The sequence below is a fragment of the Bufo gargarizans genome, chromosome 7, assembly GCF_014858855.1.
Source record: "Bufo gargarizans isolate SCDJY-AF-19 chromosome 7, ASM1485885v1, whole genome shotgun sequence".
Classification (NCBI taxonomy): domain Eukaryota; kingdom Metazoa; phylum Chordata; class Amphibia; order Anura; family Bufonidae; genus Bufo; species Bufo gargarizans.
This window is the reverse complement of record NC_058086.1, coordinates 22311106-22455284: the sequence shown is the minus strand read 5'-3', so window position 1 is coordinate 22455284 and position 144179 is coordinate 22311106. Positions and strand designations below refer to the sequence as shown.

General features: G+C 42.7%; 1 protein-coding gene, 1 long non-coding RNA gene and 1 pseudogene across 3 annotated transcripts; 1 reads left to right on the top strand and 2 right to left on the bottom strand.

The window, feature by feature from the left end:
• Positions 1-47693: 47693 nt before the first annotated feature.
• Positions 47694-53959, bottom strand: LOC122943854. Of its 2 annotated transcripts, XR_006390899.1 has the most exons (4): positions 53295-53959; positions 53080-53124; positions 52240-52467; positions 47694-48430 (listed from the first exon to the last, which is right to left on the bottom strand). It is a non-coding gene; the product is annotated as an uncharacterized LOC122943854 (long non-coding RNA). The 2 variants fall into 2 exon arrangements; XR_006390898.1 differs by lacking the exon at positions 53080-53124 and having other exon boundaries at positions 53295-53890.
• Positions 53960-85232: 31273 nt separating this feature from the next.
• GP9 (glycoprotein IX platelet) lies at positions 85233-99869 on the bottom strand. Its single transcript, XM_044301496.1, has 2 exons — positions 99742-99869; positions 85233-87008 (listed from the first exon to the last, which is right to left on the bottom strand). Exon 2 carries the CDS (start codon positions 87000-87002, stop codon positions 86388-86390), a length of 615 nt encoding a protein of 204 aa, XP_044157431.1. The 5' UTR covers positions 87003-87008; positions 99742-99869; the 3' UTR covers positions 85233-86387.
• A 16043-nt stretch (positions 99870-115912) lies between these two features.
• Positions 115913-126476, top strand: LOC122944117 (annotated as a pseudogene).
• The last annotated feature ends 17703 nt before the right edge of the window (positions 126477-144179 follow it).

Here is a 144179-nt window from a genome sequence, read left to right as displayed (position 1 = left end):
GACATCACGCCGACGCCAGCGACACCCTGGATGAGGTAGGACCAGATTTTATTAGTTAGGACTGGGTGATTGTAGCCATGCATTGGGCTTATGGCTCTTTCACATGAGCGGATGCCGTGCGGGTAATCTGCTGCTTGAAAGAGAGCCAAGCCCCGTCCCGGACAGCCAAGACACGGAGCATTAACATGATTGATAATGCTCTTTGCCTCTCTGTGATCTATTTGCTACAAAATCACAGTGACAACTTTGTCTCACTGTGATTTTGTAGTAAAAAGGTCACAGAGAGGCACGGAGCATTATTAATCCCAATCCAGGGGGCCCAAGTAAATTCTTGCGGCAGGTTGAGGGGGGGGGGGCGCGACAGGGAGGGGGCCCCATGGATCAGTTTCGCATCGGGGCCCCATGGATTTTGTGTACGCCACTGCCGTGTGTCCATAAGTTCAAAGGAGAGAGAACAGAAGACCGCAGAAGGGAGCCAGGGAAAAGTATGGAGCAAAAGGAATGCAAACGAGTATGGTTTTTATTAATAGGTACAAAAGGCTTGGTTTGAAGTGTAAAATGGTGCACAAAGCTGGAAAATCCCTTTAAAGTCTATGAACTCCTTTGTGCAATAAAAACCAATAACCTCATATCTTACTGTAATGCAGCAAATCATTAAATTGCACTTGTTTGTTTTCTGGTATCAGCTTTGCTTCACATGCCCTCAGAAATGCTCTTCTATGAGTTTCTCTCACTGCTGTCATCTCCTGTGAGGCTCTATCGGAGTTCCTATGGATTTCACATGCACAAGCTCTGCTGCCCCCCCCCCCCCCACATCCTGTTACATAGCTCAGCTACCAGCCACTTACATACAGATGGCAGCAGATATATTTCTCACTATTTCTAACTTTCCATTCTGTAGAAATCCATTATTTGTGGACAGCAATAGATATTTCTGCTGATAACATTAGTGCAGCGATCTACAGTCACAACCATGGCGTTTTAAGCAGGATATAGATCTCATTACTGACTGCTCTCACTACATGCACTTTCTTCTGAATACAGTATTGTGTGCAGTCCTCACAGTGAGCGGTCACTTTTCCCACTCAGATTAGTATAGTGTGACAGAAACAGGCGTCGTTCAACTATAGAACAAAAAAGAAGAATGGCGCACCATAGGGTAATAACGTAGAGATTATAGATAAAAAGGTATCTCCACTGGGGAGGCTCACCTGATGGAGTTGTGCTACTTTAGGCACAACTCTAATGTGGACGTGTATCAAATTGCCATGAACTCCTCACAACGGATGGTGTGCAGCCCGGGATGGATACTTCTGTTCAGGGATGCCTGGAATCCCGCAGAAAGCCAGTGGTTCAGATAAAAGAAAAGGTGTCCCACGTGGTTTTTGTGCCGTGGGACACCTTTTCTTTTATCTGAACCACTAGTATAGTGTGACGACATACAATGCTATGTACACATATAAGTACACAGGGGGAAGATTTATCAAAACTAGTGCAAAAGAAAACTGGCTTAGTTGCCCATAGCAACCAATCAGATTCCTCCTTTCATTTTCCAATGGAGCTGTAAAAAATGAAAGGTGGTATCTGATTGGTTGCTATGGGCAATTAAGCCAGTTCTACTTTACACCAGTTTAAAAAATGACTATATATATATGTGAGGAACAGAAGTATTTGAACACCCTGCGATTTTGCAAGTTCTCCCACTTAGAAATCATGGAGGGGTCTGAAATTCACATTGTAGGTGCGTTCCCACTCTGAAAGACAGAATAAAAATAAATAAATTCAGGAAATCACATTCTATGATTTTTAAAGAATTTATTTGTCTTCACCATCGGGCCTTCACAAGCTTCCAGCTTGCCATGGTATAGCTAAGCCTGATCAGGGAAAGTGTAAGGCTGGGTTCAGACCTGAGCGTTCTGAAAGGAGCGCTCTGTATGCGCGATTGTACCGGCGTTTGCAATTGCGCATACAGAGACAAGCGAACGCTCATTGTCGCGCGTTCCCGCTGAAGTCTATGTACGGGAACGCGCGACAAGACGCCCCAAAGAAGCTCATGTACTTCTTGGGTCGTCGGGCGTTTTACAGCGCGATCGTACGCGCTGTAAAACGACCAGGTGAGAACCATGCCGATAGGGAAGCATTGGTTTCTCCTTGTTGAGCGTTTTACAGCGCGTAGGAACGCGCTGTAAAACGCTCAGGTGTGAACCCAGCGTAAAGTCACAATACACTGCTGTACTGCAGTGTATTATAGAGGCATTAGACCCACTGGATCTTCACGAACCAAGTGGGTCTGGGTTAAAAAAAAGTTTTAAAAAAAGTTTTAAAAAAAAGTTTTAAAAAGTGAGAAAAAAGTAAAAAAAAATCTAAATTCTTCTTATAGCCACACCTTTATAATAAATAAAAATTGAAAAAATTAAATACACTACACATGTTTGATATCACCGCATCCGTAACGACATGATCTATGAAAGGGTCATGTTACTTTCCCCGTACGGTGAACGCCATAAAAAAAAAAACTATGATGGAATTGAAATTTTGCCCACCTCATTTCCCCCAAAAAAGTATAAAAAATGTCATATGTACTTAAAAATGGTACCAATCAGACTGTCACCTTACCCCGCAAAAAATGCGCCCCTACATGAGACAATTGCCCCAAAAATGAAAAAAATATGGCTTTCAGAAAATGCAGACACAAAAAAGTTTTTTTCTAAAATGCTCTTATTGTGTTAAAGTGAAATAAAATTTAAAAAGTATACATATTAGGTATTGCCGCGTCCATAACAACCAGCTCTATAAAAATATCACATGACCTAACCCCTCAGGTGAACACTATGAAAAAAATAAAAACTGTGCCAAAAAAGCAATTTTTTGTCACCTTACACCACAAAAAGTGTATTACCAAGCGATCGTAAAGTCATATGTACCCAAAATAGTACCAATCAGACCATCACCTCATCCTGCAAAAAATAACACCCTTCCTAAGACAATCGCCCAAAGAATAAAAAAAATATGACTTTCAGAAGATGGAGGCACAAAAAGGTAAATTTTTTAAAAAAAATGCTTTTATTGTGTAAAAAAATTAATAAAATTTGACATATTAAGTATCGCTGCATCCGTAACAGACTACTCTATAAAAATATCACATGATCTACCCCCTATGGTGAATGCTGTAAAAATAAAAAATGTGCCACAACAACCTTTTTTTTGGTCTACTTGCCCAATAAAGTGTAATATTGACTGGTCAAAAAATATTATGTACCCAAAATTGGGACGAATGAAAATGTCAACTCTTCCTGCAAAAAAAAAAGTCCCTGCACAAGACGATTAGCAGAAATCTTTCAGAAAATGGAGACACAAAAACATGATTTTTTTTTCAAAAATGCTTTATGCAAAAGTGAATGTTATCAATAAAACTGTCACCTTATCCCATAGTTTCCAAAATGGGGTTACTTTTTGGGAGCTTCTACTGTAGGGTGCATCAGGGGGGCTTCAAATGGGACATGGCGTCTAAAAACCAGTCCAGCAAAATCTTCCCTCCACAGCAGTTTACAACCACACATGGGGTGTTTCTGTAAATCGAAGAATAAGGGTAATAGATTTTGAGTTTTATTTGACTGGTAACCCTTCATGTGTTACAGGAAAAAATTTATTAAAATGGTTTTGGAAATTCTCATAAAAATTTTAAGAATTGCTGCTAAAATTCTGAGCCATCTAACGTCCTAAAAAAATTAAATTACAACTACAAAATGATACCAACATAAAGTAGACATATGGGAAATGTAATGTAATAACTATTTTGTGAGTTATCACTATCTGCCTTAAAAGCAGAGAAATCAAAATTTAGAAAATTGCAAATTTTTCCAAATTTTCTGTACATTTTGGATTTTTTTTATAAATAAAGGTAATTTATATTGACTTAAATTTAATACTTTGATGAAGTACAATGTGTCACGAGAAGTCAATATCAGAATGGCTTGGATAAGTAAAAGTGTTCCAAAGTTATTACCACATAATTTGGCTGGTCCTTAAGGTGAAAATGACTAAGTCCTGAAGGAGTTAAGCATGGAATTTAAATGATAATGATTAAAAACGCTGTGTACCAAATCTCAGATGGATTTTATGGGGCCAATTGCCCTTATTGCCACAAAGCTCAGAACATTGTCAACCATAGTTAAAAATATAAGGAACATACAGGCTACCCAGTTAATCAGACTCCATGTCATCCCTTCCAGCCACACCAGACATACTAATTCCCATGTGTGCATTCTCTTCTGTGAAGGTTATTTTTGTGTTTTCCTTCTAATTCCAATTTTAGGTTTAGTGTCTCCTTCAGCAGTATTTAAGCAGTAAACTTTAATGTTACTGAATAGGTTTGTTGTGTTTGCAGTTTTATTGCCCAGTCTGATGACAATTAGCTTGTTAGCTTGGCAAGCTGTTTTAACAAGGTTGCTTAATGTTTGCATATTTGCAAAACTATATGCAAATATGCTTAACCTATACAGGAAGTTTTAGCAGAAATGCATTTGTTGACAACCATTTTACAATATGCAGAGCTCAGCAAGTATGGTTAAAGTATCAAATGGGGCTTTCTTGTCTTAAATAGCTAGCACGTGCCAAATAAACCTATGCGAGCATCCTCGGATTTACTGGTTCAACCCTGCTACCCCGACCTCATGCTTCTGAATTATGATTTTGTTCCTTTCTACTCTCTGGAATGTAACCTGGGGATTCCCTGTACTAAAGTCCATACCTAAGGTCCTGCCTTACTCACCCCTCAAGTCCCGTCTGGCGGCCTGGACACACTACCCCTCTTCTTCCTCACCCACAGTTTACTCGGCCACTGGAGTATCATTCTTATTCTGCAGGCAACAGTCTGTGCTTTACTTCTCAGTCTGTTCTCCCTGCTGGTAGCGCGTTTACGTGTCACCTTAATTCTTCCACAGCCTATGGCTGTTGGTATCAGGGTACATAAGGGCTGGTACAGTTTGTCTGCCCATGTACCAAACTCTACATGTCTACCGATTCTGACCCTCTGCTGCCTGACTGGACCACTGCCTGTTTACCATATTGACTCTTTGCCCTCAAATTAGTTTCACGCATTTGCACAAACTATGCCTGCCCTCACCTCTACCTGTTTCCTGACTACGAGTATTGCCTAATCCCACTGTGCTTTGCATCAGCATCTCTGACCCCTGTGGGTCAGCAGCTAACCACACCAGGTTTATTCCAAGAGGTAGCAGCCTGGTGTATCCCCTGCAGCAAAGGGTAGATGCCTGTATAGGGGTCAAAGGGTGAAAACTAGGGGACCACCAGGATAACACCCTCAGGACTAGCCCAAAGTCAAACCGGTTGATTGGCACAGTGGGTCCACATCCATTGTCCATAACACTTTCCTTTAGATTTCTGTAGATTTCATTATATGTAGGTATTTAATATTCTGAAGGAACAGATCCCTTATTTATATTTTTTATGGGGTGGTAGCGGTACATCCCTGGTCTAAATAGGGCCTAATATTCAGATACAAATACACTCTCATATACTGATTGCTAAAATATCCAGAAATGTAAAGACTAATAGAAGCATTATCATAGCAAACCAATTTTCTTTTAATTCAATTATTGATTATGTCTCAAAATGAAAACATTGTTAATCATTGTTTAATCAGTATTCTAATAACCTCTACATAACTGGCTGCGATATTGATTACGTTATTGGCCGCTGCCTGATTTCAAGTTAAAGTACAGAAACTATTTCTCCTGTAAGTACAGGGATTTTACCAGCAATGATTATATACTTTTACATCTTAACTGTGTATTATGTTGCTAATTATTATATTTTAAAGAGACATATAATAATCTAAACTCATCAACAATATTCTAACACAGTCTTTCATTTCATTAAAACTCAGTTGGGTTTATACATTTTTAACCATTTTATATCATGTAACTCTCAATTCGACCACCAGAGCACAACTTGATGTAATGTGTAGACAGGAGTTCAGTCTTTCCTGTGTGGCTCACTTCCTGTAAACTACAGGATTACATCAGTATCTACCAAATCCCTCCTTGCAGCTCTTAGACTGCCCCTTCACCAAACTCATCACTTCATGTTCCTCGGGCTGTCCCTCCATATATAGTGCTGCCAAAGATATTGTTTCTGCCTTATCTAAGGAAGCAGAAGATCAGTGATGTAATAAGTAAGTCCATACAATTATGAACTGCAGTTATAAAACTCCACTGACACAAACTGTCTAAGCTATTTGTGTGTGCTGTGTGCAGAATCTCCAGTGTATTCCTATATGATGCAGCTTCACACTGCTTTCCCTGCCTTCTTCTTGTAAGAGCGGACATGGAGAAATCTGAGACAAGCAGGAGGAAGGGAAGACAGGCTGAAGCTGCATCACATGGGATATCTGATACACTGAGACTCAGTGTGCATGTGTGATGAAACTCTGCCCCTCTATCTCTAGCAAGGTGGAGACATTATGGAAAAGATTGGGTGCGTCAAAGGAAACGTATTTGAAGGGTCCAAGAAATGAAGATGGCAGACAACCTATAAATGGCACAACAACTAAAAAATTCTTTAATAATAATATGCATATCATTTTATTTTTAAAATAATTCACATAAAAATACCAATTGTGCAATCTAAAAAAGAGATAATAAATAAATAAAAAAAAGTTTAAAACACAGTCCCTCTTTTGGTTCCTGTTATGGAGCTCACGCAATGCTTTGGAACCCTTGTTAAAATATAGCAGTCTTATGAAGTAAAATTGTCACCATGTATTATATTCCTCTATCATGCGGTTTTATATTCATGCAGTTTAACTTTTTTGCCACTTTGTTTTACTTTCCCAAATGCGGCATAGCTGTTAGTTTGTGCACTGGTGCTGGCACTTTTCTTTCAGTGCATGCAGATTAGGGATATCTGAACGCCAACTTCACTCCATAGCATTTATTTGATTCTTTCATAGAGAATCTTTGTTGTTCTCTTATGTTGCCGCTATGTTGCCTTTATATTTCTTTTCCAAACGCGTTTCTTTCTTTAGTGGCCCAAAAAAAATCAAATTTTTGTCCACTGAAGAAGAAACCAGTCAGGTTTCGAAACGCTAGGTGGGTATAGCAGGCTGGGCTGTATTCCAGTGAGCTCTTCACAATAATTGTATTCTTTAATAATAGTTCAAAAAAGTTAATATGTCGGTACTACCTTCCTCTGCTCCAATTTCTACCATACCATCGAATTATATGGAACTTGTCCAGGGATGGCAAGCAATGGATAAGTGGCGCTATGCATCAAATACTTCACGGTTCAACTTTCAAAAGAATAAACAATGCGGCACTCACCATAAAATCCTTTCTTTATTCATGAATCCATAAAATACATAGGCTTTGAAGTGCAAGATGCTAAACAAAGGCAACATAACATTTAATAGCAAACCATTTGCAGATACCCCTTGCTCCGGGGCACTGCAGACCTCTCTATGTGTGCTGTCTTGTACTACTCTCTTTTCTGTCCTTTGCAAAAAGAAATGTTGGCTTAACCCAGGGCGCATCACTCATTGCTTTATTTGCTAAGCTTTAGAGGCTAAAGATGAGAATATACACTCAATAGCTGTCGGAAAAAGTCTACCTCTCCCGACTCTCTCTCAGCTCGCCTATACACATACACATTTGGCTCAGTCAAATGTGTAAGTGTTTTCTATGGGGAGAGGGGAGAGAGCTGCACCCAGACACCTGGCGGTGGCTTATCTCCTGGGGGGACAAAAGGATTGGGCGAAAATATTAATTTCACCCGATTCTTCTCTCGCCTGACATCATCTGTTGGGGAGATTTGGGAGCTTCTCATACACATCAGAGTGTCAGCTGACCTCGCCATTCTTGACGGGCCTGTAGGAGGAAGGCAGCAGTAGTTCAGCTCTCTTTAGTAAGAAAAATGGGGACTAACTGAGCTGAAGCCTACATTCTTCATGGTCATCACAGATGCTGCCTCTATGTACCTATGATCTATGTACGTACGTCAGGCTGGACCACAAAAAGATTCCCACAGGTTCTGATAAAATAAAAGGACCTTTCAACAAGGTCCTTTGGTCAACAACCCTAATCCAACCACTGATATTGACAGTGGGTCATGAATTATTGATGATATAATCTGTATGTGCAATCATAGGATATGATACAATTAAAGTGAATGTGTATACATTCTCAGTAAATATTTTAAGGCAGTCCAGATATGCCCTGATCCTACACACCTTTGTTGGTGAATAGGGATGAGTGAATTTTTTCCCCCATACCAGTTTTGTCAGTTGGTATATGATGGCCATTAAGACTGGTGAATTAATTTGGTTTGGTGGATTTATTAGTAATAATTTCCCATATTATTCCATGACTGGTGAATTCAACAAATCTTGAACTCACGCAAAAAGATTCTCTCATTTCTACTTGTGAATGAAACCTTCAAACTCAGACATGGGGGAAAGAGTTTCACATTAGGATCTCAGTCAGATTGATTTTCATCTCTGGAACGTTGCTTCATTCACAAATAGCTCCCAGAACGGTTTGAATAAGTAATGAGTGATAGTGTCAAGGTTAACAGTGATCATATTATAATCTTTGTTATAATCTACCGCTCTGAAAGTCAGAGACAGCTCAACAAGCAATAATAGGCCACTAGATAGCACATTTTTATTACATGTCAAGGGCTGGGATGGAAGTATTGCACTAATATACTGTGGGGAATTGGAGCACAGTGCCATCAATGTGCAAGGAAAGCATACAAATAAGAAATGAAAATTCATTATACCAATATCGCCTCTTACAATGGATTCTTTCTGTGATGATGAGGGTCTGTGAAAGTAGGTTACACACTGTGAAACTACATTTTCTTTACACAATTCATTTATTAAAAAACTACGCATTCTCAGGGCTCAAAAAATAGCATCAAAAGACATTTATGATAAATATGGAAATTATGTCCTTGTCAGCCAGTCGGATACACGGATACATTTTCTTAAATGGGGTAATCCCATGACTTATTTAAAAACTGAAAATCACCAAAACTCATGAAGATGGGAAGGGCACCACCAATACGATAAGTACTGACAATTGGGTGCTGTCATGCATGTAATTAAAGTACAATAACACAGAAGCTAGTACATGTGTAACACCTGTAGGTAGGGACAGACAAGGAAAGTGAGCCCTAACCTAGAAGCCAGTCCACTTTCCCTACCTACTCGGCAGTATTACTCCTACTTGGCAGAACCGCAACTGGACGATGGTCCCTACTCTAAATAAGTGCAGAGATGCACAAACACCAAAAGACAACAAACACAAAAGCAGAGTCGTACGGCAATTGGTCAGAGCCAGACTGGCTGTGGTAAAATATAGAAACAAAAAAATTACCCAATAAAGGATCAAATATTATAATATACCATGATTAAACCTTATCTTAAAAAAACATGATGTAGCATCCAATGTGCTAACATAATGCTATATAAAATACCAGGTAACGGGCTCAGCAGAGTGTTTCTCCCAAAGTGGCTGTGCTGTTGCTGAGAATCGCGCCAACTGGAGCCTGGACAGGTACATTTATTACAACATGCATAGATAAGATGCACATGCATAGTAGTGGATGCATGGAATAGCCTTCCTGCAGAAGTGGTAGCTGCAAATACAGTGAAGGAGTTTAAGCATGCATGGGATAGGCATAAGGCCATCCTTCATATAAGATAGGGCCAGGGGCTATCCATAGTACTTAGTATATTGGGCAGACTAGATGGGCCAAATAGTTCTTATCTGCCGACACATTCTATGTTTCTATAATTAAAATACTAGATTTTACTGAGTCAATTTAAAAACTATTAAAAGCCAGAAAAACAGAGGTCATCAAATGAATGCTGGGAGACCCTCCCCTCACAGAACAGTTCCTGATACAACCATAGAGGTCTCAATGATATTCCTAAATATTCTGAAAAATATACAATATACTGTAGACTGAAAATTGCCCAATAAAGGATCACATATTATAATATACCGTGATTAAACCTTATCTTAAAAAAACATGATATGACATCCAATGTGCAAACATAAGTGCCAGTGCAATCAGTAATATAAAGTTTCACACGTATTGCTGTCATAGATCATGTGCGGCTTCATCAGAGGAAACGTGTCAATGTGAATGACCTATTATATAGCCCTCATAATCAACAAAATAACCAAAACTGCTTACATGTGCGGTAATACTATAATCAAGACTCGGCATGGCATCCGGAAGAGACAAAGGCTCATGCTCATAGTGGAATACAGAAGGTGGAACGCAGAGAAACCTGGAAATACACGATCAAAGATAAACGCAGGCGCACTTAGACATGTCTGATCGTCTATGGAATGCAAACTGTGGAATGCAAGCCCACCAGGAAGTGCGCAACCAAAGCGAGCACAGGTGCTTACAATCATTTCTGACCGCCAATGCAAATTGATATATCCCTCACGCATGCGTCCAATTACCATAAAGCGAACACAAGCAGCTTCAATAAATACATAACGCATGTGCCATATATTGCTATAGTAATAATAGCCAGGTCCTTGGGTTAAATAAAGAATATATGTAAACAATATAAGATGCAATACATAATCGTATAGGACAATAACCTATCTGACCAATATTTTTTTCTTTACTTTTCTTTTCCTTGTATCAGAAATAACAACAAGAAAAAGAAAATAATAAAGTATCACAGTGCGTCTCCAAAATCTTAAGCCGCACCCTTTAACTGATACTAGCATTCTGCCGTAATTTTCAAAGTAGACCTCCAAACTAAAAATACAGATTTACAGACTTTTTAGAACCTGAGGTGTATTAATCCTAGCCGATTAGACACATAAATGCATGGTCAGTTCTTCACTTCTTCTTAGCTGGTTAGGATCACTTAACCACCATCATGATAGCCCCATTTTTTGCAAAAGTTGTAGTCTCAGAGGTGAGCAGCATATACACTACTTACTAAATACCTTTTTCCACCTGCACTGTGAATGTTTACATGGTGTGTTCAATAAAAACATGGTAACATTTAATTCTTTGTGTGTTATTCGTTTAAGCAGACTGTGATTGTCTATTGTTGTGACTTAGATGAAGATCAGATCACATTTTATGACCAATTTGTTCAGAAATCCATATCATTCCAAAGGGTTCACATACTTTTTCTTGCGAGAATTATATAATGTTATCTGGTGTGCAAGTAATGGACCTCAGCCGCGGTCCCCTTAAGGGAGTAGGTTCGATCTCCTAAGCAAGTTACAAACAGAAAGTGCGGGAACCGCGCTCTACCAAACAGTTAATGTCAGTTCTTGAACCTTGCAACCATAGAGGACCGAACGTCCACTCCAGCTCGCAGAGGCGTTATTCGCAGAAAATTAATGTTCATACGAAAAGGTGTATAAACCGCCTCCTACTGGTCCACAGATCTCATGAAGGTTCACCAACCATGGAATCCAAAACACCGGACACGAATACCTTCAAGAAGGAATAGAACAGATGGTGCAATACCCTCAGGATCTTTCAAGGTAAGAGGTTTATTGTACTTACAATTATCATATTACAAACTTGCACATAGAAATGCCCGACCCGGGTTTCGCTATTCGCTTCTTCAGGGGCTGCGGTGCACTCACCGCTGCAAACACGAGTAAAATGTCTTCTACCCCGGAACTGAAACGGACTTCCGTTCTCAGATTGCTTATCACCTACAGGTGTCCGATATCAAACGTATATCAAATGTGCAATATAAATAAACATATAAAATCACATAAAATAGTCAATACATACAGTGTAAATACATACATATACATAAAATTTTACATATAAAATTATTATATAAAATCTATAAAAAGATGTAATAGTATCAAACAGATCAAGCCATACAAACTGCTTTTATATCCCACTCTATGTTTAGTCCCTGTGGGTGCAGGGTGTCCATCTCATATATCCATTGCGCCTCTTTTTTGTTAATTTGCGTGGCGGGATTACCTCCACGCCAATGGCGTTTTACTAGTTCAATACCGCAAAATTTTAAACCAATGGGATCTTTCTGGTGGACTCTTTTAAAATGGGCTGAAACACTATGCGTTTCCAGCCCCTTTCTGATATTTCTAATGTGTTCTGCCACCCGAACTTTAAGCTTCCTTAGTGTTCTACCTATATATTGGAGCCCACAAGGGCACTCCAACATATAGATAACTCCCATAGTTTCACAGGAGATGTTTCCCTTTATCCTTGAAGTAGTAGTTTTGGAGGTGGATACAATTTCTTTTATTTTAGATTTTTTCTTTTCTTCCCTAGAGCGGTTTTTGCAACAAGGGCAAAAACCACACCAGGTAAAGGCATTGGAGGAATTCGTTGTAGTGGAATCATTTTTCACAAAGCTGTGTACAATGCGATTCCTAACAGTAGGGGCTCTTTTAAAAATAAACGGGGGTATTTTTGGGATGAGGTCTCCAATAATCCGATCATTTTTTAGAACATTCCAGTTCTGATGGATAATTTTTCTAATCTGGGGGCACATAGTGGAATAGGACGTGGAGAAGGCAAATCGGTACTTATCCCTTATCTGGTTTGGATCCATATTTTTATTCCTTATTTTAGGGTTATCTGATTTTACTTCTTCTCTCAGTTTGTATAATGTTTCCCTTTCATATCCCTTTTCTATGAACCGATCTATAATGATGTTACTTTGATTCTCATAATCTTCTATGTTGGTGCAATTCCTTCTGATACGTTGTAGCTGTCCTTTCGGTACATTGCACAACCAGGGCTTATGATGACAGCTACTCCTTTCTATGTATCCATTCCGATCTGTGGGCTTAAAATAAGTTTTGGTTATGATTCTTCCTTGTTCTAACATAATCTCTAGATCAAGAAAGTGGATGGTGGTTTTACTAATCTCCTCAGTGAATTTTATGTTCCATTCATTGGAGTTGATATAGGAGATAAAATCCAACAATCCCTTTTCAGTACCCTGCCAAATACCGATGCAGTCATCGATATATCTTTTCCAAAAACTCAGACTGCCATCCACGGTATCTCTCTTTAGTGCAGGGGAGATGGTGAAATGCTCCCAGTATGCCATAAAGAGGTTGGCAAAACTTGGTGCGAATTTCGCACCCATCGCCACACCAGAAATTTGCAGGAAATAATAATCATTATACCAAAAGTAATTGTGTCTTAAACAATATTCTATACAGTCCAGGATAAATATTTTTTGGTTTTCACTCATCTGCTCATCCCCATCCAAATAAAATTTAACCGCTTTCATGCCAATTTCATTAAGTATTATAGTATATAATGATGTAACATCCAGGGTCATTAGATGGGTATTATCTGAGATGTTGTCAATATCTTTCAATAACTCCAATATATGCCCTGTATCTCTTAAATAAGAGGGAGTAGTAGTCACAAAACGCTGTAAAAAAATATCTATGTACTCTGATACTCGACTGGTAATTGAGTCGATACCAGAGACTATCGGTCTCCCAGGGGGGCGCTCCACATTTTTATGCACCTTTGGTAAGTAATATATAGTGGGAGTTTTTGGATGTAAATTATTTAAATACTGATATTCTTTCTGGTTAAGGACCCCTTGAGCGAGACCTCTTTCCAGAAGGATTTTTAATTGCTTCTTATATTCAATGACCGGATCACTTTTTAGTTTCTTATATGTCTTTTCATCACTCAAGATTCTCACCATTTCAGCATCGTAATCTGCCTTATCTAACACCACTATCCCCCCCCCTTTGTCGGCTGGTTTAATTATTATTTTGTCATGTTGTTCAAGATTTTTTAAAGCCTCTTTTTCTTTTTTACTTAAATTATTGTGCTTCATGCCCCTTGTATCTACTTGGTCAAGGGGTCCTTAACCAGAAAGAATATCAGTATTTAAATAATTTACATCCAAAAACTCCCACTATATATTACTTACCAAAGGTGCATAAAAATGTGGAGCGCCCCCCTGGGAGACCGATAGTCTCTGGTATCGACTCAATTACCAGTCGAGTATCAGAGTACATAGATATTTTTTTACAGCGTTTTGTGACTACTACTCCCTCTTATTTAAGAGATACAGGGCATATATTGGAGTTATTGAAAGATATTGACAACATCTCAGATAATACCCATCTAATGACCCTGGATGTTACATCATTATATACTATAATACCTAATGAAATTGGCATGAAAGCGGTTAAATTTTATTTGGATGGGGATGAGCAGATGAGTGAAAACCAAAAAATATTTATCCTGGACTGTATAGAATATTGTTTAAGACACAATTACTTTTGGTATAATGATTATTATTTCCTGCAAATTTCTGGTGTGGCGATGGGTGCGAAATTCGCACCAAGTTTTGCCAATCTCTTTATGGCATACTGGGAGCATTTCACCATCTCCCCTGCACTAAAGAGAGATATCGTGGATGGCAGTCTGAGTTTTTGGAAAAGATATATCGATGACTGCATCGGTATTTGGCAGGGTACTGAAAAGGGATTGTTGGATTTTATCTCCTATATCAACTCCAATGAATGGAACATAAAATTCACTGAGGAGATTAGTAAAACCACCATCCACTTTCTTGATCTAGAGATTATGTTAGAACAAGGAAGAATCATAACCAAAACTTATTTTAAGCCCACAGATCGGAATGGATACATAGAAAGGAGTAGCTGTCATCATAAGCCCTGGTTGTGCAATGTACCGAAAGGACAGCTACAACGTATCAGAAGGAATTGCACCAACATAGAAGATTATGAGAATCAAAGTAACATCATTATAGATCGGTTCATAGAAAAGGGATATGAAAGGGAAACATTATACAAACTGAGAGAAGAAGTAAAATCAGATAACCCTAAAATAAGGAATAAAAATATGGATCCAAACCAGATAAGGGATAAGTACCAATTTGCCTTCTCCACGTCCTATTCCACTATGTGCCCCCAGATTAGAAAAATTATCCATCAGAACTGGAATGTTCTAAAAAATGATCGGATTATTGGAGACCTCATCCCAAAAATACCCCCGTTTATTTTTAAAAGAGCCCCTACTGTTAGGAATCGCATTGTACACAGCTTTGTGAAAAATGATTCCACTACAACGAATTCCTCCAATGCCTTTACCTGGTGTGGTTTTTGCCCTTGTTGCAAAAACCGCTCTAGGGAAGAAAAGAAAAAATCTAAAATAAAAGAAATTGTATCCACCTCCAAAACTACTACTTCAAGGATAAAGGGAAACATCTCCTGTGAAACTATGGGAGTTATCTATATGTTGGAGTGCCCTTGTGGGCTCCAATATATAGGTAGAACACTAAGGAAGCTTAAAGTTCGGGTGGCAGAACACATTATAAATATCAGAAAGGGGCTGGAAACGCATAGTGTTTCAGCCCATTTTAAAAGAGTCCACCAGAAAGATCCCATTGGTTTAAAATTTTGCGGTATTGAACTAGTAAAATGCCATTGGCGTGGAGGTAATCCCGCCACGCAAATTAACAAAAAAGAGGCGCAATGGATATATGAGATGGACACCCTGCACCCACAGGGACTAAACATAGAGTGGGATATAAAAGCAGTTTGTATGGCTTGATCTGTTTGATACTATTACATCTTTTTATAGATTTTATATAATAATTTTATATGTAAAATTTTATGTATATGTATGTATTTACACTGTATGTATTGACTATTTTATGTGATTTTATATGTTTATTTATATTGCACATTTGATATACGTTTGATATCGGACACCTGTAGGTGATAAGCAATCTGAGAACGGAAGTCCGTTTCAGTTCCGGGGTAGAAGACATTTTACTAGTGTTTGCAGCGGTGAGTGCACCGCAGCCCCTGAAGAAGCGAATAGCGAAACCCGGGTCGGGCATTTCTATGTGCAAGTTTGTAATATGATAATTGTAAGTACAATAAACCTCTTACCTTGAAAGATCCTGAGGGTATTGCACCATCTGTTCTATTCCTTCTTGAAAGTATTCGTGTCCGGTGTTTTGGATTCCATGGTTGGTGAACCTTCATGAGATCTGTGGACCAGTAGGAGGCGGTTTATACACCTTTTCGTATGAACATTAATTTTCTGCGAATAACGCCTCTGCGAGCTGGAGTGGACGTTCGGTCCTCTATGGTTGCAAGGTTCAAGAACTGACATTAACTGTTTGGTAGAGCGCGGTTCCCATACTTTTTCTTGCAACTGTATATATACATATATATATATACTGAAGAAAAGACCGGCACTCACTGTAGATGATTATTCTTCTGCTTTATTGTCACATATACAGTAAGTAGTGATGCGTTTCGGTGCTATCACACCTTTATCAGTCTGATGAAGGTGTGATAGCACGAAACGCATCACTACTTACTGTATATGTGACAATAAAGCAGAAGAATAATCATCTACAGCGAGTGCCGGTCTTTTCTTCAGTATTTTATTGGGAACGCCATCCCATAGACACGTGCACCGCGATCTCAGCTGCAGTGCCGACCTGCAAACACTACTATATATATATATTTATACCATATTTTTCGTGCTATAAGATGCACCTGATCATAAGACACACCTGGGTTTTAGAGGAAGAAAATAAGAAAAAAATATTTTTCATCAGACCTCAGATTAGAACCCCAATCTTCATCAGACCCCCCCCCCCCCCCCAAAAAAAAAAAAAAACAACTTACCTCTCCTGATTGAGATGGTGCCACCACTAAGGAGATCCAGAGCACTGTTCCTGCTGTGCTGCACTGTGACCTGATGTCACACAGAGTCAGGTCATAGTGCGCGTAAGTGTATATGAAGATTCACATACTCATTTTAAGGGGTTATGCCATAATTGATTGTAATTTTTTTTTTTTTAAATCAGACATCATATAGTATATACAGTACAGACCAAAAGTTTGGACACACCTTCTCATTCAAAGAGTTTTCTTTATTTTCATGACTATGAAAATTGTAGATTCACACTGAAGGCATCAAAACTATGAATTAACACCATGTGGAATTATATACATAACAAAAAAGTGTGAAACAACTGAAAATATATCATATTCTAGGTTCTTCAAAGTAGCCACCTTTTGCTTTGATTACTGCTTTCCACACTCTTGGCATTCTCTTGATGAGCTTCAAGAGGTAGTCACCTGAAATGGTTTTCACTTCACAGGTGTGCCCTGTCAGGTTTAATAAGTGGGATTTCTTGCCTTATAAATGGGGTTGGGACCATCAGTTGCGTTGTGGAGAAGTCAGGTGGATACACAGCTGATAGTCCTACTGAATAGACTGTTAGAATTTGTATTATGACAAGAAAAAAGCAGCTAAGTAAAGAAAAAAACAAGTGGCCATCATTACTTTAAGAAAGGAAGGTCAGTCAGTCCGAAAAATTGGGAAAACTTTGAAAGTGTCCCCAAGTGCAGTCACAAAAACCATCAAGCGCTACAAAAAAACTGGCTCACATGCGGACCGTCCCAGGAAAGGAAGACCAAGAGTCACCTCTGGTGCGGAGGATAAGTTCATCCGAGTCACCAGCCTCAGAAATCGCAGATTAACAGCAGCTCAGATCAGAGGCGTAACTAGAACTGACTGGGCCCCATAGCAAATTTTTGTACGGGCCCCCCCCCCCCCCCCACACACACTTCTTCACAAAGACTTTTTATTTACTGTATTTACTGTCATTTTTAGCACGACTTTGTTTTTTGACATTTCCAGTTGCTGACGGGGTTTATATTCAACTCAACCCCTTTAAAACCTGCGCTGCAATTGTAATAGACCTGTCTGATTTACCTTTACATATCCACAAGTATTTTAGCCTCTGTACCTTTCATACTACAGCCATGGACGCACTCTCCACATACATGGACGCAGTCATACACACGCTCTCCACATACATGGACGCAGTCATACACGCACTCTCCACATACATGGACGCAGTCATACACACGCTCTCCACATACATGGACGCAGTCATACACACGCTCTCCACATACATGGACGCAGTCATACACACGCTCTCCACATACATGGACGCACTCATACACACGCTCTCCACATACATGGACGCAGTCATACACGCACTCTCCACATACATGGACGCAGTCATACACACGCTCTCCACATACATGGACGCAGTCATACACGCACTCTCCACATACATGGACGCAGTCATACACACGCTCTCCACATACATGGACGCAGTCATACACGCACTCTCCACATACATGGACGCAGTCATACACGCACTCTCCACATACATGGACGCAGTCATACACGCACTCTCCACATACATGGACGCAGTCATACACGCACTCTCCACATACATGGACGCAGTCATACACGCACTCTCCACATACATGGACGCAGTCATACACGCACTCTCCACATACATGGACGCAGTCATACACGCACTCTCCACATACATGGACGCAGTCATACACACACTCTCCACATACATGGACGCAGTCATACACGCACTCTCCACATACATGGACGCAGTCATACACGCACTCTCTACATACATGGACGCAGTCATACACGCACTCTCCACATACATGGACGCAATCATACACACACTCTCCACATACATGGACGCACTCATACACACACTCTCCACATACATGGACGCAGTCATACACACACTCTCCACATACATGGACGCAGTCATACACGCACTCTCCACATACATGGACGCAGTCATACATGCACTCTCCACATACATGGACGCTGTCATACACGCACTCTCCACATACATGGACGCAGTCATACACACACTCTCCACATACATGGACGCACTCATACACATACTCTTCACATACAGGGGTGCACTTATACACACAGTCACCACACATGGACGCACACATATACAATACACATATATAGACACCCAGCTTTCCTGCTGTGCCTCTCCCCCATACTCTAATGCCTCTGCACTTGTGCCATGCAGGATAGCAGGGAAGCTGGATGACATCTCATGATATAATTCACCCAGCTTTCCTACTGTACTGCAGGTCACATGTGCACAGTCTGAGAAAGCTGAATATAACCCCAGTTCCCCTGCCACTCACATCACTGGTGCAGTTGTGGCAATCCAACTGGTGTTCAGCATGCTGGGCAGGGAAGGTTCAACTTCAGGCAGCAGGAATCGCGGGCATAAAAGGGGGCGGGGCTATTATAGCTCCGCCCACATCGGGCCGTCCTGATGCTGGTCACTGTCCATCATAAGAAAGGAGGGGAGAGGCGGAGCAATGTCACTGATGTCAGGTCAGTGACAGAGCGACTCAGATAGAGATAGCGCTAATCTGACTGGCGCCAGTGCAGCAGCACTCCCTCTCCCTCCCTAGTCCCTCCACAACAGGTAACCACCCCCCCCCTCCACGGCCTGGTTCGGCCCGCCCCCTCCACGGTCCGGCCCGCCCCCTCCACAAACCGGCCCCGCCCCCTTCACCGCCTGAGTCCGCCTCCTCCTCCTCCTCCCTCTAGTTACCTACCTCTTCTGCTCGTGCGGCAGTGAGCCCCAGGCCCGCCTGCTTCAGCCTCCAGTCCTGACCTGACTACTCCTCCTTGCCTTCCCCCCAGCCAGGCCCGAGCCGCGGACCGCCCACGCCCCGCCCACTACACTGGGTGGGCGGTCGGGCCTGGCTGCCTGTGTGTTTTTACTGTGCACTGTGACTGTTAATAAAAAAATAAAAAAAAAGAATGCGGTCCGGACGGGCCCCCAGTGGCGTAGGGCCCCATAGCCACTGCTATGGTTGCTATGGCGATCTCTACGCCACTGGCTCAGATTAGAGACCAGGTCAATGCCACACAGAGTTTTAGCAGCAGACACATCTCTAGAACAACTGTTAAGAGGAGACTGTGTGAATCAGGCCTTCATGGTAGAATATCTGCTAGGAAACCACTGCTAAGGACAGGCAACAAGCAGAAGAGACTTGTTTGGGCTAAAGAACACAAGGAATGGACATTAGACCAGTGGAAATCTGTGCTTTGGTCTGATGAGTCCAAATTTGAGATCTTTGGTTTCAACCACTGTGTCTTTGTGCGACTCAGAAAAGGTGAACGGATGGACTCTACATGCCTGGTTCCCACCGTGAAGCATGGAGGAGGAGGTGTGATGGTGTGGGGGTGCTTTGCTGGTGACACTGTTGGGGATTTATTCAAAATTGAAGGCATACTGAACCAGCATGGCTACCACAGCATCTTGCAGCGGCATGCTATTCCATCCGGTTTGCGTTTAGTTGGACCATCATTTATTTTTCAACAGGACACGGACCCCAAACACACCTCCAGGCTGTGTAAGGGCTATTTGACCATGAAGGAGAGTGATGGGGTGCTGGTCACCGGACCTGAACCTAATCAAGATGCTTTGGGGTGAGCTGGACCGCAGAGTGAACGCAAAAGGGCCAACAAGTGCTAAGCACCTCTGGGAACTCCTTCAAGACTGTTGGAAGACCATTTCAGGTGACTACCTCTTGAAGCTCATCAAGAGAATGCCAAGAGTGTGCAAAGCAGTAATCAAAGCAAAAGGTGGCTACTTTGAGGGAACCTAGAATATGACATATTTTCAGTTGTTTCACACTTTTTTGTTATGTATATAATTCCACATGTGTTAATTCATAGTTTTGATGACTTCAGTGTGAATCTACAATTTTCATGGTCATGAAAATAAAGAAAACTCTTTGAATGAGAAGGTGTGTCCAAACTTTTGGTCTGTACTGTATATATATATATATATATATATATATATATATATAAGACAATCTCTTTTTACCAAAGCTAGAACCAGCTCTGTACCTCACATGGGTCCAGAGATCTCCCTAGTAATTGCTCTACTTGCTCTGCTCAATTCTCTTCAGGCTGGCAGCTCAGGGGTGTGTATTTTCTCATGGGTCATATCCATTTGACTACCGCTCTCTCGTTGTAACTGTCACAGCTTCTAACAGATATGACTGGTGGCAGTGGTGGGATGGAATAGAGTATGTGCGACCATGCTCTTCCAGCTTACATCTAATATTGACACAACCCCTTTAAGTCTCTGCTCTTTTTATTTTTCGGAGTCACTTGGGCAGTCCTACTCAATGATTCACAGCCTTCCCTTTATGCTTAGTCATACATATTTAGCTGTCAATCACCGAGGGGCACCACCCACGTGACTCTAATGCTTATAAAGCAGAGGTTTAAATGAATAAATTACAAGCTTTACCAAATCCCACAAAGCTATGTATCAATCTACTCAGCTCCTCCTGCTCTATAACTTGCTGCCCGCCGATTGCATTGCTTTTTCATAGTGACCGGTCCTCTTTAAAGAATTTCATTTGTATGGCATTGAGGAAAGAAGAGAAAGGGAATTGTTTTTAATTTAAAACGTAAATGTTAGACTTAGGGACCACAATTTGAAATTAATGAGAGGAGGATCTACCCTTCCTGGGATAAACATCTATCCTAAGATTAACATAAAAAGGAAATAACATAAGGTCAGACTAGAAGGACATCATTCATCTACTGTATGTTTTATATAGCTTCCCACTCTGTGACAATTAAAAAAAAAAATTGGAAAACCCCTTTAAATGTGCTTCATATATTTTGATCAATAATTCCTATTCAGTAACTGTTCTAACCAGTGGCATATACCGTTTCATATTGACAGGTTCTTTCAAACCCACCATTAACCTCAAGTTAAATGCTCATAGCCAGTCATCAGGTTAATGGTGTTGAACAGCATCATATGCAACGTAAATGAGTTGAGAAGGATAGATTATGTCTACATTTCGAAATAGGAGAAATGTTTTGTTAACGTCTCTAAAAATAAGGTGAAATAAGTGCCATATGATTCCAAGGATGACTTTCTTATCCCATAGTGTCTTGCTGATAAATTATAAATCTGAACATATATTGGGCAACAGAAGTCACCAAGTAGGTTTGTATTGACTGGTATATTTAAAATGGCTGTTTTTTATTATTTTAATTAAATTCTATGTGGCTAGGAAGGAGGAATAAAACTTCACTTTTATTTGTTTCGCTTAAAATATCCAATGTAAACAAACAAACAAACAAACACAAAGATATATGAACATGGGATTGGTTTCAAATATGAGGCTGCTGGGGTCGTCTACTCGTTCCCTAGTCTTCATTTCAGCATATCCACTGTAAAGTCTTCCCTAACAAGAACCTGTTACATACAAACATCAACCAAGGTAACCCAAAAATCCCAGATATTCACTGTACAGGTAATAGTAATTTAAAATGTATTTTCACAAATGCCAGAAGTCTAGCTAGCAAAATGGGGTAGCTGGATGCTATGGTACTAGAAGAACACATAGATGTAGTTGGTGTGGCTGAGACATGGTTGGACTCTTCGCATGACTGGGCTGCAAATATTAAGGGTTTTACACTATTTAGGAAAGATAGGATCAATAGAAAAGAAGGCGGTGTGTGCTTGTATGTGAGGAGTGATCTGAGGACAAGTGTGAAAGAAGCAATTATGGGTGAGGATGGTGAGGATGTGGAAACCTTATGGGTGGAAGTTCAAAGGTATATAAACTCTGAAAAAATAATACTTGGTGTAATCTATAGACCCCCTAACATTACAGGGGAGATAGAAACGCAACAGTATAACCAAATAGAGCGGGCGGCACAGGCTGGTACAATGGTCATAATGGGAGATTTTAACTTCCCAGACATTAACTGGGGTCATGGTTCTGCCTCAGCAGCAAATGGGAGAATATTCTTCAACTTGCTGCAGGACCACTTTATGGGACAGTTTGTAGAAGCTCCCACTAGGGGCAATGCTCTGTTGGATCTGGTAATCTCTAATGATGTAGAGCTTGTTGGAAATGTTACTGTTCAAGAAACACTAGGTAATAGTGACTACAATATAATTATATTCCCCCTAAACTATAAGATGCAAACTCTGTAAGGCAAAGCAAAGACACTGAATTTCAAAAAAGCTAATTTTCCTGGGTTGAGGGCAGCATTTCGGGGCATAGGCTGGGAGCAGCTACTGTCACATAATAATACTGAGGATAAATGGGAGAGCCTTAAATCCACATTGAATAATTGCACTAAAAAATTTATTCCTTTAGGTAACAAGTATAAACGGATAAAATTAAACCCGCCATGACTTACAGCTACTGTAAAAAGGGCAATAAAAGACAAAAAAAGGGCATTTAAAAATACAAATCTGAGGTGTCAGCTGGAGCGTTTGAAGATTACAAAGAGCTTAATAAAATCGGTAAAAAGGAGATAAAATTAGCAAAAATACAAAATAAACAGCAGGTAGCAAAAGAGAGCAAAACAAATCCACAAAAATTCTTTAATCCCCTAAGGACCCTGCCATATTTCACCTTAAGGACCAGGCCATTTTTTGCAAATCTGACCAGTGTCACTTTATGTGGTGATAATTTTAAAATGCTTTTACTTATCCAGGCCATTCTGAGATTGTTTTCTCGTCACATATTGTACTTCACGACAGTGGTAAAATTGAGTAAATTGAGTATTGAGTATTGTATTTATTATAAAAATACCAAATTTACCAAAATTTTTTAAACATTTCCAAATTTCCAAATTGTAATTTCTCTACTTTCATAATATATAGTAATACCTCCAAAAATAGTTATTACTTTACATTCCCCATATGTCTACTACATGTTTGGATCATTTTGTGAATGCCATTTTATTTTTTAGGGACGTTAGAAGGCTTAGAAGTTTAGAGGCAAATCTTGAAATTCTTCCGAAAATTTCCAAAACCCACTTTTGAAGGACCAGTACAGGTCTGAAGTCACTTTGTGAGGCTTACATAATAGAAACTACCCAAAAATAACCCCATTTTACAAACTACACCACTCAAGGTATTCAAAACTGATTTTACAACCTTTTTTAACCCTTTAGGTGTTCCACAAGAGTTAATGGAAAATGGAGAAATTTCAGAATTTCACTTTTTTGGCAGATTTTCCATTTTAATAAAAAAAAATTCCACTAACAAAGCAAGGGATAACAGTAAAAAGAAACTCAATATTTATTGCCCTGATTCTGTAGTTTACAGAAAAACCCTATATGTGGTCGTAAACTGCTGTACGGGCAAACGGCATTGCACAGAAGGAAAGGAACGCCATATGGTTTTTGGAAAGCAGATTTCACTGGGATAATTTTAGGCTGCCATGTCACATTTGAAGACCCCCTGATGCACCCCTAGAGTAGAAACTCCAAAAAAAGTGACCCCATTTTAGAAACTACACCCCCCAAGGTATACAAAACTGATTTTACAAACTTTTTTTTAACCCTTTAGGTGTTCCACAAGAATTAATGGAAAATAGAGATGAAATTTAAGAATTTCACTTTTTTGGCAGATTTCCCATTTGAATAGATTTTTTTCAGTTACAAAGTAAGGGTTAACAGCCAAACAAAATTCAATAATTATGGCCCTGATTCTGTAGTTTACAGAAACACCCCATATGTGGTCGTAAACTGCTGTACGGGCACCCAGAATTGCGCAGCAGGAAAGGAACGCAATATGGTTTTTGGAAGGCAGATTTTGCTGGACTGTTTTTTTGACACCATGTCCCATTTGAAGCCCCCCTGATGCATCCCTAGAGTAGAAACTCCAAAAAAGGGACCCCATTTTGGAAACTACGGATAAGGTGGCAGTTTTGTTGGTACTATTTTAGGGTACATATGATTTTTGGTTGCTGTATATTACACTTTTTGTGAGGCAAGGTAACAAAAAATAGCTGTTTTGGCACCGTTTTATTTTTTGTTATTTGCAACATTCATCTGACAGGTTAGATCATGTGGTATTTTTATAGAGCAGGTTGTTACGAACGCGACAATACCAAATATGACAACTTTTTTGGGTTGTTTGTTTCAGTTTTACATAACAAAGCTTTTTTGAGTCTTAGGTAAGGTATAATTTTTGCGGGATGAAATTATGGTTTGATTAGTACTATTTTGGGGTGCATATGACTTTTTGATTGCTTGCTATTACACTTTTTGTGATGTAAGGTGACAAAAAATTGCTTTTTTGACACAGATTTTTATTTTTTACGGTATTCACCTGGGGTTAGGTCATGTGATATTTTTATAGAGCAGGTTATTACAGACGTGGCGATACCTTTTGAAACAAAAAAAATCATGTTTTAGTGTCTCCATAGTTTGAGAGCCATAGTTTTTTCAGTTTTTGGGCGATTGTCTTAGGTAGGGTATCATTTTTGTGGGATGAGATGACGGTTTGGGGTGCATATGACTTTTTGATCGCTTGTTATTACACTTTTTGTGGTGTAAGGTGACAAAACATTGCTTTTTTGACACCGTGTTTTTTTTTTTTTTTTACGATGGTCATCTGAGGGGTTGGGTCATGTGGTATTTTTATAGAGCAGGTTGTTACGGATGCGGCAATACCTAATACGTGTACTTTTATTTGTTTAATTTTTTTTATTTAACAATGTTTTAGTGTCTCCATATTCTGAGCCATATTTTTTTTTATTTTTTTGGGCGATTATCTTAGGTAGGGGATAATTTTTTGTGGGATGAGGTGACAGTTAGATTGGTACTATTTTGGGGGGTATACGCCTTTTTGATTGTACTTTTAGTGATGTAAGCTGACAAAAAAAATGGTTTATTTAGCACAGTTTTTATTTAATTTTTTTGACGGTGTTTACCTGAGGGGTTGGGTCATGTGATTTTTATAGAGACGCGGCGATACCTAATATGTCTACTTTTCTTTTTTTCCCTATTTAAAAAAAAGCAGTGCGGGGACCCGATGGCTACTTTCTCCCTGCACGGACATCGCACATGCCGCATTCAGCGCTGACCGTGGCTGTGCAGGGGTTAATGCGCCGGCATAGGTGATTTCACCGATGCTGGCGCATGCAGCAGGGTTCCGGCTATCAGTGACTGTGGGACCCCTGCCGCTGATCGGGCGAGCGCAGCTCCTGCACTCGCCCAATCACCATGACGTACATGTACTTCTCTGGTCCTTAAGTCACGGCCAGAGATGACGTACATGTAGGTCATGGGTCCTTAAGGGGTTAAATATATAAACGCTAAAAAACCTAGGTCTGAGCAGGTAGGTCTCCTAAATAATGGTAATGGGGGGTAGTCACTGAAGATAAGGAAAAGGCAGAGTTACTAAATGCTTTTTTTAGCTCTGTATATAAAAAAGAAGAGAAAGGAGCTGATATCTGTGGTGCTGGGGCTGTTAGTACATCCAGTAATATACTCAATTGGCTAACTGTAGATATGGTCCAAGACAAGTTAGGTAAATAGTGAAAATGTGAACAAGACTCCGGGTCCAGATGGATTACACCCAAGAGTGCTTAACCCTTTCACGTCTGCAATCTGTATATATACGTGATAGCTGCACATACCCCGTGCAGCTACCACGTATATATACGTTCTGGCAGCTCTTTAATCCAAGCGCTGCAAAACGCTTGGATTAAAGCTTCTGCCCCTGCCCTGTATGCTGTCACGGACAGCATACAGTGCAGTAATGCCGGCAAGGGACCAATCAGAGTGGCCCCTTGCCGGCAATCGATCCGATTGGTTAGTCTGTGCAGACTAACCAATCGGATCGCGGCAGCGTTAAAATGCCGGTTTCTGGCTCTGATCTGCGCTCTGCAGATCAGAGCCTGAAATCGGTAAGGTGTCCTCGTGCCCCCCGATCCTCCAAGCCTTTGGTGCCCCTCTGTGGTCCCCCCCATCTGTGCCCCGCTGACCTGTGCCACCTCTGCCACGCCGATCTGTGCCTGCTGCGCGCCGCTGATGTCCTTCCTGCCCTGATGCGGTCCGCCCCTTCCCCGCCCCCTGCATTAATTTTCTGGCCGACCCCCCCCCCCAGCGCTGCCCCCGATTCCCCATTCTGTGTGCGATGGCGGCGGCTCCATTCCTGAGCCGCCGCCATCAGCAGAGTGTCAGCTCTATGCTGACACTCTCCTGTAACCCGATAGATGCTGCGGTTGCGGCATCCATCGGGTTAACAAAGGGAGGGGGCTCCCTCTCTCCACCATCGGGGCTGCAGCGCTGTGATTGCAGCACCCGATGGTTGCCATGGCAACCGGACGCTTTGCAAAAGCGTCCGGTTGCCATGGCAAAGGCGTCCAGTGCTGCCACCTACAGGCAGTCTGGAAGTATTATACTTTGCAATGCAAGAGCATTGCAAAGTATAGTACAACTATCAGCCCCACTGGATCTTCAAGATCCAAGAGGGAACTGATAAAAAAAAGTGAAAATAATAAAAGTAAAAATAAATAAATAAATAAAAATGTAAATAAAAAAAAAGACATTGCCTTTTCCTATAAAAAAATGAAAAAATAAAATAAAATACACATATTAGGTGTCACCGCATCCGTAACGACCGTCTCTATAAATATATCACGTGATGGACCCCGTCCGATAAACACCATAAAAATAAATAAAATAAAAAACAGTGCCAAAAAAGCTATTTTTGTCACCTTACATCACAAAAAGTGCAACAGCAAGCGATCAAAAAGGCTCATGACCCCCAAAATAGTACCAATCAAACCATCACTTCGTCCCGCAAAAAATTATACCCTATTTAAGACAATCGCCCAGAAAATAAAAAAGCTATGGCTCTCAGACTATAGAGACACTAAAACATCATTTTTTTTGTTTCAGAAATGCTATTATTGTGTAAAACTTAAATAAATAAGAAAAAGTATACATATTAGGTATTGCCACGTCCGTAACGATCTTCTCTATAAAACTATCACATGACCTAACTCCTCAGATGAACGCTGTGAAAATAAATAAATGAAAACTATTCCAAAACAGCCAATTTTTGGGTCACCTTGCCCCATAAAGTGTAATAAAGAATGATCAAAAAATCCTATGTACCCAAAAATGATACCAATAAAAACCTCAACACTTTCTGCAAAAAACGAGCCCCTGCACAAGACGATCGGCAGAAAAATAAAAAACATATGGCGTTCAGAAAACCAATCCAGCACAATCTGCCTTCCAAAAACCGTATGGCATTCCTTTCCTTCTGCGCCCTGCCGTGTGCCCGTACAGCCGTTTACGACCACATGTGGGGTGTTTCTGTAAACCGCGGAATCAGGGTATTAAATATTGAGTTTTGTTTGGCTGTTAACCCTCAATGTGTTAAAGAAAAAATATATATAAAATGGAAAATCTGCCAAAAAAGTGAAATTTTTTAATTTCATCTCCATTTTCCTTTAATTCTTGTGGAACGCCTAAAGGGTTAACAAAGTTTGTAAAATCAGTTTTGAGTAACTTGAGGGGTGTAGTTTCTATAATGGGGTCATTTATGGGGGTTTCCAGTATGTAAGCCCCACAAAGGGACTTCAGACCTGAACTGGTCCTTAAAAAGTGGGTTTTGGAAATTTTCTTAAAAATTGTAAGAATTGCTTCTAAACTTCTAAGCCTTCTAACGCCCTAAAAAAATAAAATTATATTTCCAAAATGATGCCAACATAAAGTAGACATATGGGGAATGTTAAGTAATAAATATTTTATTAGGTATCACTTTCTGTTTTAGACGCAGAGAAATGGAAATTTGGAAAATTGTGAATTTTTCCTAATTTTTGGTAAATTTGGGATTTTTTCATAAATAAAGGTGAAATATATTGACTCAAATATATGACTATCATGAAGTACAATGTGTCACGAGAAAACAATCTCAGAATGGCGTGGATAAGTAAAAGTGTTCCAAAGCTATTACCACATAAAGTGACGCATGTCAGATTTGTAAATTTTGACCTGGACACTGGGGCATCAATGACCCTTGGTCATGAAAGGGTTAAAGAGCTCAGTTCAGTCATTATTCTGCCCCTGTTTATAATTTTTTAAGATTCTCTAGGTACTGGTACAGTGCCAAGTGATTGGCGCAAGGCAAACGTGGTGCCCATATTCAAAAAACCTATAGGCTTAGAAAGTATAGTTTGTATTTTGATAGAAAACTGTCTGAAGGACCGTGTCCAGAGAGTTGTGGTCGATGATTCCTATTCAGAATGGTCGCGGGTTATAAGTGGTGTACCCCAAGGTTCAGTGCTGGGCCCTTTATTATTTTATTTATTAATGATATTGAGGATGAGATTAATAGCACCATTTCTATTTTTGCAGCTGACTCTAAGCTATTATCACCTATAAAGCTCAAAAAGCATCCACACACAGAATAGTTCTAGTTAATTAATTCCTTTATTGGATATCCAGACAACTGGCATATCATTATTAAAACATATACAATAGACAGTACATTATGGGAACACTACGGTGTTACAATTACTTGTATAAAAACTGAGTGAACTCCAGATCAATAAGGGACTAGTATCTATGTAGTACTGTACAGTCTTGATTGGGCATCAACTTGGCAAATGACATTCAATGTGGACAATTGTAAAGTTATGCATCTTGGTATTAATAATCTATGTGCATCATATGTCCTAGGTGATGTAACACTGGGAGAGTCACTTATAAAGAAGGATTTGGGTGTCCTTGTAGATGGTAGATTAAATGACAGCATACAATGTCAATCAGCTGCTTCTAAGGCCACCAGGATATTGTCATGTATTAAACAAGGCTTGGACTCGCCGGGCAGGGATGTTATACTACCACTTTACAAAGCGTTGGTGCGGCCTCATCTGGAATATGCAGTTCAGTTCTGGGCACCAGTCCATAGAAAGGACGCACTACAGCTGGAAAAAGTACAGAGGAGAGCAACTAAAATGATAAGGAGCATGGAGGGTCTTAGTTATGAAAAAAGATTAAAATAATTGAATTGAGAAAAGACCTCTAAGGGGGGACATGATTAACCTATACAAATATATAAATGGGCCATACAAAAAATATGGTGAAAAACTGTTCCATGTAAAATGTGCTCAAAAGACAAGGGGGCACTGCCTCCGGCTGGAGAGGAAAAAGGAAAACGTGTAGAAATCTGAGTCTCACTTCCTTCTGGGATTCGTGTCCCCACCTATCCCTTGGTTGAACTTGATGGACTTATGTCTTTTTTCAACCGTATTAACTATGTAACTATTTATCACTGGTACAGCACATCACCCGTGTTAAAATGGTGATCCAAGCCAGTCCTCGAACCAAAACTCTGTGAAAGATCATCTAAACTCCTCTTCCGACTGCCCTGCGGCCCAGTTTCCAAAGGGAGGGGATCATGCTCTGATTCAGTATGTCACAGTACATGTTGGCTTTCATGGTTCACCACAGATGGCAGCAGTCATGTAGCCTCAAACCATGACACTCTCACCACCATGCTCGACTGTAGGCAAGACACACTTGTCTTTGTGCTCTTCACCTGGTTGCCGCCACACACGCTTGACACCATCTGAACCAAATAAGTTTATCTTGGTCTCATCAGACCACAGGACATGGTTCCAGTAATCCATGTCCGTAGTTTGCTTGTCTTCAGCAAACTGTTTGTGGACTTTCTTGTGCATCTTCTTTAGAAGAGGCTTCTTTCTAGGACGACAGCCATGCAGACCAATTTGATGCAGTGTGCGGCATATGGTCTGAGCACTGACAGGCTGACCCCCCACCCCTGTAACCCCTGCAGCAATGCTGACAGCACTCATGTCTATTTTGAAAAGACAACCTCTGGATATAATGCTGAGCACGTGCACTCAACTTCTTTGGTCGACCATGGCGAGGCATGTTCTGAGTTGAACCTGTCTTGTTAAACCGCTGTCTGCTCTCTGTTCACACCTGAGACCTTGTAACACTAACGAGACACATGACACCGGGGAGGGAAAATGGCTATTGGGGCACAATTCGGCCATTTTCACTTAGGGGTGAACTCACTTTTGTTGCCATCGGTTTAGACATTAATGGCTGTGTGTTGAGTTTTTTTGAGGGCACACCAAATTTGCATTGTTATACAAGCTGCATACTGACTATTTTACATTGTATCAAAGTGTCATATCTCCAGTGCTTTCCCATGATAATATATAATACAATATTTACAAAAATGTTAGGGGTGTACTCACTTTTGTGAGATACTGTATATACTCTATTCTGTACAGTCATGGCCAAAAGGTTTTGAGACTGACACAAATTTGGGTTTTAACAAAGTTGCTGCTTTAGTGTTTTTAGATCTTTATATCAGATATTTCGATGGTATGCTGAAGTACATTTATGAGCAATATATACTTTTTTTTTTACTTTTAATGGCATATACATCCTGACTAATGGAAACCCGGTCATGCTTACCCAGTGATTGCAATTTCTATGTTTTTGATTGACCACCTGATTTTTGAGGATTGGCCACAGGTTCTCAATGGGATTGAGATCGGGGTAGTTTCTTGGCCATGGCCCCATAAGTTTCAATGTTTTATTCACCAGGCCACTTAGTTATCACTGTTGCCTTTTCACATGCTGCTCCATCATACTGGAAAAAGCATTGTTCATCGCCAGCTATTCCTGGCTCTTTAGAGGATATTTTGATACCATTCTTTATTCATGGCAGTTTTATTGGGCAAATTTATGATTCTCGCTTGGATGAGAAGCAACCCAACACATGATGGTCTCAGAATGCTTTACTGTTGGCATGACAGAGGACTCATGGTAAAGCTCACCTTTTCTTCTTCAGACAATTATTTTCCCAGATGTCCCAAACAGTCTGAAGGAGATTCATCAGGGAAAATAACTTTACCCCAGTTTTCTGCAGTCCAATCCCTGTCCTTTCTGCAGATTTTCACTCTGTCATTGACATATTTCTTGTAAGGAGAGGTCCCTTCTTGACACCATGCCATCTTCCAAAAGCCTTCGCCTCACTGTCCATGCAGATGCACTCATACCTGCCTGTTGCCATTCCTGAGCAAGTTCTGCAGTGGTGGTAAACTGATCCCATAACAGAATCCTCTTTAAGAGAGAGTCCTGGCACTTGCTGGACTTTCCTGGATGCCATAAAGCAGGGTGCACAACCTGCGGCCCGGGGGCCACATGCGACCCTTGATACCATTCTGTGCGGCCCCCAACCATATGGTAACAGACATGTATGTCTATGTCTTGTGGCTGATCACATGTATTTTTCATGTATTTCTCCCATTAGATGGAAGTCCTGAGACTGGAACTAGACATTAATGGTACATACTGCGTATTCAATATGCCATAAATACAGTATTTCAGTTGTTAATACCCCTTTAAATTTAAATTTTGGCCCTCGTTGTTGGTTCGGTCTGGCAATGTGGCCCCCAAACAAGGAAACATTGTGCACCCTGGCCCTAAAGCCTTCTTTATAGCAACTGAAACTCTAACGTTTAAGTTCTTGATGGTCCAATAAATAGATGATTTAGGTGCACTCTTAGGCCTCCTGCACACGAACGCGTGCTTCCCGTTGCCGTATTGCGGACCGCATTTGCGGAAACGCAATACACGGGCGCCATTCTGTTGCCATTCCGCATCACGGATGCGGACCCATTCACTTCAATGGGTCCGCAAATCCGGAGATGCGGAATGGTGCGGAACAGAAGCACGGAACAGAACCCTACAGGGTTTCGTCCTGTAGAACATGTCCTATATTTTTGCAGAATGGCCGGATCGCGGACCCATTAAAGTGGTCCACGATCCGCTGTGGCTGCCCCACAGACGGTGTTAGTGCATTGCGGCCCGCATATCGTGGGCTGCAGCACGACCTCGAGGCGCACACGTTCGTGTGCAGGAGGCCTTAAAAGCAGCAATGTCCTTGCCCATGCAGCCCTTTTGATGCACAGCAATAATGACTGCTCATGTTCCTTGGAGGTAACCATAGGTAACAGAAGAAGACAATGATTTCAAGCACCACCCCCCTTTTAAAGCAACCAGTCTGCTCTTCTAATTCAATCGGCATGACAGAGTCATGTTCTCGTAACACTTTCTCCTGAGCTAACGAGAAGACTACTGAAATTAGCAGATTTGTATGGTAGGGCTGAAATGCAGTTGAAATGCGGCTCGGATGCGGACCACAACAACGGTCGTGTGCATGAGGCCTTATTGTAAAGCCACACGTCCAGGTTTCTGCATGCAGTTTTGGAAGCCAAAACAGGAGTATATTCAAAAACAGGGAAAAGTCGTATCTGTCCTTTATACTTTCTTTCCTTTTATGATCTACGGTACTCCTGATTTTGACTTCTGAAACTGCATCAAGAAACCTGATTTGTGTGGCTGTATCCCAATAGTTGAGGTAGAGGGATAGCAGGGAAGAAAAGGCTAACATAAATATTTGGAGGGTTGCTTCTTTGCATAGCCTAAAGGGTGGATGGATGTCCAGCAGTGGGTGCAGGTGTTCTTGAATTTCATCTTTAACCAGCATTCTCCTTGAAGTGATACTCACTGCGGACATTTGTTTACCTTGTTTTCATAAAAAATGCTAATAATTGAAATAGCTAGATGTACAAACACTGCATAAATGCCAGCAAATGTTTATTTGGATTGTGGAGAAATTGACAGAGAGGAGACGGATCTGTATCTTAGATGCCAGAAAGTGCCATATCTAGCAGATGGTAAGTACTACTTGGACGAAAACAGTGCAGTGAGATGAGAAAATATTTGCTAGGCAGATGGAATCCAGATACAATAAATTAGCCTGGATCCAGCAGGGAAGGTTTACAGAATTCTCAATAACACGGAGAATATGGAATAGTCATACTTTGATTTACATCAAGGAAAACCTCAGTAATTAAAATGCAGACAGTTCAAACAGTAGGAAGATAAAATTCACCATCATAAATAAGTGACATTTATCACTTATATTTCAGCAAGCTGAGTGTAAAATATTGTGCATGATCTGAGTCGTAAGCCCTAGTACAAAATGCCCACCTACCAGGGATTATACTATGGAAATTTTTCATCACTTATCCATAGGATAAGTGATAAATATCAGATCGTGGGAGGTCTGACTGCTGGGACCCCTCATGCTCTGCTTGGGGCCCCTCTCTATATGTAACAGTAGTGTACATGTTGGCTCACGGCTTCGCTTATATGGGACTGTAGCAGCTCTGTCAACAATTGCCCCATAGAAGTGAACAGAGCGGTGAACCAACATGTGCACCACCACTCCATTCAGAAAAGGGACCCTTAGTTCTATGGATCGCTGGGGCTGGTCCCAGCATTTGAACCCTCACATGATTATATTGATCACCTATCCTGTGGATAGGCGATAAAACATTTGCTTGGGGAAATTATTTTAATATTATTAGTGCCTTCTGTAGGAAAGAGGCTTTAGGCCCCCTCAGGACCAATGGCCCAGGTATGACTGCTATGACCACACTTTCTAGTTATGGCTTATAGATCTGTCTTTAGATTATGTAAACAAGCTATGCATTTGTCAATATAATATGTAGAGATTAGAGATAAGTGAATTAAAGCATCCAAAGTGGAATTCAATCTGTTGGGAGTTTAGGAAAAAATAGATTTGCAACTAATTTGAATTTCCCCTCACTTCGTGGTAACAAATAATTTTAAGCCATTAAGACTTAATCTGTTGAATTGATCTGTTAAATCTGCTGCAGGTTGAATCAATCGCGGTGTAAGTCACAGAGCAATCTAATTTAACAGTTTCCACAGGGTGTCTACACTGATTAACAGAAAGCCAATTCTATTTGTCCCTGATTCACAAATTGGGGTGATACACCTGTCTCATTATACTGTTTGTGGCGTGTCCACATTGATTAATAGATAATCAATTCTATTAGGCCTTGAGTCACAAAGTGGGGTGATAGGGGGGGGGGCGTGGCTTGCCGCTGACCTGCATGGCCGCACGTTAGAGGAGCTCTGTAACCGCCTCAGGATTTATGCTGCATATCACCCTCTTTCTGCCCCATTCTGTGAATAAATTATCTGGCAATAACCCACATGATGACCAGAGGAAGAAAGTCGAACAAGATGCAGGGCAAACTGGACTTTTACTTTGAAAAAGACCGGGAGCTGTCCGGAGTGCTCATGGAGGAAGATACAAATCTACCCATTCCAAAGCAGAAGCCTCTGTCCCCGGCTCAAAAGATAGGAAACGCTGCTGCTGATAAGGAAAGTTTCCAACATGCCCCACAAAAGAAGCTGCCGTCGCCTTCAGACAGCGGACCCCGATTTTCCCAACTGTCGTGGGAAGATACAGAGGAAGCAGGAGAATCAGTGGAGAGGGCAGCGCCATCTTTGTCAGCCGGAATTCCCGCCACGCAACGATCCATGGCGGCAACAGCAGACGACATTGACGAGGTAAATACAACAGTCTCACCTACCTCGGTGCTTCCAGATGCCCTATCAGACACCCTCTCTTCTATAGAGACTTCAGATGAGCCTGCATCCGGCTCGCTGATCAAAAACCTGCTGTTAGCACTTAATAAGTAGCTGCACCAAGATATCACCAGGCTGTATACCCCTCTGCATACACAGCTGCAGGATGTTTCCAGCAGAGTAGATCATATTGAGCATAAAATGGGGGAATACGCTAACTCCCATAACCAGCTTATTGACTCTCATTATGAGCTCACAGAGGAAGTAGAAGCACTAAGGGCGAAAGTTACTGATCTGGAAGACAGATCAAGAAGAAATAATATTAAGTTTAGAGGCATTGCGGAAGAAATTCCGTCATGCTGATCTGTCTGCATTTCTACAGTCTTTATTAAAAAAGTTGCTTCCAGGCTGTGAAACAAGAGAGCTGGTGATCGACCGTGCACACCGCATAGTTAAACCCAGGCACATTCCAGATTCTGTGCCCAGGGACGTGCTGGCAAGGATTCATTTCTTTCACATTAAAGAGAGGGCTATGGCGGCTGCCAGGTCTATGAAAGAACTTCCTTCACCGTATCATCAAATTAAAATGTTTACGGATCTCTCTGCCACCACTCTCCGCATGAGAAGGCAGCTCTTACCTATTACTTCTGCTTTAAGAGAAAATAACATCGCCTACCGCTGGGGATTCCCTGTGAAGTTGCAGATAACCCGAAATGGGAAGCTACACAACATCTCCTCAACTACAGAAGGGTCACGCTTACTGCTTGAATGGGGGATCTCAATTTCCACCAACCATCGTCCAGCAGAAACCGAGAGGCAGAGGCACATGTCCGCGGAGTGGAAAACGGCGAACAAACCACGCTGATAGGCAAATGAGGACACTGCTCATACGCACCTTTATTCCTGAGGTGGTCAGTGGTTGCCACTAGAGACTTCCTATGTTGGGTTGTTTCCCCCAAAAGAATTGCAGCCAACCATTTTTGTTGATTGCTTATTCTCTGTTATATTTGCTCCTTGGTCTTATAAGGTGCAACTGTTCAATGTTATCCCCTTCCTTTTCCTTTTCTTTTATTTATGTCTTCTTTACTACAGCACATTTTCTTAGGTACATCAGTCGCCGCCGTTACTCAGCTACGCACAAAATGACGATTTTATATTGCATTCGAGTTCAAAGGTACTATCCCATAATTTTCTTAAAGAAAGTATATGCAACTCCCCCTAGCAATTTATGTCTATATCATGCCGCTTAAACTCGCATCCATGAATGTTAAGGGCCTGAACAGCCCACTTAAACGCTCATTGATGTGGAGGGAAGCCGTCTCCCAGAGATCTGACGTTTTCTGTGCGTCGGAAACTCATCTTGTAGCCTCTGATGCGCACAGAATGCACCATCCTAAATTTCCGCATGTCTTCCAAGCAAATTATGCGAAAAAGCAAAGGGGAGTGCTGCTGGCTATCAAAGACACAGTCGCCTTTAATCAAACAGAGATTGCTATAGACCCAGGAGGCAGGTTTATAATACTCGTGGGCACTATTAATAGTATACAGTATACAATTGTGGCGATTTATGCACCGCATAGGCATCAGGTGTCCTTTTTTAATAAGCTCATGAACAAAGTTGGCAGAATTGGAAAAGGACACTTGGTGATCTGTGGAGACTTCAACACTGTACACGATTGTCAATGGGATACGACTTCCTCTTCCACCTGGAGATCCCACTCTCTAGCGAAATTTCTATATAAGCATGATTTGTATGATATCTGGCGCATCTTACATGAATCTGAAAAAGATTACACGTTCTTCTCCCCCAGACATAAAATGTATTCCAGAATTGATATGTTTTTAATTTCCAGGTCTCTCCTGCCTTGTTCCATCTCCGCATCCATTGACACTATCACATGGTCGCACCATGCCACCATCAATCTAACACTTACAGAAAAATTCGAGCCATCGGTGTCCCCCCAGTGGAGGAACAACGAGTATCTTATGACATATAAAAGGTACCAATCCGAGTTCTCCAAAGAATTACAGGAGTTCTTTGCTATAAACGCGGGTTCTGTGAAGGACTCAGCCATCTTATGGAACGCCCACAAAGCATTCATTAGGGGTATTTTTTATCAAACTAGGTAGTCACTTCAAAAAAGAAAGGGAAAAGAGATTCACAGATCTCATGTCTGAGATTAGGCGCATTGAGTCACTAAACAAAAGGAATATCTCACCTTCCTTAACAGACAAACTAAGACAGCTGCGTACCCAGTTAAATGAGTGCCTTTTACTTAACTACGAAAAAAGCATGAGAACTCTGAAGGTTCAATATTACTCACAAGATAACAAAGCCAGCAAACTGTTAGCCCGCAGACTAAAAGCCAGAACATACAAATCCAAGATCCCCTTCCTGATGAAAGATGCAACAGGAACAAAAATATATGACCCTAAAAGTATAGCCAACAAATTTAAGGATTACTATTCCTCTTTATATAATTTGGCTTCCTCTAATGTTCACATCCCCTCTCAAGAAGAGATTAATAAGTTTTTGGACTCGGTATCTTTGCCCCGCATATCTGAAGAACAAGCAAGACTCATATCTACACCGTTCTCCAACGAAGAAATAAAAAATACTATTAAAGCACTTCCCTCTCATAAAGCCCCAGGTCCAGATGGATTATCTACTCAATACTATAAAATATTTATGCCCGAGCTGATAACCCATCTGCGAAACACATTAGAAGATATTCGCTCTACAGGCCACCTCCCAAAAGAAATGCTAAATGCTACCATAGTGACCCTTCCCAAACCGGGAAAAGACCCCATTTATCCACAAAATTTCCGTCCCATATCCCTTTTAAATACCGACACCAAACTTTATGCCAAACTTTTAGTAAAAAGATTGACCTCGATCATCCCAGAATTAGTGAATATTGACCAAGTTGGCTTCGTTCAAGGTAGATGTGGCTCTGATAATACAAGACGAATAGTGAACATTCTGGATTTTGTAAACAAACAGAAACTACCATCAGCGCTAGTGGCATTGGACGCAGAAAAGGCTTTCGACCGCGTCAGCTGGTCCTTTGCGTTCTCAGTGCTAAGTAGAATGGGCTTTACTACGGAAATTATCTCAATGATAAAAGCATTATACACAGAACCTTCAGCAAGAGTCCTTGCCAATGGCACTATGTCTGATGAATTTGTCATAACAAATGGAACCAGGCAAGGCTGCCCCTTATCCCCCATCATCTTCATTCTCACAATTGAACCTTTAGCGCAGGCGATCAGACAGTGTCCACTCATTCATGGGGTGAATTTAGGAGGATTAGATCATCGCATATCCTTGTATGCAGATGACATCATATTGTCTCTCACTGATCCCCCTAACTCCCTAACCGCGGCACTGAAAATTATAGAAGACTTCGGCAACCTCTCTTATTACAAACTTAATCTAGATAAGTCTCAAGTATTGCCCTTACAAATCCCGGAAACAACCCGGAAACAAATGAAACGGCAATTCCCATTAGACTGGCAGGACCATAAGATAAAATACTTAGGGATATATATTACCACTCAGACCAAGTCCCTCTACACTGCCAACTACGCCCCATTGATGGCAAATCTGGATGCGGAGATGGATCAATTAACCAAATGTGAAGTGTCCTGGCTGGGGAGGATCGCATCTTACAAGATGCTTATACTTTCGAAATTGTTGTACCTATTCAGAAACCTTCCGATCATTTTGCCACAGATCTTCTTTCATAAAGCACATCGGGCCCTAAAAAACTTTGTCTGGAACAAAAGTAAACCCCGCATAGCCTATAACATCTTAGTGAGGGATAGGAAAGCTGGAGGCTTAGGTCTTCCCAATATCAGACACTACTACCTTGCTACCCAAATCTCACATCTGAAACATTGGTGGTCTAATGCCCAGACATACCCCTGGGTGTCCATCGAAACCGCCTTGTCCCCATCTCATAACTTAAAAGCACTTCTTCTGGCCGCCTTATGCTCACCATTTAAAATACCTAAAGACATACCAAGTAGCGTATCAGCTTCCTTGTTCAATTGGAAAGACTATCACTCAGTAGGTTCAGATGGGGAAGAATCTATATGCAAATGGGCCCCTATAGAATTCATAGAGGCATGCATAGAGGACATAGACCTATCCTCATGGAAAGAAAAAGGGCTAAACAAGATGTCTGACTTGTACACGGGTGACCAACTGAGTAGTTTTGAGCACATTCACCATGTATATGATATCTCCAACCGCGATTTTTACAGATACCTACGCATCAGACACCTCTTGACTTCTAATGCTCCACTTGTCGTAAAAGCTAACCATCAGTTACTTAAATCTTGGTCTCAAGCAATTCCGATAAGGAAAGGCATAAAGCCCCTTTATACCGCATTGGGAGATAAAGAGGTATTTGAGAAAACCTCCCCTTTTAAATCCTGGGAACTCGACATGCACCTACCGATTGAGAAGACTCAATGGTCACGTGCCCTACAATTCGCTGCCAAATGTTTCCGATGTACTCTCCATTATGAGTCATATATGAAAACAACCTTGCGATGGTACTACACCCCGGATAGGCTCAGTATATTATATCCAGGATCATCGCACTTTTGTTGGAGAGGATGCGCAGGTAAGGGTACATTGCTTCATATTTTGTGGCAATGCCCCCTTCTAAGTAATCTGTGGAAACAGATCTTTATGATAATTTCCGGCATGACCGGAATCTTAACAACACCATCCCCACAGCTGGCATTACTTCTGATTGATATGGGAAGGTTCCCACCTTCTTACCGAGTGAGTGTAGCACACCTCCTTATATCAACTAAAATATCTATAGCCAAATACTGGAAATCACAAACTATCCCCTCGGTTAAGGAAATAATTGATAGAGTAGACAAAGTGGGGTGATACATCTGTCTCATTCTACTGTTTGTGGTGTGTCCATGTACTGTTTGTGGTGTGTCCATGTTGATTAATAGATAAGCAATTCTATTAGACCCTGATTCACAAAGTGGGGTGATATACCTGTCTCATTTTACTGTTTGTGGTATGTCCACATTGATATTTAACCGCTTCTGTTAGCCAGTTACTGTGATTTAGTGTTACAGAACAATCTTATTTGACACCAAGTGAGCAATACAAATAAAAAGATTCTTCGCACAGCAGAGTTGCCCACAAATTGGTCGTCTTTTTTTGTCGGAAAATTTTTAATTTTTTCAGAAAAATTAATCTTTTAGCAAAAACATTATTCTTGTACTGAAAAAATTAGTCTTTTAGCGGATAAATGAGTCTTTTACCAAATAAATTATTCGTTTACCAAATAACTTAGTCTTCTCCAGTATTACAATCTCCGATCCCTATGACGAACGACGTTGAGCAGGTAACCCACACCTGTGGGCAAAGGGAAGACACGGCCTTTGCTTTAGTGCAGAGCATGTGCATCCCCGGATGTGTAACCGAACTTGGTGGATGGATCAAACATGGCAGCTGGATTATTGCAGTAAGGGAGGATTCTCATTGGTTATTGGAATAAACCACACAAATCACTCTACCAATCGACCCAAATTCATTGTAGTCAATATGTTCTTTTAGCGAAAGAATGTGTCGTTATTGCGTCGTTATTGCAATTGTTTACGGTCTGAACTACGGCATTATTATCATACAAATCGCTCCAGCAACTGGATCCAAATTCATAATTCCTACAAGTTCTGTTATAAAATTTTATTCTGCGTCCCTCTTACCGCCACAACAAATTTTAAACAAATTCTTAGTCACTGTGCATTGCAACTTAATTTTAACCCATGTGTATCCCTCCATAAGGTCCTGGACGCCCCAATCCAAGCTATGAACGTTATTGTAAACTGTATTTTGCCTTCAACATGTAAGCCAAAGCAGAAGTGGGTCCAAAACACAGATGAGATACAAATACTTCTATTACATTTTATTTATATTTTGCACCCACTCCTGTTTTTGGCTTGCAATTACTGATCAAATACTGATGCAAAACACTGACACAATACTGATCATCTGAAAGAGGCTTTATGGATGCTCAAAATACAGGATTGTTTTTTTGTTTGTTTTATGTTTGCAGTACGCAGCCCTGCAGGGCGAGCGAATGTGAGGTCACAGGGGTAGTTACTAACCGAGAGTGTTTTTGGTACTCACAGTTTTTATATACCCTGGGCAGGCGTACAGCAGTGATGGAGAGGCTGGCACATGGATCCTCTCGGGCACTCTGTGTATATATGGACCAGGCCGGGTGGTAGGTGAGGTGCCCTGGTGCAGGTTAAGTGTGCCGGTGGCAAGATCCCTTTAAGTTTGTGACACCAGTGTCGGTAACGGTGGCACACCGATTTGTTGTAGGAATAATTGAGGAACACAAGTTGCAGTGAACCAGAACTTCCTTTTACTGAAGTTTAACTATTTACAGTCTTTAGTTATTTCCACATGTAAAAGGTTGCAACAGGCTGGCTTTATATAAAACGGCAGGCAAAGTTCTTGCAATATACTCAGAGGGAATAACACTTACAGATCAGGCTGTATTTTCCTCAGTTCCTGTCTGGCTTTCTCCAAGGCCCGTATGCCCTACTGCTGGCTTTATCCTTGGGTAGGGAAACCTTCCTCTGGTATATGTCTCCTTGCTGTAGAATATCCTTCTGCCCTTCAGCTCTCTGTTTGGCTGGAATAAACTTGGCTCTGCACTGTGCTTTTTAAGGGAACTTCAGGAGGCAAACTCTTCCCCTAGATGCAAGCTAGAACCCTGGACTCTCTAGCTGCATGTTAGAAGCTGCACTTCAGCTAAACCTCTAGCTAAAGTGTACACACTGGCCTCTAACCATACACTGCCTTCACTCTGGACTGGGCCTGACTATATATGCTAGGGGGTTCCCTAGCTCCCTCTACTGCCTAGGAGGAGGAACTACACCTAACAGGCCTGGTACAGGAGACAACAGGAAAAATACACATCAAAACACCATATAAAATACAATGACCCTGTTCCACAAAAGATGGGGAACAACGTGGCCCAATTGACCCTTGTGTAGTGCCCACATTTACCTAGTGGGACACTACATGTTCTGATGGATCAGAAGAATGGAAACATAAATGGTGATGTTAACACAGCCTTGCTGCCACTGCTGCTGCTGCCACCCTCCTCACTCTGTAATGGGGCCACTTTTGTCACGATTACTGCCACTGCTGCCGCTTCCGTCCCCACTCTGTCCTGGGGCCTCTATTGCCACTGCTGCCGCTTCCGTCCCTACTCTGTCTCGGGGCCTCTATTGCCACTGCTGCTGCTACCATCCCCACTCTGTCATGGGGCCACAACTGCCATTGCTGCTGCCACTGTCCCCTCTTTGTCATGTGGCCACTATTTGAATCTTGTGGAACTGCGCGGTTAAGTCTACGGTGATAAATTAGACCTGACGCTTTTTTATTGACCTCTAATACTGACGCACAGTAGTTTCACAGCTAACAGAAGGGATAAGCTATGAATCTTGGCGCCCTGCACGGTGAAGTAGACGGCGATATATTACAACTGCCTACAATACTGATAGCACAGTACCTACAGAATGGATTAACTAGTGTTCCTCACACATTAACTGAATGTGGGTGCACTAGAATGTAATGCACACAGCAATACCATCTCCCTGCATTCTCCCTGCAGTTTACGTTTAAAGCCTTACCATTGGGCCACCAAGTAGGATGTATATTATTAGACAGAGTGGCCTGGGTATAACAGATTTATCGTGATTAGTGAAGAATGAATTCTGAACTAAATGGATTTCTTGAAGCTTCTTCTCATCTCTAGTAGAGATATTGGCCCACTTATGCAGAATACATGACTTTGAAGTGATCTCCACATCCATTAATAAGCTACTCGTGGATGGGGAAATGATTATTAAGAATGCTAGAAGATGTAATTAGAAGATGATGTCTGTCAACCCCGATGTGACAATGGCTTGATCTGCTGGCTCCTGTGTGACTAGAATTTGAATGCAATTATATGACATCAAAACCAGTGATTTACACCTGGTATGATGAACGAGCCCAGGCGGACCTAGTGTTGCTCACACTTATTAACTTATAGAGTATTTTTTATCATATCTATATGGATAAAAGACTCTGATTTCCCCTTTTATTTTACCTGTGTACAGTTACCTGGTGATATGCAATCCAATGTTCTTATTCATACCAAAAAAGGATAAAAATGTCCCTTTTAACATCATTTTATAGGCAACAAATGTACTGCAGCAGGGTGACTTCACATTACGCTGAAATCTAAGCAAACATATAGTAGTCACCTAGATATCACATGTGCTGTTAAAACGCAATGCCTCAAACAATTTCAACTACATAAAAGTATGACTGCAAAGAAGATTTTCATATCTACCCGAGATATAACTATAAGTTTTGCAGCAATCTGACTTTTCTATCTGGGTGCTTTATGTGTCAATGTGTGTATGATTATAATATTCTTCTATTATATTAGATCTTGCTGCACTTTATTAATTATCAGAAAAAATGGCAATCATTTCTATGCTTGTACAATAAATTGTATTGTTATCAAACTGAATCACTAAGTTTCCACTGGGCATTCCTGAAACCCTCATGCAGGGGCGTACATAGCAATCACTGGGCCCCATCGCAAGAATCTGAATTGGGCCCCCATGTGAATGACGCATAGCACTCCATGGGTACGTGCACATCTGCTGCAGAGGTTCCAGCAGAAGCCTTCGTTGCTAATTCTGGCAAAAACAAAGGTCAAAATAATGCTGGATGCAGGATCTCGAATGACCCCATTATTGTGACTGGGATCCGGCAGGTGCCAGCAGTGTTTGGCATATGCTGGATCTGGCGATTCTGGTATTCTGCTGGTATGTTGAAAGAGAATCCCGAAATCTGATCACAAGTGATTATCTAGCCTTACCCGATGAATTGTGCCCGCTGCTGCTACTTTTTATATAGTGTGCCATCCTTCCTCCATGGACTGTGCCTGCTTCACCTCCTGGGTCGTGGGGCAGATCTTCACTGAGCTGGACTGGAGTCTGGACTGGTGATGCTGTTGGATCAGGTCAGGTCCGGACTGGTCAGTTAGGTCACAGTACGACGCGTGCTGGCAGAGGAACAGGACAGGGACATTCTACAAAGTGCAGACACAGAAAACTAAAGGATTTAATCCAGTCACAACTGATGTTTCTCTGATTGCTGCAGAACCTCATAATACACACCTCAGCTGCTGCAGAACCTCCTAATACACACCTCAGCTGCTGCAGAGCCTCCTAATACACACCTCAGCTGCTACAGAACCTCCTTATACACACCTCAGCTGCTGCAGAACCTCCTAATACACACCTCAGCTGCTTCAGAAACTCCTAATATACTCCTCAACTGCTGCAGAACCTCCTAATACACACCTCAGCTGCTACAGAACCTCCTTATACACACCTCAGCGGCTGCAGAAACTCCTAATACACACCTCAGCTGCTGCGGAACCTCCAAATATACTCCTCAGCTGCTTCAGAACCTCCTAATATACTCCTCAGCTGCTGCAGAACCTCCTAATACACACCTCAGCTGCTGCGGAACCTCCTAATATACTCCTCAGCTGCTTCAGAACCTCCTAGTACACTCCTCAGCCACTGCAGAGCCTCCTAATACACACCTCAGCTGCTGTGGAAACCTCCTTATACACACCTCAGCTTCTGCAGAACCTCCTAATACACACCTCAGCTGCTGCGGAACCTTCTAATATACACCTCAGCTGCTTAAGAACCTCCTAATACACTCCTCAGCTGCTGCAGAATCTCCTAATATACACTTCGGCTGCTGCAGAACATCACAACACACATCTAAGCTGCTGTAGAACCTAATAATACCTGAGCTGCAGCATAACCTCATAACACACACCTCAGCTGTGGCAGAACCTCATAATACATACCTCAGATGCTGCAGAACCTCACAATACACTACATAACCACTGCAGAACATCATAACACGCACCACAGCTGCTAAAGAACCTCCTAATACACACCTCAGCTGCTGCAGAACATCATAATACACACCACAGCTGCTGCAGAACTTTAGAATACACACCTGAGTTGCGGCAGAACCTCATAATCTGATGCTAGAGAACATATAAGGCTTTGATCACATCTGTGTTGGGGCCTCATTCGCAGATTAGGCCATAAATGCTGGACACAATTTTATAGCCTGGCAGATGGAAACCCGTCAGATCTCATCATAGTCGGCGGGATCCGTCAGGTGTTGTCGTCCATGAAGTGCCAGATCCGGAACTACAGTGATTTTCGTTGTTGTGCTGCTATGACGGGGAAGAACAGCGAACGTCACCAGCACAGATGTGAACAAAGCCTAATACACACCTCAGAAGTTGCAGAACATTATAATAGTGGCACGGGAACTACAAGTCTCATCATCACCAGATTGTTATTATTGGAAATAAGGGGGCAACACAGGGAGAGGTAAAATGGAGAGAACTACAACTCCCAGCATGTCCAGACTGTTATTATTGGATAAAAGTGGATATTACACAGAGAGAGTATAAGGCCAGGTTCACATCACCGTTTCGTTTTCTGTACTTCTGATCCGTCAGAAAAACAGAAAAATAAAGAAAAAAACGGATCCTGTATTTCAAGCATCAGTTCTGCACATTTCGCATCCGTTTGAGTCTGAGATCTGTTATTTTAGACGGCAAAAAAGTATTGCGTGCAAAATGGAAAACTAAACGGTGATGTGAAACCAGTCTAAGAAGAGAAAACTACAACTCCCAGGATGCCCAGATTATTATAGGGCATGAGCCAGTTTTACTAGGTGAGAGCTTTAAAAGGAAATAACTATAACCCCCAGTATGGCCAGAATTATTATAGGGCATCAGTATACATTACAGAGAGGGGGTACAATCATGATTCGGAGGTGGGGGGGGGGGGCAGTAAACAGGATCAGTCAGGGCAGCATAGTGTAGCTGACAGGTTCCCTTTAATAAACGTGCCACAGCTTTCTCCAGCTGTTTTTTTTTTTACTGTAAAAGGGCATTCTTTAGTAAATGACCGTCTTGGAGGTTTATAAGTCTGCTGAGAAACTGTGAGCTCGAAACAAGAGGACATTTTTAAATCAAGACTATTTGCAAGGTTGACTTTTCATTTCAAATGCATCAAGACATAGCCTTTAAAGTACTTAAAAGGGCTCTCCGAAATTTTTATACTTATGGCCTATCCTAAGGATAGGTCATCAACATGAGATCTGCAGAGGCAGACTCATGGCACCCCCCTATCAGCTGTTTGAAGAGACCATTGGATAGCAGTTGTGCTTGGTATTGCAGCTCCGCTACATGCACTTGAATGGGACTGAACTTTGTCCAGGCCGCGTGACCGATGAACGCGCCATCACATGGCCTAGGAACAGGCCTAAGCTCTCATGTAGTGCTGCAGCCTCTTCTGATCAGCAGGGTGCCAGGAGCAAGAACCCTACCAATATTGAACGTCACCAGCGCAGATGTGAACAAAGCCTAATACACACCTCAGAAGCTGCAGAACATTATAATAGTGACAAGGGAACTACAAGTCTTATCATCACCAGATTTTTGTTATTTGGAAATTAGGGGGCAACAAAGAAAGAGGTAAAAGTGGAGAGAACTACAACTCCCAGCATGCCCAGGCTGTTATAATTGGATACAATAATACAATGCAATTCAATTATTGAATTATTGGATCCTGAGGATAGGCCATCAATATCAAAGTCCTGGAGAACCCCCATTAAGACGTCCCTTCTGCCAGGGGCGTAGCTATAGGGGGTGCAGAGGTAGAAGTCGCTTCCGGGCCCACCTTGTGCCACATAAGACACTGGTATTATAGAAAGTCAGGGGCGAACTGGGAACTTAAAGTGGCCCTGGAAAAAATACTAAAAGTGGCCCCGTTTTCTAGTTGGGTCCAGATTGATGGAAGGCAATACCTTATTGAGGCACATTATACCACCCCAACAGAGCCAAATACCAAAGTCCATCACAAAATACATCCCCAAAAACTTCCACTGGCCAGCCTTGAGGAGGGCTCAGGTGGCCCCCTGGGCATTGGCCCACCGGGAAATTTCCCTGTTACGTCTATGGCCAATCCGCCCCTGTAGAAAGTGCATGCTGGTCATGTTACACCTCTGGCTGGAGAGAAGGGGTTAGATCAAGAATTTGCCATGGGAGGGGTGCCATTTCAAATTTTGCCTCGGGCAGCACAAAGTCTATCTTCCTCCCTAGCTCTGGCCACAAAGCACTGAGGGGAGGTGGACCCAAGCTGAACTCTTGCACCAGGGCCCCTGAGCCTTTAGCTACGCCCCTGCCTTCTGCTATCAACTGCCTGGATGTATATCAAACTAGTACTCCCTTACACATACATAGGAGGAAAGTAAGAGACTTTTAAGAGCTTTGTCAGGCTTTAACCTAGACCTCTGTGGTCTTTCATTTATTCAGCCCGGAATGTTTCTTCCCATAGACAGTAATACCAAGTGTATTTGTCATTTTATTTGCAAATAAAATCTTAGTAAATAAGCACATATCTGTATCTCAGCTATTCAATGGGTTAACAGCCTTTTACATATAAAATAGATCTTCTCTTAAGAAAACTAGCTTTAGGAGTCTGATATGTCCTTAACTCAAAGTCATTATCACTTACTTTGATTTTAAACTTTATCATTTTGAAAGTTTTCAAGCATACGATCATTAGAAAGAACAAGAGAAAAAGGAAAGCGTAAAGAAAAGCATCATTAAATAGAAAGTCTGAACAGAGTCGTGTGTGCCTCGAGCAAGAAGTGATTTCGTTTCCTGTTAACTGGCTGACTGGTTTCCCATACAACTCAGAGGGATAGACGCATTTTATCCCGCTGACTCCGTCCATGTTTCCATCAGATAGCCACATAATTAAGTATTGGATCTTGCAGTCACAATGCAATGGGTTGGAGGATAAATTCAACTTTTTTAAGTTTATCAAGTTATCGAAGGCCCCAGCGGGAACTACTGTCAACAGGTTCTCCTGTAGATACAACTCTTCTGTTTCCTTGGGTAGGGATGGAAAGTTCTTCAGGTTCTGGGAGCTGCAGTCCACCCGTATCGTATTATTCGTCAGTTTTATGCATTTACATTGTTTAGGGCAATCACTTCCATCAGTAACTGTCAAGAGGCAGATCCCAAGAAGTATTAGATTTGGACCAATCAGCATCCTGAAAAAGATGATCAAAATCAGGTAAGAGATTTAGTTAAAAATCATTGGTCACCTGACCATGATTTAGGGCAAGGGTACTCAACTGGTGGACCATGGTCACCACTACATTTATCACTTTCAACTGTGTCCTCAGGATGCAGATACGGTTGGTGAAGCCGGGAGCCGTCAGCTTCCTGCCTCACCATTCACTGCAATTGGTGGTTAAACGCAAGCAGATGTGATGTAGTGATGCCATCGTGCCTGTTGCACTGAACCTAAGAGAGAAGCAGACCTGCTCTCTTTGTTGGGGAACATGAGGTAGGTGAGTATTTATGTAGGATGAAATATGGGCATCAGTAATTGTGAGGGCATAACTCTCTGACTGGGCACTTAAAGGGGTTATCCAAATCCTTAACACATGCCCCCCAATGCCCTCCAGCCAATAGCAGGACGCAACAGGGAGGAGCCTCCTTAGCGTCACTTGCGATGCTAGGGAGGCTCATCCCCGTCACAGCCTGCTATTGGCTGCTCCCCCCATAGCCAGATGGGGAAACTCAGCGGCGGCTGTGCAGGGATCAGGAGCGACTCGGGTGCGGGGAGCGGAGTAAGTATAATTGGGGGAGAATGTGTTCGACTTTGGATAACCCCTTCAAGCAGGCATCACTGTGTGGGAGTCACTTAAGGGGACATCATGCTGTGTGGGATGCAGGACATTACAGGACAAGAGGACATAATACTGTGTGGGGAAAAATTATAGGCCATCGCTTTGTGTGTGGGGTGCTTAAGGGATCATCAGACTATGAGGGGAGTGCTTAAGGGACATCCTACTGTAAGAGGTGCACTTAGGGGAATCATACTGAGCAGGGGGCATCATACTCTGTGGGAGGCACTAAAGGAGCATCATACTGTCTAGGGGAGCAGTAAGGTGCATCACTATTTTGAGGTGGCACTAAGTGGACATTCTTACTGTGTTGGGGCACTAAAGACCACCATTTCTGTGTGGGTGGCACAAAGAGGATTGGGTTGGATTAGAGGCACCAAAAAAACAAATTGCTACAGCATGCTACAGCTGGTGTTGTCCCTCCTTAATTTTTTTTTGTGGTTCATACTTCCATACTAGACCCAGGCGTGTGGACCTTTACAAAAAGTACTTGAGTGCCCCCGATTTAAGGCATCTATAACATACCATTGTTAAGCGTAGTCAATGGGTGCACCAGCAGACAGATGCTCTTTAAAGTGACCAGTTTGATTCTGAGTTTAAAGGGATTCTGTCATGACATTTTAGCCCTATAACCTAAACATATGGCCAGGTCCGTCCAAATGGCATGAATCCGAAACTGTACTTATTAAATCTGCCTGTGGCTCTATTAGCACATAAAACAGGTTTTTATAACCGGTCAATCACCTACCTAAGGTGCCTAAGGGGACGTCAGTTAGTTCATGCGCACTTCGCTCAACGAAGCCGCTGCCAGGAGTCCGCGGCGCATCAGGCTGAGCATAGTGCGCAGGCGCCGGATCTAGCAGAGGGCCGGCCGGATCTGGTGGAGGCGGCGCTGAGGTGAGGAAGGCGGCGATTAAGACTGGGAAGGAGGCGCTGGGCACCAGACGGCCGGGCACCCAGTATTAACTGACGTCCCCTTGGGCACCTTAGGTAGGCGATTGCCCGGTTATAAAAACCTGTTTTATGTGCTAATAGAGCCACAGGCAGATTTAATAAGTACAGTTTCGGATTCATGTTATTTGTACGGACCTGGCCATATGTTTAGGTTATAGGGCTAAAATGTCATGACAGAATCCCTTTAAGGGATTATATCATAAAGAATGCATTAGCCCCGATCCCCACTGATCTCATATTGATGACCTGTCATGCGGCCACCAGTATCAAAATCCTTTAAAATCTATGTAAGAACTGCTACACTATTACCCTGACCTTATAATTTGATTGATCAATATTTTAGGGTAAGTTTACCACCCCTTCTAAATTATGTATATGGTCTATATCTTGCTTGAAGACGAGAACAGGTTAGCTCATTATTTACTTTGAGATATTCTTCCCAATGGGGAGTAAATTGATAGGAACATAACTATCAGTTGCTAGTCGTGTGGCTTGTGAGCGATCCTATAATTAAACAGTCACATAAAGTTGAGGAGTTGCTTCCACCTTTAAAACTCTGTCGCATTTAACCTTCCCTGACTTACACGTGTTTAGCTGTATATTAATTGCCTCTTGCTCTCATTGTAGTTCCCTTACTGAATCTAGCTAGGAAATCTAGTGACAGTGCATTTTAATTGTCACATTTTGCTTGCACGTGGCTATTTTCCAGAGCCTGTTAAATGGCAAGAGGTAAAGATGAAAGTTAGCTTTATGGGGCGTGAAATTAAAAGCTGAAAATTTGATAAGGAAAATATGATATATTTAGATTATAGGTCGGTTTTCTTATTGCATGTTTCTAATTTTTTTATTGATATAGTTACATTAAATCAGGCATGCTCAACCTGCGGCCCTCCAGCTGTTGCAAAACTACAACTCCCAGCATGTCCGAACAGCCTTCAGCTATCAGTCTACAGCAGGGCATTGTGGGAGTTGTAGTTTTACAACAGCTGGAGGGCCGCGGGTTGAGCATGCCTGCATTAAATGGTATTGATTAAGCATAGACAGTATGAAAAATTCTTAAAAGGGTTTTCCAGGACCCTGATATTCCAGATAGGTCATTATTATCCAATCAGTGAGGGTACCACTGATCAGTTGTTCCTCGCAGCCTCCAGTGCTGGAACTAGCACTGTAAATGGAGCAGGAAGCACAGCGCCGTTCAAAGTGTAGTGCCCATGCTGCATTACTGCAGCTCATCTCCCATTGAAGTGAATGAGAGCTGAGCGTCAGTAACCGGGCATGGCCACTACACCTCGAACGGCGCTGTGCTTCCTGCTCCATTCTAGTTCCAGCACTGGAGGCTGCAGGAAGCCCCCAGAGGGAGACAGATAGGTGTATACAGTCTTTGTAGCTGTTCTTTGTTCTAAATAAAGGCTCTGAATGGGGGACAACCGTCCCCCCTATTGCCTCAGAATTCCATTACAGCATATTAGAAAATGGGTTCAATCTTTTTTGGATTTACCCAGTGCAGTTAGAAAATAATTTCAACTTTTTGCAGCCATTATGAGAGCAAAGGCAGAAAACAGTACTAGTCTAGTCTACTTAGGGGCCAAGGTGATTTTTGGGTCTCCACAGGGCATAAACCTTTTTACACCCTCCTAAACTAAAGCAGGCCAGATACATTAAATAAATGTTGGCTGAATCCACCAATTTTAGCAGGACTATGTAATGTGTATGGGGCCTCCTGATGGCAGATGTTGAGGGAAATTTCAGCTGCCCAGTCCTTTTGACCTCATGGAAATAAGCTGCTGGCCACAAGTGTCTGACAGAGGCTTATACCCCTCTCCCCATTCATAACACACACACATGCCTGGCCAAGTTGAGAGGGCAAGTGTATGGAGGGATCAGGAAAGATAGCTGTTGACCAACAGTCACCTCATGTCTATGGAAAGTCCTATACACCTGATGGACACACAGTTGCCCCTTTGACTACTACCTTTTAAGACTAATGCTTACTGGAGATTGAATTATGTATGGAACTGTAAGTTAGAAAGCAAGGGTTTGTCTTCTCAATGAATCCATCCACTTTTATGTAATACATCACAAAGCCATATGAATACTCAAGGTCATTGAGGTGGTTAATTATGTCAGGGAGGCCATAGGTTTTTCTTACTTTAGATGCTCAGATATCATTTTTAAAGACATGCCAGGAATAGCTAGAAAATCTTTCAGATTACCTTTAGCTGCTATTGGAATCCACATACAGTAGATCCATGTCCATGATTCTTCATGTTTCCTGATCACGGAAACTGGTAATTGTGGTTATCCACCTCTCCTCCCAGTGTCAGACCTACACATGATGACTGAGCAGATAATATGGCAGTAGATGGTGACGGTAACCAGAATTAGTGGAAAGAGACATCTTGGCGTTTACGATGTGTGTGATACAGCTGATGTGACCTGCCCTGTTGTCAAGGAGAGATAAGAGACCGTGGTTAGGGCTACTGAAGACTCCTCAGCACACTAGTGTTCAGGATTGATAAGAAGTCAGCGAGATATTATTCCGAAGCTGCACACACTACTACAAGTAATGTTTCAAATTAATTTTTTTCAGAATAATATTTTTTCAATGCAATTACCAACAGTAAAACTAGAAATCAAGAAATTGGAGAAAGTGCATCTGTAGGCCCATCTTTTCTCATTGCCGCTTGACCGCTCTACATAACGATTAACTGGAGTCATGTACAAGATGTTTAATTTCATCTGTACACTTCTCTCATAAAATATATGCTTAAAAATGTATTATAATGTATGAGTAAGCGCGTTGGATACTCTTTTCTAGTCCTCCATTGCACATTGCAGATTTCGTAAAAAAAATAAAATCAGACAATAAAAATTGACTGAAAATGTTGGGTCAGGCTGATCATCGACAAGTGCTGATATATACGTCTTTTTCTAGCTGTTTTAGTGCAATAAATTATCTTGAATTTCAGATTAAATCATTTGCACAGATCAGCTTTGGAATTACAGATTTATGATGTGTAAAGCTGCATGACAGTCCCCATAGAATACTGTACCTCCATACACAGTTTTTTTTTTTTCTTCAAGGATTCATAAAAAATCTGTAAGGAAATGAAAATGTTGTGGGTTCCATCACATGTCATATTAGAAGAAAATACAGTGCCCCATGAAAGCCCCAAATGGGTGGCACACTGGCACTCAAAACTCAGACATGGTCTAGAAAAGCAAAAGCAAGTAGATATTTGCCATAATCATCTGCAACAGTTCCTACCTCTGTAGATGATTCCATACAGCACTGGTCACCACGGATAGTCCACTGGGGATATAGTCCCTGTCTTACAAGCCATTCTTAATCCGGCATGTTGAGTTAGTGAGATGTATAGCAATACTAAAACACCAACACGCAGCACACGCACTTACCCCTCCCCGCCCAGATGACCTTATGTCCAATAACTTTAAAGAAAAACGTTTTGCTTGTGCACGTTAACCCCTTACCATCCGCTTTCACTTGGTCGGTATTTTGCATCAGAATTTGTAAACCAAAACCATGAGTGGGACATAAACAGAGAAAAAGTATAAAAAAGGGGAGAAAAAAGTGAAACATTAGCAGCTGTAATAATACCGCACCGCTGCTGCAAAGGAAATGGAGTGCAGGCAATTTTGAATAAGAAGCAGCACTCACACAAGCACCACAGCAGATCGTCAGGGGTGCCGGGTGTCGGACCCCCACTGATGAGATATTGATGATCTATCCTGAGGATAGGTCATCAACATTAAAACACTGCACAACCCTTTTACATACGGTATTTCTCACACTTTATATGAGCTCTAAATAAAATGTAATATTAGAAAAAGGACTACGGTATATGTAAAGGTATTTTACAGGACTTAAATGTTGTTTGCAAAACTGCATTAAAGAGCCTCAGTCAGCAGATTTGTCCCTATGACACCGGCTGACCTGTTACATGTGCGCTTGGCAGCTGAAGGCGTCTGTGTTGTCCCATGTTCACATGTGTCCGCATTACTGAGGGAAAAAAAGGAGGTTTAATAGATGCAAATGAGCAATGGGGGCATTTCCTTTACACCTAGATGCTCTTATTTCTCTGCAACAGGTCAGCCAGTTTCATGGATAAGAATCTGCTTACGGATTTCCTTTAAATATTTCTAGCCTATGCTGTGAAGTTGCTGGTGATAGTGCAGTACGCCAGTCCTTCAGGGTGAGCGAATTTGAGATCACGGGGGTCAGTTTACAGACAGAGGGTTGCTCTTAGTACTCACAGTTTGTTGTATACCCTTGGCAGGCGTACAGCAGTGATGAAGAGGCTGGAACGTAGATCCTCTGGGGCACTCTCTAGATATAGGGACCAGGCCGGGTGATTGGTGAGGTGCCCTGGGTGTTGTAGGTTTAGCGTGCCTGTGGCAAGATCCCTTACAGTTCGTGACGCCAGTGCCGGTAACTGTGGCACACCGATTGTTAGGAGGAATAATGGAGGTACACACGATTGTAGTGAACTAGAATTCCTCTTTACTGAACAGTTCAACTATGTACAAGCTTCAGACAGTTCCATATGAAGGTTATTGGTATCAGGCAGGCTTTACATAAATGGCAGGTAGAATCCTAGCAAGATAACTCAGAGGGAATAAAACTCACAGATCAGGCTGTACTTTCTGCAGAATCCTGTCTGGCTTTCTCCAAGGCCCATATGCCTTATAGCTGGCTTTATCCTTGGGTAGGGAAACCTTCCTCTGGTATAAATCCTCTTGCTGTCAATAAACTTCTGCCCTTCCGCTTTCTACTTAGCTGGATAAGATTAGCACTGCTCTGTACTTTGCAAGATGCAGGATAACTTCAGGAGGCAACTTCTTCTCCTGGACTAACTTCTGAGCTTCACTTGCTCAGGACTTCAGGCAGGCTAGACTGAACTACTTAGCCTCCTGGACTAGAGTCTAGACTGGACTACCTCTTTCCTGTCTGGGCCTAACTATATATACTAGGGGGTTCCCTAGCTCCCTCTACAGCTTAGGAGGAGAAACTACACCCCTAGCAGACCTGGTACACAGGAATTAACATGGAATTATGCAGTCATACAATACAAAACATAATACCAATCTCGCACAGGAGGTGGGGGACAACATGACCCAATTGACCCTTAGTAGTGCCCACCTTTACGTAGCGGGACACTACAATAGCATAAACTTGTTGCATGAGTAGAAATCTGCCAACCTCTGCTGAATCTGATGCCCTTTAATTCAAACACACTGGTAGGATTTAATGCATTAGAGACTTGTCAATTAGATTTTTACTAAATAAAACCAAGTATTTGAAATATACTTTGTTCTAATATTTTTTATTATCTTATCGTTTTTTGTTGTTGTTTTTTTTGTACTTAATTAAGGAGGTAGCCATGTTGCCTGAGTTGCTACTCTGCTCTGTTTAATGTTCAGATATATGCTTTACAGCAGCCATGTGTACCATGGCAAACTGTAGTGTATGCTCTGTGATCTGTGCAGAGCTCATTGTGCAGGGACTGGGAGGAGGCGAATTGTAACCGTCACTTTTTGTAAATGCTGGCTCCCATTTTATCTGTCACTCTCTCTCTATATCTGTGTGTGTTATCTTTCATTGTAATCCTGCATGTGATGATAATGAAATGAATAGTGAAAAGTGATTTCTACAGAACAGGAATTCTCAGACTTTTGAGGGCTCAGTGGTGGCTCCTAGTGTGAAAACTTAATGTTTTCAGGATTATTTTTTAAATGGAGATAATGACATGGACAACGGGAAAAATTACCTACCAAATGGTAAAAATGAATTTAACATAAAACTTTCTTATCCACAATAGGTTATTTGCTGTCTAGAGATTCTTTTGTTTCAGGTCTCGTCATAGCATATTACTTTGAGTTAGGCAGGCCAAGGTGTTTCTGTAGAACCAAATATTAACTTAACTTTGAGCTCATGGGCTATAATGCATGATTTGGGGGTCATTGTTTGTTTGATGTTCTAACTTTGTAATGCTGTATTGGCTTTACACCAGACATGGTGCATAATTCTAGCTGAATTCAGCCACCATTAGCATATGGATTTAGACAGCTACTGATTTACTCTCTGTTAGGCCACCTTCAAACCTTATTTACATTATTATCTGTTATAGGAAGCTGGATCACTCACATGAAGGACACGAACACTGACCCCACTATTTTGTTCTGCATTTTTGCTGGAATCTGCATCAGAGGCTCCTAACCGAGCCTATGATGTAGATATGAATAAGTCCAAAGCTGTATACATCTTCATACAGTGAGCGCCCCCTACTGGTAGCCTCTAGCTACTTCGGCCACTTCCACCATGGGCCCCTAATCTACCATGTAATGGAAGACACGCATAAATTGCACAAAAACACAACACAAATATTTTTAAAGGGGATCGCCAAATCCAAATTACTTAATTATAAATTTACTCACAAATAAATGTAATTAGTTATAATGGCTCATTTTGTCTAGGGAGCAATCAGGACAAATAAAATGGCCGCTGTCGTATTAGTACACAGAAAACCTGTCCTAATTACACAGCAGGACAAGTTACTTCACAACACTGAGCTAAAGAGCTGCCTCATCCTCCTCTCTGCTCTGCTTGTCAGGGATTATAATCCTGAATACAGATGATGACATTTTGAGCTGAATCTCTGTAGGAATGGAGTTCATGAGGAGACATGAAGTTCAGAGAGGACGGGCAGGATGTGGTAATGGAGACTGCATACAAAAGCTGCTGCTTATTATTCATACCCACCTCCTCTCTGTACTTCATGTCTCCTCATGAACTCCATTCCTACAGAGATTCTGCTGAAGATTGTATCATCTGTATTCAGGATTATAATCCCTGACAAGCAGAGCAGAGAGGAGGATGAGGCAGCTCTTTAGCTCAGTGTTGTGAAGTAACTTGTCCTGCTGTGTAATTAGGACAGGTTTTGTGTGTTCTAATAGGACAGCGGCCATTTTATTTCTCCTGATTGCTCCCTAGACAAAATGAGCCATTATAACTAATGAAAGGTATTTGGGAATATATTTATAATAAAGTAATATTTTTTAAGTATTTTCAGTAATTTTTTTTTAGTGATTCCCAGAGTTTAAGTTTAATTTTAAATTTAAAAGTTAAATTTAAAATCCTTTAAGTTTATTGCAGAAACGTTGTTGCGCCTATTTCAGTCTGATTTGAAGTCTCATTGAGGCAATAAGAAGACATTGCATTACTGAATGCAATAAATTCATTGTATCATCCATATACAATGAAGTGGCTAATAAACTAAAAAGGTGCAGGTTCTCAATTCAAGTGTTCAGTAGGGTACCCAACAGCTGGAGCTCAAACAACTGTATGTAACATTTATCTGCTACCTGGTGATATATGTTATTAATGTGAAAGTCCCTTTAAAGGGCAAAGGCAACCCCCTTCCTCCCTGTAGGTATAAAGCTACATCAAAGTCATAAAGACTGCAACATGGATTTTTAAAAAAGGTCAAGGACTGTGTTTATCTTTTTTTCTACGGAAAATTAGAAATCTTGTAAAAGTTGAGTATTCCCCACTAGATGGCGCACTTGAAACATTTGTAAAAATGACTTGCATCATTGACTATATGAATCAAAAATATGAAGAGCGCTCATGAGGAAGAATGTTTTCAAAGAATATGGTCATTTCATTCAAAATTAGATGCAAGCTGGTGGATTCTAAGGCACCTAGCAAGTTCCTCGTTCCTTGAAATAGAGTTACCAGAAAATCATACCGCAAATCCTCAATTTCATGATAAACCAGAGCTGAACAAATCCTGGGGCTCTGTATGTCTGGTCTTAAGACTTGCACCCATATCTCTGGAGAGATACAATGTCTTCACATCAGTGTCGGACTGGGGTACTTAGGGCCCACCAGTGTAACTGATTCGGGGGCCCCACCTTAGGGCTCCTGCACACAAGCTTATTTTTTTTCCATGTCTGTACCGTTCACTTCACTTCAACGGGGCCGCAAAAAAAATGTCCGCATAGCCGTTCTGCATAATGATAGAACATGTCCTATTATTGTCGGCATTACAGACGAGGATAGGACGGTTCTATTAGAGGCCGGCTGTTCTGTTCCGCATAATGTGACATGCACACACCCGGTATTCATGTTTTGCGGATCCGCAATTTGCAGACTGCAAAACATCCAACAGTCGTGTTCAGGAGCCCTTACAGTTATAACAGAAATATTAAAGATGAAGTATGATGGCGGACACTCACAGAAAAATGCCCAAACATACATGTGGCAGAATTTACTCATATATGAATATCCTGCGCTTAAGTCAGTTAGAAACAAGACACATGCAGCGCACACCAATCACTCACTGGACAGATGTGGCACACAAGACATGGCTCACATGCCACTGATGCATATGTCACATGCTGTACATACACCGCTGATACATAGAACATATATAGCACACACCAATCACACAAGGGAAACACGCAACGCACATACCAAGACATTTATGCCTAACCCTATTACGTGTAGCACCCTTAAAGGGGTTAAAGGGGTTGTCTCACTTCAGCAATTGGCATTTATCATGAAGAGAAAGTTAATACAAGGCACTTACTAATGTATTGTGATTGTCCATATTGCCTCCTTTCCATCACATTATACACAGCGCGAATCCATGGTTTTGACCACACTGCAATCCAGCAGCGGTGGCCGTGCTTGCACACTATAGGTAAAGGTGTTAGGTGTTGGCCTATGCGCACTTCCAGCCTTTCCCTATAGTGTGTAAGCACGGCCACCACTGCTGGATTACACAGTGGTAATAACCACGGATACGTGCTGTGTATAATGTGATGGAAAGGAGGCAATATGGTCAATCACAATACATTAGTAAGTGCCTTGTATTAACTGCATGATAAATGCCATTTACTGAAGTGAGACAAACCCTTTAACCCCTTTAAGCATAAATGTCTGGCATGAAATTTACCAAATCTTAACCTTCTCAAATTGCACATAATCTACAGTATATTTAAAAGGGTTCTCCTACCATAATGACCTATTAAAGGTTTTCTTTGGGTGTAAAAATTATCATTATTTTTTTTTAAGTCTGGCCCAAAATATGTGTCAAACTAAAATAGAAATGCTCGCCAGTTAAAGGGCCTGTGTCCACTTTTCTAGCTATCCTCTATCGTCAGGATCAGGGATAACTAAGTGATCTGTGGGGGTCTGAACGCTGGAGCCCCCACTGATCCTCCTTGTTGATTGAGTGGCAGGTCGGGCATATGCCCTGCCTCTCCATCCATTCTCTATGGGGTCGCTGGAGATGGTAGAGTACAGCGCTGGCCATTTCCCAAAGAAAATAAAAATGGAGCAGCAGGGCATATGTGTGGCCTGCCACACCATCAAAAAGGGGGAACAGTACCCAATCCTGGGATCAGTGGGGTCGCAGAAGCGGACCCCATAAATCATATAGTTATGCCCTACGGTGTGAAGAGGGTAACTTGAAAACCTAGACAACCCCTTTAAATCCTCCACCACTCCACCACCAGTATCTCTTTACATGGCAGCAGTGATGCCTGTAAATACGGAATATCATCACTACCTCCATGTAAATACATTTTTTTTAATGATATTTATAACAGTGCCATCCACAGACCCCCCACCTCATAACAGTGCCATCCACAGACCCCCACCCACCCCATAACAGTGCCATCCACAGACCCCCCCACCCCATAACAGTGCCATCCACAGACCCCCCACCCCATAACAGTGCCATCCACAGACCCCTCCACCTCATAACAGTGCCATCCACAGACCCCCACCCACCCCATAACAGTGCCTTCCACAGACCCCCACCCACCCCATAACAGTGCCATCCACAGACCCCCCCCCCATTGCCGCTCCAGTACAGACTAGTTATAAAATGTGTACAATTAATAAGGATTCTATTCATGAGGCCCCCTCTGCAGTAGAACATTCAATATAGCCACATCCTACTCACAGGGCTGTTATCTTAATGCTGGCCGGCCGGGCAGACGAGCGGCAGCGTCACGACTGACGTCACATGCCTGCGCCGCCTCCTTCATTCAGAAAGTAGGCCGGGCACATGACGTCAGTCGTGACGCTGCCGCTCGTCTGCCCGGCCGGCCAGCATTAAGATAACAGCCCTGTGAGTAGGATGTGGCTATATTGAATGTTCTACTGCAGAGGGGGCCTCATGAATAGAATCCTTATTAATTGTACACATTTTATAACTACTGGAGCTGGGGGCCGGAGCACAGTGAACGCACCGGCCCCCAGCTCCTCCTCCCAGTCCCTCCCCGCTATTTTCTGCCGATATGTACCAATATCGGCCAAAATGGATTAGGCCCATTTTCGGCCGATATTTTCGGCCGCCGGAATTTCGGTGCACCCCTAATGTAAACCATACGTGTCAATACTGGAGAATGTGACGCACTGTGCAGAATTTTTTTTGTCCAACCCCCTTTGCAGGTCATAACCTTTAACCAAGCCCAAGCAAAGGTTCTAGAGGAGCAATGTGAGCAAAGGGCATAAACGGAGGCTCATAACTGAAACAGAGGCATTAGGGTCACCTGAGGCAGGGTAATAGTGGGGATCCTGGAGCAGGGGGTAACTGGAGAAGAGGCAATATTAGTGGTGCATTTAGAGTGGGGGCATCTGGAGCTGGGGCACTTATGAGGGTGCATCTAAAGCAGAGGCATTGGGGGGACCTAGGGAAGAGTCCCCCCAATGCCACTCTGAACTCTGCAGAGAGCAGCACACATACACAGATTTGAGTCTACTATAGACAAATGCCCTATTTCCCCCTTACAGTCTCCTACAGCTCACTACTGTCACACACCTGAGAAATCAGCCCAGCACCGCAGAGGAGTCCTTCACTCCAGCAGCCACAGTTTTCTGACAGCAGGGAGGGCAGGAGGATGGTCAGACATGTTCTCTCCTCCTTCACTGCCAGCATCCCGGGAAGTTTAGAAGATACTGTGGGGACTCCTGTACAATTTACACTAGTAAGAGGCTGCATCACTGTGTGATACTGCCACCTAGTGGCTACAATAATTATCTCTCCTGAGAAACAAGAGAAATAATTACTCCTCCGTCTTATCTCCGGGCGCAGGAGACTGGGGCCTACCGAGGAATCCCCCGCCCCTCCGGTGGGCCAGTCCGAGCCTGCTCCACATACATTTTATAGCATTTTATCTACTGGTATCTATGTCCTTCTCTTACATCCTGGTTCCTGATTAGTTCTATGATAGGGCGCGTGTGGTAATAAATGTACCGCAGGTTCGGGTTTAATGGCTTATTGATCAAGTGATTTATTACATGAGCATACCTTAGCATTTAGCAGGCCTGACACTTTCAGTGAATCTCTTGTAGCTATGCTGATGAATGTAAATAGATAATGCTGCCATATAGAATTTCAATAACGATTCATAGCACCAAGGAAGATGATTAAGGATTAATGCACACGACCATATGTATTTTGCAGTCCAAAAAACATGGATCTGAAAAGAAAAACAATAACATCCGTGTGACATTCGTGTTGCATCTGTTTTCTTTGCAGATCCATCGTAACAATGCCCGTGAACAGGACATGTTTTATTTTTTTGCAGAACAGATATGCGGACATACGGAAACAGAATGCACACGGAGTAATTTTAGTTTTTTTTGCAGACCCATTGAAATGAATGGTACTGCATACAGACCTGTAAAAAACGGAATGGAAACTGAAAAAAACATACGTTCCTGTGCATGAGCCCTAATCGTGAAACAGAAGAGAGATATTCATATGTGGACGATCATATAATATACAGTTGGCAAATCAGATGGCTAATCGGTGAATATCTGGCTGCTGTGGAACTTAAATCACCCGGTAGCTAGCTTTGTAATAAATGGTGTAAATACATTGAGAAATATGGTGTATAGAATGAGCGCCATATATTTGAAGCACCTGTTCCATTTTTTCAACAAAATTTTCACATAAAAGTTGGATAAAGTGGGCCAAAGTCAGGTAGGCCAAAGGAAACTTTTTTTTTATTACAATTTGTATTTAATTACAATTTCTTCCACTTGATTAAAAAAAAAGTAAATTATCAGAAATTTGGAGTTGCAGCAAATTCTGCATTGCCTTGGAGTGATTGACTCATGTACATTGGGAAACAAGGTGCAGGAGGCCTATACTAAGTTTTGCATACAGAGCACGATCACCACTGATGGATTGCAGAGTGGCCGTAACCATAATTGGTTAGCCTTTCTTTAAATATTTCTAGCCTATGCTGTGAAGTTTCTGGTGATAGCATAAACTCTATTGTTAGTATCAGTGCAGTATCCCCTGTATATTTCTAGCATCTACTTCCTTGTCTAATCAACAAAAAGTCGCAGCATCAACAAAAGTGAACTTATTGTGGTTTCCAGTCCAGTCCTTGCTTCTGAGTCTTGTAGTTAATTATTATTTTTTTGCTTTTTAATCTGTCTTGATTCTAGTTCAGTTCAGCTCTACTCAGATTGTTTTTTTTGTCTCTAGATCCTAGCGCCATCCTGTTGTTTGTGTAAGGGGGTTCCATTGAGATATCCTTAAAGGGGTTGTGCAGGGGTTTTATACTGATGACCTATCATCAGGATAGGTTATTAATATCAAATCAGTAGGGGTGCCGGCAGTGGTGTAGCCCGGGGGGTTGGGCGGTTGCCCCGGGTGCCAAATTGCAGGGGGCAGCAGGCATTTCACGGTCCCCTCCATTATGTCTCATAGGCTTCAGGCCACTCGGTCACAATTACCTTACTGTGACCTCCTGTGTCGGGTCTTGCGAGATGATGTGATGCCACAAGCTGTGATGGAGTGAGCTAAGTATTTTATTTTATTTTTTATGTATGCACCCTACCCTAATTGGGGAGGTACTGGGGGCACTATGGGGGTGGGGGAGGAGCCGAGAGGAGGACCGAGGACATATACTAATAAGAGTGGCCACTATACTAATAGCAAAGAGGGGGCCATTATATTAATAATAAAGAGGGGGCCATTATATTAATAACAAATATGGGGTCATTATATTAATAATAAAGAGGGGGTCATTATATTAACCCTTTCAGGACCGGGCCATTTTTCACCTTTCTGCCCAGGTCAATGTGTGTCAATTTATGTGGTAATAACTTTAAAACGCTTTTACTTATCCAAGCCATTCTGAGATTGTTTTCTCGTCACATATTGTACTTTATGACCGTGGCAAAACTGAGTAAAAAAATGAAATTTTTATTTATAAATAAAATAACAAATTTTCCAAAAATTTTGAAAAATTTCCAAATTTCTTTTTCTCTACTTTTATAATAGATAGTAACAACTATGAAATATAGTTATTACTTTACATTCCGCATATGTCTACTTCATGTTTTTGAATGCCATTTTTTTTGGGAAGGCTTAGATGTTTAGAAGCAAATTGTAACGGACCGTTTCAGCAGACAAGGGGTTAAAATCCGTTTAGGCTATATGCCCCTTTCCGAGAGACAGGCACAGCTACTGCAGAACACCAAACTCCCGAACTGGATACAAAATAGCACTCCAAACTGGAACCTCACAAATAGCTGCCAGCAGACGAACAGGAAAAGCATACAATCGGCTTACACTCCTGGCAATCAGTCTCCAACAGCATACAGGGAATCCCCCCAATAACGAGACAAGGCTCCGTGTTGAGGGTCAGCAGTAGTCTGATGTGCTGGCACACCCAGCCTGGTTTTTATTACAGTTTTGCAAATACAGAACAGATACAACACATCCCCACAATGCATCATGGTTTCCTCCTCTCTGTCCCAGAGACAACCGAAGGCAATCCAATTATCTCTCAGGACAAAGGGAGATCATCAATACACATGTGGAGACAACAGGACAGACATCACCATTTAAACACACAATGGGACAATAGAACCACACCCAGCATATTCCTCCCAAGCTGACAAGTTACACTTATTATAAATTGCTACAACTTTGTGAGGTTACATTGTCCATACATATAACTTACATCAATTTAAACAGTATAACTTGGGGGACAAACCTATCCAAAATTCACTTGAATAGGTTCAGGGGTTTAAAAGTTAGCATGGGCCATAATCCTGAGGCAAGAGGCTTTTAAACAGCCCCCCTCCAAAACACTGTGGCGAGGTTGGTTTCGCCACACATCTCCCCCCCCCCCCCCCCAGGGAAGACTAACCAGATACCTGACCTCACGCCGGTCAGTACCTGAGTTAGTCTGGCAGCCCACCCACAACCCAATACTGGACCTGTTGAATTTAGTAGGCTGTCTCTGTCCAGTGAATCCACCAAGGTTATATTGGTAGCTGGTACTCCCGGTCTCTGAGTTGCTCCCTGGCTTGGAGTGGAGGTTGCTTTGTTGGCAGGGATCAGCGGGACTCTGCCCTGGTACCAGTGCTACCACGGAAGAAGCCTGGTTGGAGTCTGGTTGTTGGAGGGAGAAACCGACTGTCTCCCCTTTGGCTAAACAGCCCTGTTGCTGGGGGGCAGGACCGACTGTCCCTACCCCCTGTGCTGTAAGTGCAGAGACCACGGTCCTATCTGCACTGTTGTGGGGCTTACTGTCCCCCCCTGGTACGTTAAGCTGCCTCTGGGGAGAGGTGGTAACGAGCTCCTCTCCCATACATACTTCCAGCCGCTGGGGAGGGCGACCGACCGCCTCCGCTCCCAATACAGTGTCCTGCTGCTGGGGAAAGGAGACTGGGCTCTCTATTCCCTGTAGGATACTCTGCCGCTGGGGGACAGGACCGACTGTCTCTGCCCCCTGTAACTCCGCCTGCCGCTGGGGAATGGAGACTGGGCTCCCAATTCCCTGTACATCACACGGCCGCTGGGGAATAGAGACTAGGCTCCCAATTCCCAAAAAATCATGCTGCTGCTGGGGGGCAGGAACAACTACCTCTGCCCCCTGTAACTCAGCCTGCCGCTGGAGAGGGAGGACGTTGCTCTCCTCTCCCTGCATTTCACACTGCCTTCCCGGCATATCACTCTGCTGCTGGGGGGCAGGAACAACTACCTCTGCCCCCTGTAACTCAGCCTGCTGCTGGGGAGGGAGGACACTGCTCTCCTCTCCCTGCACTTCACACTGCCGCTGGGGAATGGAGACTGGGCTCCCTCTGTCCCGCAACTGTAACTTCCGATGGAGGTCCACCCAACGTGGCAGCTGACCGTCACCTTCTGCCCGGTATAGTAGGGTCTTGAACACTAGACTCCTCACGAACTTCACATATTTCTCAGCTGGATCGGGTCCGAAGAAGTTCAGCCGCAACCACATCATACGGTCAAATTCCTCAACAGAGTATCTGTACTCCACTGCTGGTTCCATCCTGGTGCTTTTAGGGTCGCTGTACTGAGACATGCATTGCCCTTAAGTTGTAAAATCCAAAGAAATGGTGTCTCCTGTAGCTGTCCTTCTGGCTGTAGGAACGATCCCGCTGCTTGCCACCAATGTAACGGACCGTTTCAACAGACAAGGGGTTAAAATCCGTTTAGGCGATATGCCCCTTTCTGAGAGACAGGCACAGCTACTGCAGAACACCAAACTCCCGAACTGGATACAAAATAGCACTCCAAACTGGAACCTCGCGAATAGCTGCCAGCAGACGAACAGGAAAAGCATACAATCGGCTTACACTCCTGGCAATCAGTCTCCAACAGCATACAGGGAATCCCCCCAATAACGAGACAAGGCTCCGTGTTGAGGGTCAGCAGTAGTCTGATGTGCTGGCACACCCAGCCTGGTTTTTATTACAGTTTTGCAAATACAGAACAGATACAACACATCCCCACAATGCATCATGGTTTCCTCCTCTCTGTCCCAGAGACAACCGAAGGCAATCCAATTATCTCTCAGGACAAATGGAGATCACCAATACACATGTGGAGACAACAGGACAGACATCACCATTTAAACACACAATGGGACAATGGGACAATAGAACCACACCCAGCATATTCCTCCCAAGCTGACAAGTTACACTTATTATAAATTGTTACAAGTTTGTGAGGTTACATTGTCCATACATATAACTTACATCAAATTAAACAGTATAACTTGGGGGACAAACCTATCCAAAATTCACTTGAATAGGTTCAGGGGTTTAAAAGTTAGCATGAGCCATAATCCTGAGGCAAGAGGCTTTTAAACAGCCCCCTCCAAAACACTGTGGCGAGGTTGGTTTCGCCACACAAATCTTTACATTTTTAAGAACATTTCCAAACCCCAATTTTTTCAGGACCAGTTCAGTTATGAAGTCACTTTCTGGGGCTTTCATATTAGAAACCACCCATAAATCACCCCATTTTAGAAACTACATCCCTCAAGCTATTTAAAACAGATTTTACAAACTTTGTTAACACTTTATGTGCCCCACAAGAATTAAATAAAAATGGGAATGAAATTTCAAAATTTCACTTTTTTTTTGCAGATTTTAAATTCTAATCAATTTTTTCTGCAACACATCAAGGGTTAACAGCCAAAAAAACTTAAAATCTATTACCCTGAATCTGGAGTTAACAGAAACACCCCATGTGTGCTCAAAAACTAATGAATGGGCGCACAGCAGGCTTCAGAGTGGAAGGAGCACCATATGGCTTTTGGAGAGCGGATTTAGCTGGTATGGTAATTGGGAATGCATTAATGCCGGATCCGGCCCCAAGTGTTCCAGCAAAACGGATCTGTTCTTTCCGTCTGCACATGCGCAGACCATTAAATCAGTGAAAAAAATAAATGCTGGATCTGTTTTTCCGGATGACAACTGGAAAGACGGATCCGGTATTGCAATGCATTTGTGAGACGGATTATCAGCAAGCAGCAGGATAAGACTGTGAGGACTCCAGTTGGGGGATAATGATAGAATGTGAGGAAGCTAAGATGTTTGTGTGTCACACTCTGCAGAGACAAGGCGGCTGAGAGAAGTTGTCCAGACCGAGTGGAGAAGATCTACAGAGAAGATGATGACAGAGAGGAGACGTCACCTGGAGGCCCTGGATGTGACAGGTAAGTGCTGCTGTATAGTAAGTACAGCAAAGTGCGGGGGGGGGGGGGGCGTTATCCAGGGGGCCCAAGTAAATTCTTGCCCAGGGTCCAATCAATATTAAAGACGGCCCTGACCGCTGTATGTAATGTTTTCCAAGTATGTCTTTAAAGGGGTTGTCTGCTTTTTTTTTTGTATGAGCGCTGCCTTCTCTTCAAACAGCTGATCGGCGGGGATGCTGGGTGTCGAATCCCCGCTGATCTGGAGGGAATGGGTTAGGTTGGGAATTTGGCATGTGAGTGACATTTTAATGTTTACCTCAGACATCAGAAAGGCTAGGTGCTCCCCTGCCCCTGGCCACAAAGAACTGAGGGAGGGGGGGGCGCCATTTCATTTTTCATCTCAGGCAGCAGAAAAGCTAGACTCGGCCCTGGCTACTGCATTCTGTTGTCTACTACAAAGTCAATAATAATACAAGCTGCAATAATCTACTATTTAGGCAGAGGATCTGAAGTTCGGTATCAGGAAAACAAAGCTCCAGTGGCTCAGAAAACATATTAAGAAATGTAAAATGACGCGGTAAAAGGAGGAGATTCATTTTGTTCTAGCAAAGGAGGAGGGAGAATTGTATGGTCTCAGCACCACGGATCTCAGATACAAAGGTGTCCTGTGAGGCGGCTACAGAGTGAATGGCGCGTTATCTTCCCCGTTTGAGATTCACAACGGGACCCGCCAGTGGTGCCCATTGTCACCATTACTGTATATTCTGGTCATGGAGTTTCTGGCAAGAGCACTTAGAGCTAATGCGTCTATAAGAGGCCTTTATTTTGGGACATTGGAATCTAAAATTGCCATCTACGCAGATGATCTATTGATATATTGTTCTGACCCGGTGGTTAGTTTACCGAATATTACGAAGGAATTCTCTATATTTGGGGACTTAAGCAACTTCAAAGTGAACTTCCACAAATCCGAGATATTGAATGTCACGGTTCCACACACCACTGTGCAAGCCTTGAAACAGGCTTTTCCGTTCCAATGGAAGACGGACCACATTTCTTATCTGGGGGTGTCCATCCCGGCCCGTTTAGAGAACCTATATCAGCTGAATTTTTCTGCAATAGAGGCGTTGCTAGGGCTGGTGTCACCCGGTGCGGTAGAAAATGGTGTCACCCTCCCTGGGTGACACCTGACAGTGTAGGCTATATGTGTATAACAAACATATTTCATATGAAAACTTACAATTACTTGGCTTGGCCCTTGGCCCTTGGGGATCTCGGACGCCACTTCCACACTTGGCCGGGGGCTCGGCGGAGCTGATGTGTTTTATCCTAATGAGAAAGATGTCATAATAAGGATTTGGAGAAGGGGCAGAGGGATAGCAGAGCAGGGAGAGGCTGGTGCTGCTACTAGGGGGTCATACCATGGGGGAGTAATAACGCCCACCATAATGCCTTCCCCCAGTAGAAATAATTCTCCTTATAATGTGTCAGTGCAAAAAATACCCCCCTGTAATGTCCCCAGTTGAGCTAATGTCATGTGAGTGACATTTTAATGTTTACCTCAGACATCAGAAAGGCTAGGTGCTCCCCTGCCCCTGGCCACAAAGAACTGAGGGAGGGGGGGGGGGGGGCGCCATTTCATTTTTCATCTCAGGCAGCAGAAAAGCTAGACTCGGCCCTGGCTACTGCATTCTGTTGTCTACTACAAAGTCAATAATAATACAAGCTGCAATAATCTACTATTTAGGCAGAGGATCTGAAGTTCGGTATCAGGAAAACAAAGCTCCAGTGGCTCAGAAAACATATTAAGAAATGTAAAATGACGCGGTAAAAGGAGGAGATTCATTTTGTTCTAGCAAAGGAGGAGGGAGAATTGTATGGTCTCAGCACCACGGATCTCAGATACAAAGGTGTCCTGTGAGGCGGCTACACTGAGAATCTCTAGAACAGATTAGTCCAAAGAATCAGTCACTGAAAGACAGTGTGTGTGTGGCTGACATTAAGAAGGTTATTGAGGAGTTTGTGGAGGTTCATGTAGGGCAGTGGTTCTCAACCTTTCTAAAGCCGTGACCCCTTAATACAGTTCCTCATGTTGTGGTGACCCCCAACCATTAAATTTTTTTCCTTGCTACGTCATAACTAATTTTGCTACTGTTATGAATTGTAATGTAAATATCTGATATGCAGGATGTATTTTTATTGCTACAAATTGAACATAATTAAAGCTGAGTAATTAATCACAAAGACAAAATGTTGGGTACCCCTCAAATAAATAAATCAGTGGTGCTTCAAGTCCCCCCCAAATAAATAAATCAGAAGTGCTCAGGGTCCCCCAAATAAATCAGCGGGGCTTCAGGTCTCCCCCAAATAAATAAATCAGCGTTGCTCAGGGTACCCCCAAATAAATAAATCAGTGGTGCATCAGGTTTCCCCCAAATAAATAAATCAATGGTGCTCAGGGTCCCCCAAATAAATAAATCAGAAGTGCTCAGGGTCCCCCAAATAAATAAATCAGCGGTGCTTCATGTCCCCCCAAATAAATTAAGCCTTGCTCAGCCAAATAATTAAAATAAAATTAGCCAGGCTCAGCCAGGCTCAATTAAATCATTGCTGGCAGTGGTGCTTAGCGGCGGTGTAATTAACGAAAAAACTCGGACCTCAGCAGACAGGCGGCCCGACTTACCCGTCCAGACGTCAGGCTCCTTCAAGCACAGGCAGTGATAGGACATCACTTCCTGTGCGCGAGGATAAGGGGCCGCTGCCGTTGTGCGGGCGACCCACAATAGGAAGCCTCAGACGACCCCCCGGAAAGGGCCGATCGACCCCCTAAGTTGAGAACTTCTGATGTAGGGGATCCCTCTAGATCCACTATTAAGTGGGAGGCTCTCAAGTGTGTGATTAGGGGTCGCTTGATTTCCCATGCGTCCCGATTAAAGAAAATGCGATCCGTCCGGATTGTTGAACTACTACAAAAAATAGCAGAATTAGAAGGGTGCCATAAGAACAGCCTGGACCCGAAGGTGTATCAAGAGCTATGTGATGTTAGGAATGCCTTGCGGAAACTCATTGACCAGAAATATTTAGGGGCCAGAGACAGACTTAAAAGTTTGTTCTATGGCTTGGGTGACAAAAGTGGACAGCCTCAGGTTACATTCCCTCTCTCAATTGTAGAAAGGGGGGAGGGTACATGCTACTGGGGACATTTTGAAGGAGTTTCAAGATTTTTATGAGAAGCTATATAGTCTGAACGGTAAATACGCAGATTTGGCACCTGAACTTAAGGTTCAAAAAATAAGACAGTACTTGTCAGGGTTGAAGGGACCTAAACTATCGAGTGTGGATAGTACAGATTTAGAAGGGGAAGTGACCGAACAGGAGATCAAGGGGGTCGTGAAAACACTGGAAGTAGGTAAATGCCCAGGACCAGATGGGTTTACACCCAGTTTTTACAAAAAATTCTTAGCCGAGGTGTCAGGGCCCTTGAAGGATATGTGCAATTCTATGGATCAAGGCAATATGTTTCCGGCGCAGGCGGTCACGGCACACATCTGTGTTATCCCTAAACCAGGAAAGGACCCTTTGGCCTGTAGTAATTACCGACCAATTTCTTTAATCAACATTGATGTTAAAATCTATGCTAAAATTTTGGCAAACAGGCTGAAGGTTCATATTCCTTCCCTGGTTTATGCGGATCAAGTGGGGTTTGTACACGGCAGAGAGGCGAGGGACAATACTATTAGATCCCTGGCTCATATTGCAAGGGCTAAGGCCAATAAATTACCTCTTTGTCTTCTCTCAGTTGACGCGGAGAAGGCGTTTGACCGCGTTGACTGGGATTTCCTTAGGGAGACCTTGCTGGCGTTTGGATTGGGCCCTATTATGTTACTTAGGATAATGGCTCTTTACAATAAACCAAGAGCTCAGGTGAGAGTGAATGGCGCGTTATCTTCCCCGTTTGAGATTCACAACGGGACCCGCCAGTGGTGCCCATTGTCACCATTACTGTATATTCTGGTCATGGAGTTTCTGGCAAGAGCACTTAGAGCTAATGCGTCTATAAGAGGCCTTTATTTTGGGACATTGGAATCTAAAATTGCCATCTACGCAGATGATCTATTGATATATTGTTCTGACCCGGTGGTTAGTTTACCGAATATTACGAAGGAATTCTCTATATTTGGGGACTTAAGCAACTTCAAAGTGAACTTCCACAAATCCGAGATATTGAATGTCACGGTTCCACACACCACTGTGCAAGCCTTGAAACAGGCTTTTCCGTTCCAATGGAAGACGGACCACATTTCTTATCTGGGGGTGTCCATCCCGGCCCGTTTAGAGAACCTATATCAGCTGAATTTTTCTGCAATAGAGGCGTTGCTAGGGCTGGTGTCACCCGGTGCGGTAGAAAATGGTGTCACCCTCCCTGGGTGACACCTGACAGTGTAGGCTATATGTGTATAACAAACATATTTCATATGAAAACTTACAATTACTTGGCTTGGCCCTTGGCCCTTGGGGATCTCGGACGCCACTTCCACACTTGGCCGGGGGCTCGGCGGAGCTGATGTGTTTTATCCTAATGAGAAAGATGTCATAATAAGGATTTGGAGAAGGGGCAGAGGGATAGCAGAGCAGGGAGAGGCTGGTGCTGCTACTAGGGGGTCATACCATGGGGGAGTAATAACGCCCACCATAATGCCTTCCCCCAGTAGAAATAATTCTCCTTATAATGTGTCAGTGCAAAAAATACCCCCCTGTAATGTCCCCAGTTGAGCTAATGTCCCCATAGTGCCTCCATAATGTGCCAGTATAAAATACCCCTATATAGTGACCCCAGTAAATGCCCCCATAGTGCTCCTCTCCCCCTAGTGCCCCCATAATGTACCAGTATAAAATGCCCGATATATAGTGCGCCAGTAGATGCCCTCAGTGTCCCCCATAATTTGTAAGCATAAAATACCCCTTCTCAGTGCCCCATAGTAGTCCTCTCCCCCCTTCCCCATAGTACCCAACACAATGTGTCCCAGTATAAAATGCCCCTATACAGAGCCCCCATATAAAATAACCGTTCTTTGTGGCCTCAGTAGATGCCCCTATAGTGCCCCCAATAATGTGCCAGTAAGAAGTGCCCCCATAGATGTCCCCCAATAATGTGCCAGTGAAATGTGCCCTCATAGATGCCCCTTAATCATGTGCCAGTAGCCTAAGCCCCCCATCAACATGTGCCAGTAGCCATAGGCGCCCCCCCTATCACGGGGCCCTATGGCTACTGAGCCATAGGGCCCCTCTATCATGTGCCAGTAGCCATAGGGCCCCCCTATCATGTGCCAGTAGCCATAGGGCCCCCCTATCATGTGCCAGTAGCCATAGGCGGCCCCCCCTATCATGTGCCACTAGCCATAGGGCCTCTCCTATCATGTGCCACTAGCCATCAGTATTGTACAGAAAAAAAAGGAAAAAAACACTTACCTCCTTGGCAGCGATGCGATGCAGGCCTCTTCTGGCCTGTGTCCCGCGCTGTGTACAGCTCAGGGCTCAGGCGGCGCGATGACGTCATTTCAGTCATTTTGACTGATCAGGCAAAAGATAAAACCGCAGCATGCTACGGTTTTATCTCCGGCGAAAAAAACTGAAGACTTGCCTGAATGCCGGATCCGGCATTTTTCCCCATAGGAACGTATTAGTGCCAGATCCGGCATTCAAAATACCGGAATGCAGGATCCGTCCTTCCGGTCTGCGCATGCCGGTAAAAATGTGTAAAAAGATACAAGACGGATCCGTCTGTCCGCATGACAAGCGGAGAGATGGATTCATTCTTGCAATGCATTTGTGAGATGGATCCGCATCCGGATGCATCTCATAAATGCTTTCAGTCACATCAAGATCGGCGGATCTGGCAGGCAGTTCTGACAACGGAACTGCTTGCCGCATCACACTACCGCAAGTGTGAAAGTAGCCTTAGTGTTTGTGTTTTATTTTCACTTACTATTAGCCCCCTTAGGGGCTGGAACCCTTGTCCTATTCACCCTTAGGCCCCTTTCACATGGGTGAGATTTCTGCGCGGGTGCAATGCGTGAGGTGAACGCATTGCACCCGCACTGAATCCGGACCCATTCACTTCTATGGGGCTGTGTAGATGAGCGGTGATTTTCACGCATCACTTGTGCGCTGCGTGAAAATCGCAACATGCTTTATGTTGTGCGTTTTCATGCAACGCAGGCCCCATAGAAGTTAATGGGGCTGCGTGAAAATCGCATTGTATCCGCAAGCAAGTGTAATCCGCAACCAGTATAATAAACATTGAGTGCGCCCCCCCAGTATAATAAACATTGAGTGCGCCCCCCAGTATAATAAACATTGAGTGCGCCCCCCAGTATATCAAACATTGAGAGCGCCCCCCCAGTATAATAAACATTGAGAGCGCCCCCCAGTATAATAAACATTGAGAGCGCCCCCCAGTATAATAAACATTGAGTGCGCCCCCCAGTATAATAAACATTGAGAGCGCCCCCCCAGTATAATAAACATTGAGAGCGACCCCCCAGTATAATAAACATTGAGAGCACCCCCCCAGTATAATAAACATTGAGTGCGCCCCCCAGTATAATAAACATTGAGTGCGCCCCCCCAGTATAATAAACATTGAGTGCGCCCCCCAGTATAATAAACATTGAGAGCGCCCCCCCAGTATAATAAACATTGAGTGCGCCCCCCCAGTATAATAAACATTGGGAGCGCCCCCCAGTATAATAAACATTGAGAGCGCCCCCCCCAGTATAATAAACATTGAGAGCGCCCCCCCCCCAGTATATCAAACATTGAGAGCGCCCCCCCCAGTATAATATACATTGAGAGTGCCCCCCCCCCAGTATAAAAAACATGGAGAGCGCCCCCCCCCCCCAGTATAATAAACATTGGTGGCACAGTGGGAAGTGCCAATGAGGGTTAAAAAAATAAATAAAAATTAACTCACCTCCACCTATTGATCGCGCAGCTGCCGGTCTCCTGTTCTATCTTCAGGACCTGTCAAAGGACCTGTGGTGACATCACTGTGGTCATCACATGGTACATCATATGATCCATCACCATAGTAATGGACCATGTGATTAGCTCAGTGATGTCACCACAGGTCCTGAAGATAGAAGTCAGTTTTCTTCATTGGTGGCGCAGTGGCCACAGCCCCTCCCCTCCTCCTCCCATCCCTCTTCTCATTGGCGGAGGCAGCGGCAGCACAGGGGGGAGGGAGAGAGCCCCCCCCCCTCCTGCCTCTATGGAAGCGCCGGCCCTGCCTAAAGTTAGTTAGTCAAGGAGAACTCCGGCGGCCGGCGGGTGACACCCCATCAGACTGGTGTCACCCGGTGCGGCCCGCACCCCCCGCACCCCCCTCGCAACGCCACTGAATATTGGCAGAGATTAATAAGGATATCGCCGTCTGGAAGCATCTGCCATTGTCGTGGTTTGGAAGAATACACGCGTTGAAAATGAATGTACTCCCTAGGATTTGATATCTTCTTAGGACCATCCCCATCCCGCTACCGTGTGTGTTCTTCAAAACCATGAGATCTATGTTTCTAGATTTTATCTGGGCTGGGGCTTCACCTAGGCTGGGGATTAGGTTCCTCTTCAGGGCTAAGGACAGGGGTGGAGTGGGTGTCCCTGATATTAAGTTATATCATAGAGCGGCAATCCTTGTGTACATATTAGATTGGTTTCATAATAGTTCCAATAAGAGGTGGGTTGGGTTTGAGAGAAGTGAGTAGTCCCCCCCTCAAAATCTTCTTTGGGTACCTAAAACTTCACGTAGTGGCGGACTCCCGCTTATCACGGCTGGTGTTCTTCAAGTTTGGGATAGATGTGCTGCTGCATTGGGTTGTTCGTCCTTCCCGAGTCCTATGACGCCAATTTTTGACAACCCAGTTTTCCCGGTGGGTATGGGGAGGAGGGAATTATGGGTTTTAGCAAAAAGGGAGATGTTAGGGTACGTCAATTGGTCACGGGGACCTCAATTCGATTGTTAGACGACCTGCCAGGCTGTGGAGGTAGAGGGGCGTGGATTCTGTATAGTGGGTTGAGGAATTTCATACTATCCTTGGGACCGTTAGAAGCTATTACTAGGGATTGAACTCGCTTTGAGGCAGTTTGCTTACAATCATCTCCACCTACGCATTTAGCGTCTCTGGTGTAAGGGCTGCTCCAGGAGAATGCTGGACCTCCCTCTTCCTTGCCTTATGTTCGGGCTTGGGAGAATGAACTTGGCAAAGTATTCTCTACTGACCAATGGGCGAAATCCTTTACGTTGTCTCACAAGTCCTCCATATGCTGTGGGGTGCAAGAAAAAAATTATAAGGTCCTTTCTAGGTGGTATAGGACCCCCGCTATCTTACATTCCTTTTACCCGGAGTGCTCTAATTTATGTTGGAGATGTTTGGAGGAGGTTGGTACAATGTCCCATATACGGTGGCAGTGCCAGAAAATTGTTCCCTTTTGGTCTGCACTAAACGAGTTGTACAATCGGGTGACCGGCGCGACAGCCGAATGGACTCCGGAGGAAGCTCTGCTATCGATGTTTGCCGATTCCATTCAGGTAGCTAAGAAAGGCCTCCTGAGATTTTTTGTACAGGCAGCTTGTTTGGTGGTGCCGAGGCACTGGAAGTCTCAGGATGTCCCAAAGGTGGGGGAATGGCTAGAGACGTTCGAGAATATACGCAGAATGGAGGAATTGATTGCTGAAGATGTAGGAATGGATCAGAAATATCTGAAATTGTGGACGCCATGGCTTCTATTCAAGGAGTCTCAGAAGTTCTCTGATTGGCTGGAGCGGGCCAGTACCTCTCCGGTTACTTCAGGATGATTGTGTCTAATTTCATGGGGGATACCTTGTTGTTTGTCTTTACCCTTGTGTGTCGTGTGTGTGCCGTATGAGTTTGTCTAACCCGTCTGTCTGGTTTACATGTCTATGCGTAGGTTTTTGGGAAATATTCTGTGCTGGGGGCTTATTAATTTGTGCGGGTATCTTCAATCATGGTATGTAGCCCTAATATTGTTAAGTGTGATAGGATTTCCACAATGTACTTGCACATGTTGTTACATTTTCAACCTTAATAAAATGATTGAACAACAAAGAATCAGTCACCACCTCCATATACCAGGTGAGTTTATTCAGTGCAGAAATATCTGTGTCTTTACATATCTAGCTCCCTTTCTCTGGTACAGTGTATATCAGCAGTGACAGTTCCTGGAAGATGCTGTTTGAGGGCAAAACCCTGCATCCGGCAACCAAGGCAGCATCCCATGTACTGTAATACCATAAGTGCCTACTCTGTTTTATTTTTGTGAGTATATGGTATGTAGATTTCTCTTTAGTTATATAAGTTGATCTGCACTGTATTCCATGCTTTTGGTCTAATACTTTAAGAAGAAATTAAAGAACGGGAGCTGAATTTATTTACCTGTTATTTGGAGGAGGTGAATGACACCCTTTGATCTTAACGTTCCCGCTGTAGCAGACTCATACAGCCTAGAATACTGAATTTGAGGATTTTGACTTTTGCCTCAGGTGGTTCTGCTAGAAGACAGAGATGAGCACTGGCCGTGTTTATACTTGTACCACTGATCCCAATGGATGACAAAGAGTCTAACTTTTCAACTATAAAATCTATAAAAAGCTAGTTAAAGAGTCACTGTACTTTCACACAATGTAATTTAATAGAGAATGGTGTAGCTAGAAAATTTCTAAATCACTTAATTTAGAAAATCTGCCTGCATCCACCTGAAAAAATATATAAAGTCGAGGCCACTAGGGGTCCCACTTCCACCTAATTTGCAGTCCACTGCCTGGTGTCCGACAAGATCCGTCCCTGGTAACAGAGACTCAGAAAATGTCTGAGAGGAAGTGGGGGCATGTAAGAGCTAGCTGAGATCCTGAGTCTGATAAAAACAACTGCTTCTACACTGCTTCTAAACATCATTCACAGGATGTCCCTCCTTATCTGTTCTGTGAGCTCTAGAGCTGAAAACAAACATAGTGGAAAGTAAGATAAAGGACGTCACAGCAGTACAGTGCTGGCAGACTTCCATAGAAAGGAGACATTCCCTGCTTCTAAGTGAAATGCATCTGGGTGTGCAACTGAAACAGGGAATAATGTGGCTGGAATAGACATTAGGGAAACTGAAAAAAACTGTTTCTTCATAGTATTGATTGTACAGAGAGGCATATTCTTATGCTTTTAGAAAGAAATATGGTCAAAGCAAAAATAATTACTCATCTCACTGATTCCCCCGCAAACATCACTGACATTTTTAAGAAGCTTCTCCAGTCCCTGCTTCTCTCTACTTTATGGTCCCAATTTCACACACACAAGAAATAGCTTGAAATGCTTGCTCAGTCAATCACTGACTGAGATGACTATGTCAAGTCGGGTCCAGGAAGTGCAAAGCAGCATGGCCCGAAGCAGTGCTGGAACATCAGCTTTTTAAATGTTTGTTAAAAATGTTCTCCCCTGGAAAACTTTAAAGAGCATTTGTGAGCATGATCAACCCTATTAAACAAGGCATACTGCCTGTAACGGTTAATCATGGTAAGTACACTTCCCCAATGCTGAGATCTGAACTGAGCATGCACTGGCTCAACATTCACCAGTGCATGTGAAGTGACCCAGGAGGAACTGTCCCAGTCAATCATGATGGCTTGAGCAATGACCAGCATGTGGTGTAAGAGTCAGGAAACCAGCTCAGATATACAAGACATCAATCTTTACTGTAGTGCAAAATAAGAAAAGTAGTACATCCAACTATAGCAAATCACAGTTCCAACTGTACACAGCGCAATTCTCTCCCAGATAACAGTGTATGGGTTTAGGCAAAGATAAAAGTTAAGGCCATCTTCCCTCTCTATCTAGCTACAGTCTCCCTCAACAGAATCTACATATGGTGAGCAATAAATAGTACTCTGGCAAGAGTAGCGTCCACAATGGGACACAAAGTTTTGAAGGCACATCTAGCCAGGACATGTCTAAGTGTAAAGGGTGTTGTTGTGGAAATTTTATTATGCGGGCATTTTATTTTATGATGTGTGTGTGTTTTTATAGATTGTCATCTGTCTCCCTGTGTCGGATTTAGCCAAAGAACACTCTAGCAGAGGGTACTTTGGCTGAATCGGGACCAGTGGTAAAACCGTCACTATGAAAACCTTCTCATGGGCTTGGAGACGTGTTCTCAGTGTGTAGGGGGGCATTTGCCGGTTTGCAAGCACTGGGCTTCTTCCCTTCAAATGTCTATACACATTAGAGAAGTGAGGTCTGCATAACGAGAGATACATATTATACCTCTGCTGCGGCTTCGCTATCCCTTTCTGGATACATATCTGCTTTTAAGACATGCATACCTGCCTTGTCGGTATACTCGTACTGTATACTGACAATAGCCGTAGCAATGTCTCGCAGATAATCTCAAACCTATAAGAACCAGTAGAATGATCTTTATTAGATACTGATCACTTTTGAGCAGTATTGAATGAGGTCCATGCTGACAGTGATGGGGGGTGGGCGGCCACCTGGCTGGTCAGACAATGGACATGACTCATGCTTCCTTATACAGGGATGGGGTGTGTGCATTGTCTGTCCGGCCACATTGATTGCCCCTCCCTGTCCTTTGACATGTCATCACTTCCTGTATCCTTGTCCTGGGCCAGCCTCTTTTACACCTTTAGTGAGTAAATAAAAGGAACAGGTTGAACAGGGAGGAGAGGAGTGCTCAGCAAGAATTCATTCAATATGGTAACACTTGGGTTTGTCTCTGACTGCGGCTAAGGGAATAGGGATTTACCTTTTTCCTTACACAAACTTTGATGCAAGCGGATTACAACTATTAATATTTCTACAGCAGTGTCTTAACAGTTTCCTCCACATACAGCAAAGTCTGAATGGCTGTAGTAGCAGATTACCTTGCTGACTCCTATGCTTGCCCATGAAGATTCCTCCTCCAATTCTCTCCTTTATCTTTCTCTCTTTCTGCAGTTCTTGCAGTAATTTATGCAGAGATCTGTTAGTCTCTGTAGCTGTCTTGGGCCTGAGAAGAGGGAGCATAAGGCACTGCTTCCTTCCTCTCAGAACTTTCCCTATACACTTGAAAAAAGAGTATCCAGCTCAATTCAGGTGAAATTAAGAATGACCTTTATTCCAGCGTTAAAATCCGCTGGAATAAAGGTCATTCTTAATTTCACCTGAATTGAGCTGGATACTCTTTTTTCAAATCTCTGGACTTTACCGCATCCAGGTGCGGCATCCGTGCACAAGGGGTGTTTACAACCAACACAGGTGAGAGCTGCCTTACTACATTATCTATTTTCCCTATACACTAACTATAGCTAGGGGTAGAGCCAGCCACCACTAAGCAACCTCCTGCAAATGGCTGAGCCAGGGTTATTAACCCTGGGTTTGTCATCCATACAGAACTATACTGGGTGCAATACGTAACATAGCATAACAATGCATGACATAACATTTAATAACAAACCATTTGCAGATACCTTCTGCACTGAGGTATTGCACATGCACAGTTCAGATTTCAGCATCAGGAAAAGTGGCGGAGCGGTTCTCTAAAGGGACAGGTCCACCCCTCATAGATTTGCATTAGCATATGAATTAAAGCGCCAATTTCTCTACAATGGGGCCACTGATTTCAACTAACAGATTGTTTAGCTCATCATGATTGATTCTAACAGGCGGCATCCATGGTTTAATAGGATTGATCATGCTGACAGATGCTCAGTAGATACTACTTACTGTTCTTCATCAATTTTCTACATTCCTTGGAATTTCTTTTGGCATGGCCTTCATCTATACAGCTAACAACCTTTTGGGGAGCTGCAGAAAGTGATTGTCTAGGTCTGTGATGGCTAACCTCTGGCACTCCATCTGTGGTAAAACTACGACTCCCAAGATGTACAGTTGCTTGGGTATTCTCAGAATATTTTTTTCTGATTTGATATTTCATTTTGTACTGGTGTTTTTCTTCCATATTCCATACAAATCGATTAGAAAAAAAGTATTCACCCCTTGAAGAATATTTTGGCATGTTTGCAGGAAGTTCAATTTAACCCTATAGCTTAGACTTGCCTGTTCCTATTAATGACCTGAAATTGTACCCCAGTTTACATTGGAAACTATACACAAATTACACAATACACAATATACACAAAAAAATTATTTCTTTACTTTTGCCAATCTGAAATCAATTTCTAGCTGAATAAATGTTTTTTTTTTCCCCCTAGCTTGTTCGAAAAGGAGTATAGGCAGAATAGAAGCATAGTAAATGACGTTAGTAATACTGAAGTAGGCAGCTCCACTTTCTATTCTCTTGGCTACAATAGCAAGAATGGGCTGTGAGTAGTGAGATATTCTGCGCAGCTGTGTGGGTGCATTTGTATAAATGGATTTTGTGTTATATTGTATGTGTGACCACCGTGTAATACCACGCTGCGCAGTCTGTCATTTATTTAGCTTCAGACGTGTCGGGTTTGTCAATTTATTCTGTTACAGTTCCGTGATCTCTATCTGTGTTCAGGTCTTGTGCAGAGCTTTGGCGCTCTTGTTCCTATCCATTAAGTTGTAAATTATAATAAATACTTGTATACTGAAGCCTTGAGCGCTCGGAGATAGAAATATTGTATAATTAGCACGTAAATATGTGCACAAATAAACCAGTACAATGGTGCATTGCTGTAATTAAGTATTTCAAGGAGAATAGACTAGTACTCTATCAGGTAAGTGCGGTCTGCTGTTTTTTTTTAATGTTTTTTGCATTGCTGAAGATGCTTAAGGGCCAATTGACATGCAGGCTAATAACTGAATGTATGGAAAGCAGGGTGAAAATGAAGGCTCCTAGGATTTTCTTCAGGGTTTCCTATAATTAACTCAGCAGTGTACAGTCTTTGGATATAATACCTATGTTTTCTTGACATCATACACCCACATAGTCATTTTAAGGGAAAATTCCATCAGAAATTGCAGTTTTTTAACCCCATATTCATAGAAAATATTTTTGTTATCATTGTATGTTGTTTTTATTTTACATTTCACAAGTATTATGCAGTTGAAAAATAAATATAAAATTGTATCTGCAAGGTACTGCTCATTAGAAGGTAGGTACAAGAAGGAAGGTAGGTAGAGGATTGAACTTGACAGAATGAGAGCTCTGCTGTTCTCTGCAGCGTATTGATTACTGTAATGTGAGAAGACTTGACCAGCCGTAGGGTCAGGATAGCTCTAATTGATCCACCACACCTCACTTCTCCTTGGTCTGACTGATGGTCTGAAAATAGTGGTAAAAGGAAGGTGCACAATGTTTCCTGGTTGGGGGCCACGTTGTCAGACTGAACCAATAGCAATGGCCGAAAATAACATTTAAAGGGGTATTAACAACTGGCATACTGTATTTATGGTATATTGAACATACAGTATATACCATTAATGTCTAGCTACAGTTCCAGGACTTCCATCTAATGGGAGAATACATTAAAAATACATGTGAGCAGCCACAAGACATAGACATACAGTACAGACCAAAAGTTTGGACACACCTTCTCATTCAAAGAGTTTTCTTTATTTTCATGACTATGAAAATTGTAGATTCACACTGAAGGCATCAAAACTATGAATTAACAGATGTGGAATTATATACATAACAAAAAAGTGTGAAACAACTGGAAATATGTCATATTCTAGGTTCTTCAAAGTAGCCACCTTTTGCTTTGATTACTGCTTTGCACACTCTTGGCATTCTCTTGATGAGCTTCAAGAGGTAGTCACCTGAAATGGTTTTCACTTCACAGGTGTGCCCTGTCAGGTTTAATAAGTGGGATTTCTTGCCTTATAAATGGGGTTGGGACCATCAATTGCGTTGTGGAGAAGTCAGGTGGATACACAGCTGATAGTCCTACTGAATAGACTGTTAGAATTTGTATTATGGCAAGAAAAAAGCAGCTAAGTAAAGAAAAACGAGTGGCCATCATTACTTTAAGAAATGAAGGTCAGTCAGTCCGAAAAATTGGGAAAACTTTAAAAGTGTCCCCAAGTGCAGTCACAAAAACCATCAAGCGCTACAAAAAAACTGGCTCACATGCGGACCACCCCAGGAAAGGAAGACCAAGAGTCACCTCTGCTGCGGAGGATAAGTTCATCCGAGTCACCAGCCTCAGAAATCGCAGGTTGACAGCAGCTCAGATTAGAGACCAGGTCAATGCCACACAGAGTTCTAGCAGCAGACACATCTCTAGAACAACTGTTAAGAGGAGACTGTGTGAATCAGGCCTTCATGGTAGAATATCTGCTAGGAAACCACTGCTAAGGACAGGCAACAAGCAGAAGAGACTTGTTTGGGCTAAAGAACACAAGGAATGGACATTAGACCAGTGGAAATCTGTGCTTTGGTCTGATGAGTCCAAATTTGAGATCTTTGATTCCAACCACTGTGTCTTTGTGTGACGCAGAAAAGGTGAACGGATGGACTCTACATGCCTGGTTCCCACCGTGAAGCATGGAGGAGGAGGTGTGATGGTGTGGGGGTGCTTTGCTGGTGACACTGTTGGGGATTTATTCAAAATCGAAGGCATACTGAACCAGCATGGCTACCACAGCATCTTGCAGTGGCATGCTATTCAATCCGGTTTGCGTTTAGTTGGACCATCATTTATTTTTCAACAGGACAATGACCCCAAACACACCTCCAGGCTATGTAAGGGCTTTTTGACCATGAAGGAGAGTGATGGGGTGCTGCGCCAGATGACCTGGCCTCCACAGTCACCGTACCTGAACCCAATCGAGATGGTTTGGGGTAAGCTGGACTGCAGAGTGAAGGCAAAAGGGCCAACAAGTGCTAAGCATCTCTGGGAACTCCTTCAAGACTGTTGGAAGACCATTTCAGGTGACTACCTCTTGAAGCTCATCATAAGAATGCCAAGAGTGTGCAAAGCAGTAATCAAAGCAAAAGGTGGCTACTTTGAAGAACCTAGAATATGACATATTTTTAGTTGTTTCACACTTTTTTGTTATGTATATAATTCCACATGTGTTAATTCATAGTTTTGATGCCTTCAGTGTGAATCTACAATTTTCATAATCATGAAAATAAAGAAAACTCTTTGAATGAGAAGGTGTGTCCAAACTTTTGGTCTGTACTGTACATGTCTGTTACCAGATGGTTGGGGGCCGCACAGAATGGTATGAAGAGCCGCATATGACCCCACCCGGGGCCGCAGGTTGTGCACCCCTAACCTATTGTTTAAATCACATTTTTGTGTTAAACTAATTTTTTAGAATTTTTGACAATATTTATTTTAATTTTCCATCTATGTATACATATATTTTGAATATTGTGTCCTTTTCACACTCACCACTAGGCCTAATACTATGTTTAGACTTCCTGTTCTGTACAGGTAGCTTTTCAGTAGCCATCACATTATCCTTACAGACACAATTACAATGTCTAGATAGCACATGCTCCTCCATTCACAACAGGTGATATCACAGCTTATCTACTCCCTCCTGGCCTCTGCACAGATCACACAGCATGCGTAGAAAAATCTCCTACAGCAGTTATTGAGGTCCTCTCCATGTGGCCTCAGACACAATGAACAGGAAGTCGACATATTTTAGGCCCAGTGGTCAGTGTGAAAACTGCATGATTTTAGGTTTCTTTTTTTAAATAGATAGGGACATGGAAATTTAAATAAAAAATCATTTGTTTGACATACAAATTTAACTTAAAAATAGGTTTTTTTCTGATAACATGATCCCTTTTAAAAACTGCTCTTTCAGCTTGTTGCTGCAGACTGCAATGGTTTTTATGTCATTAGAGCATTTCAACAACAAATTGGCCTCTTGGAGGAGGGAAGATAATATTCTTCTTTTTAGATGTATAGTATGTGAGACCCAGAAATAGCTTCATTATGGTGGATTTTTCTGTTTTCAAACATCTCCATATCTTACCAATCTTTACATAAAGGTGGATTAGAGCCTTCAACCCAGTTGCATATATGACAGGTTCTGCTGATGTGAACAGAGTGCATATGAGCTGCCCCTGCTCACCTTGTGTTTGCTGTCAAGGGAAACAAGGTTCAACATGGTTATATTTTAACACGATCCATCTTTTCTTCAACCAGAATTGCTGTCAGTGATGGTAGGAATCTTCCCAGGGAATAACCATGCATGCCTGGAGACAAGATTGCTTAAGGTAAGCAGTGCTGTCAGGTGATTAGTGCTTCGACCCTTAAAAGGGTTGTGTACGTACGTTTGGAAGTTTTTGGGGAAATCACCCCTCCTGGTCAGACCTCCGAAGGTAGGCATATTTACTTGCTTCCTGGCACTGGCTCCCAGCTCCTGCGCTCTCCGGCCTCTGCTGCTCGGCTTGGGTCTCTGCTACAGCCGACCACTGCCCGCATCAGTGACCTGCTTCCCTTGTGTTCATGTGACCACTCAAATAATGCAAGGGGAGCAGATCACTACTGCAGCCAGCAATTCGCATCAAACCAGAAGTTTACACCCAGGGATCCAATCAGAGCAGTGGAGACTGAAGAGCGTAGAAGCTGAGAGACCGCATTGGGAAGTAGGTAAGTATGCTTCTCTTTGCAGGTCTGCCCAGGAGGGGAAAGGGGGGGGGGGCAAAACCCCCAAAAACATGCACAACCCCTTTAAATATTGGCAAATTTTCATAGTCACCTATTCTGTTGCATACATGCCTGGAAGGGTTAGCTAATCTTAACAAAGTGGGTTAAAGATGCATTTATACATATTTCTAATGAGGTTCTGTGCCATTTTCTTTTTCACTGAAGCCACGACCCTTACATGGCCAACCTTCTGTCCTGTCCAGATAACACCCCATCCATAAGATGGCTGCATGCACAGGTCAAGCACGGTGTGTTTCAATAGATGAAGCTGAATGATGCGTTTGGTCAAACGACCCTCCATCTTGTCTTAAGGACATGAGTTCTGTCCTGGACAAAAGGCTAACCGAACACAGGGACATGACTTCAGTAATAAAGAAAACAGCACCAAACGTCAATAAAGAATATGTTAGTAAGTTACATAAATGGATCTTTAACTCACTTTAGATAGATTAACTATAACGTTTCTAAAAGAATCTAAAACAGTATATGTGTAAAGGTTATACTTCCCAACATGTACGACTAGGACCCCAGTTATAATTATCAATTGGATTCCTTTTATTTCTACTTATTATCAGTTCTCAGTTTAATGTATCATTATAAATGAAGTCTCTAAATGTTTTCATTAAGGGTTAGTGTCGGAAGCTACGCCCTCCAAATATAATAGAATACTGTTACGATTGTTGTTGTTCTATGGTAGGAAAAATATACTCCTGAACTGGAAACCGCCCAAGTGTCCTACAGTGAGCCAATGGGTACTCCTCATTAATAAGGACCTTCAGATGTATAAGTTGACGTATGAGGCAAGAGGACTGCCTGATCGATTTGATAAAATCTGGGGTCTTTGGGTTCAGGCTGAAGGTACGACTTGAGTCATCAACGGTGGAGACTGTATCACCCAACGTGTGTATGAGAGTGTGTATGTGGTTTGAGCGAGTCACGGATATCTCTTAGTGATGACAGGAGAACCCTGTATTTAAATCGCATTGCTGTCTTCTATGGTCATGATATATACTGACGATGAACTTGCTATTGTGAATGTGTGCGTCATGAAGAATTGTTTTCTTTGTTCTCCCTCTGGGAGTGTTGCATAAATTTGAAAATGGCTAAATAAACGCTATTTTAAAAAAAATAATGTTTTCATTAAAAATAAATTGGCCCAAATTTACTAATTTGTCTGCCTCAAAAATCTGTCTAAGAAAAGTGGTGCAAATTGGCACAAATTGGAGCAATTTGCCCCATCAAGGGTTTTCACACTTTTTTCCAACATAATAAAGAGCCAGAAGGTGGACGGAGCTTTGCAGAAAATTGGGTAGGGCATAAGAGGCCCCATTTTGCACCAATTCTGGCATAGCAATCTGTGTCAAACTAAGCCAACCAATAGTTGGCACAGTGTCAGATAACAGAGTCTATCCTTGCACCAGATTTATAACCCAGCCTAAACCACAGTGATAAATCTGGTGCAGGTCTACACAGCCTGTCTATGCTTACGCCTTCTTTAGGATTAGTAAATCTGGGCCATTGAGTTTTATATTGAAATCATTTTTCTCTCCAAATTTCCAACTGATGTTTCTGAGAATAAAAATGAAGCCCTCATGCATTCATCAAAATAAATGTTGTGATTCCTAAAGATGGTATGACTTTGATTCTCTTTTGGGCCATTACAATGCCCTGTTGCAGCCAGGTCTTGTATTACTTTGACTTGTAGCTTTCATTTGAGGTTTTTTGGTGACGAGAGCTGGTAGTGACTGCAACCCTACAAGCCAGTTTTCTTGCCATTCTGACCACGTAGGACATCAAAACAAGCACCAGCACAGCAAGTCCAATCATATAAAGGTCTCGTATAAAGAACTTTTTACATTTGATTGGCCATGTTCTTCTACATGGAATCATATCATTCCCTGTGAGGTTCTGGAAAGGTTTCATGGATACGGTGTTTGGTGTTGCACATCTCAGATTTTCAGGGTTTTTCTGCACAGTTATAGAGTCGAACCAGCTTTTCAGATACAGAATTTGACAATCACAATGCCAAGGATTGCCAGACACATCAACTTCCTGGAGGCTGACCAAGTGATCAAAGGCTCCCGGAGAAACAGATGTTATCAGGTTATTTTGCAAATAAAGCTGTACAGTGATCACTGGGAGATCAGGCAGGTCTTTCAGATGCCTTGAGCTGCAGTTGACTATGAGGCCCCTTGTCTGCAATGGAAAACAGCTGCAAGGTGTTGGACAAGAATCAATGTTGCAGTTACAGAGTTGAATGAAAACAGTGAGCTGGATGTATATAGAGATCCTTCTCCACGCCATTTATGCCTAGAAAGCAAAATATGATCATAGTTTACACAAATGATAGTAGTATGTACATACATATAAGTATCCCTATAAAAGGTGAATGCTGATTATAGCAATATCTTCAGTGATCAATTGACATTTTATATTGTAACTAATATTGAAAGGAGTTATGGATACAAGAAGTCACCATAGAATATATCCATTAAACCTCATGTCTTTTTATGGTCAATCCTTGATGGCTTCTATTAACCATTTAAATGCAGTAAGGTTGAAAAAAGCTTACAAAAACAATATATAGGTAATAAATATATTTGACTTTATACAACCTCTGTGCGCTGCAGGAACAAGTCCAGTTGGGTGCTGTATGGATGGATGTTTTGCTGATAAGAGAAAGACTTCAGGTTTGGATACTCTTTAAAGAGAGACTTAACTGAACTACAGCTACAATTCAGAGGCCTCCTGCTGAGCTGCCCGGAGACATGTGGAAAAGGGCTGGTGGCGGCACCTGAGAAGAGCACAGACAGCACAGCAGGGAGCGCTGGTCCCTGGTCCCCCGACTCCACAGCCGTCAGGCAGAGCTTGGCTCCGCCCCCTTCCTCTCTCTTACCGGAGGCCCTGCACTGTGATGGCCCCCTCTGCTCCTGTGGTTTACTGGGGAGTTCAGAATGTCACCTTCTAATGACCTGACATATGTGCTGCCGGCCCCTCTCTTCTCTCTGTGCTGCAATAAATGACAAGGGCTGCTTGTTGGCAGACATAACCTGATAGGTGCAGATGGACAGTCCAGACCCTGGACTAACATGAGGGAAGATAGTCTGCAGAGAATGTACAGGACCTGTCCTCTGCACCCCACCCCCCACTGTAGCTGTTTTTTTAAACTATTTGCTGCCTGGAACACAGTTGTCTAAATATAATCTCCTGGCAAACTTGCTAAGGAAAGCAGACAAACGCGTGCCGGCTGCCGGCTGTTCCGTGCGTTGGGGGCCGCAATATACAGTCCCCAATGCACGGGCACCATCCTTGCAGTTGCCGCATATGGATCCAGACCCACTTCACTTGAATAGGTCTGTGATCCGAACATGTTTTATTTTTTTGTGGTGCCGAGAGAAACCCCACGTAGAGCTTTCATGGGTTTCCATGCCTCTGTTCCACACTGCTGCTTCTGGATTACAGACCCATTCAAGTGAATGGGTCGGCATCTGTGATATAGTGAGCACACGGTCGGCGCCCATATATTGCAGACGAGCAACGGCCATCTGCATGAGCCCTTAGGCTTAGTTCACACTTTAGTTATTTCCATCAATTAGAGTCCATTCACACGTCTGCAATTTCGTTCTGCATTTTGCAAAACGGAATTGTGGACCCATTCATTTCTATGGGGCAGCACGATGTGCTGCCCGGATACGGAATTGCGGATCCGCACTTCCAGGTCTGCAATTCCGATCCCCAAAAAAATAGAACATGTCCTATTCTTGTCCGCATTTGCGGACAAGAATAGGCATTTTCTATTAAGTGCCGGCGATGTGCGAAAATGTGGAACGCACATTGACGTGGATCCGCAACACACACACACGGACGTGTGAATGGACCCTTACTGTGAGCCAAAACCAGGTGCAGGTCAAAAACACAGAACAGGAGGAAATCTTCCCCCTATACCTTATCTCTGAGTATCCTTCACTACTGGTTTTGGCTCACAATAACTGATGGAAATTACTGAAGTGTGAACTGGGCCTTACCTGCTTCCTGACACTGGCCCTCGGCTCCAGTGCTCTCCGACCTCTGAATGTCATCATCCATTTTGACGCTGCCTACAACCAATTGTGGGCCACGGAGGGGACTTCTTCCCTTGCGTCAAGTGAATAAATGTGACTGTTGATACAGTACTTCAGAATTTCGGGCCCTGCTTCTAATTTCGTCCAGGGACACATTTTGTCTAAAACTGGCCCTGATTACATAAACATTTCAGCTGGAGTCCTGACTAGATCCCGAATCGAGGTACTTACATCACCGATTGAGTTAACTTCATCTGACAGCGACACATCAGCTGGGAAGCCCTTTCAGCGAAAGCAGTCAGTCTTGATCGGGAAAACACTGATTAGGTCCCTATACAAGGCAACCTGCCTTAGGATGAGCTTCTGACTTCTCTCCCAAAGGATTGCAGCTTTTATATACATTTAAATTAAGAACTTCACTACCTAGTGGAGTGAAGTCAACACATGCTCAGTACAAGGGTCACTGTATATATCCGGTTCATCCATTATTATTCCAGACGCTGGAGTGGCCAATTTCCAGACCAGGAATAAATCACAATTCTTAAAACAACACTGAACAGACGACGTATAACTGGATTCTCAAAACAACCTGGAGCTTCTCAAAGCAACCTGGAGCATCTCAAAACAACCAGGAGCTTTGCAGGCCAAAAACAGAATCCCCCCCCCCGTCCCCCCGTCCCCCCGTCCCCCATAGGGAGGATTAGTTCAGTGCAGAGTGAGACAGAGAAATCAGCAGAACCTAAGAACAGATCTGGGAAAGAACCAGCTAGAGAGAAGAGAGTGGGAAAAAAGAACAAAGTGACATTCTGTGGAGCATACCAGTGTTGAGAGAAGGTGCAAAATTAAGGCTGTGGAGATAACTTGTCTGATAGGTTATGGACTGTACAGCTAATTTGTCCAAGAGATGAAAGGCTTCAGGAGACTGTGGATCTGCTAAGGCCCAGATCCAGCAGAAGACATAGTGGATCATTTTGTGAGTAAGAACTTGGTGTGACTGTGCAAAAAGCAGCAAGAGAAGTGTGCACCCCTATTTCTAGATGTTTGTTCTTGAGCTAGAGAGAAAAGTGCAGTGTGAGCCGAGGAAGATTGCTTCAAAGAGAGCAAATTGGCCTGTTAACTTCCTTTGCAGTTGTGAGAAGTGTACAGACTATGGAAATGCAAAACTCTGTAAGATCTTCTAGTCCATGCAAAGTCTGAACTGTAACAACTGCTGTGAATATTGTATTGGAACTTTGCTTGCCAATAAAAGCACTGTTCTACTGTTAACCTGGCCTCATGAATGGCTTCACACCTCAGAGAGACCTGCTTCCACCTCAAAATACATCACCACCAAAGGCACCCTGAACCACCCCCAGAAAGGAGAACTCCAAACCCAGGGAGTGGCCCAACAGGAAGAACATGTGCACCCTTCCCATCACTGCACAACCCCAGGGAGCGCCAGAGTGAGGACCCCTACCATAACTGATCCAACCATTTTTGCCACTCCTATCCTCCCCTCCCTTTTCAGGCACACTGCACAAGACTACAAAGGCTCTTTTCACATCTGCATCACAGGCTCCTTCGATGATCCCATCATTTTTTATGGGAAAAATAGTATTGCATGCAGCACTATATTTTTCTTTACATGATGGACATCTCAGAGGAACCCGTTGGACCAAACCGGGGCCCACTGAGCGGCACTGGTATATGTTATGCCACAGATCCATCACAAAATGAAAGTTGCCTTTGCAGATGTGGACAGAGCCTAAGTTGTAATAAATTGGGCACTACTATAGTGGGTATGCGGGTCTACTAATCAACTGCTAACTATTAGACTGAATGTATCTGGTTTATGCTTTATATTGCACAGGTCATTTTTGTTCAGTCGAGGACAGAATAAAGCATTGCTTGTTATGGGAACATTCATCTGATATGGACTGTTGAAGCCGTGCAATCGAATGATGCCAGTAAAGGAGACACATAATTCTAGTGCCTGTGGTGCTGCTATTCACCAAGGAATGTGATGTCTCTGACACGCTATCACAGCACATTTATCAGCCCAGCCCGAACTCAGCTCTTGGATCAGCAGTTCCTTTCAAAGGCTCCATATTTCCTTGTACTTCGTGTCACATAATTCCAATTGCTGTTCTCCCGTGCAGTGAATTATCCCCAATACATTATTTTCCAAACACCTTGCAGCAAAACATTATTGCTATAGATTATATTTTAGTTGCTGAGTTGTATCTTGCATTAATTCATTTTCAACTTCAGTATCAATTTTTCATCTCAGGGACCTAATTTATCTACCTGCCCATACAGTTTATCTCCACTTTGAGCTAGGCCAACAGTTCTGCTGTTGCAATGAAACTGCCTGGAAATGGAGGAGAAGGGGGATGAGAAATATATATATAAAAAATTATACACCTAAAAAATGATATTTGTTCGTGCTGCCGGCATGTTTGTATTAGACAGGTCTTTGACTTACTGAACACATATTGGAGCTGTAGAAGAGACAGGACATTTTGGCACTCAACAGATAAGGTCACCTTGGATTAAACAATGTAGGATTTAGTACCATATTTGTGTGGCTCGTTTTATCATCACAATAATGGTAGGATTATTGTGCCATAGATATACTATTAACAAAGAGAGGGACAGCCACTATACTATTAACAAAGAGAGGGCCACTATATTAATAACAAAGAGGGGGCCGCTATACTAATAATACAGATGGGTCCAATATACTAATAATACAGAGGAGCCATTATAAAAATAATAATAATGCAGGGGGACTATAACATACAGGGGGAATAATATTATGGGGACTATATGTATGGCACTAGCACAGTATTGGAGGTAGCAGCAGGATGACAGTGTTAAGGCACCAGGAGGGAGCGAATGATAGTAAAGTGAGGAATCAAATTTTTTTTCTGTGAAACTGTGCAGAGACAAGACGCGGCTGAAAGAAGGTGTCATGGCTGTCTTATCTCCGAATGAAGACGTTGAGGAAAGAGTCTACATCCCAGGAGACATCACTGGATGTAAGAGGTATGGTGCTAAATTCTACTGTATATTTAATAGTGATGTAATGTCCATCCAAATATCTGTTTCACAGTAGGGTTAGGTGGAGGAGATTGAGGAATTTGTGTAAGGATGTGGGGCAAGAAACCTTAAATGTATTACTCTGCAATGTCTCACTTTGGTCAGTAGATGGCAGTAAAGGATAACATGCCAAAAGTCTATATGAGCTGCCTATGAGAGTTAAGTAAATACCTGTTTTGTTTGCAAAGTTGGCAATTAGCTAATTTAATACTGTTTGTGTACCCCTACAAGCGTTATAGCAGGCTGGATATACAGGTTTGACACAGCACTTAGCAATTGACTTATTGCATCACACTCTCCCTGTAAGGGGAGGAGGGGCTGAGAGGAGCAGGAAGTGAACAAACGGAGGTTGTGCTTGGTGCTGCTAGAGACCAGAAGAGATCTTCTCTGCAGTTTCTGGAAGGGAATGGACTGGCTTACAGGCTTACAGTGGACACTGGTAACAGCACGAAGAGGAGGCTTGCAGCGACGACCCCAGGAGTGTCATGTATGTAGGATCCGGTTCTAGAGTGGACCAGGAAATAAGATAAAGCACCAAGAATCTGTTCAAGGAACTGTAAGTGCAGCTGTGCAGCGTCACATTGCACCACACTGGTAAAGTAGCATTTGGACAGATAATAACGTTCCAAATACAGTTGCATTGCGGTGTACGGGCTGCAAGCTAATGCAAAGCCCCAAGGGACAGACATCATTTACCTGTGGATTACAAATAGGTAAGTCTAATTTAAAGAGACAGACATTTACCTGTGGATTACAAATAGTATTGTGCAATACTTAGGGTGCACCCCAACGAGGAACTCTTCCAGGAACATACAAGTGCAGCCAGGCTGCTTAATGGACTTTGGGGAAAACATCACATTTACTGATTTATTGTTAGGCTTTGTTAAATTTACTGTTGGTTTATTTTATGTGTACCAATCTGTTTTATATATTCTCAGCTTCTTGTTCACTATATTGTTTAGTAAACTAAACTGCTGGGAAAGAACCGTTGTCTGTGTCTGTGTGGTATTGTGTACCCTCTGTACCTGTGGGCCCAGCCCTCGGTCTTCTTTCATTTGGCCCAAACTGCAAAAGTCTGGCCTCAGACTACAGGTCACACTGTGCGTGTTCTGAATTCTGGGACCTCACACCCATCTACCACATTATCTGTACTCAGAACTGTATTATCTGTGGTGTTACACAGGACTGCAGGTGACATCTACTCATTATAGGCACTATAGGGGCGTGGCCATTGGTTAGGGGGCAATACTTGGCTTGCCCCGGGTGATGGCCACCCACGCTACGCCACTGGGTGAATGTACAATTTTAAAGAAAGTTATCAACTATTACAACAAGGGAAGCATAGTATTACATACTACCATTCAAATGAATAAACAGACAAGCTAAATCAGTCAAAGAGGGAGACTTTCTGATAGCGACTATCCGCTATGTAGGGGGTCCCAAGTGGACGCCCTATGCACTCCATAAGTCCTAACAGAGCAAACAGAAAGTGCTGTTTTTCATGAGTTTTCTATAAACATAAAGCACGTATGGGGTTAAACATAGGATGTTTTTATAGTCCGACGGTGTCATCTCTCTGGTAAATTAAAGTCAGTAACTAAATAACTTTAATGCCATATCCAGTTAAGGTAATTTCCATTGGGAAGCTCAGCTGAGAAATTAAATATTTAAACTGAAACTTAATTGTGGAAATGTTTCCCAGAATTGCAAATTAGGTTTGTGCACCTTACACAGACTGCAGCTAAATTAGCGTCTTACCTTGAGAAAAAGGCATTCGAGAGACCACATCTTAATGGAAAGCTTTAATTGTACCGGGGGTATCCTGAGCAGTGCAATATCTTTGCATTAATGTCATTTTATGAAATAGGTTTCATATTTAGTTGAATATATTACTGTTTCTATGTAGTTAAACGACTACTTATAACCTTGATTTAATAGTTATACAGGCATAGAAAGATGCACCAAAATGAAACAACAGTACATCTGAATATATTTGAGCATGCTCCATTCACTTCTATGAGAGTTCCAGGCAAGTGTACATGCTGAGAGTTGTAGTTTCACAACTGCAGGAGTCCTGGAGGTCACTGACCCCTGATATATATTCCTTACTAGTAAAGAAAGAGCATATTTGTTCAGCTCATTGACTCCTTAAAGCAACATTCCAATCTGGAACATTTATGGCATATCAATAAGATATGCCAAGAATGTCTGGTAGGTACAGGCCCCACCTCTAGGACCCCCTCTTATCTCCAGTATGGAACCTTAAAATAAACGGAGAGCAAGCCAAGCAAGCCACCCTCCATTCGCCACTATGGGACGTCTGGAAATAGCCGCGAGTGTCCCTGAGGTGGACCTATTGATATGCTATAAATTTCCCAGATGGGACAACCATTTTAATAGTCCCCTGGTGTGGTATAGGGGGATAGCACCATGCTAGTCAGAGGGTTCACGTACTTCAATATAAAAAAAGAAGGGCTTTTCCATAGAAATTTAAAACAATGTTTTTCAATGGATGAACTATTCTTGTTTTTAATTTTTATGGAATAAAGTATTGGTTGATATTATGACTGCTGGAGCCCTTCTTTTTTACAACCTCAGTGTCCAGAGAATCGTCTAAGTGCACTTGGAGTTCAGCACATGCGCACTGGAATCCATAAGACGTGGCGGATACGGTGTGCTCCACATGTTCCTGTTGTTGGCAAATTCCTGACGTTTAACTGTAGCCCTGGCAATCATCTTTGCTGGTTCTGTCATGGCCAATTACTATTTGGGGGCCATTCTCTAAAAAACTATTCGGTAGGCCATTCTCTAAAAAAACCAAAGCATGGCAATTCTATTGTTCTGGTAAGGATCTGTACAAAAGCAAGTTCGACTTCAGTCTGTCCCTGGATCCTAGACTTCTACGGCATAGGTCAATAGTATTGGCAAAGTGGCCATTAACCAACCTGAACTGGTTATCTGGTGCCACTGCCATGTCAACTGGAATGTTCCTTCTAAACTGAGTGAGCTCCAAATGATAGGCTTGAGAAAACAGGTTTTAGACTCAGTCTACATGACAAGGCAGCAACACCAGATCACATAGGACTGGATGCCACATTTATAAAGCCCCAGGTCTAATTTTTCTGGCACATACAAACATTTAAGCAGAAAGGGTAACAGGGATTTGGGACATTTTTCTACACAGAAAAGTACTGGAAAATAATGCCAGAGCATGCCCCCTTTATTAAATCAGATATCAGATGTATGATTCCCTGGGGGAGAGACTGGTGCACAACTCATGCCATGTGCCAATTTTTTTCTCTTCCCCATTATGTCATAAATACCTAATGTACTAAAATTCTAATCACAGTAGCCTGTAAATGTAATAAATAAATTCACCCCAGCTAGATTAGTGACCATGATTTCGCTTGTTCCTTTGCCACTCTACCTGTCATGTTGGCTTTGATCTGAATATCCTAGTTGGATTTTCTGGTCCTTCTAGAAACCACCTGTTTCTTAGGTTCCTCCTTTCCTGGTTCCTTTTCACAATAACCAGATAGTTACTGAGCAAGCAACACATGGTAATACTGGGGCCAACAGAGTACCTAGACCCCAAATTATGTTGTGGGAAATTGGGGTGCTATGAGTAGAATGTGAGGTGTGGTATAGTGCTGTCCCTAAGTATTGCAGAACTAGGGTAAATATAGTGTCATTCGGAATTATCTTTGCTGCTTGATGAAACAGTGTATTTTCTTCATACTGAGTAATGATCATTATAATTGTCTAATTATGGTAGTAGCCAACTTCTCAAATGTACTTTTTGTGTCAAATTTATAAATGTTGATAATCCAGGTAATGGACTTTATAAAACCAGGTGGTTAGGGAAAATGCCAAGAATTACATTATCTGCTTCATATCTCCCCAGCTCCTTTCTAATTAAACAATACAACTTTTTAAGAACTTATAAACCCAAGTTGGGATTAATTGTCTGTGTGAGAAATATCTCCCTTAAAGTCCATTTTGTCAACTTCATTAGGAACAGTTAGGGAGTCATAATTGGAATGAAATGTCCTTTTTAAATAAGATCATTCCATGATCAAATAAAAGCTGTCATAAAAGGCCAGCAAATCTCTTACTACCAATTTATCCAGTGTGAAGTGACATTCAAATTACCTCTCTCGGAAATGGAAATCATTCCTACTGTCATACTATAGTAGTAGCATCTTATGATAGTACTGGTTTGACATCTCTGTGTATAGTAGTATCAGAACAAACTAGGTTTTTACAGATGCGCTCTTTCTCACTTCCTCTTGGCTGGACATGTCCTGATATGTGAATGACCAGCTTTTCAAAATAACATGACTTTCTGATATTGTGTCACACAATGTCTATCCTATATGTGTCTATGTGCAGCCACCTAGTGGTTGTGATGTAGATTGCAACCTATGAACGGTTTCACTGGCATGTTATACTGGTTTCATGAGCAATTGGAGTCCTGAAAGGGGTTGATCCAAGTTTTTAACTTATACCCTATCCATAGGATAGGGGAATAACTAGCTGAACGCTGGGGGTGTGACCTCTGGGACCTCCATCAATCATGAGAATAGGGGTCCCGTTCCCCTGTCTGATGGAGAAGCAGGTCTTGCATGTGCACTGCGGCTGCATTCATTCTGCAGTACAGACATCATTTTGCAGCCTGACACAAATTCTGCTTGGAGTTGACACTCTTTTGGCAAGTAGTGTGTCGTAATATTACAATACATTTCTATGCTGCTTTTAAGGTCAGGCTCAAAACTTCTGTATGAGTAATGTATGGCACTAGTCACCCCATATTATATCCTTTGGGCCCCCTTAGACTCCTGAAGGTACCCATGGATAAAAATACCCATAACATCAACTCACAATAAACCAAACCTTTCGAGAAACAACATAAGTATCGTTGCTGATATTGCCAGAAGCATATCTTGTAACCTCAGGGCCCCAGTGAAAAATCATTAACAAGGCCCCCATCTAACATGCCTCCTTTATTGTACTGGTCTCCTCCTATGTAAGAAAGACCTTACAGGCCCCCTCAGGCCTCAGTGCATCCACATTCAATGCATTTCCTAAATTTATCCCCCGGTTTTTACCCGCAGTATCTAAACTCGGTAATTCTTATCTAACATATGTTATATACCACATGCAACTTAAGAATGAAAAAGCAGAACTTCTTTCCTAATAAAGTGCAAGGTTAAATAGAAAAGGAAGAAAGCAGAAACTAGAAAGTTGTGGTCCATATGTATTCACCACTGTCAGGCTATTTTCACACTAGCGTTAATATTTTCCGGTATTGAGATCCGTCATAGGGTCTCAATACCGGAAAAAAAAACGCTTCCGTTTAGTCCCCATTCATTGTTCTGTAACTGAACAGAACGGAGCGCTCCAAAATGCATTTCGTTCCGTTTGGTTGCGTTCCCAGACCAGAGAGCATGCTGCGATTTGCTTTCCCGTACTGGGATGTGGAACAAAACAGATCCGTCATGACCCACAATGCAAGTCAATGGGGACAGATTTGTTTTCTCTGACACAATCTGACTAATTATAAAGATAAAAAGTTTTATAAAATATAAAAATGAGCAAAAATAATTAAAAATTCTAATCATCCCCTTTCCCCATTTTAGAAATAAAAATAAACAATAAAAAACTAAAGATCATTGGTATTGCTGCATCCGAAAGCGCCCAAACTTTTCAAAAAAGGCCTCTTTCACACAAGCGTGACAGATTGGGTCCGGATGTGTTCAGGGTGCGTTCAGTGAAACTCGTACCATTATGCAAGCAAATTCAGTCAGTTTTGTCTGTGATTGCGTTCAGTTGTTCAGTTTTTTCTGCACGAGTGCAATGCGTTTTGATGCGTTTTTTCACGCACGTGATAAAAAAACGGAAGGTTTACAAACACTATTTCTTAGCAACCATCAGTGAAAAACGCATTGCATCTGCACTTGCTTCACTTCTATGGGGCCAGGACTGAGTGAAAAACGCAGAATATAGAACATGCTGCGTTTTTCACGCAACTCAAAACTGATGCATGAAAAAACGCTCATGTACACAGACCCATAGAAATTAATGGGTCAGGATTCAGTGCAGGTGCTATGCGTTCACGTAACACATTGCACCCGCGCGGAATACACTCTCATGTTAAAGGGGCCTAAAAATATCTATACATATAGAAAAAACAAAAACTGAATAAAAAGTGATCGAAGATTCACCCTACATACCCTAAAATTGTATAAATAAAAACCACAGATTGCCTTCCAGAGATAAATATAAAAAGTTTATGAATGTCAGAATACGGCAGTGCAAAACAGTTTTATTTCAACGTTTTTTATTTTCAAAACTATAAAATTTGTTATCGCTGTCATCATACTGACCCACAGAATGAAGTTCACATGTCAGTTTTTACTGCATAGGGAAAGCTGTAACAACTAAACCCATTAAACAATTGTAGAATTGCATTTTTTTCCCAATTCCACCTTCCCACTACATAACATGGAAATATTAAATGGTGCTATTAGAAAGTGTAACTTGTCCATCATAACGCAAGCCCTGGATCTTGTTATGTGAGCCGAAAAATAGAAAAGTTAGGGTTTCTGGAAAGTTGGGAATAAAAAGAAAAAAGGAAAATGGCTGCATCAGGAGGTTGTTATTAAGGATGTGTCTATATTCGAATATGTTAGATATATGTAAAAATTTATTTAGTTGCATGTTACATTTAGATATTTGCCATATTTTGTTTTCTACCAAAAATCAACAAAATCAACAAAAATCTACCAAAAAGTTTGTTGACAGCATGAGAGGCTAAGAAAGATATTTAAATGCTAAGTATGATATATTAACTACTGTATGTAGCTATAGAACTATATATTAAAGGGGTATTCTACTTTAAGCAAGTAAAAATTATTAAAGGGGTTTTCCGGGAGTTCAATATTAATGGCCTATCCTCTGCATAGGTCAGTGATGGCTAACCTCCAGCACTCCAGCTGTGTTGAAGCTACAACTCCAAGCATGCTCCTTTCATTTCTATGGAGTTCGGAGAACAGCCAAGCAAGTGTGCATCTTGGGAGTTGTAGTTTTTCCATAGCTGGAGTGCCGGAGGTTAGCCATCACAGGCATAGGTTATCAATATCTGATCGTTGGGGGTCTGACTCCTGGCAACCCTGCCGTTCAACTGTTTGAAGAGGTGGCAGCGCTCCGGTGCTAGTACACAGAGACATACTACACACATTACGTGGCCCATAACTTACTGATGAACATCATTTAGCTAATGAATCTTGGATAAAGGTATTCCAGTCACAGCAACTAAATGCTATTCTTTATAATAATGCAAAGTTCATTATCCGGTATACTTTATCAATTTTTCACCATTTCCAAGATCTCCACTTGCAATCATCTCCTAAGAACCTATATAATGTTTACTGCTTGAACCATCCATCATATGGCCAGGAGAGATTATATTCATTGGTAGTAAGCAAAGGTTCCTGAATGTCAGCAAGCAGAGCTCTCATAGACCTGGCTTGAAGAACAAAACACAAAGTATATTGGACATTTCTACAAAGAATAATGATTATTTACTGGGGCCGTAATATCCCATTAAAAATAAACACTGTATAAATAATTATGACTGGTACATTATGTTTAATGGTCTATTAATTACCGGATGTCCAGCATTGTTGTTAGGGTCAAACTGACAATATATAGACTCCCGCTCATCCCATTTATATAGCTCCATTAAATTGTCATAACTTTCTGCATCATTTTGTGCAAGAGTCGCCCTTCAGACTAATGACTTACAGAAGAATAAGTAAGAAATAAGATAGATTTCTGAATGAATCAGTATGATAGAAATGACGTTATAATAGATGTCTTCTACCTCGCTTTCCTCTTACCTTTTCTTAAATGTCGCTGCTCAAGGTCAGTAATGATGCAAGTCGTGCCACTTAATGACTCCAATTCTCCAGACTTATCTAATGCTCAAAAGAGGCAGGAAGGAAATGCTAGCTCCTCTAGATGTCTTGCTCTCAACAGCCAGCCTGATAATACTCTATGCCATGTATTAAAATGACAGAAATGAGTTGGAAGAGGACTTTCTGGTTTCACCGTATTGTATTTTTAGAAGCACAGAACACCACAAGCTTATCAGTCTGCCACAGTTGCTCCACTACACATCAATCATTGATTTCAGACCCTCCTTAAAGGGAAGCATTTTTGCACCCCATATCGCCTACACTACCTGACCTATTACTCTACTTTCTGGAAGCGTTCTTTATATCCCAAGCAAATGTCTAAATTTCCCCAAAAAAGAAGTTCAATGGATGGTCCCAATGACAGGGAACATAATCAAGAGCCTAACCAAATTCCTGCGTGCATCAGCAATAAAGCAGGTAGTACCTGCCCCTGCTTTATCAACGCTGAAGTTCACCCGCTAGAGGCTGGCAAGATGAAGAGGATCTGTATACATTAAAACAGCGCATACGGAGATGTCAGCAAGACTGCTGATAAAGCTCCCAGTCCTCAGTCAATCAAGACAAAGGGGGTAGGATTTGGGCACACACAGCTTGACTTGTGTTCTCTGCGTCTCCACCTCCATGCGTTTGGGGGGTTATATTAATAAAGCAGAACCCCTTGAAATATGCATTATTCTGTCATTAAAGGGGTTGTCCTGTTTAATTACGAATAGGAATAGGCTGCAATAAATGTAATAGAATAGACAGAAAATCTACTACAATGGGAAATACCCAGATAGACATTAGGAAACTGAAACCTGTGGATCTTATAAAGGAAACAGGTTCTTGGCAATAACTAAAGACAATTACCTTTCCCAACTGGTTCAGGATGATACTAGAGGGACGGCCATACTGGACTTAGTATTAACCAATAGACCTGACAGAACAACAGATGTGCAGACCGGGGGACACCTGGGAAATAGTGACCATAAAATAATAACCTACCAATTGTCATTCAATAGGGTGTTTTGTCAGGGAGGCACAAAAATGCTGAACTTCAGTAAAGAAAAATTTGGTAAGCTTAGCCTTACTAACTGGGACAATGTCCTCAAAAATAACGGACACAAAATAAGATATTTTAAAAGCATCTTAAATTTTCATTGTTAGAGGTACATACGTTATTGGAATAAAAGAGTCAAGATTAGGAAAAAAAGCAATGTGGATAAATAGAAATGAAAGGGGGCAATAAAAAGAAAGCATTATTATTAAAGCAGGAAGGTAGCATAGAAGCACTAACAAAAAACTATAATGAAAATACAGGGTGGGCCATTTATATGGATACACCTTAATAAAATGGTTGGTGATATTAACTTCCTGTTTGTGGCACATTAGTATATGTGAGGGGGGAGAACTTTTAAAAATGGGTGGTTACCATGGCGGCCATTTTGAAGTCGGCCATTTTGAATCCAACTTATGTTTTTTTCAATAGGAAGAGGGTCATGTGACACATCAAACTTATTGGGAATTTCACAAGAAAAACAATGGTGTGCTTGGTTTTAACGTAAATTTATTCTTTCATGAGTTATTTACACGTTTGTGACCACTTATAAAATGTGTTCAATGTGCTGCCCATTGTGTTGGATTGTCAATGCAACCCTCTTCTCCCACTCTTCAGACACTGATAGCAACACCGGTGGAGAAATGCTAGCACAGGCTTCCAGTATCTGTAGTTTCAGGTGCTGCACATCTCGTATCTTCACAGCATATGCTTCCTATTGAAAAAACAAAAGTTGGATTCAAAATGGCCGACTTCAAAATGGCCGCCATGGTAACCACCCATCTTTAAAAAGTTTTCCCCCCTCACATATTCTAATGTGCCACAAACAGGAAGTTAATATCACCAACCATTCCCATTTTATTAAGGTGTATCCATATAAATGGCCCACCCTGTAGAATATGTATAAGACAGATAAAGGCAGGGCAAGGAGGCTCATTGCCAAGGAGTAAAACTAACCCTATAATGTTCTTCAATTATATGGTATAAATGTTCAACCTGAAAGTGTTAGTCCTTTAAAGAGTTATGAGGAAGGAGTTGTAGAGGTTCTGAGGCAAACATGAACTTACTAAATGTTTTTTCTCTACTGTATTTACTGAGGAAACTGTAATGTTAGATGAAATGCAGAGTGTCAAAGTAAACTCCCTATTAAATGTGCCTGTCTGATCCAGGAAGGAGTGCAGTTATTGAAATAGACAAATCACTGGGTCCTGATGGCATATACCCCCATATACTAAGAAAATTAAGTAATGTAATAGTCAATTCTATTACAGTAATGTCATAAATGGGTTTATAAGGGATGGGTCCTGTCAAACGAATATACTCATGAGGAGGGGAAAACTTGTGTATGTGGGTAAGTAACTGGCTCAGTTATAGAAAACAGAGGGTGGTTATTAATGGTAAATACTGTGATGGTGTCAAGGGGACATCCTCTGCGTTTAGAGGAAACAAGTTTCTACACCAACCTAGAAAAGGATCCTTTACTGTAAAAGTGCTGAGACTATAAAACTCTCTGTCAGGGGAGTTTATGATGGGGAGCTCACTAAAAGAGTGTAAGAGGGGCCTGGATGTATTTCTGAAATGTAAAAATATTACAGGTTATAGTTACTACACTAGTAGAGATGAGCAAATTGAATCCCACAAAGTGGAATTTGATCTGAATTTCAGGAATTATTTGATTTGCCTAGAAGCCGAATTTCCTCATGCTTCATGTCAGCGAATCGATTAATCCTGAAATTCAAACTTACCACCTCCATTTGCGCGCAAAGAACCGCCACCCTCCATCTTGCTTGAAGATCTCAGCCGAAATCCCGTGCGGTGCGGCCAGCGTAATAATGTCATAAGTCACCATGCAGGCCAGCGTGATGACGTAATCTCGCACCGCATGTGATTTCGGCCAAGATCTTAAAGCAAGATGGCAGCAGCCGGCCCAATGCGCGCAAATGGAGGCGGTAAGTTTGAAGTAATTTTTTTTTATGTTAATATTGCCCTGTTTGTACACTCAGATGCTGCGATCATGTATGAACCCGGCATATGAGGGGTACAATGACAGTGGTGCGCTATCGCAGCTTCCTGTCATTGCACCCGCTACTTACAAAAAAATGCGCTTCGTGGTAAAGTAATTCGTCACAAAGCAAATTTTGGGGTGAAATTCGGCGAATCAGCCGAATCGAATTTTCAAGAAATTCACTCATCTCTAGTTACTAGATTTCTGGAGAACGGTCATTGATCCAGGTAGTTTTTTTTCCCCCTGAAAATGAAGAAAATTGACTTTGACCTCGTGAAGATTTTTTATTAACTTCTTCTGGATCAAGTTTGAAGGACAACAGGCTGAACTGGATGGACATACTGTATATCTTTTTTCCGCTTTATAAACTAGGTTACTACCTTAAAGAAGTGAGCTGTACTTAACTAGCAGATCCAACTCCACCCCTCTGGTTCTCCCAGGTTGGGCTCTGTGTAACTGAAGGCAGTGGTGATGTCTCATCAAGAACACGTGATCACTGCAACCAATCACTGGTCTCTTCGGTGCACCACTGATGTCAGTGATTGGTTGCAGTGGTCAGGTGTTGTTGACCTGATGTCATTGTTGCAACAGGGTGCACAGAGCCCGGCGTGGAAAACTGCAGCGGCGGCACTGGATACGCTTTATTTTTAATTTATATATACAGGTTAAAAACATAGCCTTATCTTGTCCTGTTCATGCAAATGAAGGGTTGTAAGAAAAGGAAGCTCTGGAACACTGTAATAGGCCATGCACCTGTGTGGACTACACCACATCAGCCTCAGAATGTAATCTTGGTTTTCATTCACTGACTGCATCTTGAAAGCTGTGAGGAATTGATAAACAAAATATGTTAAAGAATTGTATAACCTTAAAGTATAGAAGTTTTACAATTGTGCTGCAATTTACATTTCTTAACTTGTATGAATCAAGAACTCAAAGAAATCTATTGTTATTCCACATCTCATATTAAATTGAAGTAATTTCAGCTGTCGATACACACATCTACACACATGCAGCTCTCCCCTCCTGTAATGAGAAGGCAATTATTGGGAACAAATGTTTTATTCCCAATAATTGCTTGTTGTGTCAGCCCGTATAAAGAGACCTTCAAGGGAATGTGTCGCCTCATCATTTTTTTCTGCCAGTTAATGTGTTTTTATTCTATGATTGTATATTTTTAATTGCGTTTCCCAAACATGATTATGGGGGCAGCCCTTTTGCCTGAGCTGTTCTTCACAGCATTTAGAGATATGCTTTACTGCAGCCACCATGGACCGTAAGCACAGTGGATAGGAGGAGACCTAATTTATTTCTATAGGACAGTGAGGAAAATAAGTATTTGATACACTGGCGATTTTGCAAGTTTTCCCACCTACAAAGAATGGAGAGGTCTGTAATTTTTATCGTAGGTAAACTTTAACTGTGAGAGACAGAATCTAAAAATAATCTAGAAAATCACATTGTACCTATCTATCTATCTATCTATCTATCTATCTATCTATCTATCAATCTACATTTGATAGCTCTCATTCTATTCCTACCCGTAATGATAAGGAGATGACCACTGAAAAGTGATCTGTACAGATGAAGATGTGGCTCCTATTTAATATTAGGCTTAGTGGGCAGTGCGAAAAGTACAGGATTTTAGGGTTTGAACCAAGTATCAATTTATTCAAAAATATATCAATATTTCGATACCTATATCTCGTGCAACCCTAGGTGGGAGTAAAGCTTGAACACCATCAGATTTCTGGGCGCATCAAGTTGTTTCCTGGCTACACATTTCATTGTCAATGGCTGAGGACAGAGCAGAGTAGGAGTAGTCTGGGCGGGAGAAGCAGTAACTGATGACAGGGGTGACCCTAGCCTTTCTGCTGCCTGAGGCAAAAATTGAAATAGCGCTCCCCCCAATCCCCATGCCAAATTCTCAACCTAACCTCTTCCCTCCTAACATTACATATAGAACTACACAACATACAGGGTAATACAGTGCCTCATACTTCTTACATCCTGTAACATCTCCTTCAATGTAAATGTTCTTTTTCCCCTTCTTCTTCTTTCAGACCAGACCGCCATGATGATTTATTTCAGCTGTATCTCGTCTCTACAGAGTTTGACAAACAGACTTAGTTTCCTACTTTTCCATCATCCTTCCACCTTCTTAACACCCCATCCTGCCACCCACCATACTGTGCCAGCTGTGCTCCCCAATACTATGCTGCAGAAACAGTCCCCTTGAAAATACTAGTACCACACAGATAGTACCGCCTTCAGTAATTTTTTGCACATAGTGCCCTAAAAAATAACTGAGCCCAGCAAATAGCGCACCTGACACTAATAGTGTACACATAATGTCCATCAAAAATAATTGTGCTAAGCTGATACTGTGCCAGGGTGCCCCCCACAGTAATAGTACTCCCAAATGGCCCACCAAGTATTAATTCTCTGTCAAAGCAGTAGTAATAATGCCTCTACAGTGCCCCCAATAGTACTAATGTCCCAACTGTGCCCCAGAAGGAATAATGCTCCCACAGTGCCCACAGTAATTATGTTCCCTATAGTTCCCCTGAAATAATAAAGCTCACCATAATGCTCCCCAGCAGTAATAATTATCCTTGTAATGTGTGACAGTAGAGAAATGCTCCCTTAAAATGTAAGCTAGTACAAAACATTACCCCCTTATAATGTGCACCAGTACAAAAAATTACCCCCTTATAATGTGCAACAGAACAAAAAATGCCCCGTTGTGTGCCAGTACAAAAAACCTCTTAGTGCCTCCAGGAGAGCCAAAGTCTCTATAGTGCCCCTATAATATATGACAATGCCCCCTACTGCGTTCCCGTACCACAAATACCCCTCTTTGTGCCACCAGTTGAGCCAGTGTCCTCATACTGTGTGCTAGTACATAATGTCCCCAGCAGATTCCCCCATAGTGCTTCTCTTTCCCCTTCCCCATATTGGACAACAGCGTGGTCTCAAATGAAAAAAATAAATAAACACATGTACTAACCTCCATGTGGCTGTCGGTAATGTGGTGTAGGCCTCTTCCGGCTGGTCTCCTGCGCTGTATGCTGCCTGGCTCATGTGGCGCTATGATGATGACGCGCTAGGCCTGAAGCCTATCAGAGGAACAGCTGGACAGGGAGACGTTGCTCCTGTGCCCCACAGCAGCATCCAACGGTATAGCCATCCTGAGAACGGCGATACAATTGAATATAGAGAGATGAGCGCTTCCATAATAGGAGCTCATTTCCCCCGGTCCTGCCACTGCCGCCCTCCACTCATCTCCAGGGCTGGTTTTCCCACAGGATCTGGTGATGCCAGTTCATGTGCTGCAATAGAGTTCTGGTGCCCACGTTTTAATCCTGTAGATCTTGCACATGACAATGCTTTTGTCCTCTGGCACTGTGGATAAAAACTGCCAAACAGAGATACTCACACAAAGCTAGTGGCATCTGAGCTTGGCCTACGTCTGGCACGTTTGTAGCCTGCACCCACAATATCTATGGCATCACCAGTTCCTGAACTGCTACTGTTGCTATCGCTGCCCCCTACTACATACCACTGCAACTACAAGTGCCCTTACTACCACCAACACTCCCCACCTTTCCCCGAACATCCTCCTTATGGTAGCCAAATTGCTGACTGTTCTCACACAAGTGATCAACAGTGAGACTCTCTTGAGGATCTTTTATAAGATTGTTGCCTCATCTTATGAAAAAAATAAGGCACCCCACTAAGGAGGGCACTGAAGACAGACATGATGCAAGTTAAAGGCTTTTCTGAGGTAATAAGGGAGAGGAGCAGGAAGAATGCTGTGACCCCCGGCTTCAAAGTTCGGTGTAAGACTCAGAGGTGACCTTGACATAATTCTACTGTGACTGAGAGGATGAGTGAGCCATCCAGTCTACAATCTCTTCCTCTTTTTCCTCAATAATAATGTGGAACCTATCAGAAGTGAGGGAAACATGGCTTACTACAACTACAGGAAGGCTGGTGCTCATACTGCTATTTACTACTACCCACATTCTGACTCTCGGATGATGATTCATGGGTCTTCTGTACAATAAAAACGAGGGGAATCCAGCTCCACATAAAATGTACTTTAAACAGCTTCCATAAAATCCAGACATCAAAAATGGACAAATATGCTGTGACACATTTCGGGCTATTACATCTTTAGCCCTTCATCAAGACTTGTGTCTTGATGAAGGGCTAAAGATGTAATAGCCCGAAACGCGTCACAGCATATTTGTCCATTTTTGCTGTCTGGATTTTATGGAAGCCGATTAAAGTACATTTTATGTGGAGCTGGATTCCCTTTGTTTTGATTGTACCTTGCATCTGACCGAGCCCAAGTCTGATTTTCCATGCTCCATTGGGAGGTTGCAGGTGAGAGCTGCAGTAACTTTCTTTCACTTCATGGCTCTTCTGTATACCAGACATTTTATAATGAGGCCTATATAAATGTAAAATCATAGCTTTGGCTCACAGATTATTAACAGGTAGTAAATTTGTTTTTTGCATAATTGACAGACAGAGGTGCAATTAAATGTCTATTCCCTTCTACAAAAACACTGCACACTGGTATTGACAATTTACAATATCTTGAAGTAATACAATGTATTAACTAACACAGGTATACTAATGCAGCTATTGCAAAAAATGAGTTTACTGTAACTGCACAGTATCTTGAAGTCACACAATGTGTTGCTAAAATACACTAAAATGCCCAATTACAAATGATAGATACAGGACATTGAAAAAAAAACTTTTTTTTTTTTTGCAAAGAAAAAGTCTGGCTGGCCATCTGCAGAAAAAATGAAGTTGTTGCAGGATTTTGTAATGCAATTGCTTTTAGCAGATACAGCCAAAACACATTTCAGGACAGAAGCTGAGCACAGAATGTACTTTTTGCTTGTCATTAGCCAAAGGACTTGCCTCTGAGCCAATCAGCGCAAGTCCTCCATCCATTCTCTTCCAGTGTCATGTGATCCTTCATCCTCCTTCCTGTGTTCCCTGCCAATTTACACAGTAAAATGGACCTGACACCGTTTTTGCGCAATTCATATGCAGAAAAAACACCCAAACTTTAGCAGGCAAATTTTGTGAAATTCATAACAAATCCAATTAGTTTAGAAACGATTCACCCATCTCATTCTTTTCTTATTCCTCCTGTAACTGTATGAATGAATTGAAACAGACAAGTCGGGGAAGCTCACATGGTATTCAGGGCAATCAAGAAAATATATTGTAGTACATACACCACATGGTGTAGTTAAACACAGTCTGCACTAATTAAAAACTTTACTGATACCTTCTAAATCCTCCTTATGTTAATTCATTATGGGTCTTCTATTACAATGACTGTACTGCTCTACCAGCATTCCACTTTCTGAAAAATAAAACTAATGAGTCATTTTCCAAAAGATTATAACGCTTTCCGTCCATAAGCACCATAATTTCTCCCTGTCGTTAGGCATATAGCATTGTATAATAAAGCCAAGCATGTTATTGTTTAGGAGTGAATTTCACAGCGGAGCAGGCTGGTTCAAAGAATTCCCATTCCTTTTATATTCTATCAGTCCAGGGAAATTGGTTATTTTGCAGAATGGCTTAAAATCTTATATTCAGTCTCATAAAAGTATTCACAAAAGACGCTTTAACATTCAAATGCAGGTAGAAGCTTTTTTCACGGATAAGGTTATTGAAGATCCAGAAATAGAACAGCCTGGAGGATGATATACGCTGGCGGTGAATAATATTATTGGAGATCAGCTAAAAGATTTAAAATGTTTTTTCTTTTTTTTTTCAAATAGGTCTCAAAACAGCTGTCAGAGGTATAGATTTAGCTTGTTACAGGCTCTGAGGATGTGTCAATGTCACTACAAATGAATAGTCTGAGAAGTTTATTCAATACAAGATGCTTTCCTCCCCAGTGGCAACAGATGCAAGTGTGAGCTTAAAGGGGTTGTCCCAGTAATATAAATGTATCCCGCCTGATATCGCTGTTATACTACTTTCCCCAAATACCACCATTTATCAAAACTACCTTATTCTAAAGTTATTAGCCTACCTGTGGCAAATTTGTTTTGATATTCAATTTGTTATGTTCTACATTGGAGCCCTGTAATGCAGGGAGCACAAGCGTCATTGGTAGGAACAAGGGGTTTGGTTAGTGTCACACGTCTTGCTGATGTCAGTATAATTTCATTGCCCTGCATGATGGGATAGCAGACACATGACAAACCAGGAGGTAGGATTCAAACATGGGGGATTCCCTGCGCTGGAAGAATATCTTTAGATTTTAATAGTTCTAACATTTTTGTATGTGGCAATACCTATTATGTTTATTTTTAACATTTTTTATATGTAAATTTTGGAAACGAGATTATTAAATTTTAGACATTTTTCGGGGGGTTTTAAACATTTTTTTCACTGTAATTTTTGGTCCCCTTAGGAGACTGGAATATTTGATCTTCTTCTTGTACCATAGACTGCTTTTAAACACTATTGTAGTCTATGGCACTTTTACAGGCTGCCTGTCAGGCCATACCTTGGGCACGGCCCCGCAGGCAGCTCACTGTGAAATTGCCCTACAAAACAGTTCACGTGAGAACAACTCATGCTGCAAAAAAATAGTCCTTACATGTACAGTATATGTTGATGGAAACAATTGACACAAACTACTGTAAGCATGTCCTTAATGAGGATCTGTAGCCTCTTCTAACATGTCTGTTTAGTAAATACCTGTATTTCCCATGTAAGAACAATCATGGAGCATTTATTCTTATGGCTCTATGTTGTACCATTCCTCTACTATTCCTACTAGAAGTTATGAATGAATTGCCAGCAGTCTGCAATAAAGGTCCATTTGGGTGTTAGAGTTTGGGGGTATGTCCCTGCACAGTCTGACACTATCCAATCAGTGCTGCCATTGTCAAAGTCTGAAAAGAAGCACCACCAGGTTCTGTGCAGTCACAGCAGCCATCACATGATCTCTGGTAGTGTTGCTGTTTGGCTGTGAAAGCAAATGTCCACTGATGTCCTTATGTAATTAAATCTGTCAGTGACAACTTTTATTAAGTGCAGGTTTATTTTTAATTTTACTCAAGAAGCATTATTAAAGGGGTTCTCTGGGAATTAAGAAAATGTAAATACTTAAATATTATTTTATAATAAATATATTCACAAATGCCTTTCATTAGTTATAATGACTTGTTTTGTCTAGGGAGCAATCGTCATGGAAAATAAAATGGCTGCTGTCCTATTAGTACAAACAAAACCTGTCCTAATCACACAGCAGGACAAGTTACTTCACAACACTGAGATAAAGAGCTGCCTCATCCTCCTCTCTGCTCTGCTTGTCAGAGGTAATGATCCTGAATACAGTGAATCTCTCTGGGAATGGAGATGAGGAGGAGACATGAGAGGAGGGTGAGGTCTGGCTAATGGGCAGCAGCACTTGTTTACAGTCTCCATTACCACAGCAACACAGCCTGTCCTGTCTGTCCTCTCTGTACTTCATGTCTCCTTGTGAACTAAATTCCCCAGAGATTCAGCTAAAGTTCTTATCATCTGAATTCAGGATGATAATCCCTGACAATCAGAGCAGAGAGGAGGATGAGGCAGCTCTTTAGCTCAGTGTTGTGAAGTAACTTGTCCTCCTGTGTGATTAGAACAGGTTTTGTGTGAACTAATGGGACAGCGGCCATTTTGTTTCTCCTGATGATTGCTCCCCAGACAAAACAAGCTATTATAAATAATGAAATGTATTTGAGAATATCCCCTTCATGGATTGCTGCCTTGTCAAGGCGGTGGGGCTTGTGTAGCTCTGTGAAGCTATGAGCTATGCTCTGCAGGGTGTCATGCCTTGCTCAGACGGTGTGCGGAGGTCTGTCAGATTGGCAGCGCGTGTCTAACCTTTTGTTCGTTTTGGAATCATGCTGGATCCACCTTCCTTCAGGTGCTCTGGGTGGGGTCATTGGCTTAAATTGCTTTCAATCCCAGAAGGCCGTGCGGGTTGTAGATTTCTGTCTGGCCTTGGATTCAAGGAAGGAAGGATTGCCTGTTCCAGCTCAGATAAGTTTGATTTCTGTTTGTGTTGTTTGCGGTCTAGGCTATTTGTGTGTCTTCTGCCCCTTCTCCCCTTTCACCATCTCAGGGATTCTAGGGTGTTTGCAGTCCAGGCACGAGGACACTTCATTCCTACCATTAAGGTCTGAACGTGGGCTTAGCAGCATAGGGAGAGAAGTCAGGGATGTGCTAGGAGGTGACCTGTCCCCAGCATCTAGCCTAGACACTTGTGTATTTGGTTGTCTGTGTATCTGAGTTCCTGTCCGCCGTGACATTATAGCCCGCCCTACTGTGACTGCCATTACTCAGCGCTTTTGTGATGGCGTCAATTGATGCACTGATTGACCGCATGCAGGGATTATCCCTAGAGGTTGTGGATCTGCGTAGTTCGGTCACACAGTGTCAGAGGGTTCTGGCATCAGGTGCAGGTCAAATTGGTGGGGAGCCTAAAGTCGCTCTTCTCGAGAAATTTACAGGGGGTGCGGATGATTTTATCCGCTTTAAAGAGTCATGCAAATTGTATTTCCGACTGCGTCCATTTTCGTCAGGTGATGAAAATCAGAGGGTTGGTATCATCATGTCTCTGCTTAAAGGGGACGCGCAATCCTGGGCTTTTTCTCTGCTGCCCGGTTCTCTGGCCCTCCGGTCGGTGGAGGAATTTTTCAAAGCCCTGGGATTGATTTACGATGACCCAGATCGGGTCTCGATGGCAGAATCTAAATTGCGTAACTTACTACAGGGTAAACATACTGCAGAGGGTTACTGCATGGAGTTTAGGAGATGGGCTACTGAGTCGGGGTGGAACGACCCCGCGTTACGTAGTCAGTTTTGTCAGGGGTTATCTGAAAGGTTGAAAGATGCCCTGGCTTTTCATGAGTACCCGGATACTCTAGAGAACGCAATGTCTTTGGCTATACGGTTGGATAGACGTATCAGAGAGAGGTGTAAGGGTCCCTCCGTGCAAGGGATCCTTTCTGCATGTGGTTTTGTCTCACCTGCTGCCCAGGGTGATATTACTTATAACTCTGGGGTAAGGGAGGAACCCATGCAGTTGGGTCAGATAAATTTTCGATTCTGGTAGGAGAAACTTTAGGAGATTACATAAATTATGTTACTACTGTGGTAAAAGTGACCATCTTGTTTTTGCTTGTCCTTTTGTTAAATCACGTGATGACATGAAAGAAAAATAAACCGTCCTGACTCTTGGTAGCATGAATGGAGTAGTGGAACAAGCAAATATGCAAGCTCCCTGTAATTCTCGTTTTCTCCTTCCAGCCACGGTGGCGCTAGACTCAAGAAAATTCTCTGTTGAGGTATTCATTGACTGTGGTGCTGGGCTAAACCTTATTGACTTTCTTTTCCTTCAAAATCTGGGTCTAAGTACGTGCACTTTGGAAAGGGAGATTCCGGTGTTTGCAATAGATTCTTCACCTCTTTCTCAAAGGAGTCTCACTCATATTGCACATAATATTCAGTTGAGGTTGGGTGATTCACATGTAGAGCTTATTTCTTGTTTTGTCATGAGGAATTTGCCTGCTCCTTTAGTCCTAGGTTTACCTTGGTTGACAAAACATAATCCAATTATTGATTGGCAGTCAAGACAAATTATTGGTTGGGGAGAGTTTTGTTCGGAGAATTGTCTTGGCACATCTATCTCTGGGGTGTCCACTGCGGTTCTACCTCAATATCTCTCAGACTTTGCGGATGTCTTTTCGGAGGGTGGGACCCAGGAATTGCCCCCTCATCGTGACTATGATTGTCCAGTTAAGAGTTTGGCAAAAGGTCATATTAGGCCATCTAAGTCTCCGATGGCAGTAGGTTTTTTCTTTGTCAATAAAAAGGATGGATCACTGAGACCGTGTTTGGATTTTCGGGAATTGAACCGTATTACGGTCCGGGATCCGTATCCCCTTCCTTTGATCTCCGACCTTTTTGATCAGATTGTTGGTGCCAGGGTGTTCTCCAAGTTGGATTTGAGGGGGGCCTACAATCTGATCAGAATCAAGGAAGGAGATGAGTGGAATACGGCCTTCAATAAGCATGAGGGTCATTTTGAGAATCTGGTTATGCCTTTTGGGTTGACGAACGCGCCAGCAGTATTTCAGCGATTCGTCAATGACATTTTTCATCACTTGGTGGGGAGGTTTGTGGTGGTTTACTTAGATGACATTTATATTTACTCTCCTGATCTGAAGACCCATCAGGATCATGTGAGACAGGTTTTCTGTGCAGGAGCTTCAGTTTTTGGGATATCTGCTTTCCGACTCTGGTTTTCGTATGGACCCCGAAAAAGTCCGGGCGGTTCTGGAATGGGACCGACCAGAGAATCAGAAAGCTTTGATGCGATTTTTGGGGTTTACTAACTATTATAGAAAATTTATTCTAAACTATTCCACCATTGTTAAACCTCCGACTGATATGACAAAGAAGGGCACTGACGTCTCTGTTTGGTCGGAGGAGGCATTTCAGGCCTTTTCGACTATTAAGGAGTGTTTTGCGTCTGCTCCCATTCTGGTGCAGCCTGATGTGTCTCAACCATTCGTGGTGGAGGTGGATGCATCAGAAGTGGGGGTGGGAGCAGTGCTGTCGCAGGGTTCTTCTCCTGGCAAATGGGTCCCGTGTCATTTCCAAGAAGCTCTCGGTCGCCGAGAGAAACTATGATGTGGGAGATAGAGAGTTGCTGGCTATAAAATTGGCCTTTGAGGAATGGCGTCACTGGTTGGAGGGGGCTTCTCACCCCATTACTGTTTATACGGATCATAAGAATTTGTCTTACCTGCAATCTGCCAAGCATCTGAACCCTAGACAGGCCAGATGGTCACTGTTTTTTACCAGGTTCACTTTTCGTCCGGGGGTCAAAAATATCAAGGCAGATGCGTTGTCTCGCAGTTTTCCTGGGGAAGGTGATTCAGAGGATCCTGCTCCGATTTTGGCTGACAGGGTTGTGGTTTCCGCTCTGTATCCCGAATTGGAGATGAGGTGTTGGGAGCCTAGGAGGGGGCTCCTGGTTCCCGTCCCCCAGGGAGGTTATTTGTTCCCGAAGAACTGCGATACAAGGTTTTCAAGGAACATCACGATACTGTCCTTGCCGGACATCCTGGTGGTAAGTCCACCTGTGACCTTGTGTCCCGGAGGTTCTGGTGGCCCGGGTTACGTGGGAGCATTGAGGATTACGTGGCAGCTTGTGAGACCTGTGCACGATCTAAGGTTGCTCATACTCGACCGGCTGGTTCACTCCTTCCTTTATCTATTCCGTCTTGTCCTTGGACGCACTTGTCCATGGACTTTATTACGGATCTGCCGAGTTCCTCAGGGAAAACAGTAATTTTGGTGGTAGTTGATCGTTTTAGCAAGATGACTCATTTTGTATCGTTAACTAGTCTGCCTAATGCGAAGACTCTTGCGCAAATTTTTGTTGACAATATCGTGAGATTGCATGGTATTCCTTCGAATGTGGTTTCTGATAGGGGCACGCAGTTTGTCTCCAGGTTCTGGAGGGCGTTCTAGCTCTCGGCTTGGCATTCAACTTTTGTTCTCTTCGGCTTTCCATCCGCATTCGAATGGACAGACGGAGCGTACTAATCAGAACCTGGAGACCTACTTGAGGTGCTTTGTGGCAGAAAATCAGGAGGACTGGTCCTCATTCCTGCCCTTAGCAGAGTTTGCTTTGAATAACCGTAGACAGGAATCCACGGGTAAGTCGCCATTTTTTGGCGCATATGGTTTTCATCCTCAGTTTGGTACCTTTTCTGGGACTAGTTCCTCTGGGATGCCAGAGGAGGAAAAGTTTTCTTCTAACTTATCCTCTATCTAGCGGAGGATACAAGTGAATTTGGAGACGATGGGTGAGAGATATAAGCGTATGGCTGACAGGAGACGTGTGACTGGTCCGGACCTGTGTGTGGGTGATCTGGTGTGGTTGTCCACTAAAAACATTAAATTGAGAGTGCCATCTTGGAAACTGGGTCCAACATTTATCGGCCCGTACAAAATATCTGCGCTGATCAATCCAGTAGCGTTTCGACTGGATCTTCTGCAGACTTGGAGGATCCATGATGTGTTCCATAGATCTTTATTGAAAAAATATGTGAGACCAGTGGAGGCCATCGCCATTGCCCCCTCCTCCTGTTCTGGTCGATGGGAATTTAGAGTTCGAGATCTCCAGGATTCTTGACGCTAGAGTTCTTTGGGGTTCCCTTCAGTATCTGGTACACTGGAGGGGATACGGCCCCGAGGAGAGGATGTGGGTTCCGGCACATGAGGTTAACGCCAGCCGACTCATTAGGGCTTTTCACAGAGCCCACCCGGATAAGGTTGGTCCGGGGTGCCCGGAGGTCACCCGTAGAAGGGGGGGTACTGTCATGCCTTACTCAGACTGTGTGCGGAGGTCTGTCAGATTGGCAGCACGTGTCTAACCTTTTGTTTGTTTTGGAATCATGCTGGATCCGCCTTCCTTCAGGTGCTCTGGGTGGGGTCATTGGCTTAAATTGCTTTTAATCCCAGAGGGCCGTGCGGGTTATAGATTTCTGTCTGGCCTTGGATTCAAGGAAGGAAGGATTGTCTGTTCCAGCTCAGATACGTTTGATTTCTGTTTGTGTTGTTTGCGGTCTAGGCTATTTGTGTGTCTTCTGCCCCTTCTCCCCTTTCACCATCTCAGGGATTCTAGTGTGTTTGCAGTCCAGGCACGAGGACACTTCATTCCTACCATTAAGGTCTGAACGTGGGCTTAGCAGCATAGGGAGAGAAGTCAGGGATGTGTTAGGAGGTGACCTGTCCCCAGCATCTAGCCTAGACACTTGTGTATTTGGTTGTCTGTGTACCTGAGTTCCTGTCCGCCTGTGACACAGGGCCACCCAAGATGGACAGGTCATAGCAGAGAGCTCAGACAAAAAGCGAATCCCTGGAGTAGGAAATGACAAACCACTCCAGTATTCTGCCAAGAAACCCCTATGGACAGAATTAAAAGGCTAGTCGATATGATGCTGGAAGATGAGCCCCCCAGATCGGAAGGTGTCCAAAATGCTACTGGGGAAGAGCAGAGGGCAAGTATAAGTAGCGTGAGAAAGACGGAAGCAACTGGGCCAAAGCTGAAAGGATGCTCAGCTGCAGATGTGGCAGGAGGTGAAAGGAAAGTCCGATGCTATAAAGAACAGTATTGTATAGGAACCTGGAACGTAAGATCTATGAACCAAGGCAAGTTGGAGGTGGTGAAAGGTGAGATGGCAAGACTCAATATCGACATCTTGGGAGTCAGTGAACTAAAATGTACAGGAATGGGTGAATTTAATTCAGATGACCATTATATCTACTACTGTGGGCAAGAATCTCAAAGAAGGAATGGAGTAGCCCTCATAGTCAATAAAAGAGTGAAAAAAGCAGTACTGGGTTACAGTCTCAAAAATGACAGAATGATCTCTGTTCGAATCCAAGGCAAACCATTCAACATCACTGTAATTCAAATGTATGCCCCAACTACAGATGCTGATGAGGCTGAAGCTGACCAATTCTATCAAGGCCTACAAGACCTTCTAGAACTAACACCAAAAAAAGATGTAACTCTTATCATAGGGGTCTGGAATGCTAAAGTAATCAAAAGATAACTGGAATAACAGGCAATTTTGGCCTTCGGAGAACAAAATAAAGCAGGTCAGATACTAATAGAATTTTGTCAAGATAACTCGCTGGTAATAAGAAATACACTTTTCCAACAGCACAAAAGACGATTATGCACATGGAAATCACTGAATGGTCAATACTGAAATCATATTGACTATATACTCTGCAGTCAGAGATGAAGTTCTGTACAGTCAGCAAAAACAAGACCTGGTGCTGACTGTGGTTCAGATCATCAGCTTCAAAATTCAAACTTAAATTGAAGAAAGTCAGAGAAGATGCCAGACCTTGCAACTATGACTTAAATAACATCTCTTATGAATATGCAGTGGAGGTTAAAAATAGATTTAAGGGATTAGACCTGGTAGAAAGGGTACCTGAGGAGCTATGAATAAAGGTTCACAACATTTTGCAAGAGGCAGCATCAAGGAACATTCCAAATAAAGAGAAGAGCAAGAGAGAAAAATGGCTGTCTAAGCAGGCTTTACAAATAGCTGAGGAAAGAAGGGAAGCACAAGTCAAAGGAGAAAGGGAACAATATCGCCAGTTGAATGCAGACTTCCAGAGAATAGCAAGGAGGGATAATAAGGCATTCCTAAATGAGCAATGCAAGGAAATAGAAAAAAAATACAGAATGGGAAAAACAAGATCTTTTCAAGAAAATTGGAGACACCCAGGGAACATTTCACACTAAAATGGGCATGATAAAAGACAAAAATGGTAGGGACCTAACAGAAGTGGAAGAGATTGAGAAAAGATGGCAAGAATATACAGAAGAACTGTACAAAATAGATCTCAATTTCACTGATAACCCTGATAGTATGAGCATTGACCTAGAGCCAGACATTCTAGAGAGTGAAGTTAAGTGGGCTTTAGAAAACATTGCCAACAAGGCTACTGGAGGTGACTAAATTACAGCTAAGCTTTTTAAAATAGTAAAAGATGATGCTGTTAAAGTGCTGCAGGTCAATATGCCAGCAAATCTGGAAAACACAGCAATGGCCACAGGGCAGGAAAAGGTCAATTTATATCCCAATCCCAAAGAAGGGCAATGCCAAAGAATGTTCAAACCACAGAACAATTGCCCTCATCTCACATGCTATCAAGGTTATGCTAAGGATTCTGCAAGCTAGGCTTCAGCAATATGTGAACCGAGAACCTACCCACTGAAGAACAAGCTGGTTTTTGAAGAGGCAGGGGAACCAAAGATCCAACTGCCAACCTTCGCTGGATTATGGAAAAAGCAACAGAGTTCCAGAAAAACATATACAGGGTGGGCCATTTATATGGATATACCTTAATAAAATGGGAATGGTTGGTGATATTAACTTCCTGTTTGTGGCACATTAGTATATGTGAGGGAGGAAACTTTTAAAGATGGGTGGTGACCATGGCAGCCATTTTGAAGTCGGCCATTTTGAAGCCAACTTTAGTTTTTTCAATAGGAAGAGGGTCATGTGACACATCAAACTTATTGGAAATTTCACAAGAAAAACAATGTGTTTAATGTGCTGCCCATTGTGTTGGATTGTCAATGCAACCCTCTTCTCCCACTCTTCTCACACTGATAGCAACACCGCAGGAGAAATGCTAGCACAGGCTTCCAGTATCTGTAGTTTCAGGTGCTGCACATCTCGTATCTTCACAGCATAGACAATTGCCATCAGATGACCCCAAAGATAAAAGTCTAAGGGGGTCAGATCGGGAGACCTTGGGGGCTTTTCAACTGGCCCCATGACGACCAATCCTCTTTCCAGGAAACTGTTCATCTAGGAATGCTCAGAACTGACACCCATAATGTGGTGGTGCACCATCTTGCTGGAAAAACTCAGGGAACGTGCCAGCTTCAGTGCATAAAGAGGGAAACACATCATCAGTGTGTGAAGAGTGGGAGCAGAGGGTTGCATTGACAATCCAACACAATGGGCAGCACATTGATCACATTTTATAAGTGGTCAGAAGCTTGTAAATAACTCATGAAAGAATAAAGTTACGTTAAAACCAATACGTTTGATGTGTCACATGACCCTCTTCCTATTGAAAAAACAAAAGTTTGATTCAAAATGGCCGACTTCAAAATGGCCGCCATGGTCACCACCCATCTTGAAAAGTTTCCCCCCTCACATATACTAATGTGCCACAAACAGGAAGTTAATATCACCAACCATTCCCATTTTATTAAGGTGTATCCATATAAATGGCCCACCCTGTACTTCTGCTTCATTGACTACACCAGAGCCTTTGATTGTGTGGATCACAATAAATTATGTCAAGTTCTTAAAGAGATGGGAGTACCGGATCACACCTAACATGTCTCCTGAGGAACTTGTATGCAGGTCAAGAAGCAACTGTGAGCACTGCACATGGAACAACTAATTGGTTCAACAGGAGTACGACAAGGCTTTATATTATCACCCTATTTATTTAACTTATATGCAGAATATATCATGCGAAATGCTGGACTGGAAAAAGCAAAAGCTGGAATTAGAATTGCTGAAAGAAATTTCAACAACCTCAGATATGCAGCTGATATGACTCTCATAGCAGAAAGTAAAGAAGAATTCAGGAGCCTCTTGATGAGGGTCAAAGAGCAGAGTGCAAAAGTTGGCCTAAGCCTCAACATTTGAAAAAACTAAGATCATGGCATCAGGACCCATCTGTCACGGTCCCTCAGGTGACTGGTGTCAGGAGATCAGAGAGACCCGCTGAGCGACCCCACCCTTCTGACTATGCGGTAGATAGCTTCATTTAGGTTTGGCTGAGCTAGTGTGAGGTCATCTCCGGTTTTTCCTGCTCTGCCATCTTTACAGAACTTAAGTGTCGCGTTTGTTTGTATTTGTTATATTCCCTGTTTTATCTGGGCTTGAGACAGAGACTTCCATTCGTCCATCTGGGGAGGAATGGGTTGTCTCTGGTCCTTAACTTATTCCAGGACCTTATAGGGAATCAGGGCGTAGGTATACTGCATACATTCCTACCTTCAAGGTCTATTTATATTGATAGGTAATCAGGGCCCGGATTAGGGTTGTCTAGGAGGTGACCTGTTTCTTCCTTAGTTTCCAGGCCCAGTTACTGTTCTCATTCCCTCCTGTGTTCAGTGTGGAGTTTCCCCCCCCACACTGATCATGACACCATATCCTCCTGGCAAATCGAGGGGGAAGAAATGGAAGCATTATTAGATTTTGTTTTCTTGGACTCAAAGATAACTACAGATGGTGACTGCAGTCATGAAATTAAAAGACGTTTGCTTCTTGGAAGGGAAGCAATGACAAACTTGGACAGTGTAATTAAAAGCAGAGATGTCACCCTGCCAACAAAAGTTCGTATGGTCAAAGCCATGGTTTTCCTGTAGTAATGTATGATTGTGAGAACTGGACCATAAGAAAGACTGCAAGAAGATCCAATCAGTCAATCCTTGAAGAAATTACCCTGATTGTTCATTGGCAGGAGCAATACTGAAGCTGAAGCTGAAATACTTTAGACACATAATGAGAAGGCAGGAGTCATTGGAGAAGACCCTGATGCTGGGAAAGATCGAAGGCAAAAGGAGAAGGGGACAGCAGAGAATGAGATGGCTGGACAGTATCATGGAAGCAACAAACATGAGCTTAGGCTAGCTTCGAGAGACAGTGGAAGACAGAGGAACCTTGCGTGCTGTGGTCCATGGGGTCGCAAAGAGTCGAGCTCGACTGAATTGCGACTGAACAACAACAAAATTTGAGAATATATTTATTATAAAGTAATATTTAAGTATTTACATTTTCTTAATTCTCTGAGAACCCCTTTAAGGTGGTGTCACACACAGCTTTTTCTGAGCCAAAGTCAGAAGTGGATCCAGCAGGAAGAAGTAGAAGTAGAAGTTTCTCCATTATACAATGTTTTGTGTTTCCTTTCAAACTCCTTCTGGCTTTGGCTCAACAAAAACTGACACAAAAACTGTGTTTAACACTCACTTGTGGTAGGTTTACACATAGCTTTTTGGAGCATTTCTGTGGCATTTTGGTGCCTTTTTAACTGGTATTGTTTTAGGTGAAAAAAAATGCTATCTCCAGATAGAACTTAGAACTCTATGAAGAATATTAAAGCGACTCTGTCACCAGGATCAGCCCTATTAAGCCAGAGATACTGCCTGGTAGAGCTCATTATGCCAATTAAAATAATACCATTCTTTTATCCGTATGCTAAATAGCTGCTGAGAGTTTTTATTCATATGCAAATAGGAGTTCAAGCACCAGGAGGCGGGGCTGAATGCTTTGAGCACTGCTTTGTAACACCCCCCTGTGTTCTACACCCCCCTTGATTGACAGAGTTAGACATGCTTAGGGCAAAGCTGTGTCCTAGCATCTACATATCATATACTCTATGTACTATAGCTTCACCACACTGAGATCTGCTCAAAAAGCTAATCTACACATTACTGCTTTATTCAGAAGCACGATATATGATTATAAAGACACCAGTAATATGTGTTAGCTTATAAGCATAGACAAAACATGCATCTCTATCTGATAATGCTATAGCTTGGAGGTAAGTGTTTGGGTTTTATATGTAAAGATCCCAGGTTTGACTCCTGAGAGAAATTTCCATTTTTTTTCTTCCACATTTAACCCATAACAAAAGCCTATATCCTTATCATATCAAGAATAATGTTTTTATGCCTAAAAAGCTAATAAATATTGCTAGTTTCTTTATAATCATATATAATGGGCAGCACTGTGGCTCAGTGGTTAGCACTGGTGCCTTGCAGCGTTAGGGTCCTAGGTTTGAATCTGACCAAGGACAACATTTGCATGGAGTTTGTAAGTTCTTCCTGTGGTTGTGTGGGTTTTCTCCGGTTTCTTCCCACACTCTAAAGACATACTGATAGGGACCTTAGATTGTGAGCCCCAATAGGGGACAGTTGGATTATAAAGTTAGTTGTCTGTAAAGCGCTGCGGAATCTAGCAGCGCTATATAAGTGCATTAAATAAATAAATAAATTGCGCCTGTAAATAAACCAATAATAATTTTAAGGTTTCTAAGCAAAAGAAAACAAAACACTGTTCTCAATATAGTAAGGCCTTTTATTATGATTATATATTATTTATTATAATATAGCCTTTTATTATGAGTTCAATGAGAGAGAGAGAAAAAAAATGTAAGTCTGTCCCAGGATTCAAACCTGGGATCTCTATATGTAAAAACCATGTACGTACCACAGGCTATAGCATTACCACATAGAAATGTATGGAATTTTGTTTATAATTAGAAGCTAACACATATTACTGGTGTCTTTCTAATCATATATTGTGCTTATGAATAAAGCATTAATGTATGCATTAGCTTTCTGAGCAGTACATAGTATATATGATAAAGCACTTCCACACACCTTTCCAGCCCACTCCAAGCTCTTCCTCTACCCAGCTTGCAGCCAGCCTTATATTGTTGAGGCTGCAGCAGTGACGTTTTATATACCTCTGCAGCCAATCATTGGCCCCAGCAGTGTATGGCCTGAGTTGGCTGATGCCAGTGATTCGCTGCAGCAGTTTACGGGACATCACCCTGCAGCCACAAGAATATGTCGCTGGTTGTGGCTAGTGGAGCAGGCTGCAAAGGTGGGTGGGACTGGGAGCGATGTTATTATTTTATTAGGGCTCAGGCAGTTTGCATTAAAGGGATTATCCCATGAGTAATGTAAAAAAATTAAAATCAGACATCATATAGTACATGACAATCTATTTCTAACAAAGCTACAACCAGCTGTGTACCTCACATGGGTCCAGAGATCTCCTCATTCATTGTTCTGCTAGATTTATTTGAATCTGGCAGTGCAAGGGGAGTAATTTTTTTTGCTACAGCTAATGGGGTGTGTCTTTTCTGCTGGAGCTCTCTCCCTATCACTGCTCAGGAGGCAGTTGAAGGATGAAACTGAGCATGTGCAGCTATCTAAGTGAGCAGGACAAAGAAATTAAAAAAAGAAAAAACAGCAGGTGGCGCTATACAGATACATTTTACTGACTAACTCAGTTGCTATACAAATTTTTTTATTACATGCAATTACAAAAGGTATTCAGATCCAGGTGCTGGTTTGAAAACTGTAGATTATTTTTCATGGGACAACTTTTTTAATAAAAAGTAATAAAAAAGGAAAAACCCTTTTAAATATCAGTATTTGATCAGTCTTTTCCATCAGTATTTGTAAGCCAAAACAGTTCCACTTCTGGTTTTGGCTTATAAATATTGATGAGAAATACTGACCAAATACTTGCCATGTAAAAAAGGCCACCCTCTTTTTAAGGAGGAGAGACTAAGCATCTGCCATTCAACCATTAGTTGTCAACCAACTTTCCCAGAAACTGTAAATAACAAAGTGGTCTTCAATTATGCTTTTACATTATATAAGTTCTATTGGCCTACATGATATTAAAGTGGGTTTAACCTCTTCCCAACATCTGCCATTCATGCATGGAGGATGTCGGGTCTAATTTACACAGCAGACATCTGCCAACAGAGTCTGTGATTGGAGAAAATTCCTACCATGCATTTATATCCCCTCAGATGCCATGGTCAATGGTGACCATGGCATCTGAGCGGTCATTTTTCGGGATTCTCCCGATAACCCAATAGCCACCCTTGACCTTTCAAAAAACTGGACTTGAGGCATAATTTAGGATTAAGGCAGTGCTTCATCTGCAGACAGCTTTTTCTAGGTGATTGCCCCTCATGAGTGCAGAGCAGAGAAAACTGGCTCAAATGAGTGTCAGAATCCGGTTCGTACTATTCCTTCTTATGAAGCGTGCCAGATGAGGTACTGTCTTAGCTTTAATCCTAAATTATGTCTCAAGGCCGAACATTGACTTACAGGATGGCTATCTTAAATCTGGTGGCATTGGAGTCTCAGCTCTCTTTTCTTTTTGAAAAGAGATCTAATTCGCATACTTTTTCCCAAGAGGAACAATGCCTGGCCTATAAGACTCTCTCCATAAAGAGAAATAGTACCCTCCCCCAGATGTTGCTTTCCAATCCTATTTTTCACAGTTTCTAATCCCAGAAATCATTTATAACCTCTGATGGATCAGTGAGATTGATTGGGGTGGTCACCTGGAGTAGGCTCACTGTGTTAATAACTTATTACCCATGGTAAATGTATTCTTTCCACCACTATAAGGTGAAACACGTTATTAAAGAGAAGTAGACAGGGTGGGAGGACATTGTATCATAGCCTGCCTCACACAGCATAAATACAAACCTAAAAATGTTGCTAAAAAACAACCATGGAATGCCCAGTATATTTAAAAATATATATATACTTTATTATCTCATAAATAGATCAAAATTCACAAATATAAGACATTATTACACCAAATTATTTGGAAAAAGTCAGCAAACAACCTGGATGCCGTAGTCCCCCTCCCCCCGCCGGTGTCTCAATAACCTGCCAAACAGATGGAACACATGTCTGGTGTATGTGTGGTATGCAGTGGGGTGATTTACAAGTGAGTAGTATCTGGTACAAAACCACTACGAGTAACTGTGATCATCACTCCATTGCATAGCCATAAAGCGAGTCTATATAGGTGTAGGGCCCTAAATAATACATAAATAGTAGCAAAACTGATTTTACAATATCTATCTGAAGTACTCAAATAGATAAGTCCCCATCCACCAAACCATCGAATAGAGGCTATAAACAAAAAACTCGCCCACAGGCACCTGCTAGAAAGTCAGAACATACCCAAAGACATGATGGAGGGCAGAGACAACAGACACAGGATGGAGGGCAGAGACAACGGAAACTCGCTTTATGGCTATGCAATGGAGTGATGATCACAGTTACTCGTAGTGGTTTTGTACCAGATACTACTCACTTGTAAATCACCCCACTGCATACCACACATACACCAGACATTTGTTCCATCTGTTTGGCGAGTTATTGAGACACCGGTGGGGGGGACTACGGCATCCAGGTTGTTTGCTGACTTTTTCCAATTAATTCTGTGTAATAATGTCTTATATTTGTGAATTTTGATCTATTTATGAGATAATAAAGTATATATATTTTTAAATATACTGGGCATTCCATGGTTGTTTTTTAGCAAAATTTTTAGGTTTGTATGATTGGTTCTCCGTTTGCCCTACCTTACGACTTTATAGCGACGCCTTCTTTTTTGGTTCTATACTCACACAACATAAAGCCTATAACTGGTACTACTCATGTGAGCTGAAACATGTCCTTGACTTGAAGATCCTCCTACGTCTCTACATAATATTTGTTCCACTGTACTTTATTACACTCCACCTCCACTATTGTTATATATTGAACAGTAAATCCATCCTATTCGTCAGTTATTGATTTTCTGTGGTTGTAGGCATTCCTTAGCTTGACATGTTACAGGAATACATGAAGCATGACATTATTCACAGTCTCAGGTCACCATGTGGTATTTGAGTATTATTTAGCAAGACATTTTCTGAAAACAAGCAGATGCATCGAAACAGCTCTCAGAAAATGTAAATGTAAACTAACTGTACTGGCCCAGATTTACTAATCCTATAGATCAGTGGTGGCAAACCTATGGCCCTCTCTGTGGGCACCCGCAACCTGGAAAAAATCTATGGTGTACCAACATGCCCTAGGCTTTTCCTGCCATGTATCAGCACATTGCGCACTATGAACAACACAGAACATTGAATGTCGGCAGGTTATTATAGCTAAATAAATGTTGTAGCTATTACTGGTGGTGGCCATATTGGTGTCACCCAATTTCCTCCTGTACTGTCTGTATATACAGTGCTGCAGGGTGTGCATGTGCTTTATGGCAGTTGCAAAGAATAGGAATTAATGGTCAGAGGATATTCAGGAGGAGATGAAACACAATTGCCTTACCAGTAAGAGTAATGGCGAAGCTACATTTTGGCGCCCCCCTCGCAGCTCACCTGGCCCTTTTCCCGTCTGCAGCAGCTGGCTTCTCCTCTGTGTGGTCCTGGTATCTTCTTTCTGCTTCAGACAATCGCTGGTTTGAGGACCCTATTTTTCACCCTCTGAGACACACCTAGGTTTTAGAGGAGGATAATAAGAAAAAAAATATTTTCCATTACACCTCAGGTCAGACCAGCAATCAGACCCCCAATGTTCATCAGATCTCAGCTCCCAGCCCCAATCAGACCCCTAATGTTAATCAGACCTCAGATCAGACCCTCATGTCAGACATCAGCCCCCCATGTCAGCCATCAGCCCCCATGTAAGCCATTAGCCCCCCATGTCAGCCATCAACCCCCATGTAAGCCATCATGCCCCCAGGTAAGCCATCATGCCCCCAGGTAAGCCATCATGCCCCCATGTCAGCCATCAGCCCCCATGTCACATTTCTCCCAATCCATGTCAAATCACCCCCCTATGTCACATCAGCCCTCCATGTCACATTTCTCCCCCTCCATGTCACATTTTTCTGCCCTCCCCCCAGTGTGCGCCCTAAGGCAGCCGCTTGGTCTGCCTTATGGTAGCACCGGCCCTGTAAGCACCACCCTGTCTTCCACAAAGTCCAGTCTCAGTAGCCAAGAGTCTGGTCAACAGAATTCTCACCCTGATCCTCCTTCCTCCCACCATGCCAAACAAGTGATCCCACACTCGGATATTCTGAGGAGCTCTTTTCATCACCATTCCTTGATTTGGGCCTCTCGCCAAGCCCGCTTGAAGAGGGACATGAGGAGATCGTGTGCATTGATACCCAAACTCTTGAGCATCCACAGTTACAAGAAGATGACGATGGGGAATGGCAATTAGTGTTTCACGAGGTGGATTACGATGATGAGACACAGATGCCAATAAGTCAACGGCAATTAATGTCTCAAGAGGTTGATGCTGAGGATGAGACACAGTTGTCAATAAGTGAGGTTTTTGTTAGGTCAACAAGTCAGGAGGATGACCAGAGTGAGGAAGTTGAAGAGGAGGTGTGGACGATGAAATCACTGACCCAACCTGGAAAGGTGGCAAGCCGAGTGAGGACAGCAGTACAGAGGAGGAGGGATTCGCAGCACCGCAACAGGCTGGAAGAGGCAGTGGGGTGGCAAAAGGGAGAAGGCAGGCCACACCAAACAGGCCCACAACTGTTCCCCGGAGCAACCCCTTGTGGCAATCTTCCTTGCCAAGAGGTAGGTGTTCCGCAGTCTGGTGCTTTTTTTAGGAAAGTGCGGACGATAAAATAATTGTCTTTTGCAACCTGTGCAGTACCAAAATGAACAGGGGCGTGAACACTAGCAACCTCACCACCACCAGCATGATCCACCACATGGCATCAAAGCACCCTAATAGGTGGGCCGAACGCCTGGGTCCACAATCAGTGTCTGTGGGTCACACCACTGCCCCCTCTTCCCCTGTGTTATGAGCTGGCCAATCCCCTGTCCAAGACGCAGGCCCGGATACCTCCTGCTCTGCACCTGGACTTTCGCAAGCACCATCAGCTAGCACATCCACTTCTGTGTCCCAGCGCAGCGTAGAGATGTTCATACCCCAGGACTTTGAACGAAAGTGCAAATATTCAGCTACCCACCCACTTACAGGCCATAGCACTAAATGCGCACCTTTCCAAATTGCTGGCCCTGGAAATGTTGCCATTTAGGCTTGTGGACACTGAGGCTTTCCACAGCCTAATGATGGCGGCCATCCTTTGTTGCTCAGTCCCCAGCCGCCACTATTTTTCCCGGTGTGCCGTCACCAGCATGTGTCCCATAACATCACCCGTGCCTGTCACGGCTGAGGATGGGGGAAACCCTCAGCCGTGAGATGCCAGATGATGTAGTGGCTACTCGGCCATGAGAACAGGATAGGGAGCAGGTCACCTCCTCATGCATCCCTAACCTGACCCTAACTCCTACCTGCATGGGCCGACCTTGATGGTAGGAGGACCCATGTGCAGGAACCTCGGAGCCCTGACTTACCCTCCGCAGGTCCCTGAGCTAGTAGCTGGGTAAGACGACCTACTCCTCCTAGGCACGGAGAAGCAGGAGTCTCAATGGCCAAGCTGTTGGGAAAAGGGGGACATAAACAGCCTTACGGGAATGGCAGGCGAACGAGAAGTTCCACCAACCTGCCACAGCCTTGCTGACTGGATCCCTGAGCTAACAGGAAACCAGAACCAGTAAGCTGCACCAACATAGAAAGGTCCCAACAGAATGTAACATACTGCATAAACACACAGCAAGACTTAAACATAGCAACAATACTTTATGACCACAGGGGTGGCTCTCACTGGCAAGGAAGATGGAGGTCACAGGAGGCTGCTCCAGCAAGCATGGCTGAAGCAACCCACTGAGCCATGCTAAACACCCAGGCTATATAGGCCAAGAAGCCACACCCCACAGTCGGACACACCCAGTGACATCACACACACACTGGGAAGGGAGTTAACCCTTCCAGCACCACAGGAAAGGGAAACTCAACATAAAGGGGAAGTGACCAAACTAAGATCACCCTGTGGCTGTTGCGAGACAGCCCGAAGGCCGGGACACTGCCACCACATGTACAACATTCCAAACGTTACCACGGGCAGCCACAGAGAAAGGAAGATGTCAAAGTGCACACCAGACAACACAAAGTGCACACCAGACATACAAACGTGCATACACACCACACAACTCCCAGGGAACCGCACACATCACTGTTGTCCGCGGCAACCGCACTTGAGGCAAACAACAACATGCCTCAAGCTGCGGTTGAAACAACTACCCAAACCGCGGGCAACTGTATGCGGCTCCCAAGGAGTCACGGCCATAACCGTGGCCGTGACAGTGCCCTGACCAACACAGTTATTGGGAAGGTCCACTTAATGACTGACACATGGACAAGTGCTTTTGGCAAGGGATGCTACATTTCCCTGACGGCACACTGGGTGAACGTTGCGGAGGCCAGGAGTAAGTTGTACCCTGGGATGGAACAGGTACTACCGACGCCAAGGATTGTGGACCCTACTTCCATCAGGATTTCCGCCACCACCTACATTAGTGGCTGCAACCCCTCCTTCTCCTCCTCCACCTCCTTCTTCACTTCCACCTCTGAATTCTCATCTTGCAGCACCAGTCAGCCGCCAGTCAGAAGCAGTGTAGCACTGCAGTGGGGAAGCGGCAACAGGCCGAGCTGAAACGTATTTGCTTAGGTGACAAACAGCACACCGCCGCAGAGCTGTGGCAGGGTATAAGGGACCAGACTGAACTGTGGCTCTCGCCACTCAACCTACAACCAGGCATGGTTGTGTCTGATAATGGCCGTAACTTGGTGGCGACTTTGGAGCTTGGCAAGCTCATACACATACCATGCCTAGCCCACGTGTTCAACTTAGTGGTTCAGCGGTCTCTCAAAACCTACCCCAATTTGCCTGAGCTACTGGTGAAGGTGTGCTGCATGTGTGCCCATTTTCAAGAGTCATTTACAGCTGCCACCGGTCTGGCAACGCTGCAGCATCGCTTGCAATTGCTAGCTCACCGACTGTTGTGCAACGTGAGCATGCACTGGAACTCCACGTTCCACATGTTGGCTAGGCTTTGGGAGCAGCAGAGGGCAGTAGTAGAATACCAGCTGCAACATGGTCATCACCTTTCCAGTCAGCTTCCGATCTTCACAAGCGATGAATGGGCATGGATGTCTGACCTCTGTGAGGATTTGCACAAGTTTGAGAAATCAACACAGATGGTGAGCGGCGATGCCGCTATTATCAGCGTAAGCATCCCACTTCTGTGTCTACTGAAACGCTCGCTGCTCACAATGAAGGCGGATGCTTTGCATGTGGAAGAGGTGGAAATGGGGGAAGACAGTACACTTGGTGATAGCCAGACCACCCTCCGTTCGTCTTCTCAGCGCGAATTGGATGATGATGAGGAGTAGGAGGAGGGGGAGCAGGAGATGGTTGCCTCCGCTAAAGAGGGTAGTACCCATAGCAGGTTTATTCCATCTGTTCAGCGTGGATGGGCCGAAGAGGAGGAAGAGGATAAGGAGATTGAGAGTCATCCTCCTGATGAGGACAGTGAAGTCTTGTCTGTTGGGATTCTGGCACACATGCCTGACTTTATTTATGCTGCCTTTCCCGTGATACTTGCGTTATACGCATTTTGGCCAACACCGATTACTATTTGTTCATCCTTCTCAACCCCCGCTAAAAAGAGAACTTCTCATCTCTCATTCCTGTGGTGGAGAGGACTAGCAAAATGGTGCAATACCAGAAGGTACTTGTGGAAAAATTGCTCCAAAAATTTCCAGCTTACAACGCTGGCGGCAGAGTATGTAGTTCCTTGGGCAACCGAGTATGGGAGACGAAGGGAACTACAGCAGTTCCAACAGAGGCAGGACAACTCTCTCCAAGGCCTAGGACAGTTTCATGGCACCCTCACCCTGATGCGCGGTCTAGTATCACAAGGAGGGAACAGTTTTGGAAGATGGTGAAGGAGTACGTAGCAGACCGTGTCAGCGTCCTCACTGATCCCTCTGTACCTTACAACTATTGGGTGTCAAGCTGGACACGTGGCACAAACTGGCGCTCTACACCTTGGAGGTGCTGGCCTGCCCTGCCGCCAGCGTTTTGTCAGAGCAAGGTATTTAGTGCTGCTGGGGGCATAATAACTGATAAGCACATCCGCCTGTCAACTGAAAATGCTGACAGGTTGACTCTTATCAAAATAAACAAGGCCTGGATTGCCCCTGACTTCTCTAATCCACCAGAGGAAAGCGGCTGAACATAAAGGCCCTTTAAATGTGGCTTTTATGGTGTATTGAATACACTGTATTCCCATGCACCCCTTCCAACACAAAAAAGGGTATATGGTTCAATCTTCCTTTTCTCATCCTGCTCCCTCATATCAACATGCTTATTAGGCTGCCATCGCTCCTAATGTTTTAGAGGGTCAGCTCAGCAGCAGACCCTCACCCCTGATGTTTTAGAGGGTTGCCAGCAGGCCCTCGCCCATAATGTTTTAGATGGTGAGATCAGCAGCAGGCCCTCGTCCCTAATGATTTCGATGGTCAGCTCAGCAGCAGACCCTCACCCCTAATGATTTAGAGGGTCAGATCAGCAGCAGGCCCTCCCCCTAATGTTTTAGAGGGTCAGATCAACAGCAGGCCCTCGCCCCTAATGTTTTAGAGGTCAGCTCAGCAGCAGACTCTCACTCCTAATGTTTTAGAGGGTCACCAGCAGGCCCTCGCCCATAATGTTTTAAATGGTCAGCTCAGCAGCAGACCCTCACCCCCAATATTTTAGATGGTCAGATCAGGAGCAGGCCCTCGCCCCTAATTTTTAAGAGGGTCAGCTCAGCAGCAGACCCTCACCCCTAATGTTTTAGATGGTCACCAGCAGGCCCTGGCTCCTAATGTTTTTGAGAATCACCAACAGGCCATCAATCATAATTTTTCAAGGGTGTGTATGATGCCCACCTTTATGTGTAATAAAGGGTGTATTGGAGCGCCGGTTCTGTGTAATTTTTGGCAGCCCTTTCACTTAGTGCATAGGCTTCATGAATGTAGTAGTCCCACTACCTGAACAATTGTACTACAATGTGAATGAGGCCCTCCATTATGTGATATACAGGTTGTATTGGAGTGCCTCTTCCTTGTAATTTTTGGCAGCACTTACACTTTATATACAAGTAAATATACAGGAAAGAATGTTTCCTAACAAATTTCCTCTAAAATTGAATCTTCGGTTTTGTGCGTATTATTGTCAGTCTGTAAAAGCGGTGTACTACTTGGACAGCATCGTTCCCAGCAGGGACCTGGGAGTGCAAGATGCATCCAGACATCCTCCCCATGCTGTTCCTGAAACATTTTAGTGGTGTTTCCATCAATTTCTAACCTTTTCCTGTGAACCAGACACCCTCCCCTCTTCAGAGCAGAGGGGGCCTGGTTTATGCTCTGGTTCTCCCATTGACTACCATTGTGCTCTGGTGCTCTGTAGAGCACCCGAGCATCCCAAAGTGGTTTACTCGGGCACCCAAGCACTTTGGTGCTCGATCAACACTAATGTAGACACCTAAATCATTGTTTCTCGGCAGCAGAGTATAATTTGTATGGGGATGAGCAATAGCAGTAGCCATTGCTCATCCCTATACAGTGGAGGTGATCATGCATGTAAATGTAGCGTTTCACTCCCACTGACGAGCAGGCAGTTCCGACAATCGACTGCTTCATCAAGCCATGTAAATCCGCTATATAGAATGCCTTAACTGTCTATATAGTGTTGCGATGCTGCCCTTATCTTTCTAGGATTACAATGGTGCTGTCATTTGTCATTAAATTCCTTCCCCTTTAATGAGGTTACTCTACTGACTCTACCCCAGTCTACACAGCAAATCTGGAAGTTGATCAACGGGGGTATAGGGTATTAGACCCCCAATGATCAGATATTGACATTGATACTGGGCAACCTCTTTAAATGGTATCTGTTAGCAGATTTATACCTATGAAACTGGCTGACCTGTTATTACTAGGGATGTCCCGATACCATTTTTTTAAGACTGAGTACGAGTACCGATACTTTTATTTAAGTACTCACCGATACCAATTACCGATACTAATTATGGTGTGGTAATGTTTTTACAGCAAATTTCTATTTAATTTAGTCATAGGGGAGATTTATCAAACCTTGTACAAAGAAACTGTGTCGCAGTTGCTGATAGCAAAGAAAAAAACTTAAAGCTGGAATTTGGTTGCTATGGACAACTGCTTTACTTTTCCTTTGTACAAGCGTTAATAAATTAATAATTGGGCATATAACAGTGTTTCCCAACCAATGTGCCTCCAGCTGTTGCAAAACTACAACTGGGAGGTGTAGTTTTGCAACAGCTGGAGGCTCACTGGTTGGGAATCACTATTATATGCCCATCCCCCCCCAACCACACACACACCTTATTTTATATTCACTGTTTGAACATGAAATGGAGAGAAATTAACCGAATTTCTCCTCCATTTCAGGCACCATACCCACCTGGCCTGCTGTAATCCTTGGGAGCCGCCGCACAGAAGTCCCGCTCCCACGCCGATCAGCTGGGACACACTGGGAGTGCCGCCGCCGCAGCCGACACGGGATCCACCGCTGCACCCACCGCTGATCATCTGGGACACGGTACTCGTGCAAATGTCCGGTATCGGTCCCGATACCGATACTGGTATAGGTATCGGGACATCCCTAGTTATTACATGTGCACTTGGCAGCTGAAGGCATCTGTGTTGGTCCCATGTTCATATGTGGCCGCATTGCTGAGAAAAATGATGTTTTAATATATGCAAATTAGCCTTTAGGAGCAACTTGGGCATTACCATTTCATCTAGAGGCTCTGCTCTCTCTGCAGCTACTGTGCCCTCTACACTTTCATTGACGGGGCCAGGCGTGATGATGTTGTCACTACCTGGTCCTGTCAAGAAAAGTGCAGAGGATGCAGCAGTTGCAGAGAGAGCAGAGCCTCTAGGTGCAATGGTAACGCCCCCGTTGCTCCTAAAGACTCATTTGCATATATTAAAACTTCATTTTTCTCAGCAATATGTTAACATATGAACATGGGACCAAAACAGATGCGTTCAGCTGCCAAGTGCACATGTAACATGTCAGCCAGGGACAAAACTGCTGACAGATTCCATTTACATGAATATATTACATAACTTACACTGAATCTTTTCCCAAAAAGTCTACATATGAATCTGCTCAGAATCTCCTGCTCTATAACCAGACTGCACGATCAACATGAACTGTTCCCTTTGAATATGTTAAATCAATTTTCGCGTCTCAGCAAATGGCTGATTTCATGACTAATGTGCGGAGGCACAACTATTCTGTTGGAATGAAATCTGCACATTTATAACGTATTGTAATGGGTAACATTATTATTAATCATCTGGATAGCACTGGAGGATAATATCGGGGGGGGGGGGGGGTGTTAGTCGTTGGAGTGTTTTTTTTTCCTGATACATTTCCGTTCTATGTGATAGCGTAAAAAGGACAATTCTTTTCAGTGTCACTGTGCCTCACCGCTTGTTATCGCTCCTTCCTGTTTCCATAGATACTAGAAGTGTGCCGTTAGAATGAAATTAATTAGAAATATGGTGTCATCTTCTGCTGGTCTCCAGGTCACCTTAGCGTGACTCAGGGACCAGGGTACCTCAGTGAAGACTGCAGGCTCCTCAAGCTCTGCTTGTGCTTCTCAGTACTCCATCTTAACAGGTCACCTCCTGATGGGTCATCCGAGTAACAGATGGTCAGATTCGGACTGCACCTGAGTGGATTTCAAGCTGCCTGTTCCCTTGTTGCTGGAAGCACACTGCCACCAACATTTTCAAAGATTGCAAAGCAAAAAGCACATGTTCCAACAAGAAATCCAATTACTTTTGTTTCAATGAATGGCCTAGACATTACAATTCTGGGCTAAGGAGCACAGACATCTTCATAAATCACAGTTTTCAACATCTGAATGCAATTTCCAAGGACACGTCTTTTCAGGTGTATCGATTTAGTTGCAGTCTAATCAAGCGTAGCCCCCATACAGTTACCAACACATTAAGGTCTGGAAGAATCTGATGCTCTGACTATGAATGACAAGCAGGCATCTAACCGGATAGCTGAGACTTCCTCCATGTTGGTGATCAATCCTAGTCCGTGTTTATCTCTAACGTTCATCTCCGATTGCATTGTCCAAGATGCGATGATAATGATCTGCTGGGGTCAAATTCTAGCTAGTTGCAGGAAGAAGATTTATAAAATGTTTAAATTCACTTTTAAACACCATGTAAAGTTAAAGGGCACCTGTCAGCAGATTTGTACCTATGACACTGGCTGACCTGTTACATGTGCACTTGGCAGGTGAATACATCTGTGTTGGTCCCATGTTCATATGTGAAAAAGAAAAAAAAATAAAAAAAAATTATGGACTGGCACTCTGTATGTGTGGATAAAATCAATGCTTGATACAATATAAAGTGATCACATACATTTAATGTAAAAAAACAATAGAATAAAATACACAGTAAAATCCCAATAAAAATTGCAATATGTCACCTAAAAATGTACAAGGTTGTACTAAATTGGCTGGGGGTCTGTGGTGTGAATCAACGCAGACAAATATTGCTGTATTCCTTGGAAAGAAAAAATCCGCTAATGAGTGGACAAGTGTTTGTGGATCAAATCATGTATAGTCTATTCCCAAACACACATAATATAAAAATTGACAGACCCAGGCAAACAAAAAACATTATCACGTCTGGCCCTGTCAATTAAAGTGGAGAGGGCGCAGTTGAATATATTAAAATATCACATCACTTAGTAATGCGGACACATATGAACATGGGACCAACACAGATGTCTTCAGCTGCCAAGTGCACATGTAACGGGTCAGCCGGTGTCATAGGTACAAATCTGCTGACAGATGCCCTTTAATGTTCAGAAACACCCACTACCAGTTCCAAATAGGAATTGCGATATATGTCTATATACTTAATTTGTTTATGGCACGGTGATGGTCCGTGATTGCCTCCGTCTGCCATCCAGGGTGGGCATGGTTGCTGCATCATTCACCTAGCTTCTACCCAAAGGCCAGCCACCAGACTCCTGTGTTCCTTGCTGCATGCCACAATCTGGCTGCTAGGTCTCCCCTGTTTGTATTAGAGTCTATTCATCAACCTCACCCCACAGTACTGCAAGTGTTAATTCTCCTTTTGCTTTGTGTGTGCAGCTTCTTGACTAATGAGCTAATCAGCCTTTTCTATATATGCTAGGCTATTTGTTCCACCCTTGTCTGAGCATTCCCCTAGGTTTCCCTCGCTTTCTAGGCCCTGAGAAAGAGTTATAATCTGTTTGTCTGCCTCTGTACCAACTTCTGCCTGATTTCTGGATTCTGACTCTCTTCAGCCTGATCCATGCCTATTTTCCCTGCTGACCCAGTGCTGCCTGCTCTGACCTTTTTACGGATTTCACGTATTTACACACACTCTGCCTGCCTTGACTTCTGCCTAATTCCTGACCATGAGCATTGCCTAATTCCTCTGTGCTTCGCACTGCTATCTATGACCTCGTGGGTCAGCAGCCAACCACACCTGGACTATTCCAAGAGGTAGCAGCTTAGAGGCTCCCTGCAGCGAAGGCCAGATCTCTTTATAGGGGTAAAGGGGTGAAAATCAGGGGACCTTCAGGATAATTTCCTCTGGACTAGCCCAAAGTCGAATCAGTTGGTTGGCACTCACTGCCCATAACACTTTAGCTACATTGTAAGATTCTTAAAATATGTTTTCTAAGTAATTGATGCATAAAAGCAAGTGATTCTCTGCTGGCACAGCGGGTGACAAATCCATGGTGACAATAATAAAACATATAATGAGACTTTCTTTCCCATTGCTTCTGCTGGAGATCACTGTATGCTATGCTGTCAGCCCCGTTCATCATGTTTGATGGTGATTGGTCAGATTTTTACTTTGAACATAATGGAGCTTGTTAGAAACAACATCTGCAGATACAAGAATAATGTCTCTAATTTACATTCAAAGGACAATATTTTCTGTTCATTCTACAGGATATCATTGAGACCAAACAATTAAAGCAGATGCCTCTTTCACACTTTTACCATGTATCAGAGTCTCTATGACAAAGCCATTTAATTGGAACTTTTCACGGTCTGCATCATGGGAGTCTTTGTACAGATACATTTATTGTACCAACATTCTAAGCGGTTTGTTGCTGTCAGCATCTGTATTATATCAGAGCTGCAGCCAATTAAATTTGCACTGTAGAGACAGAATCTGATGCTTTATGCATAAAATGGTATCATGGTACAGGACATTTTCTGATGTTTGAAAACTATAATAATTGCAAATTAGAAACCCCTTAGCTAGAAATGTAATGCAGAGTGACCCCAACACCAAACAAGAAGAGCTATGGAACCAGGGGTATACATATAGGTCAGGCATGTCCAAACTGCGGCCCTCCAGCTGTTGCAAAACTACAATTCCCAGCATGCCTGGATAGCTTACAGCTATTAGGGCATGCTGGGAGTTGTAGTTTTGTAACAGCTGGAGGGCCGCAGTTTGGACATTCCTGAGTATAGGTGATGGGGAGTATAGCAAAAATCTAAATTCCCCTCCCCACCACAGACTTCACCCCAGGACAGTAGAGCCTGATTGTATCCATTCCCTTTCCCAACCACTGGAGGAAGGAATTTACTTTGTTTGCTGACATTTTATTATCTGCAGAGCGGAGGAACCCTGCATAGGTTTATATTACTCACTGAGAAGGAGGATGGGTCCAGGTTAACTCGCCCATACACATTGGATGAATGTAAAGCAGACTCACCGGTTTTCAGGAGATTGGCTGATAATCTAATGTGTATGGGAGGTTTCCAACTCTCCCACAACAGCAGACGTCAGAAAAATAGGAAAATCAGGGATTTTGAATTTTTTGTTCTGGAAGGAGATACAGCTTATTCTCTTCTGCCCATTGAGAACACATGCACACCTGGCCAAGGCAGCCGTGCACATGTATGGGGGAGGGTGGGAATAGCTATCCCTTGAATGTGTATAGCAACCTTTAGTCTGGTATTACCCTATCAAGATCAAAAACTTCCACGCAACAAGATAGAGAAATTCATAATTTATTGGCAAATCCACATTATACACACAACAATAATCAAATGTAATAAAATACACGTAGCAGCAATATGGAGAAGCTGGAATGTGACGAACATAAAAACACTCCAAACATAAGGGACTAGTATTAATTACACGTATTTGCATAGTATATTATGGCTGAAGGTGGCAAATCATGCACACATGTTGTCCAATTACACCGCCCATCACTGTGCACAGTGGGGAACGGCGACAACCTAATACAGAGCCTATAGAAGCAATACTGTGGAATGATAATAAGCACTGACCCAGCCTGGAGCGTACCGCCCAACGATCGTTTCGCTATGCGCTTTCCTCGTGAGGAAGGTCTTGATAGGTGTTGTATTATCCTACTCTATGGACCCAACAGTAGTCACAGGGGCTGCATATGCCCTTAGATAGGACCATGAAAGTCTGATTTTAACTTTCATTAGTTAAAATGTTATTCCCATCTTGGACATTGGGGTCATATCGCTAGGACAGGTGTCTGATAGGTGTAGGTCCCACCTCTAGGACCCACCCCTATACTTAGAACGGAGGCTACAAAGTTCTGGAGGGTGCACTGCACATGCACTTATCAGACATTGGGGGCATATCCTAGCGATATGCACCGAATGTCCAAAATGGGAGAACCCCTTTATTCTTTTTTTTACTAGACATCAGAATTATTTTTAGATTCCTTGATTTTATTTATAAAATGGTCATCATAGAAGCATAGCTTATAAGAGGACCTGTCACCTCTCCTGAAACGTTTCAGTAATTACTCGCATTATTCCCATGTAATACCAATTCTGGAGAATCTATTCCTTTATTATTCCAAGTTATGAATGACTTTACTACTAAATTACTAACAGTTTCCAATAAAGGTCCATCTGGGTGTTACCAGTTGGGGAGCGTCCCAGAGCAGTCTGAGACTGACAGCACTAATTGGATAGGGTCAGGCTGTGCAGGGACACGCCCCCAACTGGCATCACCCAGCTGGACCTTCAGTGCACAATGCTAGCAATTCATTCATAATGTCTAGCAGGAATAATAGAGGAATGGCACAACATGAGAATAGATGCTCCAGGATTGTTACTATAGTCAGGACAGGTTACAGGTCCTCTTTAAAACATACATGCTCAATCACCTCTACATACAAACTCCACCATTCATTTATGACCCCTGTTGTAGTGATAGTCCCAGTGGTGGCACCTCAGGATCAAATATGTAATACCTATTCACAGAGTTTTATTGGAAGTACAGTGTAGTTTGAGGGAACTTCATTTCAAAGGTCACCAACCTCATGATGTCCAGATACTTTAATAGGACATAACAGAAAGGGGAAGACCAAGAAAAATGACTTGATTGTGTCATCATGGTTTGTAATTGTCAAATTATGATTCACACTAAATATATTTGTAGCAGAGTGTCTAAAAGTACATGAAGTTAACACACGGATTGTATCTTCAATCATTTGTGCTTCCGCCTAACAGTGTTACCAGTGATGTTACTGGCTCTGATGGGTGGGCTTTAGTGATACCCTAGCCATTTTACAGGATAGGGCAGCGCTAAAGCTTGCCCACTAGTGCAGGTGAAGTCACCAGGCTCACTGCTAGGCACAAGCCTCCACCTAGCTTTCCCGTGGAGACCCCGCTACTTCACCGGATCTCCACAAAAAGCCCTTGACCTGCGCGATTTAGCGCAGGGCTGGGGAGAGCATCTGAGCATGAAATGCTCCAATGCTCATGTCAGAGGGGCTGAGTGGGGTAAGAAGGGGACAACACTTTTAAAAAATATCACTATGGAATAATTTAAGATGTTGTACACCTTTTTCTTACATGATCTATCCTTTGGATAGGTCATCAGCATCTGATCCAGATGTCGGACCCCACCAATCAGCTGTTTGAGAAGGCGGTGGCGCTCACAGCTGCTTTCCAGGGTGTCCCACCCCTGCCGATCACATGCTGTTGACCTATCCGAAGGATAGATCATCAGTAAGAAAAAGGCGGTCATCAGTAAGAAAAAGGTTGGCAACCCTTTTAAGCCCTGCAGTAGTAAAGGGTTATTTAGAGTAATGATTACAGAGAACTCTGCATGAGGAGCCATATGGCCCATTTGCTAGCGGAAATTTTAAAGGCAGGTTGGGGTAAGTAGTAAAGAAAGATGGATAGTATAGATAAAATGGCACTGGAAGCTAGTAAAAGGGGTTGGTATTGTAGGCTTTGTTGTAGAGCATAAAATGTGATTCGAGCTTTCAGGTGAATGTTCTTCTCATTCAAACTAAATTCAAAGGATCGGAGAAGCAGCACTATAATGGAGAGAGTATGAACCAGGCATGGACTCGTGGGGCAGGGATGTAATACCACCACTTTATAAAACTTTGGTGCGGCCTCATCTAGAATATGCAGTTCAGTTCTGGGAACCAGTCCAAAGAAAGGATGCTCTGGAGCTGAAAAAAGTACAAAGAAGAGCAACTAAACTGATTAGGAGCATGGAGGGTCTTAGTTATGAAGAAAGATTAAAAGAATTACATTTTTTTAATCTTGAGAAGAGACGTCTAAGAGGGGACCTGATTAACCTATGCAAATATAAACAAAAAATACGGTGAAAAACAGTTTCTTGTAGAATCCCCTCAAAAGACAAGGGGGCACTGCCTCCGACTGGAGAATAAAAAGTTCAGTCTCCAGAAGCGTAAAATCTTTTTTACTGTAAGAACTGTGAATCACAGCAGTAACAGTGGATGGTTTTCAAAAAGGGTTTAGATTAATTCTTAAATTAAATAATATTAATGCTTATGTAAATGTGGACTTATGTCTTTTTTCAACCGTATTAATTATGTGACTAATATCCCTATGTAACAGATATCCCTCTAACATACAATGCATTCTTATAAGAACCTGACAGAAGTATATTCTTGAGATGTGAGATAATTTAAGTCTATTTCTATTCTTTACAAGTGGGTATTGATGCTGTATGACTTTTTGCAGTATTAATGTTAATCATTATGAATAGATCGTTAGTGGAGGCTCGTTAGAATACCGTTCACTGCTATCGACTGCAGGTATAACAATGCAATGTGCAGAATAACATTATAACATTTCTGGTTTCAAAAGCTGTGTCATTGTAGCAGCTCAGACGTCTTCAGAATGTCTTGTGGGTGATAGTCTTAGCTTTGCTCAAACATTCTCTATTGAGCGCTCGTAAGGAACCGCTTTGTATTCTCCATGATTTGATGAGATAAGTGCTGTGCATTGTGACTTACTCTGCTCTCTAGATGTATTTTGCCTTGATTTCTCGATTCTAAGTTTCTCTTCACCGGTGAAAGTTTTGATAATAGATTCTGCATATGAATATGTAGATTTGTCAGAAAATTGTCACATTTAAGAAAAATCCACATATGTCGGAAGAATAGCTTTTTTTTTTTTACATTTTTAGTGCGATTATTTAAGATTGTTTTTAAGTTTAAAAAATATAGCAGTCACTGGGAGAATAAATTATCTAGAGATAGGGTCATATTTACTAGATCTGCACAGAAGAAGGATTATTAGTAATAAATGATTGACTTTTTATCTTTTATCTTTCGTCTCACTCGTGTTGGTGTTTTAGACATAACCCCTGCGCTGGCAGTAGAAGTTATGTAGAGCCACCGCTGGTCTAAATCTATGTCAGCTTCCTTTAACATTTTCTATGCTGGCTCCCCACCCATGCCACACCCCCTTTTTTAGACCTGGCATGTCGCAGATTGCGGTTACAAATAACCTTTGAGCCGCAATCTGCAACACACAGTACAGACCAAAAGTTTGGACACACCTTCTCATTCAAAGAGTTTTCTTTATTTTCATGACTATGAAAATTGTAGATTCACACTGAAGGCATCAAAACTATGAATTAACACATGTGGAATTATATACATAACAAAAAAGTGTGAAATAACAGAAAATATGTCATATTCTAGGTTCTTCAAAGTAGCCACCTTTTGCTTTGATTACTGCTTTGCACACTCTTGGCATTCTCTTGATGAGCTTCAAGAGGTAGTCACCGGAAATGGTTTTCACTTCACAGGTGTGTCCTGTCAGGTTTAATAAGTGGGATTTCTTGCCTTATAAATGAGGTTGGGACCATCAGTTGCGTTGTGGAGAAGTCAGGTGGATACACAGCTGATAGTCCTACTGAATAGACTGTTAGAATTTGTATTATGGCAAGAAAAAAGCAGCTAAGTAAAGAAAAACGAGTGGTCATCATTACTTTAAGAAATGAAGTTCAGTCAGTCCGAAAAATTGGGAAAACTTTGAAAGTGTCCCCAAGTGCAGTCACAAAAACCATCAAGCGCTACAAAGAAACTGGCTCACATGCGGACCGCCCCAGGAAAGGAAGACCAAGAGTCACCTCTGCTGCGGAGGATAAGTTCATCCGAATCACCAGCCTCAGAAATCGCAGGTTAACAGCAGCTCAGATTAGAGACCAGGTCAATGCCACACAGATTTCTAGCAGCAGACACATCTCTAGTACAACTGTTTGCAGAAGAGACTTGTTTGGGCTAAAGAACACAAGGAATGGACATTAGACCAGTGGAAATCTGTGCTTTGGTCCGATGAGTCCAAATATGAGATCTTTGGTTCCAACCACCGTGTTTTTGTGCGACGCAGAAAAGGTGAACGGATGGACTCTACATGCCTGGTTCCCACCGTGAAGCATGGAGGAGGAGGTGTGATGGTGTGGGGGTGCTTTGCTGGTGACACTGTTGGGGATTTATTCAAAATTGAAGGCATGGCTACCACAGCATCTTGCAGCGGCATGCTATTCCATCCGGTTTGCGTTTAGTTGGACCATCATTTATTTTTCAACAGGACAATGACCCCAAACACACCTCCAGGCTGTGTAAGGGCTATTTGACCATGAAGGAGAGTGATGGGGTGCTGTGCCAGATGACCTGGCCTCCACAGTCACCGGACCTGAACCCAATCGAGATGGTTTGGGGTGAGCTAGACCGCAGAGTGAAGGCAAAAGGGCCAACAAGTGCTAAGCATCTATGGGAACTCCTTCAAGACTGTTGGAAGACTATTTCAGGTTACTACCTCTTGAAGTTCATCAAGAGAATGCCAAGAGTGTGCAAAGCAGTAATCAAAGCAAAAGGTGGCTACTTTGAAGAACCTAGAATATGACATATTGTCAGTTGTTTCACACTTTTTTGTTATCTATATAATTCCACATGTTTTAATTCATAGTTTTGATGCCTTCAGTGTGAATCTACAATTTTCATAGTCATGAAAATAAAGAAAACTGAGAAGGTGTGTCCAAACTTTTGGTCTGTACTGTATATACGCCAGAAACCTGGCGTATATCTGATAATAAATAACCCCCAATGTGTTTGGCTTTAAGAAGCTCCAGGAGTTTCCTGGATCGCTACGTGGTCAGGTCGGGGAAAACATCATCACACCTGGCCCAGCCAATCAAAATGCAGAAGATGCAGCATTGGCAGAGAGAGAAGGGCCTCTAAGTTTAATGGCAATGCCCCCGTTGCTCCTAGACAGGCCTAGTGCTATAATAAGGCAGACCAAGCGGCCGCCTTAGGGCGCTGAGAAGGTGGGGCGGAAAAATTTAACTTTTATTTATTTTTCATTAATCACTTGCATGCAGCCAGCCTCCTGCAGCTGTTCTCATCTTTGTGGTGGTCCTCATATGTCCTCTCTGGGCTCCCGAGTCCTGACAAGTTGTTTGAGGACCTTTACCACTCTGCCAATTAGTGGCCGCAGCTGTGTCATGTGTCAGGGCAGTGATTTCCTGCTGAGCCAATCACTGGTCTGACACATGACACAGCTGCAGCCACTGATTGGCTGAGTGAGAAAGGTCCTCAAAGTCTTGTCGGGAGCACAGAGAGACGATACCAGGACCACACAGAGGAGAAGGGGAGCTGCTGCAGACGGGAACAGGCCCAGGTGAGGAGCATAATGTTTTTTTTTCACACAACTGTAATAGAGGGGGGGAAATGTGCCATGGGCGTGGAGGTGATGTGACATGAGGGGGAGAAATGTGACATGGAGGGGGCTGAGAAATGTGACATGGAGAGGGTTGAAATGTGACATGGAGGGGGTTGAAATGTGACATGGAGGGGGTTGAAATGTGACACAAAGGGGGTGATGTAAAAAGCACGGGGTGATGTCACATTTCTCATCCCCCTCCATGTCACATCACGCCCTTCTTTTTACATCACCCACACCGAGTTGTGAAGGGGGGGGGCGCCAAAATGTAGCTTCGCTTGTGTGTGCAAAAATCCTTGCACCGGCCCTGCTCCTAGAGGCTCATTTGCATATATTAAAACACAATTTTTCTCAGCAATGCGGGCACATATGAACTTGGGACCAACACAGATGTCTTCAGCTGCCAATCGCACGCGTAACAGGTCAGCCAGTTTTATAGGTACAAATCTGCTGACAGATGTCCTTTAACATAAAATGACTTATATGTACATCGTCTGTGGGATTACCTGCTAAAGAATGCAATACATGTACATCAGTCTGATCACCACGGGAGCCTGGCTAGAGCTGACAGCTGCAGCATCTGGGATCGGACATAACTGCTGTGCTGTGTTACAATGTAAAGAGGGTAAACAGTATATAATTCCCCCTTAAAGAGGACCTGTCCCCTCTCTTGACATGACTCCTTTAGCAAGTACTTGCATTCCATCATTCCACTGTGATAGCAATTGGAGCATCTATTCTTATGACCTTATGTTGTGCCATTCCTTTATTATTCCTTCTAGAAGGTATAAATGAATTGCTAACAGTTTGCAATGAAAGTCCATCTGGGTGTTACCAGTTGGGGGTTGGGCCCCTGCACAGTCTGACACTATCCAATCAGTGCTGCCAGTGTGAGACTATACAGTACTGTCCAACCCCAACTGGTAAGACTCATTTGGCCTTACAATGCAAACTATAAATTCATTCATAACTTCTAGCATAATAGAATAATAAAGGAATGTCATAACATAGAGCCATAAGATTATCTAGAATTGTTATTACATGAAGAATGCAAATAGTTACTAAAACAGA

Excerpts from the sequence above, each read along its gene's own strand:
- GP9 (XM_044301496.1), bottom strand. The coding sequence starts at position 87,002 with ATGGCGTGGAGAAGGATCTCTATATACATCCAGCTCACTGTTTTCATT.